This window comes from Podarcis bocagei (assembly GCF_964188305.1).
Source record: "Podarcis bocagei genome assembly, chromosome: 13".
Classification (NCBI taxonomy): domain Eukaryota; kingdom Metazoa; phylum Chordata; class Lepidosauria; order Squamata; family Lacertidae; genus Podarcis; species Podarcis bocagei.
The window spans coordinates 42,689,324-42,833,502 of NC_138138.1; the positions used below are offsets into that span (position 1 = coordinate 42,689,324).

At 43.1% G+C, this 144,179-nt stretch overlaps 5 protein-coding genes and 3 long non-coding RNA genes across 8 annotated transcripts; 2 read left to right on the forward strand and 6 right to left on the reverse strand.

The window, feature by feature from the left end:
• The first annotated feature begins 13,595 nt into the window (after nucleotides 1-13,595).
• LOC308571603 (vomeronasal type-2 receptor 26-like) lies at nucleotides 13,596-17,377 on the forward strand. The gene is made up of 4 exons (XM_081167245.1): nucleotides 13,596-13,871; nucleotides 15,043-15,270; nucleotides 15,539-15,665; nucleotides 15,968-17,377. Exons 1-4 carry the CDS (start codon nucleotides 13,629-13,631, stop codon nucleotides 16,876-16,878), a joined length of 1,509 nt encoding a protein of 502 aa, XP_081023371.1. The 5' UTR covers nucleotides 13,596-13,628; the 3' UTR covers nucleotides 16,879-17,377.
• Nucleotides 17,378-20,830: 3,453 nt separating this feature from the next.
• Nucleotides 20,831-31,265, reverse strand: SLC39A2 (solute carrier family 39 member 2). Its single transcript, XM_081165946.1, has 4 exons — nucleotides 30,598-31,265; nucleotides 29,843-29,973; nucleotides 28,317-28,370; nucleotides 20,831-21,920 (listed from the first exon to the last, which is right to left on the reverse strand). Exons 1-4 carry the CDS (start codon nucleotides 30,710-30,712, stop codon nucleotides 21,324-21,326), a joined length of 897 nt encoding a protein of 298 aa, XP_081022072.1. The 5' UTR covers nucleotides 30,713-31,265; the 3' UTR covers nucleotides 20,831-21,323.
• Nucleotides 23,055-25,314, reverse strand: LOC308570926. The gene is made up of 3 exons (XR_014001233.1): nucleotides 25,236-25,314; nucleotides 23,420-24,186; nucleotides 23,055-23,188 (listed from the first exon to the last, which is right to left on the reverse strand). It is a non-coding gene; the product is annotated as an uncharacterized lncRNA (long non-coding RNA).
• A 4,817-nt stretch (nucleotides 31,266-36,082) lies between the features above and the next one.
• On the reverse strand, nucleotides 36,083-53,936 carry METTL17 (methyltransferase like 17). Its single transcript, XM_081165911.1, has 14 exons — nucleotides 53,740-53,936; nucleotides 52,041-52,194; nucleotides 50,468-50,602; nucleotides 50,121-50,217; nucleotides 49,355-49,436; nucleotides 46,915-46,988; nucleotides 46,531-46,625; nucleotides 45,188-45,258; nucleotides 43,823-43,930; nucleotides 42,669-42,737; nucleotides 41,772-41,822; nucleotides 40,171-40,263; nucleotides 39,279-39,463; nucleotides 36,083-38,474 (listed from the first exon to the last, which is right to left on the reverse strand). The coding sequence occupies exons 1-14, from the start codon at nucleotides 53,791-53,793 to the stop codon at nucleotides 38,357-38,359; spliced, it is 1,386 nt and encodes a 461-aa protein (XP_081022037.1). The 5' UTR covers nucleotides 53,794-53,936; the 3' UTR covers nucleotides 36,083-38,356.
• Nucleotides 53,937-72,799: 18,863 nt separating this feature from the next.
• Nucleotides 72,800-73,939, forward strand: LOC308570939. Its single transcript, XR_014001249.1, has 2 exons — nucleotides 72,800-73,072; nucleotides 73,833-73,939. It is a non-coding gene; the product is annotated as an uncharacterized lncRNA (long non-coding RNA).
• Nucleotides 73,940-74,233: 294 nt separating this feature from the next.
• On the reverse strand, nucleotides 74,234-80,596 carry LOC308571826 (uncharacterized protein; the record flags this gene model as incomplete). Its single annotated transcript, XM_081167443.1, has 3 exons — nucleotides 74,234-75,019; nucleotides 76,707-76,816; nucleotides 80,157-80,596. 3 exons carry the CDS (start codon nucleotides 80,594-80,596, stop codon nucleotides 74,580-74,582), a joined length of 990 nt encoding a protein of 329 aa, XP_081023569.1. The 3' UTR covers nucleotides 74,234-74,579.
• Nucleotides 80,597-88,591: 7,995 nt separating this feature from the next.
• On the reverse strand, nucleotides 88,592-92,112 carry LOC308570936. The gene is made up of 3 exons (XR_014001245.1): nucleotides 91,587-92,112; nucleotides 91,092-91,264; nucleotides 88,592-89,227 (listed from the first exon to the last, which is right to left on the reverse strand). It is a non-coding gene; the product is annotated as an uncharacterized lncRNA (long non-coding RNA).
• Nucleotides 92,113-121,033: 28,921 nt separating this feature from the next.
• On the reverse strand, nucleotides 121,034-123,390 carry LOC308571827 (angiogenin-2-like; the record flags this gene model as incomplete). The annotated part of the gene is made up of 2 exons (XM_081167444.1): nucleotides 121,034-121,403; nucleotides 123,290-123,390. The coding sequence occupies 2 exons, from the start codon at nucleotides 123,388-123,390 to the stop codon at nucleotides 121,034-121,036; spliced, it is 471 nt and encodes a 156-aa protein (XP_081023570.1).
• Nucleotides 123,391-144,179: the final 20,789 nt, after the last annotated feature.

A 144,179-nucleotide genomic window follows, 5' to 3' on the forward strand; every position in this document is an offset into this window, starting at 1 on the left:
TGGAACCTGGGTGCTGTATATTGATTCTAGAAGAGAAAAGACTAGAAGGCCTCACCATTAAGCCAAGAGAGTTAAGTATATTAGGATGGGATGAGTGCTAGTGAAGCGCTAAAGGGCAATCTTGGGTGAAGGGCTATATTCTATTGCTGACAAACAGGGGAGGATTTTTGGTCTGGTATTTGGGGGGCTGGCATGTGCTCCCTGCTGAGTGCTGGTTGTGGGTATATGGGTGTGCAACTTAAGACTCATATGGAGCTTGATACCCACCAATTACCTATGGAGATTTGCCTCCCATCACATTCTTGATTGTGGTGGAGCTGTGTTAGGCTGGGTTTGCCTCAGTTTCTCTGACCAAACTATAACATTTTTGCACCGTTTCATGTGCATCATCAAGTTTTATTGAATAGATGTAACCTATGCCAGCGTATGGTCTCTTGAGTCTTCATCTGGGGAATGTGGGCAATAAATAGTCAGGTTTGTTTCATTTTTTTTCAAGAAGTCAAGATCATGAAGCTATTTTTGCTTGACCTTCCCCCACCCCTGAAGATGGGAAATTTGTCATTGAAAGGTGCACAGTATAAAAGTTTACAGCAGTACCTTGGTTTTTGAGCATCTCAGAAGCCAAATGTTTCATTTTTTGAATGCCAAAAACCCAGAAGTAATTGCTTCTGTTTTCGAACACGCCTCGGAAGTAGAATGGCTTCTGTTGCATTTTAAAAAAAATTTCTCAATTGAAATTGCAGGCCCCCTTTGAACTTTGGTTTTCAAACATTTCGGAAGCTGAACGGTCTTCCGGAACGGATTATGTTCGAAAACCAAGGTACCACTGTATATGTAAAATTTTGTGCCATTGTTTTCTTACTCGAACCTGCAGTCATTCATTCTCTCACACGTTATTAACTCATTTCTGCATCTGCACTCCAAATCAATAGTAGTATTATGGGCACAAAATATGGAAGCTCATCCTTTTCCTCAATTAATTCTTACACCCCCCAAATCCCCCCACAGTCCCCCCTTTTTAAAGAAGTTTATGCCTCTGATTCATGTTGTTGCTTTTTTACCTACCAGTAATCCTCCTCAGAGCTTTGTAGTGGAGAGTTTATAACCTTTGCAGTATTTGAAATGAGCGTAATCTTCTATCCTGCCATTGTTGTTAGGCCTAAAAAGATCGTGGTCATTCTCCTTAGCTCTCTTATGGCTCCTTTGACCCTGCACTGAGCGATAAAACACAGTTCCCTTCTGTCTATCGAATGATGCCAAATGAAATTCCTCAGTATGCTGGGATTGTTCAGTTGCTTCAGTATTTTGGATGGACCTGGATTGGCCTTATTGTTTCAGATGATGACAGTGGAGAATCGCTGTTGAGGACTCTGACTCCTCAACTGCTGCTGAACAATATTTGTATTGCTTATAAGGAAATTATTTCAACACTGAAGATGCTCTGGGGCGGAAGAATGCAAATAATGGAAATGGTGGAAAGAATAGGCAATATTCTAGAAACAATGGATGCCAGTGTGGTTGTTGTTCATGGAGATTCACGATCTATGGCGTTCTTACGAATGACACTCTATTCACATGAAAAAGTTGAAATGAAACCAAAAGAGAAGGTTTGGATTATAATGGCACAGTGGGATTTTGTATCTGTGTATCCCAGAGAGTTATTCCCACTAAAATCCTTCAATGGCACCTTATCCTTTTCACTCCATGCTAATGATGTGCCCGAATATGAAGATTTTGTTGAGACTTTAAATCCTAATGAATCCACACTTTATTACATATATTGGTTCTGGGCCTATGCATTTCGGTGCTCCTTCCCCATATTTAAACTTTATGCACACACTGCAAACTGTACAGGAAAGGAGAGGTTGAGGAGCCTCCCTGGAGCTGTGTTTGAAATGGGGATGTCTGGTCAGAGCTACAGTATCTACAATGCTGTTTATGCTGTAGCACATGCTCTCCATGCCATGTTTTCATCAAGAGCTAAGAAGAAGGCAAAGGGAGTTGGTGCCACATGGAACCTTTTGAATATTTATCCATGGCAGGTAGGATTCTCATGTCCATCCTTACTGTAATCCTTGGAAAGAAATGCATTTCATTAGCTGGATTTCCGTTCTAGTTCTTTATTTCTGTGCAGAAATTTATTGAATTTCTTAGGGGTCAGATTTTGTTTATACAGCTCACCTTGAATTACCATTTTACATTAGGGTGGGCTTTTTCTTGCAAGAGTTTTGAACGTTGCCTAACATGGGGCTTGAAACCACAACTCTGAGATTATCAGTCTCAGGGCTATCTCTGAGGAATGAATCTTGTGAGTAACTGAGCTTCTCTACCACTGTTTAGAACCATGAACCATGGCCTTTGTTCTCATACTCTTCCTACTGTTTGTTGTTCTTATTCCTTTGCCTTATAAGAACACCTGGACTAGCCGCTGAGTTTGTATCTTTAGAATACTATAATAAAAGTTCATTTCTTTACTAACAAGTAAATACCCCTGTGGTTTGGTCTTGGGCAGGAGCCAGAAAAATGATCCAGAATGCCTTGCGAGTCAAACCTTTTGGCTCCCGAACAATCGAAAACTGGAAGTGAGTGTTCCAGTTTGCGAATGTTCTTTGGAACCTGAATGTCCGACGTGGCTTCTGCAGCTTCCTGCAGCCAATCAGAAGCCGTGCCTTGGTTTCCAAACATTTTGGAAGTCGAACGGACTTCCGGAATGGATTCCGTTCAACTTCCGAGGTAACACTGCATTAGAGAGGAGAAAAGAGTTGCACTTCAATGGCACAAGAGAACAAATTTCAGGGAAGCCACACCCTGAATTTCCCACCATGTGCCTCGATTCATGTCCTTTCATTTTCCGATCTAGCTTCACTCCTTCCTAAAACACATCCGTTTTAACAACAATGCTGGGGAAGAAATATTTTTTGATGCAAATGGAGAATTGGCAACTGGATATGATGTCATTAACACCATCACATTCCCCAATGAGTCCATCCATAAAGTCCGTGTGGGAAGGCTGAACCCACAGGCTACTGAAGGAAAACAATTTACCATCAATGGAAGTGCTGTTGTGTGGCATCACAAGTTTAAGCAGGTGGGAATAGCAATTACCTTCCTCAGTATAGGTTTAGGGATGGGCTGAAGACCAAATTCTTTCTGGTTCAGGTTTCACATATGTGTAAAACAAAACATGCCCTGTTCTGATACCATTCAAATATTTTAGGGGAAATCTGCCTGGGTCCTAATGAATGCACAAAATTTTGTTAAGAGGTATTTTAAAAAAATATATACAAAAAATGAAACAAATATGAGGTAGTCTGAGGGCCTTCTATTATTTGATTTTGAAAAGATGCTTATAAGTTACCAGGTAGCACACTGGGCTTCTGCTGCCATGGACTGTGAAAGCAAAGCAAGAAGCTCTCATAAACTAAAAGTATCTAAAGAGCAGAGCTCAAATGTCCTTTTTTAATACGCGGTATGGTTTTATTTATTATACGATTATTGAGGCACATGCTCACTCATCAGTATACGCAAATGTCTGGCTCATTTAAGACTATACAGAATCGTTATTCTAAATAGTGATGGAATTCACAGGTGAAGAATAAAAAAAATAAATCTTATTTCTAAAGGGAATCTTTGTATGAGTGAGTACTTTATAATCCCTTTTCATCTTTGTACTTCTGTCCTTCCAGGCTGTAATGCTTTTGGTTATTTTTGATTTCTTTTTATTTTTTTATTTTTGTTGACTTTGCATTTTAACAAATCAATGAAGTAAGATAGAAACTGGAATGTTATTGAGTGTACTTGAAGATTCTAGGAAATGAGTCAGGGACTAGTGATTATGGATGGAATTCATTATAGAAACTAAGTGGTCTGTGGTAGAATTCCTGATCCATGATTGCAGTCATGGGATTTTTGTCTATCACATGACGGTATATGTTTTAACTCCAGAGTAGGAAGTGACAGAGACAGGATGTTTGTATTACTGTGTTCTGTGAAGTGGGACTATTGTCCTTTGTTCCTTTTCTCTTTGCTGTCTGATACTAGAGAAAGGGGGAGCCATGTTGCAGTGCTCCGTGTGTGTTTATATGTAAATAGATTAGCCAAAATGCTGAGTTGCTGAGGTCTGTCACGCAAGTTGCGCAAACTCTCCGGATCCCTAAGTGTGCCGGTGTTGGTTGGCATAGGTCGCTGTGATGTTTGGGCTGAAGAAAGCTTATGAAGCTCCTGAACGATTGACCAGGAGGGAGGGAACATGCCAGTCGGGCATGTGTCTCTGCCAGAGTCCTACTCAAGTATAGACTGAACTCCTGACAGTCTGCACCAAAGGGGGGCAACAGGAGCAAGCTCATGTGCCAGTCTCCTTTCGTTTGCAGGCCACTCTGTGCAGTTGGCCAGGTTGCCCACCTGTCAATCACTGATACCGCGATGACAACAGGTGAACCATTTTTCCTTTGCAGCACTTCTTAAACTGAAGCCATGCTGCAAGCAACCAAAAAGATTGAAGCCCCATGTGAACTAACTACTGTCTGCAGTTCCTGATACTCCAGAGTTTAGCAAGATCAGTTGGGCTTGAAATCAAAGCCCATCAGCTGATCATCAGTGATTTCAAGCCCCCATTTCAGCAGGGATCAGCTCCTTGGAGCTTCTGTGTGGAACCAAACGTTCACTGGGCACCAAATTTATCAGGTACTAAATGCATACCCTGTACAGAGATGAGGGAGAAATTCAATTCAGCTCACATTTATAGGTGACCTATTTTGTTGCAGTACAGGCAGCAAAATATATTTTTTGTATTTTTTCTCTCTGTGTCTGTCTCCACTGTGTCGGTAAGGGATGTTTCCAGTTGTCAGGGGTCTTTAACACTCTGGTCCATGTATGGAGAATTTTGACCACTCGGTGGCCCACTGGGAACAATTTCCTCAGCACTGTGCTGACAAACTCACTCAGATCCATTCTGACTTGGACACTTTAGTTGACCCAGCTTCAGTGGATGTAGCTGGCCTCTGCTTGTCCAGTGTTAAGTTGTCCAAGTTTTCTACTTGGAAATGTGAGAGCCACCACATTCTTGCCCTTCCTGGCTCATCAAAAAGGTTAGCGGGGGACTGGCTGGGTGGCCAATACCTCCTTACAACAAGGCAGGGTTCCCATATCCTTAAAAGAAGCAGTTACAAGACCTCTACTGAAAAAGCTCTCCTTGAATCTCACTGTATTGGGTAATATCAACCCGTTTCAAATATCTCATTATGGAGCATGTGATATCATCTCAGATTCTGGTGGAGACAGATTATCTAGATCCATTTCAATCTGGTTTCAGGCCTGGTTATGGGACAGAGATGGCTTTGGTTACCTTGGTGGATGACTTATCCTGGGATTTGGACAGGGGGAGTGTGTCCCTCTTGGTTTGGTAGGACCTCTCAGTGGCTTTCCATACCACCAGCCTTGGTATCCTTCATGGTCATCTTCCTGGGATGGGACTTGGAGTTTTACGTCTATCAATGTTTATTTGCTTTTTAATGGTTTTCCTATGTTTTTAGCTGTTCTTTTTATAGGTAAGCCATCTCAAGTCTCATCAGGGGAAAGATAGGGTGTAAATATATGATGATAATGATACTGTGAAAATTAGGCCCACAGGCCAGAGGTTCCCAACTAGTGGTCGTTGCTCTAAATTATTTGTTTCTTAGATCCAACCCCAATCCAGATGTGTTGAAAGTTGCCGTCTTGGACACAGCAAGATTGTGAGACAGGGAGAACAGATTTGTTGTTATGATTGTGCTCAGTGCTCAGAAGGAATGGTTTCAAACCTGGAGGGTAAGTAAAGATTTCAGAATTGCATGCAGATGAAAGTCCAGATGTTGGTAAAACAAATTTGCTCAAAATGCTGGTTTGCATGTGCATGTTCATCACTTAATATGCGAACATAATTTTAAGACTCTGTAAATGGACCGTTTAAGATATAAGAACTTATGATGATGATGAAATAATAATAATAATGATGTGCTTTTGTATCTCTTCACTTGTAACTCTTCACAGCTTTTTCCCACACATTAAGCTATTTATATTTAACTATTTCATGAGGTAACTTCTCATGAAACCTCCTGAATTTAACAGAAAAAATATTTGCAATAAAGGCATGCAACTGTTTTTTTTTGGGGGGGGAATCAAAGAGTTGTAAGTTAAGTCAGAATGATCGAAATTGGGAATTTTTAAAATGTTTTATGGTTCTTTTTCCTTTTAAGAATCAAGAATTGAATTAACCAATATAAAATCTTAGTTAAGAAAGTACATGTACTTCTTTTTACTATTAAACCTTAAAACTTTCAGATGCAGACCACTGCAACAAGTGCCCTGAGGACCAGCATCCAAACAAGAACCACGACCACTGCATTCCTAAGCATATTGTCTATTTGGCTTATGGAGAATCCTTGGGAATAATTCTGGCTTCATTTGCTCTGTTCCTTTCTCTGATCACGCTAGTGGTGATGTGGATCTTCATTCAAAACCAGGAGACTCCCATCGTCAAGGCCAACAACTGGAACATCACCTGCACCCTCCTCATTTCCCTCTTGCTTTGCTTTCTCTGCTCCTTCCTATTCATTGGGCAGCCTGGGAAGGTGTCCTGCCTTCTCCGTCAAACAGTGTTTGGGATTGTCTTCTCCCTGGCAGTTTCTTGTGTGCTGGCAAAAACCATTACTGTGGTTCTTGCCTTCATGGCCACCAAGCCAGGAAACAGGATGAGGAAATGGGTGGGGAAGAGAATGGCAGTGTCAGTCATCATCCTCTTTACTCTTATTCAACTTGGCATCTGTGCACTGTGGTTGGCAACCTCTCCTCCCTTCCCAGAGTTTGACATGCATTCACAGACTACCCAAATCATTGTGCAGTGCAATGAAGGATCAGCCACCATGTTTTATACTGTCCTGGGCTACATGGGTCTTCTGGCCATCATCAGCTTCACTGTGGCTTTCTTTGCCAGGAAGTTGCCTGATACTTTCAATGAAGCCAAGTTGATTACCTTCAGCATGCTGGTCTTCTGCAGTGTTTGGCTGTCCTTTGTCCCCACCTACTTGAGCACCAAAGGAAAATATATGGTGGCTGTGGAGATCTTCTCTATCTTGACTTCTAGCTCTGGGTTGCTGGGCTGCATCTTCCTCCCCAAATTCTATATTATTATTTTGAGGCCTGAGCTGAACACCAGGGATCAGCTTGTGAGGAAACAATATTATGCTACCTGACTGATAATTCCAGTTTTCTTCATTTTCATGTGAAGGTTATTTTTATATTAAGAATGTTAACTTATAGACCAGGTTGTGTCTACTTTTTTGTTTTTGAAGCACTTTGTGAAGTGTTAAATTTCCCCCTTTCCCCTTTTACTTTGTTGCCTCATCTGCTTCCACTTAGCATCTAAAGTGTATGTGGGGATGGGGAAGACAAATTCGATCATGCTGTTTGAGAACTACTGTTTCTAATTCATAAGAAGCACACCTTTGCCTTTCTTATACATCCTAGGACATCCATATTAATAATCTGCAAACTTTCCTGAGCTTGATTAACAGTTGGATTCAGCTAATTGAACCTGTCAATGAATAAGAGAAAGCAAAAGAATTTGTTTCTTTCATAGACCAAATCACATAGAAGATATATTCCATGTTTCACAATACTAGACCAATAGTTTTTTTAAGTTATAGAAATTTTATGCTTCTTATTACAGAATCTGGGTTTTATTACTCTACTTAGCTATAGGAGCATTCCTACCCTACTAAAAACCTAGCCTGCCCTCAGTTTCAGCACTGAACATTTCATTAGCAGACATGAATATGAGGAAGTGAAAGATGTTTTTCTTAACTTTGCTGAGAGGTGAGAATCTTGGAAAAGGTACTTACCTACCCTATAATTATCATAATCACAGTCCTCATGTAATTGTAGTGTGATCCCAAAACAATCAGAAAGAGAACAATAGATGTATCCACCTTAAATATTGGTGGAATGCTACTCCACATCTATAAAGGCGAGTCTAAAAACAACTTTTCACCCACAGCTCTTTGAAGCATTCTGTCAAATATGTTTGAAAATTAACTCTGATGAGGCTTTGAAGCATTCTTCTCCCTTGCCGCCCACCAAATACTCATGTTCTGTTTTTCTGTCTCAATGAATATGACCAGCTGGGGGCAAGATTTTCTGGTAGCCAGATGGACATCATTCCTGCTGCTCATTTTGCTGATGCACCTGCCTCAGGTTGTCAACAAGAATGTGCACAATGCAATGGGGCAGCAGGCAAAGGTTCGAAATGGGTTCAGCATCCCAGAGAATATTGTCATTGGTGAATTTGCTTCATTTCTAATTCATAGCCTTGAGGAGATTCCATTTACTACGACTCCAGATGAGAAAGTACATTCCACGTAAGTAAGACATCCAACTAAATAGCATAGTGTGAATATGGAATCAGAAGAGGATTGATGAAAAGAATTCCTTATTGTGAAAGAACTATTGCTCTCCACCGGTAAAAATGATTCTAAATGTTCTTGTAGAAATCCAAACCCTTAATACAATTCTTTATCCAGAAAGGATGTGTGATAGATAGATTGATAGATGATAGATAGATACAAACTCTATAGAAAGGACAGTGAAGGACCTACTAGAGATATTGTCACACTGTGTGAAAGAGGACAAAACACAACAATCTAGAAGTACCAAAAGGGGCAGACTCCTTCACAGAATTTTTGGGAATAGTGATATTGGACCACAACTGTAATTTAGTACAATGAACATGCTATCACCCCTTTTTCCTTTACATTTACATGCATAATCTACTTATTCTATACATGTTCATATCCTCTGTATAATAGTTGACTTCCCCCTACCTCTTAACAGCTTCTCTCTTTATTTCATTTTCTTTTGTACTGTGTTCTAGTATACTTTTGACCTTCTATTTATATAGGATATCTTCTCTAATTGTCTTTTATTTTGTGAAATTTACTCTGGACACATCCAAGTTTTGATTTGGGAACCATGTTTACACATATAATTTTATAAACAATCCTATTCTTTTTTTAACCCTCAAGTTTGAGTGATTTCTTATTGCTTCTGTCATTTTGGCTAGCTCAACATATTCACACAATTTCATTTGCCACTCTTCCTTAGTTGGTATCAAATCCCCTTTCCAGCATTTGGCAATTAATACTCTAGCCACAGCTGTTGCGTATAGAAATACTCTTTTGCTTCTCTTGGGATGTTTATTGTCATAATGCCCAGTAAAAAGGTCTCTGAGCTCTTAAAGAATGTTTGTCTGAGCATTTTCTTTAATTCTTCATAGACAGTGTCCCAGAATTTTTAAATTTGGGGACAGGTCCACCACATATGAAATAGGATTCCTTCCCCCTGCTTACACGTCCAACATGTGTTCTTGTTGTTTTTATATATGTTAGCCAATTTACTAGGAGTCATGTACCACCTATAAATCATTTTCATAAAATTTTCTTTTATCAGATAACACACAGTAAATTTTAAATCTATTTTTCATAATTTTCGCCAGTTTCATTAAAACAGGATATCGCTTCTCGGCCTTTTGGCTAAGATCAAGTGTAGAAAATAAAAGTCTTGTCCAAATGAGAATAAACAAGAACACAATTTTTGACAAAAGAAATGCAATAATTCAATAAAGGATTCTTCAAAAGAATTTGAAGAGCGCATTTTATTATATACATCATTTGGTAGAGACTGGCTAGAGTGGGTGAATGATTCATTGAATAATAAGTTAGTCAATGGTATGCAAAACGCAGCATAAGGAGCTGAACGAATTATTTGCATCTTTCTTCCCAGTAGAATATATAGGGCACAAGGGGCACCGGCTCCTAGGGACTGAGCCCTTTTGTGTCCCCCTATATTTTGGGGGTAAGGGCTGAGGCCCTGCTATGCCCCAAAAGCATGGTGTGCCAAACATTGGTGCCAAGCACGGCGTGCCTCCAGCAGCCAGCTCCTTCTCTTTCCCCTCCTACTACAGAAGTGAGGAGTGACTGAAGCAGCCTCCCGCCAGTGGCCCCACTCAGAGGAGAAATGAGCCACACGGCCACCACATTGGGGTCTGTCCCTGGATCCCCCCGATGTCCTCACACCACAAACATGGCATTGGCCCTGCCTCAATTGCCTTCACAAACTGTTGCCTCTGATAGGGCAGATGTTGATTCCTGAACTAACTTTTGCAGGGAGTCTGGGAAGCCAAGGCAAGTGAAAGATGGTATTCTAGGCCTTGTTGACAAAATTCGTGGAGAATAAGATTATTGATGGCTACTAGATATGACGCCTACATTCTACCTCTGTTGAAGGGCAAATCTGCTGTCTCACTAGTGCCATTAACTACTTGTGAGTTGGTTTGAATAAAGAGTCCAAAAATTATTTACTACTAAATAGGTTCAGCACTGTCACTTCCACAAAGGCTGAACAGTGTGTGTGTGTGTGTGTGTGTGTGTGTGTGTGTGTGTGTTACCCCCCTGAACCTTTTATAGGGTTTACAGGCAAAAAATTCATATAAAATCCAATCAAAACGCTGCAGACATTTGCAGAGGGTAGCTGGCAGAACACTCATTGGATACAACTCTCTGAGGGGTCCAGTCTGCACCTTGACGTGGCAGCTCTTTGAGGGTCCCTCGCTTTGCTGCTGCTTCTTACTAAAGTTCTGAAGCCTACATGCTAAAAGGGAGAATTGTAGTCTGATTTATGCTTACATAGGTAACGAGCCTAGGGACGCAGGTGGCGCTGTGGGTTAAACCACAGAGCCTAGGACTTGCTGATCAGAAGTTCGGCGGTTCAAATCCCCGCGACGGGGTGAGCTTCCGTTGCTCGGTCCCTTCTCCTGTCAACCTAACAGTTTGAAAGCACAAAGTACAAGTAGATAAATAGGTACCACTCTGGCGGGAAGGTAAACAGCGTTTCCATGCACTGCTCTGGTTCACCAGAGGCAACGTAGTCATGCTGGCCACATGACCACACCAGCTCCCTTGGCCAGTAAAGCCAGATGAGCACCGCAACCCCAGAGTCATCCACGACTGGACCTAATGGTCAGGTGTCCCTTTACCTTTAGGGCTGCCATACATCTGGGGCACAACAACTTTTGTGTCTGGATTTTCACTCTTTGAAATATGGCAACCCTAACTTATAGAGATAATTTCCACAGAACAACCCTGTGCCTGGTACAGTGGTACCTCAGGTTACATACGCTTCAAGTTACAGACTCCGCTAACCCAGAAATAGTACCTCGGGTTAAGAATTTTGCTTCAGGATGAGAACAGAAATCGTGCTCCGGCGGTGTGGTAGGCCCCATTAGCTAAAGTGGTATCTCAGGTTAAGAACAGTTTCAGGTTAAGAACGGACCTCCGGAACGAATTAAGTACTTAACCTGAGGTACCACTGTAGTTCAGGAACAGCTTCCGAAGGTCAATAAGTCCACTCTGTACATTAAATCATTGGATATGCAACAGCCCTAAGTCTATATTGAAATATCATTGCAGTATAATACACAATTACTACCATCAAGTCCTTGCCTTCATTTTGGCCATGAATGAGATCAACAATAACGACCACCTCTTGCCTAACACAACATTATCATCCATCATCACTCATACTGTTCTCAATGAAGCGGGATCCTGTTCTGGGACCATGGAACTCCTTTTCCAAAATCAGGGGAATCCCATTAACTACATCTGTGACAAGACATACAAACTAATGGCCATCATTGGAGGGCTCACCTCTCAGAACTCTAAGCAGATGCCCCACATCTTAAATATCTATAAGATGCCGCAGGTGTGTACTGTATACATAGGTGCAACCAGTAGGAGTATTTAGTGGAACAAGCACCTTTGTGTACCCATGACCTTCCTTGTGTTTAACACAGGGACTAACTTGACCCTATGGGGAAATGCATGCAATAGAAGCTGGGTTCCAGAAGGCCTCACTATCAACCCACGTGAATGAACAGGAGGAAATGTACACTGTGACATCAGAAGCCATTTTGAGTGGTTTGGCCAGCACCATCTCATTAAAGGCCAGAACAACCCTGGATTTAATCAGTCCAGTTAATCTGCACTCATTTTCTTCCTTCTCCATTCCCCCTCCAGTTTAACATTTTCTCCCTAAGTTATAATAATGAATAGTAAGTTGTAATAACAAATATTTTGAATTTTTATATAAAAGAAGTCAGGTTCACAATGCTCTTCTCACATATGGGGCAAGACAGTTTGAGCATATAACACCAATTCTAGCCCAACTGCACTGGCTGCAAATTAGTCTCCAGGCCGAACTCAAAGTGCTGGTTTTGACCTATAAAGCCTTAAATGGCTCAGAACCACAATACCTCAAGGACCGCCTCTTTGTATCGATACAAAGCCTGTGCTCATCATCTGAGGGCCTTTGTAAGTTGCCCCCCCAGGAGACATCTGACAGGTGGCAACACGAGAATGGGCCTTTTCTGTGGTGGCTCCCTTCTTGTGAAATGTTCTCCCCAAGGAGTCTTGCCTGATGCCTTCACTACATATCTTTAGGCACCAGGCGAAAACATTCCTCTTCTCCCAGGCATTTAGCTAATTAAACAACCTACGGCCTTTAAAACAGGGGTGGGTATTGTTTTTGTTTGTCGTCATGGTACATATTTTTGTGTTTTTATCTTGTAAACCACCCTGTCCTCTTCATCCAAAGAAGTGTAGTATAAAAATTTAATAAATAACAAGGAATAGAACTGGAAGCCTTTTGTTAACTTTTCTTTTTAAAATATGCCCTGTATAAAAAGTGTCGGCATGTATATATGCTCTCCCTCTCCCTCTCTCCCTCTCCCCCCGGCCCACCTAATTTATGTGTTTCTTTAATCAGCTCAGTAATCATGTCTAGTTTGTGGGATTGGAGAGTTTATAGTCCCTGCAATATTTGTATCAAATATAAAATGACCTCAACATTCTTCCTGCCAGATCACCAAAGGAAAAATCTGAATTTTTGGTTAGGTCTAAAAAAAATGTGTTGCTCCTGTTTTTTAGCTCAGCTATAAATCCTTTGACCCTGCACTGAGCGATAAAACACAGTTCCCTTTTGTCTATCGGATGATGCCAAATGAACGTCCTCAGTATGTTGGGATTGTTCAGCTGCTTCAGCATTTTGGATGGACTTGGATTGGCCTTATTATTTCAGATGACGACATTGGAGAAATACTGTTGAGGACTCTCGTGCCTTGGCTGCACCAGAGCAATATTTGTGTGGCTTTTAAGGAAATTATTCCAACGCCGAAGGAGGTCTTTGATAAAGCACTGCTGACAAATAAGAACTTGGCCAGAATAAGCAGAGTTCTCTTTTCGGCTGTGACCAATGTGATTCTCGTTCACGGCGAGTCACGGACTATGGAGAGCTTACGAATGGTTCTATATGTGCATGAATTTCTTGAAAGGAAGCCAGAAGAGAGGGTTTGGATCATAACAGCTCAGTGGGATTTCACAACTGTGCCGGTTACGTACGCATTCACACAAAAAACCTTCAATGGCACCTTGTCCTTCACACGCCACACAAATTATATGGCAAAATATGAAGAGTTCCTTGAGACTGTACATCCTAATCAATCTACACTTTATTACATCCATCATTTCTGGTCTGTCTCGTTTATGTGTGCATTTCCCTCACTGGGCATTGTTGCAGAAGGCATAAAAAACTGTACTGGAAAAGAAACCTTGAAGAGTGTCTCTGGATTGGTTTTTGAAATGGGAATGTCTGGTCAGAGCTACAGTATTTACAATGCAGTTTACGCTGTTGCACATGCTCTCCACGCCATGTTTTCATCAAGATCTAGGCAGAAGGCAACACTCAATGGTGCCACAAGAAATGGCTCAAATGTTTACCCATGGCAGGTAGGAAATTCATGCCCACCTCTACTTAATAAATGACCATGAATGCTGGATTCAGGTTTATTACTTAGCAGTTGACTGAATTTGATTCAGCAACAACACACATACATATACAAATACTGAGCTTGCCCTGATGAACCATGATGATTTAAGATGCTGTGTTTCTTCACAGAATTTTGAAATGTTCTCTGCTAGCTTTCCCCAACCTGGTATTCCCCAAATGTTGTTGACTACAGTTTCCTTTTTGCACCAGCCAAAATGACCAACGGTCAGGAATGATGTGACCTGAAGTCCAAGGCATCTGGAACTGACAAAGTTGAGGGAGCTTATAAAGGTTATGAACGAAGCATATTCAACATGGGTCTCATATCTTGTTATGGCAACCATGAAAATTGAGAAAATATTTTATTCCATTGACTCTATATCCCCCACACAATAGTAAGATGGAGCTAGCTGAGTATGATATTAGAGTGACAAAGTGATTTCCCACACTTCTTCTTGTCCCACTGCTGTTCTGCTGCTTTCCTTTGCATTCAGCTGGAGCAAAACAAATAGTGGGTTTTCCCTAGGAAAGAAGTGAGGCAAGTGGAGAATGGCTCAGATCTGTGCCTAGGAAGTGTAAGGTAAAGGTAAAGGACCACAGGATGGTTAAGTCCGGTCAAAAGCGACTATGGGTCCACAGCGCTCATCTTGCTTTCAGGCCAAGGGAGCCGGTGTTTGTCCACAGGCAGCTTTCCAGGCCATGTGGCTAGCATGACTAAACTGCTTCTGGTGCAAAGGAATACCATGACAAAAATCAGAGCGCATGGAAATACCATTTACCTTCCTGCCAGAGCGGTACCTATTTATCTACTTGAACTGGTGTGCTTTCGAACTGCTAGGTTGGTAGGAGCTGGGACAGAGTGACAGGAGCTCACCCCATCACTCAGATTCGAACTGCCGACCTTCTGATCAGCAAGCCCAAGAGGCTCCATGGTTTAGACCACAGCACCACCCACGTCCCTTGCCTAGGAAGTGTAGGTCAAGTGGAAACACACAGACCCACACTTTCAAGGAATGGGACAAGTGGAAGTTTCTACAAGCCCCAAACAAGAAAGTAAATTTCAGGTAAATCACAGTAACTGTTCCTGCAATTGGCTTCTGTTCATGTCCTTTTCTTCTCCAATCTACGTAGCTTCACTCCTTCCTGAAACACATCCGTTTTAACAACAGTGCTGGAGAAGAATTTTTTTTTGATGAAAATGGAGACTGGGCAACAGGATATGATATCGTCAATACTGTCACATTCCCCAATTTGTCCATACACAGAGTTCACGTTGGAAGACTTGATCCAAAGGCTCCTGAAGGAAAGAAGTTCACCATCAATGGAAGTGCTGTTGTGTGGAATCACAAGTTTAACCAGGTGGGCAACACAGATATTCTCCAGAACAATAGATTCTGAACAAATCCTGCCTGCCTCTGGTTCCACACAGAATAGTGTAAAGTCCAACCTGTTTTGGTTCCATGCAGGTATTTCAGGAGGAATCTGCAGAAATCCGGGAGAGGGGATGAGGAGGTGTAAGGATTGGGTAATCTTTATACATTCATGTTGGGCCTTCAGTAGCCCTGTGGGCTGGCAGTTCAATACCAATTGTTTATACTTTAAATTCTTTCTTTCTGGATATTCTTAGATCACACCACAATCCACATGTGTTGAGAGTTGCCACCCTGGACAAAGCAAGATGGCACGGCAGGGGGTACAGATTTGTTGTTATGATTGTCCTCAGTGCTCTGAAGGCATGATTTCAGCCTTGACAGGTAAGTAGAGACTGCAAAGTTACATGGGGAATACTAATCCAAGTGTCTGTAAAATAAATGTTCTCAAAGGCCCATGACTCTGATGTGTGAATGGGCCATTGCAGATAGTCCTTAGAAAGGGTGTTCCTTAGAAAGGGGATTCCTTTGTTTTATCACATTATCATCAAAAACAGGGGAAGGGATTCTGTTCTTCTTGTCCAAGAGAAATGTTACCGAGGCCATATTTCATGCCACACCATGAAACAGTTGATGCTGAAGAAGATCCATGCACATTTTCAATGATTAAGATTTATAACTTTCAGATGCAGACCACTGTAACAAGTGCCCTGAGGATCAACATCCAAATAGAAATCAGGATGGCTGTATCGCTAAAACTATAAGTTTTCTATCATATGGAGAGACCTTGGGAATAATTCTGGCTTCATTTGCACTTTCCCTTTTTCTAATCACACTTGTGGTAATGTGGATCTTCATTCAACACCAGGAGACTCCCATCGTCAAGGCCAACAACTGGAACATCACCTGCACTCTCCTCATTTCCCTCTTGCTTTGCTTTCTCTGCTCCCTCTTATTCATTGGGGAGCCTGCAAAGGTGACCTGCCTTCTCCGTCAAACCATGTTTGGAATCATCTTCTCCCTGGCTGTTTCTTGTGTGTTGGCGAAAACCATCACTGTGGTTCTGGCCTTCATGGCCACCAAGCCAGGAAGCAGGATGAGGAAATGGGTGGGGAAGAGGCTGGCAGTGTCAGTCATCATCCTTTGCACTCTTATTCAAACTGGCATCTGTGCACTGTGGTTGGCAACCTCTCCTCCCTTCCCAGAGTTTGACATGCATTCACAGACTACCCAAATCATTGTGCAGTGCAATGAAGGATCAGGCCCCATGTTTTATACTGTCCTGGGCTACATGGGTCTTCTGGCCATCATCAGCTTCACTGTGGCTTTTTTGGCCAGGAAGCTACCTGATACTTTCAATGAAGCCAAGCTCATCACCTTCAGCATGCTGGTCTTCTGCAGTGTTTGGCTGTCCTTTGTCCCCACCTACCTGAGCACCAAAGGAAAATATATGGTGGCTGTGGAGATCTTCTCTATCTTGACTTCTAGCTCTGGGTTGCTGGGTTGCATCTTCCTCCCCAAATTCTATATTATTGTTCTGAGGCCTGAGCTGAACACCAGGGATCAGCTTGTGAGAAAAAAGAACTGTGAAATCTGATAGGTTTCCTCCTTGCTTTTTGTAGCTTCTTTCCCACTCACTTTTCTGGTTGTTTTGTCTTTTTAAAACAACCTTAACCGAAATACATGCAATGCCTTCTTTGATGTTTGGAAAGTACTTCCAATGATGTAAAATTTCAGCCAGTTTGGCTTTTAATCAGTTTACTCATCTAGTAGTTTGTTTATAAGCCACTTTTTTGAAAATGTGCTTATTTATTTATTAAAGTATTTATATTTCCCTGTGTCATAAATAAATATCAAAGTTACTTACAACAATGCAATAAAACTACCGGTATGTACAAATTTAAGATCTCAGATTATAAACTAATCATTATGGAAATATAATTTCTTAATTGCATGCAAGAGCCTGGTGGCATAAAAAGTTTTCAGCAGGCATATAAAGGATGAAACAGAAGGTGCCTGCTGAATCTGTATCACCAGAGCTTTCCACAAATTTGGGATGATAACACTAAAGATTCTGTCACATGTACCCATAATAATAGTAAAGGTAAAGGGACCCCTGACCATTAGGTCCAGTTGTGGCTGACTCTGGGGTTGCGGCGCTCATCTCGCTTTAGTGGCCGAGGGAGCCGGCGTACAGCTTCCGGGTCATGTGGCCAGGATGACTAAGCCGCTTCTGGCAAACCAGAGCAGCGCACGGAAATGCTGTTTACCTTCCCGCCGGAGCGGTACCTATTTATCTACTTCCACTTTAACGTGCTTTTGAACTGCTAGGTTGGCAGGAGCAGGGACCGAGCGACGGGAGCTCACCCCGTCGCGGGGATTCAAACCACCGACCATCTGATTGGCAAGTCCTAGACTCTGTGGTTTAACCCGCAGCACCACCCGCGTCCCATAATAATACTAATATACCCATAATAATACTAATGCCTAATATCAGCACATAATTAGCTATCAGCCAGCCAGACCCCAGTACAAAAAGCCCCCACTTATAACCCCAGTTTATATTAGCCATTACAAGCTGGAGAGGGGTGCTTTTGAAATTGTTAAGTTCTGCCTAATTGACACGAGAAATGGAGCCTTTTCAGTCTCAGAAGGAATTGAGTTCTATAGCTGCAAAGCCACAATTTAGAAGACCCTGTTATGAATGCCCACCAGCCTGATTGTTTCTACTGGCAGGCACCTATGCAGGATGTGTGATGTAAATCTTACAAGGCTAATAAGGGCTGCCTTCAGATGTAATCTAAAGTTTATATAGCTACTCATCTCCTTGACAGCTGGCGGGAGGGCGTTCCACAGGGCAGGTGCCACTACCAAGAAGACCCTTCCTGGTTCCCTGTAGCTTCACTTCTCACAGTGAGGGAACCGCCAGAAGGCTCTCAGTGCTGGGTCTCAAGTGACTGGGATGAATGATGGGGGTGGAGATGCTCCTTCGGGTATACAGAAGTTTTAGTCTTAAACCATTTATTTTCTTGATTAAGCTGTATTGATAAGCTCCTTCTTTTTCTTCATTGTCATCATTATTGCTATTACTACCCATGCTTCACTAACACGTCACTGGGCAGGTGACAGCAAGTTAATTCAAATCAAGGCAAACACTAGCCTGCGCTCTGCAGACTTACTTATGTATACACATGGAGCTAAACACTCACCACCCTCTCATGCATTCTTTGAGTATGTGAAAGTGGGGCATCCAAACTTCCTACAGTAGAAATAGGCTGGGATCCCACTGGGAGCTCTATTAATGGTTGGCTGTAGATCATGGATGTCCAACAGATCCCCACACGGTTTTGGTAGATCGCGGGTCGACCTCTGGCTCCCTTTCCTCAATGTCATTGAAACAGACTCCTGCCCCGCCCCCTCGGCCCGCCCTGCACTGTTGTGTGATCAGTGGAAGAAAACGCGGAGCTTTCTCTCTGTGGCTGTTTTCATTCAAAGCGATATTATTGTGAGATACTTTCTCCCTTAGACCCTTGGCTTTAACCCCCCCCCAAAAAAAAAACACAGAACTTCCCTCCTAATAAAGTATTTGCATGTCCTCCTCCCTAAAAAAAAGCTCATTGCCAGATTTTAATTCTGAAAGCATATCGCAGTCTCTCAGGAATTGGCCGCCCCTGCTGTAGATCAACAGGTTTCTTGCCTCACAACTGTTTAAAAAGTTCACTCAGCAGAATGAACAAGAGAGCCCCCAATCACTGCAGGGCTGGATTAAGACATTTTGAAGTGGAATTGTATCACTGGGAGAGACCTCAAAGGCCTAGTCCATCCCACTGCTCATTCAAATAATGCACATGGCAATCTTAAGAAGGTTGCCCCTGGTAGATCATTAAGGCCAAAGTATACAGTTGCTGAGCTACATAGCTGACTGGCTTGAGCAACTAGAAGACCTTCTGTCTGTTGCTTTTGCCTCACCCCCACCCTCAACTTCACAGGACCTGGATCTATCCTGCATATAGCCCACTACCCAGTTAAGAACCTTATCTACTTTAGAGTGGTGTAGTGATTTGAAGGAAGGAAGGAATAGACACTAGTTTCCTTCTGGGTTTTGTCTCCACCTTTCTTACACACACACACACACACACACACACACACACACACACACAGGGATACCCTGTCTGTCATGAGACGTGGAGAGGGTAGTTGGGTGCTGAGGAGGAATGGGTGAAGAGTTGGGTGATCCCATAGAAGCTCCTAGCAAGCTGGAACAGTTGAAATCAGGACACCAAGAGGAGTCTGATCCAGAAGAGGGATGCAGCGGGCTGGAAGATGGAGATCTGGATTCTGTGGAAGGGCCTGGCCAGAGCTGGCCCAGGACATTTTGCCACTCCAGGCAAAATTGAAAATGGCCACACACACACACACAGCCTCTTCTACACCCGCTGCCTGGAGGCTGCACGGGGAGCAAAAGGAGGCTGGAGAGGACCAGACGGTAGGGGGTGGGGGTGTGTGCAGTGGTGGCAGTACCCCTCCCAGCTGACTGCCTTACTGAGCCTCATAGGCAGGTGGGGTAGGGGGCTGTTGGGCTGTTAGAAAAGCACCCTGCCCCCAAAACATTGACTATCCCAAGTTTAAAGCCTTTAAAGCCAAGTTTAAATTCCCTGCTGGGAATAAGTTGGATGCCAAGCAGACTCTTGAGTCCACCCCCATCTCAAAGGATGCGGTGCTGTCAGCAGCAGCAAAAGCATGCCTGGCATAATCACTTGGATGAGGGCTCATTGGAAAGTCAAGTTCCAAAGATTTGGGACAACTGCCACACCAATAGCACCTTCAAAAGTAGAGCACAGAGGGCATGTCGCTTGCGCTTAGCCATTATTTCTAACCTCTTATGCACCCACTGGTTTCTATGACTCGAAAACTGACCTACATAACATTCTGATCTAAACATTTAAGCCTTTGGTAGAAACTAAGATGGAAGTTTGAGTTCTTCATCTAGCAGTGAGAGACAGGACACCATCAAACACACACACACACCACATGGGATACTCCCCCCTCACACACACTCTTCCTCACACATGTAGGAACATCCTTCGCACACATACCTTCCCCAAAGACAGGCAAAAGGGTAACGTAACACAACACAACACAACACAACACAACACAACAACACTGAGTGTATATTTCCATCCACATCCACAAAACATATATCTAGCAGTGAGAACCAGCACACCATCACACACACACACACACACACACACACACACACACCTCACATGGGATACTTCCCCTTCTCTCTCTCTCTCTCTCTCTCTCTCTCTCACACACACACACACACCCACACACACCCACACCCACACACCCACACACCTCACATGGGATACTTCCCCTTCTCTCTCTCTCTCTCTCTCTCTCTCTCTCTCTCTCTCTCTCTCTCTCTCTCTCTCTCTCACACACACACACACACACACACACACACACACATATCCTCTTCCTCACACATGTAGGAACATCCTTTGCACACATACCTTCCCCAAAGACAGACAAAAGGGTAACAAAACAAAACAACACAACTCAGTGTATATTTCCATCCACATACATAAAACCCAACAGCCTCTTTTAAAATGTCCCATTTACCCCTTAGCCAATATCCTACTTGTTCCAGAGTTCCTTGCAGGTAGACCCTACATACTGTACATTTAGTCTTTCACGACGATTGAAAGAAGAGATGCCATTGCTTGTGTTAAGTCTCCTGGCTGCATTAATTATCACTGCCGCTAGGATATTGTGCTGATGGTTGTGGGTTTCCAATAATTCAGGGAGCAAAGCTAAAAATGATGTATTTGTCGCTAAAGCTCCATTGCTTCACATATCTTGCATTTTCGTCCATGTGGGTTGCTGGTTATTTCCCTTCACTTAGTACATATGTGTATATATAGCACCACCCGAGGTGAGGGCCCTCATGGCTGATAAGAGGTGGTTCTGGAAAGAGAGGAGTCTATCAGTGCCGTTGTGATGGGCTTTCATGGAGAACATAGAAGAGCCACTCTTTCATGCCCAAATGGCAATGATGGCCATGATGGAGAAGCCCAGTCCAATGAAGAAGAACTTGGTCAGGGGGCTTTCGTGCGAGCGCAGCTCGTAGGGGAGGATCTCCAGGAAGGTGACGTAGAGAAAGGTCCCTGCAGCCACCCCTTCCAACAAAGCCTGAGCCAGGCTGGTCCCGTCACTGTTGTAAAGGGAGACACCAATGCCCACGCCGATGCCAGCGGGAGACATCAGAGCAAACACCACCAAGTACAGCAACCTCCACCGGGCCGGCGTGCCGCTCTGCACCAACTTCAAAGCCAGGCTGAAGACCACAATGGCCTTGTGGATCAGCACCGCCAGGCAAAGCTGAATGGCGGCTGTCTCCTGCTTTTGGACGCCGATGGCGAGGCCCTCAAAGACCGAGTGGAAGGAGAGCGACAGGAAGAGCACGAACGCCCGGAAAGAGCTGTGGGATTCCGGCGGGTCCTTGTGATCCTCTTCGGTGTTGTGGTCGCCGTGGGAGTGCACAGCCCTGGGGCAACAATGGAGCACCACACTCTCAATGAGGAACACCAGGAAGAAGCCAGCTGAGATGACGAGCTCCCCAAATGGGTACATCTGCCATGGGAGGAGAGAAAGAGTTGGACATGAGTTAAGGCCCCATCTGCAGTGTCCATTTCAAGCAGTATCATACCCCTTTAAATAATCATGGCTTCCCTCAAATAATCCTAGGAAGTGTAGCTTATTATGGGTGCTGAGAGTTGTTAGGAGACCCCTATTCCCCGCTGCCACAGAGCCATAGCTGTCAACGTTTCCCCTTTTTAAAGGGAAATTCCCTTATTCCGAATACAGTGGTGCCCCGCAAGACGAATGCCTCGCAAGACGGAAAACTCGCTAGACAAAAGAGTTTTCCGTTTTGGAGGTGCTTCGCAAAACGAATTTCCTATGGGCTTGCTTCGCAAGACGACAATGTCTTGCGAGTTCCTGCTGGTTTTTTTCCCTCCCCCCTTTTTCTAAGCCGCTAATCCGCTTATCAGCTGATCCGATCAGCAGATAAGCTGCTAAAAGCCGCTAAAAGCGCTAATCTGCTAATCCGTCAATGGGCTTGCTTCGCAAGACGAAAAAACCGCTAGACAAAGAGAATCACAGAACGGATTCTTTTCGTCTTGCGAGGCACCACTGTAGTATTCCTTGCAAGAAAAGGGAAAAGTTGACAGCTATGCACAGAGCTACAGTAAACGGCTCAGTGCTGCAATACCTCAAGGACCGCCTCTTTCCATATGAACGTACTTGGACCCTGAGATCATCTTCTGAGGCCTTTCTTCGTGTGCCTCCTCCTTGAGAGGTCTGGAGGGTGGCAACACGAGAACGGGCCTTTTCTGAAGTGGCTCCCCGTCTGTGGAATGCTCTCCCCAGGGAAGTTTGCCTGGCGCCTTCATTATACACCTTTAGGCGCCAGGCAAAAACATTCCTTTTTAACCAGGCCTTTGGTTGATCTGATTGACATCCTAAGCCCTTTTAAAATGTGTTTGTGTTTTTGTGGCGGAGAGGGGAAGGGAAGGGCTATTGGGTTGTCCTTTTTATTTTCATTATGTATTTTGTGGTTTTATATCTTGATTTTATTCTGTGAACTGCTGCGAGACCCCTGGGTATAGGGCGGTATAGAAATAAAATAAAATAAAATAAAATAAAATAAAATAATAAAATAAAATAAAATAAAATACTATGTGAATACTTTTTTTTGCCTATTCTGAATCTTCCAACATTCAGCTTCACTGGATGGACCAGATGAGGGTGTAAAAACCTCTCCCCGTCTTCATTATACACCTTTAGGCACCAGGCAAATATGTTCCTTTTTAACCAGGCCATTGGTTGATCTGATTGACCTCCTATACTGGGTGCGAAGTGTAAATGCAGCACTGGTGATGGAGGTGGGTAGGTTAAGGCCTTTGGTGATCTCCCTCCAGATCTTCTTGTTGATGATTTCCACCAGCCCTCCCTTGTCAGTCACCAGCTTGTAGAGCATGTAGAGGTCGAGGATCTGCTTTGCCATGATGGGGATGCGGTTGATTGGCGTCCCCCTCTTCTGCATAAAAATGAAGAGGTCATCCAAGAACCTCCTATACCATTTTAAAATGTTTTTGGGGGGCGCTATTTATGGTGCAGTTTCTGCACATGTGTGATTTATAAAACCAGGTGTTGTTTATTGCTCTTCTATTCATTTACCCAGGAACTTTATCTAAACCTAAGAGGTGCTCAAGTCTTCAAAGAGCTTTCCATGGTTCCTGGGGTTTTTTAAAATTAAAGTTGCACCACCAGGTGGCAATCAAGGGCCACCGTAGGATTTCTCAACTGGAACAAGGTTGTCTTTGCAGGGTTCTTAGTCTTCGATTGCAACAGCACCTCCCTGAAGGGAGGAAAAAAAGGTGCTCACAATACTTGAGTTTGGAAAGAGAGGTGTGAAAAATAGAAGCAGGGTGGTGCAGGCTGCACCTGGGACCTGGGAGACCAGGGTTCAAATCCACACCTGGGCAAAAAGTCTAGAGATAGTCTTTCAGCCTAATCAACCTCACAGAGTTCTTGCAATGATAAAATGGAGAGCTGGGGGGGGGAGGGAATAAAAACGTACACCACTCTAAGCTCTTTGGAAGAAAAATGGGGTATAAATGCAAATAAATAACAAAGTAAAATACAATACAATAAAATGTGTTTCAGCTCACCGTTTGGTAATGTATCGGAACTGGCTGTGTTCCCACAATCAGGTACATGATGGCACCCCCCTTTTAAATTTGTTTGTCATATTTGTAACCATTCCTTCCCTCAAAGAGTTCAAGGTGGCATACTCTCCTCCCTTTCCATATTACCCTAATAATATGTTGCATACCTATCAAATAATGGAGGTTTACAAACAGGAGAGGAAAATTGGCTTCCAGGTGGAGAAATCAAAATTAGAAACAGAACTGTTAGAACCCAATACTAAGAATCTGTCAAGAATGTACAACTTGTTGTTGAAATGGAATACACAAGAGGAAACAGTGAAATCAGCTATGATAAAGTGGGCACAGGACATTGGTCATAACATTATGTTTGCTGACTGGGAACAGTTGTGGACCACCAGTATTAAATTTACGGCATGTAATGCCTTAAAGGAAAATATTATGAAAATGATCTATAGGTGGTACATGACCCCAGTCAAGCTAGCAAAAATCTACCATTTGCCTGATAATAAGTGTTGGAAATGTAAAGAAACTGAAGGTACTTTTTTTCACCTTTGGTGGACGTGCCTGAGGATTAAGGCCTTCTGGGAAATGATATATAATGAAATGAAAAAGGTACTTAAATGTACTTTCCCTAAGAAACCAGAGGCCTTTCTCTTGGGCATTGTCGGCCAATTGGTGTCAAAGAAAGATAGAACATTTTTTATGTATGCTACAACAGCAGCAAGAATACTCATCGCAAAGTATTGGAAGACACAAGATTTACCCACTTTGGAAGAATGGCAGATGAAGGTGATAGACTATATGGGACTGGCTGAAATGACTGGCAGAATCCGAGACCAGGGGAAAGAGACGGCGGAAGAAGATTGGAAGAAATTTAAAATTTATCTTAAGAAATATTGTAAAATTAATTAGTGTTAAAATGTTGTGGTTATAGAAAGTAGGGGATTACAGCGGTAAAAGATTAAGTAAAAGAAAAGAAAAGGAAAAATTAGATAAAATTAAGGGGGAGGATTTGCTGAAATAAATTTGGGAATTGGAATGCAGAAAGGAGAGGTACCGGGAAGTCAGGGAAGTAAGTTTTAAGAAAAAAAGGATTTAACATTATACATGTTTTGTTTTTGTGTGTGTATGTTTGTATTGTATTGTGTGTGTTTTTATATTTGTGAAAATACAATAAATATTTATAAAAAATTAATAATAATATGTTGCATACCACTTTGTGATCTTTGGATGAATGAAGGGCAATATACAAATGACAGATGATAGATAGATAGATAGATAGATAGATAGATAGATAGATAGATAGAGATAGATAGATAGATAGATAGATGATAGATAGAAAGAAAGAAAGAAAGAAAGAAAGAAAGAAAGAAAGAAAGATAGATAGATAGATAGATGATAGTTAGATATAGCAACAACCCTGTGAGCCAGGCTGAACTGAGAGCTAGTGACTTGCCCAGTAAGCTGGCAGGTCAAAAAAGAAAAAGAAAGGGTAAAAAGGTAAAGGACCCCTGGATGGTTAAGTCCAGGCAAAGGTGGCTATGGGGTGTGGCGCTCATCTTACTTTCAGGCCAAGGGAACAGTTTCAGGTTAAGAACGTTAAGAACAAGGACTCGATGGCCCTTGTGGTCTCTTCCAACTCTATGATTCTATGAGCAGTTTCAGGTTAATAACAGACCTCCAGAATGAATTAAGTTCGTAACTAGAGGTACCACTGTATCTGCAAGATGGGAACTATTTTATTCCATTGACTCTATATCCCCCTCCCCCATTAATAAGAAGGAGCTAGTTGAGTATGACATTGGAGTGACAAAGTGATTTTCCACACTTCTTCTTGTCCCTCTGCTGCTCTGCTGCTTTCCTTTGCATTCAGCTGGAGCAAAACAAATAGTGGGTTTTCCCTAGGAAAGAAGTGAGGCAAGAGGAGAATGGCTCAGATCTGTGCCTAGGAAGTGTAAGGTAAAGGTAAAGGACCCCAGGATGGTTAAGTTTGGTCACAAGCAACTATGGGCCTATGGCGCTCATCTTGCTTTCAGGCCGAGGGAGTTGGTGTTTGTCCACAGACAGCTTTCCATTCCACGTGGCTAGCATGACTAAACTGCTTATGGTGCAAAGAAATACCATGACAAAACCCAGAGTGCATGGAAATGGCATTTACCTTCCCGCCGGAGCGGTACCTATTTATAATAATAATAATAATAATAATAAATTTTATTTATATCCCGCCCTCCCCAGCTGAGCCGGGCTCAGGGCGGCTAACAACAATCAAATAAACAATCAAATAATAACACATTCTAAAAATATTTCATTATAAAAATTAGTTAAAATTAAATTGATGGCAACCGATTAAACAAAATTCTGTGCAGGTTGCCAGAGGAGGGAGTCAGGCTGCGCCCTGACCAAAGCCCTGGCGGAACAACTCTGTCTTGCAGGCCCTGCGGAAAGATGTCAGGTCCCGCAGGGCCCTAGTCTCTTGTGACAGAGCATTCCACCAGATTGGAGCCGCAGCCGAGAAGGCCCTGGCTCTAGTTGAGGCCAGCCTAACCTCTTTGAGGCCTGGGACCTTGAGGGTGTTATTATTTGCAGACTGTAGGTTTCTCTGTGGGGCATACCAGGAGAGGCGGTCCCGTAGGTACGAGGGTCCTAGGCCGTATAGGGCTTTAAAGGTTAAAACCAGAACCTTAAACCTGATCCTGTACTCCACCGGGAGCCAGTGCAGCTGGTATAGTACCGGATGAATGTGATCTCGCAGCGAAGACCCCATAAGGAGTCTCGCCGCGGCATTCTGCACCCGCTGGAGTTTCTGGGTCAGTCTCAAGGGCAGCCCCACGTAGAGCGAGTTACAATAATCCAGTCTGGAGGTGACCGTCGCATGGATCACAGTGGCTAGGTCAGGGCGAGAGAGATAAGGGGCCAACTGCTTAGCTTGGCGGAGATGGAAAAATGCCGCCTTTGTTATAGCTGTAATCTGCGCCTCCATAGAGAGGGAGGTATCGAAGATTACACCCAAACTCTTAACGGAAGGTGCTGGCACTAATTGCACCCCCGCAAGAGATGGGAGTTGCCCCCTCGATCCCATATCGTCCCGCCCCAACCAGAGGACCTCTGTCTTCGAAGGATTTAACTTCAACCGGCTCCCACGTAACCATCCAGCCACAGCTTCCAGACATCTGGTCAGTGTGTCTGGGGCCGAGTTAGGATGGCCATCCATCAACAGATAGAGTTGGGTGTCATCAGCATACTGATGGCAACCCAGACCAAAACTCCGGACAAGCTGGGCGAGGGGGCGCATAAAGATGTTAAAAAGCATCGGGGAGAGAATCGCACCCTGAGGTCTACTTGCACTGGCTTGCTTTCGAACTGCTAGGTTGGCAGGAGCTGGGACAGAGCAACAGGAGCTCACCCCATTGCATGGATTCGAACTGGCGACCTTCTGATCAGCAAGTCCAAGAAGCTCCCTGGTTTAGACTACAGCGCCACCTGCATCCCCATTCTATTTTCTTCATAGATGGATAGACCGACAGACAGACAGATATGCCTTTGTATCTTGCTCTCCAGATATAATAATAATAATAATAATAATAATAATAATAATAATAATAATAATAATAATAATAATAATAATAATAATTTATTTATACCCCGCCCATCTGGCTGAGTTTCCCCAGCCACTCTGGGCGGCTTCCAATCAAGTGTTAAAAACAATACAGCATTAAATATTAAAAACTTTCCTAAACAGGGCTGCCTTCAGGTGTCTCCTCACAGAAACTCCTCACAGCAGGAAGAAACTCCTCACCGCAGGAGGCAAATAATGCAAACACAACTACAACCATAACAAAATTTTACAAGAGAGTGTACCAGTCAAGGTAGATGTTTTAAAAGGTTTGTTATGGTCCTGTTCACAGATCCTTAAATAAGTAACCAAAACCAAGACCTGAGCCAAGCAAGATTAGAACAGTCATTAAAAGATTGTGAAATATGCAGAGGCCAAGCTTGAGATCTTAATCAACCATCTCACCCCCATACACTCTTGCAAAATTTGAGAGCCTTTTGCAGCTGACTAGAAAACAAAATCCTTGACTGTGTGGATCCTGCACCCCAATTCACAGCCCCATACCCTGGAGGAGAGTCAGAAGATGGATAAAAAGCTTTTTCAACTCCCCTGCCAATACCCAAAGTACCAAAATAAATAATCCATAATTGATCACAATGGCAGCTCGTGCCTATCCAAAGCTAACCTGATCAGCAATCTCAAAGGTGGGGGAACAACAGTGTTCAAAAAGGGGAAACATACCTCAGAATCATCATCACCTTCAGAGGTGCCGTTCTGCTTATGCATAGAAGCTCCCTGGGGGAAAAGAAACAAACAAACAAACAGCTGAGTTGGAAACATTCTAAGGACAAGAATGGTTCACAGTCATTGGTTATCATGGTGGTGGAATCAAGTTTCCTCCCTATTCAAGCAGTGGGAGCTCAGATATTGAAGATCTGTCAAATTTTGGAACCATGAACTTCTTTTGCATGCCACAAACTTTATCTATCTATCTATCTATCTATCATCTATCTATCTATCTATCTATCTATCTATCTATCTATCTATCTATCATCTATCTATCTATCTATCTATCTATCTATCTATCTATCATCTATCTATCTATCTATCATCTATCTATCTATCTATCTATCTATCTATCTATCTATCTATCTATCTATCTATCTATCATCTATCTATCTATCATCTATCTATTATTCATTCATTCATTCATTCATTCATTCATTCATTCATTCATTCTAAGGCCTCTTGTTGCTGCTTTCCCAATCCCAGTGCAACAGTACCCCTAATTATTAGAACTATTTCCAAAGGGGTGGCTGTGTTAATCTCTTGTAGCAAAATGAGTGAGTCTTAAATTTATTATGGCATAAGCTTGTGGTTCCCAAACTTCCCCCTCCTTGGACCACTTGAAAATTGCTGGTGGTCTTGATGGACCACTTAATGATTTTTCTGCCTGTTGTAGCAGTTATGCTGTGCTGTGATTTCTGATTGCATTTATACATATACACCACGGAGCACCTGAATGAAGCTCGTGGACCATTGGTGGTCCTTGGATCACAGTTTAGGAACCCCTGGCATAAGCGTTCATGGACAGTAGTTCACTTCATAGTGTGCAGGCACTTTTAGAAGAAGGGACTCTATTCATGACCTTATGATAAAAGGAGGTACATCTAGGAAGATGTGATCTTTTAGGTCTTAAGCCAGCTTTATAGGTTAGAAAAAAACCCAGTATTTTGAATTGGACAAGTCAGATGAAGCAGTGAAAGCGAGCAAACAAACAAACAAATCAAAAACCCCACACACAACCCAAACAAAACTTGTGCAATATGTTTATAATGGCCAGTTCCATTCAGATTTTTGGTACCATGTTCTGTGTCGACATTTCCATGCCATCTTCAAAGGCTGCACCATGTACAGTGGGTTACATTGGTCCAAACAGTTATTTACTAAAACATGGAACACTGAAGTCCAGTTGTACAATTCAGCCAAGGTCAGAGCCGGGACACTGGTTTAAGCTTGTCCAGTACTGTCTCCCCCAACAACGTATAGGGACTCAAGGTTGAAGAACACCGGTCTGCTCTGACTGGCAGTGACCCTCCAGGGTCTCAGACAGTGGTATCTCCCATGATCTTGTTTTAACTGAAGATGCTATGGACTGAAGCTCAGACTTTCTGCATATAAAGCAGACGTTGTTCCACCAAGCTGTGGCCCATCCAAATTCATTGCAGTGGAATTCAGATTTAAGAGACTGCTGCGATGGCACTCACCTGCTGCCGTCTCTTTTTGAGTTCCTCCTGGATGTCTCCCAGTGCGTCAGCCACCATGTGCATAATGCAGGCCCCAAGGAACACTCCGGCAGCAAAACAGCCTATGAAACTGAGGATGCGCCGATGCTTCCCTAGAAGAGATGCAGGGCGGAATAGGAAGGATTATGTCAGATGTAGAGTTTGTCAAACAGAGACGAGGCTGCCAATCCATGTCTTTAAAATATATATCTTAATGTAAGCCACCTTGCATAGAGGCAGGATACTAATCAATACTAATACTACTAATAATAAAGAAGAGTAACACCTGCATGCTCAGAATTCAGTGCATGCTCAAGAGTTCAAGGCCCACCAGCATCAAAAAAATAATCTGGAGGTGTAAAGCACCCTTTCAGTTCCAGCACCATGGATAGAGCTTTTTTGCCCAGTGAAATGTAGTGTTTTTTAACAGAGTCAATTTGCTTGTTCAGCTTGCTTAAGCCCTGTTTACTTATTCTGGGTGTGGAAGTAGAAGGAACGCTAATCTGTAAAAGGAACATGTGAGCATTGATTCACCAGAAAGATCAAGAGTGGTAAAGAGGGACCCACCTCAATATATGGCCACCTAGAGAGTTAACAACAAAGCTGAGGTCTCAAGACTTCCTGGTGTTGCACAGCACAGTATTTGCACTCCTGCACAAGTTCTAATAGTCACATTGCATCAAGCCCCTCTGAAGATCAGGCCATACCCACTCCAATCCCTTCCACCAACTGCTCACCTCTGGCCATGTTGCTCTGGAACCATCTAACCTGCGCCGGGATGAGGCCACAAATGAGTGTGACCACCAGCAGACCTGCCAGGCAGCCGATCTTGACCTCCAACAATTGATCCATCTCTGCAGCGTAGGGTAGGGAAAATCACACCGGGAGGAGAGGCAAAGGCTTATCCGTCGTATCTCTGGACACTTTTCGGGCCAGTCTGATTCCAAAACGTCTTATGAGCGTTAGTAACTAGACCCAAACAGAGATGTCCACCTCTCTTCACACTCTTCTGGTGCAGTAAAGCTCTCCCCTTTGGAAGTATGAGTGGGGGAAAGAGTAGGAAGAGAGCCTCACACTATGGAGTCTTCATGAACTGAGCATCCATATATAGCAAGATCAAAAGCAACTAGATGTTCCAGCAGCAGTCGGGTGTATGGTGCTGTCTTCAGCCTCTGCCTTCTAGATATATTTCATGGAGCCTTCTATTCCCCACCTTGTTCCCTTGTTCCTTACCTTCTGCTATTTCCCTCATTGATCTAGCTTGCTGGTCTCTTGTCCTGCAGATGTTCTCTTTTGCATTCCACCTTCCTTCCTTCTCTTTTCTACCTCCCTCATCAGATTCCTGCTTCCATCCAACCTCGGTCTAATCCTAGCCGCCTTCTAGGGAGTGAGTAATCACCCCGATACTCCAGAAAGCCGCCCGCCCACTTTGGTGTTGTCCCATCCCATCCCCTCCCCTTCATTATGCAAACGCGTAATTTCATTTACAATAAACAATCTACAAGCGATCGTTTCGTCATTAATTTTAAGGTCACTGGGCCATAGCAGCCACAGTCGAGGGCTCCACCTCAAATTCTCGATAAGAAATGCTCATTAAAAAACGGGAGTCTATTGATCTAGCTGAAGATTGTTTTCCAGCTGGCAGGTCAAGGCTAACAAGTGCGTGGGTCTCAATAGCTGCACCTTTCACGTTTTGCTTCAGACGTGGATAAGGGGGAAGAGAGGGAAAAACAAGCACAAAACATTGCAAAAAACCTCAAGGCACAATCTTATGAGCCTTGGCAGGGTAGCCCAGGGGCCACAGGATACAGCAGATCTCCCTCTCTGCTAAGCAAGACACTTGACCATCTGCCTCTGCCAATGAATTCATGTAGGTTGTTCATTTTTATTTTATTTATTATTTTATTTTGACAAAGTCATAATCATAAATAAATAAGAATAAAAATGTGCACCTCACCACTGAAACCACTCCATTGTTAACTATCCACCCTCCCAAAATTTCAACACCTCTTGCGATGGTTTGGCCCCTTTCTGTTTTAACAGTACAAATTCTACAAACACCCTCCATATCTCCTCAAAATCATTTCTCCTGCGTATTCCCTTTCTTACCTTAATGGCACATGTTAATTTATCATTAATAGCTATATCCCACACCCCTTTAAATCATTCTTCCATTTTGTATTATGCTTACCCCTTCCACTTCCTAACTATAATACTTCGTGCAGCTGTCAATAAATTTGTGAGCAAGTCCTTCATAGCCTGCGAACCTTCCACCCCATCATAAATTGATAATAATGCTACCTCTGGACTTTCAGTCAGCTTTACTCATGTAGATTGTGCTGGACAGATGCTCTTGGGCCCTTCTGAATATTGATCAGTTGGGGGGGTTGAATTCTGGGCTTTTGGTTTTATTATTCCCCGCTGCTGCTGGGCAGCTGTCTCCTATGGTGTTGAGCACCTGCACTGGGGGCAGGGGGTAGAAAGAAACAGGGGCCCACTTCTGCCCACTCAAGGAGACCCACCCTCAGAGGCCCCCTTATTCTGGCTCCAAGACCATCCCTTCTCCTCCCCCACTGCTCTGATGGCACAAAGGAGAGGCAGAAAGAGGCACACCTTGGAATAGATTGAGGGAGGCTTACAAAACTCCCTCCCTGAGAAGAAACCAGAGACTAACTACACCTGTCCTGGAGCTAATATAGGAAATTTTCCTCCCCTAAGAACCCACAGGACAGAAATGGACAGTGTATCCCTCTTCTGCAAGAATGGTGTTAAGACTGGCAGGGCTGTGAATTTGGTATCTGGCCCATCTTGGATTCCCCCCCCCCCTTCTACTCTGCCTTTTGGTGGCTCTGTAAATTTGGAGCAGCAAGATTTCATGCAGGCTGAGGCTGCTGGGAGCTGGGAGTCAAGCAATAGTTGGGCTACAGAACCCCCACCCTTGTACTAAATCAGTAAGATCTATTCTGTCGAGGTTATGCAATAATTAACCAAATGAGGCAACTTTAGTCAAGGAGCCTGAGCTATTCAAGATACTGACACAGTTCAAGATAAAGACCCTTCATGCTGATTTTGACTGGAGCTAACTAGGCTATCCCACCTGCCTTTATTTTGCCTGCCAGCTCCAAGACTGGTTTGGCAGGCTGGCTGGAGCCGCACCCAAGAGCCTTCGCTTTTCAAACTTGGTTTCATTGAGAGCAAACCAACAAGTTTGGATTGCTACATTAGCTACCTCATTACTCCACCACAGCTAAGAAAAACACAGGACTTTTCCTCCACTGTCTGAAGCCAAGGAAACAAATCTACAAAAGGACTCTCAAGTGGAGACCAGAGGCTCACGTTTTTGCACCCAAGTCCTTTGGCTCACAAGAGCACCAGCAGGTGAGATTAAGGCTGGAATGAGACATGCTTGAGAGTAGGAGAGAAAAATGGGGTTCTCCCAGCACTGCTCTATTTTTCTACGGGCAGGAACTGTGAATGTCAGAACGGACTGCAGGCATGCGCACTGACCTAGCTCTAAAGAAAACATAGCCACGATCCATTTGCTTGAAGCAAATATTGCCCCTCCAAAAGCCTTATAGCAGAAAAGCAATTGTATCTGGAATGAAGATTTATTTATATTATTGTTTTTTGAAATACACAATCATCGGTTTCAGGACATGAAATAGGGGGGCACCTTTTGCCGATTTTAACATTGCACATGAAAAGTAGTGATTTCCTTTGACATTTGGTGTGTGTGTGTGTGTGTGTGTGTGTGTGTGTGTGTGAGAGAGAGAGAGAGAGAGAGAGAGAGAGAGAGAGAGAGAGAGACTGGGCTTCTTGATGTTATTGGGCTACCAACTCCCATCAGTTCCAGCCACCACAGCAAAAGGTCAGGGATGATGGGAGTTGTTGTGCAACATCTGGAGGACTGGAGGTTTCCTCCCCCCTTGTATTAAGTCACCATTCTGTCCTCCCTGCCCCCGGGATTTTCAGTTTTTCAAAAGTTCTTCCTATTCCGCAAACTGCACAACAACAAGGAGTAGCATAACAATGCATGGGGTTTTTTGGAAACGATTTTCCCTGCTATTGCACAACTTTGCAATAGATGGAAAAGACATTCTAAAAACAAGGAAGTGAACTGAAGTGGTAATGAAAGAAAAAACATGTAAGGGTTTCTTTGTGACGGAAATTGCTACTTCTGGGCGTCATTCTAAATTCCACAAAACCACATTTCGAATATATAGACTCAGTAAACCTGTTTGGTAAAGTTGGAAGGTCAACATCCAGGGAAGAAATTACACCCTCCTAGCATCACTGGCCCCTGGTATGCTAGGATGGAGGGAGGCCTCTCCTTTCCCCAACTACTCTGGGCGGCTCCCAACGGAGTATTATTACTACTACTAATAATAATATTAATAATATTATTAATAATAAAGCGATATAACATTAAAACTTCCCTAAACAGGGCTGCCTTCAGATGTCTTCTAAAAGTTAGATAGTTGTTTATTTCCTTGACATCTGATGGGAGGGCGTTCCACAGGGCGGGTGCCATTACCGAGAAGGCCCTCTGCCTAGTTCCCTGCAACCTCACTTCTTGCAGGGAGGGAACCTCAGAGCTGAACCTCAGTGTCTGGGCTGAATGATGGAGGTGGAGATGCTTATTCAGGTATACTGGGCCAAGGCTGTTTAGGGCTTTAAAGGTCATCACTACCACAGCACTTTGAATTGTGCTCAGAGATGTACTGGGAGCCAATGCAGGTCTTTCAGGACAGGTGTAATATGGTCTTGACAGCTGCTCCCAGTCACCAGTCTAGCTGCCACATTCTGGATTGCTTGTAGTTTCTGGGCCACCTTCAAAGGTAGCTCCACGTAGAGTGCATTGCAGTAGTCCATGGGTAGGCAAACTAAGGCCTGGGGGCCGGATCCGGCCCAATCCCCTTCTAAATCTGGCCCATGGGCGGTCCGGGAATCAGTGTGTTTTTACATGAGTAGAATGTGTCCTTTTATTTAAAATGCATCTCTGGGTTATTTGTGGGGCACAGAAATTCGTTCATATATTTTTTTTTTCAAAATATAGTCTGCCCCCCCCAAAAGGTCTGAGGGACAGTGGACCGGCCCCCTGATGAAAAAGTTTGCTGACCCCTGCAGTAGTCCAAGCAGGAAATAACTATAGTCAAATACTGAGCTAGATTGATTTTTTCCCCTCCCCTTGGCTTAGTATGAGGAATCTACCTGTGTTCCAGAGTGGGAAATGGCAGTGGGTGGTGGAATTTTCCCCATGCTCAAATCATGAGCTGAACCAGGGAAGTCTGGATGGGAACTCTGTTCACATTTTAGAATTTGCAAGCAGAGGTATTCTGAGTTGTCCCTCCTTTTGTAACACATCTGTGGTCTACATGATGCAGAATACAGGATGCAAACGTCTCAGTGATGCGAGTAGGTTTGAGACTAGTTGGTGCCCAGAGAACAGACCAGCAAGAAATCCTTTGTGTGGCAACTCCATATAAGAAAGATGGGATATAAAATGTAATGATTTTGGGTTGACTTCAGTGGTTGGCATGGGCTCTGCAGGGTTTTTGAAATGGTGCGTTCCCAGCTCTAAATGCAGGTGCAGACTGCTAGAGCTACATTCGCTCACTCTGACCTAGAGCCAGTCACAAGATCCAGAGGCCTCCCTTCATCCTGACACACCAGGGACCAGTGATACTGGGAGGGTGTCATTTTCCCACAATGCAATTCCAGGCTGCCTTAGCAGCTGGGGTCCTAACACCTGGCAAGGCCCTGTACAGGTATTACAAACTGTTCTGCCCTCTTCCCAACGACCAGCTGAATGAAGCTCTCTGGTCCATGCACCTTTTTCTCAGATCACTCACTCCGCAATGAGAATGAAGCCTGCCCTTATTTTAATGGGCCTTAAAATATGAGCCTGGCCTTGTAGCCAAGCTCTTCTGATAGAATTCAGAAGCAGGATCATAGACTTCCCCCTGGTGGCACATTAAAGCATAGCTGCCTCTTCCATCTGCTTGGCTCAGAAGATTGGAACTCTGCAGTATGCCCTAGTGATGAGAGTTAGCGGGTTTTATAAAGGATGCCCAGGAATGCAACCTGAGTCAGTGGGGCACTTGCACATTCCAGAGTCTTGGGATCCTTCCTAAAGAAACTCCGGCACACGGGCTGTGAATCTCGAGCAAAGAACCAAGATCATCTGCTTCACCCAAGGCAGGAAGTGCTGAACTTGGCAAGCAGGAGTGAAATGTTACTTTAATACTCTGTTATAGCTCATTTCCCCCATCATGAAACCCAAAGCAGTCGTCAGCCACCCAGGCACTGACCAGACCTCCTTAGCTTCAGCAGGGCAGTAGTAATCTAAGAAGCCCTGCATGGTTTGGAACCAGCTACCTGAAGGACCATCCACATTCATCTGTACCTGCCTGAACCTTAACCCTGGTGCTCTTCTCTGGTCTACTGCTGAGACCTTTAATGACAGTAAGTACCATGGACAGGGACTTCATTGTATTCACTCATACACACACACCCTCCAGCTGTGGGAGCTAAGCATGAAACCTTGATGTTTACAAGAGCCTTAAAAACTGAGTTCAGTTCCAGTTTGGTTTGTAATAATTTTACGATACTGTGCCTGTATCCTTTTAATTTTATCACACTACATCTGCTGCTCTTACTTTATTTTTTTAATAAAATTTATTTGGTTTTTCAAATTAAAATCTTACAGAAATGTATCATAAAAACAAGATTCCAAGGACTTCCATCCTCCTCTTTATGGGCCTTGTTATTAATCCTTTCCTCCCCCTTCTTTTATGATAATCCAAAAACCTCTTCCGTTATGTCCAGAATTCAACCTTAAACTGCAAGTGATAATTTCAATCCTACTAACAAGTTTAACTGTTTACAATGGTCCTTAAGCTAAGTTATAAATTTCCCCCATTCCTTGTTAAAGTTTTGGTCTTCCTGATTTCTGACACTTCCAGTCATTTTAGCCATTTCAGCATAGTCCATTAACTTCATCTGCCACTCTGGTGGGAACTTTGTCTTCTTTCCATATCTGGGCCAGTAACATCTGTGCAGCCTGCTGCTCTTACTTCAATGTTCTTGCTCTATGTAAACTTTGTTATATTTTATTATCTGTTGCTAAGCCACTTTGGGAGCGTGAACACCATAGCAGACAGGATTTATTTATTTATTAAATCACCTAATAATACATTAATTCCAGCACTCATCCTAGAGTTGTTTGCACACCTCAGGAATCCCACCTCCCACACACTTGGCTCTTCTCCACTCTCTGCCCCAATTCCAAAACAAGGAACTGAATCCAGGATCCCTCCTAGCCCTATTTTAAACCTCTAATTCCAGAGCTGAGAATGAAACCAAGAGTCAAGATCACACCCTTCAGCCCTGGACCAAAACTAGAGATCTACCAGCTCCTCGTTTTAGGCTCACCCCCACGAATTCCATTTAGAACCACATTCTTCCGCCCATGAGCCTGCCTTGAAAGAAAGGGAAAGGATCTCTGCTGCTTTGACAATCTTTATCCAACCTGACTGTCCACGTTCTAAAGGAGAAATTCATCTGCACTAAACCCCAGAGGCAGCTCCTCCCAGCCTAAAGGTGGCTTGTCTAGGGTGGTCCAGATAGTGCTGGACAACCACCCCCATCATCCCTGACCATGGGAGGCCGATGGAAGTCTAATCTCCAGAGACTCACAGGTTCCCCATGCATAGGCAAGGCTTCCCATGCAGTCCAGCTGCATTAAGCCTCCTACTAGGTTCCTATGAGAGTAACTGCACCAACAGGTTTACTCAGTCCCTTCAAACAGGGACTTTACCTAAGAACTAGGACAAACAAGCAGAAGCACTTTGCAATACTTTTCTGGAAGTTTTCTCCCGTAACATTCCTCCTTCGAATACAATACCAGGGAGAAGGTTTGGAGCTATCCTGTCCCACAATAAAGGGGTCTTGAACAGATAGATTTTAGAGGAGTGGGAAGAGGGGAGGGATTTAAAGGTTCAACCCTGTACACCCTACCACCTGAAAAGGGGTAGCAGCAGAAACAGACACACCAGAGAGCTTGATGTTTTGTTTGCAGCCTGCAATCTGCACATCTCGGACAGAGACTATAGACTAGCCAAGCACCCCTGGTTAAGTAGAAAATGACTCTTTGGAGTTTATGAATAAATATGCAGCCAGGTAAGACCACAGCAAAAACAGATCTACATTAAATACATGCGCAGTGTGTCTCCAAGGAGCAGGAACAACTTCCGTATGTTTAACACTGATATAAAACTGCCTGATGCTTACTGAAACCTTCTGCTCTCTAAGATCCCACAGTTCCCCCACCAGGCCAGGAAGGCCTGGAAATGTGACTTGTGGCACCAGTTTATCCAACCAGCTCATGGATTCTGGAAAGCCATCTATAGCATTTGCAAGCCAATCTGATGCAAGATGTCTCTTAGAGGATGTGGTATATGCTGGGATGAGGAGGGTGGCTGTACAGAGCTCCCATCAACTGTGATCTTCATTCGTGTCGCCTCTCTCTTCTCCCGAGTCTGGCTCGCTATCCAGGTTCAAAACAGGGAGGCGGTCGCCACATTCACAGTTCCAGGCACATCTGTAAATATCCCTGTAGGAGAGAATGATGGGTGAAGATGATCCCTACACGAGAGAGGGTGTAAAAACCTTTCCCTGTTTACATAACTCCACACCACACACAATATTACAAACCTCTATTGTGTTACACACAAACAGACACTTTACCGGCTATTTTTCTAAGCTAAAAGCCTCAAATGATATAAAGCCTTAAACAACAATGGTACTTTTTCTTCTGCTTGTTCTTTCCCTCAGCAGTGTCTTAACTCTCAAGTGGACCCAGTGGCCTTTCTGGACCAAACTCCAGGTATTTTAAGTGCCTCGCAGAGATGAAGGGTTGCGGGGTGGGGGCTGAATAATATGAACTTGCCTTAAACTTCTTGAGTCTTGCACAGTTACAGAGAGGGGTTTGTGGGAAAAGTGTTGGGCGTAAAATGTGTATGTAGTGGTTGAGTGGGGCTGTAGACAGTGCATTGCTGCTGGTCTTTGCTTGCCTGCGGGTAGACATGTCCATTGTGGAAAAAGGCAGGCTACATCCTTCCTTGTGGCAGCAAGGCTCACTCTCTCTCCCCTCCCTGAATGCTTTAATCTTCATGGCAGCAAAAGTAATAGAGGCATATGCTACTCCGGTGCCTTGATCATTCTTGCAGTTACTTTGTCCAGAGAATCAAAGTGGAATAGGATTATAACTTCTGAGTGACAAAGTATAACTTTGAATCTTGAAATAAAATAAAAATATTAGAAGTAGGGGGAAAGTCTACACCCAATGCGCCACCAGAGAATGAATGAGAGTCGAGAACCAAGGCTCCTCCCACCTTCGGGAGAAGAGATGCTGTACCTGCTGTGTTTCTTTGAAGTAATCACTGCATGCTGAAGGCTGCCATCGGGACAGCACAGGTGGACGTGGACATGGCGGGTACGACAAAGGACAGGCTTTGTGATCCGAGGCCAGGGCTGCTCCAGTTCCCCCGATCCTCTGCGTAGGATCAGGTATGAGAATTTCTCCTCCTTCTTTGGTGGGTTCTGGAGGAAGACACAGAAGGTTGGGAAGGGGAAAATGGATCTCTGAAGAATACAGCTTCCCGCCCTCACTAACTAATTTGCTTCCCAGCCTTTGCTAAAGGGCAATCCAACTCTTGAAGTTGGCTTCGTATTTAATCAGGTGTGGATTAACTGAGCTGCCCAACTCCCTATCCGGTTCAGCGTGCCAGCATTTCCCAGCCCTGATCCTCCAGGATGTGAGAGGTGAAGGGAGAAGGACAGGGTATTTGACAGATGCTGTTAATGGAGCCTAATAACATGCCTCTTTGCCCCATATCATTCATTCACGGGAAAAGCTTCTATGTAACAAAAACAATATGAAACACATCACCATGGACAAGTGAGCAGGTTTTTATTGGCACCCTGAGTGAGGACACAATTTGGCTCCCTCCCCCTCTTGCTTTCTGCTCTGTGCATGCTCTCAAGTGTGCTACGTCATAGTTTTGTGCCCCCGCTGTGCAGGGGAACTGCCTGCATGAATGGTGACAACTAATAAAAGGGCTCAGTATGCTTTTCTGCAGTCTATAGGGTAGGAAAACGTAGTTAAATTATATTGGAAATGAGGGAAGCTGAGCCAACCAGCCTATTGCTTGTAACTACACAAGCAACCCAAGCTAATTGAACACAACAGGAGGTTGATCAACATACAACGTGGAAAAGCATTGCACGTGGAATAAGCAGAAACTCACCCAACTGAAAGGCAGCGGGAAATAAGTCTGGGTGAAGTTACATGGCAGGATACGGTCAGGCGACAAACGAGGGCATGGCAAATGGTGCGGACACTGAGCATAAGAGAGAAAGGGTAGAAAGTATCTGTTAGTCTCAGGTTATGGTAGGGTTATTTATCTCTCTGGGAATAGAAGACAACCAAAGTCTAATTTGCCCACAGCCCCCCCCCCCAAATTAACAAGCCTTCGCATCCTATCTACTCCACATTGCTCTAAGTGGAAGAATTTATTAGACATGGTCCAGATGAAACAATCTCAGTCCAATAAGCGAAATGCACAGCCTGTTTCCTGCATCTCATTTCAAAACCTCTCACGTTTCTTACACACTTGGTACAATTTAGAAGCTGTGGTTTATGTTCCACCCACTAAAACAGACTTCAAACTACAGTATTTTTTCCAAGGTTGCAAGCGAGGCTTCAGTTAGGATGAAACAGGAAATTGTGGTTTAACAAGCCCCCCAAATACTGAATTCAAACACACAAGAGATGGGTAGAGGGAACTTGCAGAAACAGCACTCATTCTCAGTCTAAGAGACCTTGGGGTTGGTGCACTCCAGATATTGTTGGGACTCCCAAAACACATCAGCCCAGCCAACATAGCAAATGGGCTAGGATGATGGGAGCTGTAGTTCAGCAACATCTGGGGGGCATCAAGTTGTTCATTCTTGGTTTATCATACTGAGATGGTTATATCTGAACTACATATTAGCTTCCCACTACTCGCACGTATCTGTTTGACAGTTTTGGTACTGTTATTTATATTGCACATTTAAAACATTTCTAGACTGGCTTTCATTCAAAATCACAGGGCAGGTGTACAGCAACACCGTTAAAAATCACAGCAATAAAAAACATACAATATAAAACAAGGAACAATAATATATTCAAACCAAAACAGATAGGTTCCAGTTGCCAGAAGATGGGGTAGAAGGTTTTCAGAATGTGCCATAGGGACATTAACCAGCTCCCTCCTTGGAGGTGGTGTCACAACAGAAAATGCCCTATCCCAATTACTGCAATGCAAAACTTGATCAACAGTACGTCACTATCTGATCTCTGTGACAGAGCAGCTCGATGTGGGAGAAAACGGTTCCTCAAGTGGTCCGGTCTAAAGTCGCTCAGGGCCCTCTATGTCAATACAAGAAGCTTACACCTGGCTCTGTTGTATACTGGCAGCCAGTGCAATTCTCAAGAGGAGCATTAGCTATGCTGCACCACATTCAGCAACCTAGCTGCAGCTTGCAGACCAGCCTCAAGGGCAGGCCCACATACAGTTCATTACAGTAGTCCAGACTTGAGGTTAACAACAGGAACGACTGTATGTGGCAAATCAGATGAAGATGGCAAAAGGTGCTCCTAAGCACTTCAGCAATGAAGACTGATTGTGGATCACTCCCAAATGAGGCACCTGTTCCTTTTGGGGGAGGGGAATACAATTCTGTCCAGAACATGTAAATCACCTAACTCCTGGCCCTAGGAACCATCTACAAGACCTCCTTCTTCTCAGGATTCAGCAGCAGCTCCTTTTCACTCAACTAGCTTCAGGAAGATTTCAAAACTCACCGGGGCAAAAACGGAAGGCTCTGTGGGATCACGAACCACTTCATCTGTGCCCTACAGAAGAAGATGGATGGGTGTAGATAAACATAATTCATTTAAACAGTCACACATGTCATTCTCACAGTCCTTCCTCGATCGTGGGCAAGGAAGCTAAATATTGAGGAAAATACAGGGGCCAGAGGTCGAGCAGGTGCAGCCACCACAGGAACAGGCCCATCAACTTGTTTAGAAGTTCAGGCCCATTTGAAATGGAGACAAGCCTAAATGCCTGCTACAATTATGGGGTGGGTGGGAATGAACTTTCCTTCTTTAATTAAAATGGGATGTTTAAGTATCTGCAAATAAGAGTGGCAATCTGGAGCAGTTTTGTTAATTAGCAGAGTTTGGGGTTAAAGGTCTTCAAGAGGGAAATTATGAATCTTAAACTCATTCACTACAGTCCACGCTACAGAGAAAAACTTTGGGGAAGACATAAAGCAATCATCAGTCTAAGAGAAAGAGGCTGACATGCTTCCTGGCACGATATCCTTTTTTAAACAATCGTTTTATTTCAGGGGTCACCAACACAACACCCATGGGTGTAACGGCACCCCTGATGTCTTCTTCTGGTTCCCACACTCACAGCCCCCCTTGGTTATGAGGCCATCACCTTTTGTCCCATGGAGAGTATGCAGAACTGGAAGAGGAAGATGGAAGAATGACTCTCATTCCCACTTGCTCACTCAGCATTTTTAAAGGCTGTGTGTATGCGCGCACACACATTTTCTATTTCTGGGGAGCAGGAAGAAGTCAGGGGTTGTACCCCCAGCATTTGCTCACAGGTCTAAAAAGGCCTTCAACTCCTATTTTATAGCCTGCATGCATTTCTTTAAAGGCCACAAACACAGAGAAGTGCCTCACCTTTAATATAAGATCCCGGGCTTCCATGAGCATCTGATGACCTTCTTTGGTCCCGTTCTCTACCAGAACCTGGAAAAATGAAGGCAAGGGAGAGGCTATACACTGGGTGGTGCTGAGCAACAGCCCCCCCCCCCCCCCATTCCCCAAACAAGAGCAGGCTTCTGCAGTGCATGGAATGCAAGGGAAAGTTAGCACCACCAGTGGGCAAGGCACTTTGCCAAGTACATGAGAAGAAATCCCTGTCCTGGGGAGCTTACAATATTAAGATTTTATATAGGGGAAGCATGTGCCTCCACTTTCTGCTGCTCTCTCAGTGCCTTGACTTGGTTATCCAGGAACAGCAGTACACAGAGTTTCCTCTGAGTTGCCCTAAGAATCAAGAGACCCTTTTTCATTCAACGTACAGAGGAATCCAGGTCACAGTTAGAGAAATAAAGAGAACTGCAGATACAATAGAAATTGCATAAGTAAAGGTAAAGGGACCCCTGACCATTAGGTCCAGTCGTGGCCGACTCTGGGGTTGTGGCACTTATCTCGCTTTATTGGCCGAGGGAGCCACTGTACAGCTTCCGGGTCATGTGGCCAGCATGACTAAGCCGCTTCTGGCAAACCAGAGCAGCACATGGAAACGCCGTGTACCTTCCTGCCGGAGCGGTACCTATTTATCTACTTGCACTTTGACGTGCTTTCGAACTGCTAGGTTGGCAGGAGCAGGGACTGAGCAACGGGCGCTCACCCCGTCGCGGGGATTTGAACTGCCGACCTTCTGATCGGCAAGCCCTAGGCTCTGTGGTTTAACTCACAGCGCCACCTGTGTCCCATAGAAACTGCATATCCCCCTCCATTTACTGGAGCCAATAGGAGCTCCACACACCCTCACCTCTAATTATGGTGAGCGTGAAATATGTGTGCAGGGTCCAAAGATGTAGCTTTCTCCAAGCCTTACTACAATACAGGGAGTGAGGGAAGAGGAGGCAAGGATATGCTGCAGGATGGGTAGGGAGGCTGCATGGGCCACACCCAGTTATTCCCCATCCCTGGAACAGAAGAATGGAAGGAAAGGTTAACAGGGAAGGTATATGTGGTTGCTTCAGTTGCACATACTTATGGGGAGAAACACAGTACCAGATGGGTAAGCCTGTTTGTCCACTTACCAAAAAGCCACCTGTCTTTCTCCAGAGTGTCTGCACGGTCTCCACTCTCTGAGCATAACTTTGGAGTTCGTTGAGTGAGAAAGCAGAAACCACAAGGTCAAATTTCACCTGCATGTGGAGCAATGGGAGAGAAGAAGATGGGGCTGGAATATGTAGGAACAGTGTATTCAATTACAAATCTTTTTTTTTTCAAATATTTTTTATTGCATTTTCTATAAAAGCTTCCATCTTTCCATTTTCCACATCACGTATTTTAGTTTGTTGAACCTCCCTCCACTCCTCTGACAGTCATCCATAATAGTTCTCCTATTTACACATTTCTTAATATATAATATCACCTTTAAGTAGATTTCTTTATATCCTTATTTACATTTTTGCGATATTCCTCACTTTTCACAAAGCCTCTTTAAAACACACTAGCGTTGTATTCTCCTCACATATAGTTTTCAAATACTCTCTAAATTTTCCCCAATCCTCCAAAAACTTATGGTCTCTTTGAAGTCTAATTTTCCCGGTTAGTTTGTCCGATTCCGCATAATCAATTAATTTGTTTCTCCATTCGTCCAGAGTCGGTACTTGTTCTTGTTTCCACCTTTGAGCTATCAGCGTCCTTGCGGCAGTTGTTGCATATTGGAAAAGTTTGAAATCCTTCCTTTTAATTTCCCTTCTGGTTGTCCCTAGTAGAAAGTTTAATTTAGAGCCGGTGTGGACAACTTCTGCAGTGTAACAGTCATGCTCTTGGACTTCAGACCGGGAAGATCAGTCCATTCTCTGCTCTGCCATGAAGTTTCCTGGGTGACTGTGACAAAGGTACACTCTCAGCTTAACCTACTTCACAGGGCAATGATCCAACAGGTGGTGGCTGACAGCAGTTGGGGAGGGCAGAAGAGGCCTCTGTATAATGGATATTTTTAAGGGCCCTCTGTAACAGATACGTTGTGTATTTGGTGGAAGTAGCAGAAGACGTGAAAAATTCCTCCCATGGACTTCCTTATGGCTCAAGCCATTGGTATTATTCGAGAAAATCTCTGATTATTCTTAAGTGTGGCAAAAGTTGGCCACTTGCAGGGTTTTTTAACTGGAAAATTTACACAGCATAAGAAGTATTTAAAAACAACTCCGGTGAAGACCAGTTAAATCATTAAGCCTGGGGAATGGGAGGGGGAACCTGCTTAGATGTGGCAGTTAACCAGTTCAAGTGGGAAATCCTTGTGGGATTCTGGAAAACACACAATGGTACCCAGTCAACAGAACAACAGGGGACTGTAGGCACCTGAATGCAGATTTAACGAGACCCCCTGGGACTCATCCTGCTCTGAGTGCAGCTCCCATTGGGAGGAAAATAAGATGATGAGTTATTATTACCTTTGGTGAGACTGGGAGGAACTGCCGAAAGTAGACTCCTGGGATGCAGAGATTCTTCTCCTCAGAAATGCCTGGGTAGTTATTTTTAAAAAACCCCAAAACAAAGGTAGAAACATGGAGAGGTTTGTGGGAGCTCAAATACAACAGGTTAAGTGCTATAACTCAGTGAGTAGAATGTACGTTTTGCATGCAAAAGGTACTAAGCTCAATCCCTGATATTCCCAGGTAGGGCTGGGAGAGACTCCTGCTGAAACCCTGGAGAGTGACTGCCAGCCAGTGTCTACAGTACTGAGAAAGCTGGTCCAATGGCCTGACCCTGAATAATAATAATAATAATAATAATAATAATAATAATAATAATAATAATAATAATCTATTACTTATACCCCACCCATCTGGCTGGGCCTCCCCAGCCACTCTGAGTGTCTTCCAACAGGATATTAAAAACACAGTAAGAAGATCAAACATGAAAAACTTCCCTAAACAGGGCTGCCTTCAGATGTCTTCTAAAAGTCAGATAGTTGTTTATTTCCTTGACATCTGGTGGGAGGACGTTCCACTACCAAAAAGGCCCTCTGATTGTTCCCTATAACCTCACTTCTCGCAGTGAGGGACCTGCCAGAAAGCCCTTGGAGCTGGACCTCAGTGTCCGGGCTGAACGATGGGGGTGGAGACGCTCCTTCAGGTATAAGGGGCTGAGGCCGTTTAGGGTTTTAAAGGTCAGCACCAACACCTTGAATTATGCTCGGATACATACTGGGAGCCAATGTAGGTCTTTCAGGACCGGTGTTATGTGGTCTCAGCAGCCGCTCCCAGTCACCAGTCTAGCTGCCGCATTCTGGATTAGTTGTAGTTTCTGGGTCACTTTCAAAGGTAGCCCCACGTAGAGCACATTGCAATAGTCCAAGCGGGAGATAACCAGAGCATGCACCACTCTGGTGAGACAGCCTGCGGCTAGGTAGGGTCTCAGTCTGTGTACCAGATGGAGCAGTTTCCTATGCTCCCATGATTCTAGTGGCAATGGGTGGAAACTGCAGTACAGAAAGGGTCTGAAGCCACACGGCCGAGGCGCAGGTTTTATGCTTAAAGAGTAGGGTTACATTGAACTGCCCTGTGCAAATCACAACAGAAGGGCAAAGGGGTAGAGCTTCCCTTCATTTCAATGGTCCCTGCATATAATTTCCCCATTCATTGGGCATCCGGTGTCCTACCTATTAATCCAGGACGGGGCGGGGGGGTGTATTTCACTGGCATGATAGGGCTCCTGGATAGATGTCAGGCAAAAGAGAACCCCACTCCAGCCCACATGAAGTTCTCCACATAGCACCACTCACAACTCTCACCTTTCATCAGCCTCTCAGCTAAGGCTAACATTGAAGCCGAACTGTCGATGTTCATGTACTCGTTGATACTCTTGCCCCAGATGCCGTGTGCTGCCCTAAAGTGAAGGGGAAGGAGAGGAAAGAAAGGAGCAGGGTGGCACGTCTATGAATGGTCTCTTCTAAAAAATCCGAGCTGCTGGGATGGGAAGACTCCTGGACCAGGGATAAAGAACCCGTGGCCCTCCAGATACTGGAATACAGTTACTATTATTCTTGACCACAAACCTGCTGGCTGATGGGAGTTAAGAGTCCAGCAGCAGAAGGGCCAAAGGTTCCCCACCCCTATTTACATCAATATTTCCCTCCCTCCCTCAATGCTGCTCAGGAATTGACATGGTTTCTCACCAGGTGACTGCGCCCGTTCCTGAGCCGAAATCCAACAGGGTGCGCGGCTCGAAGTCCGAGACTCTCTTCTGGATCTGAAGGAGGCAAAAAAGAGAAATTGCTTCATAAACCAAGGACTGCTGTCAATTGAGCATACATACAAACCTTTCCCCAAAAAACCAGGGTCCTTTTTGTTGGGGATAATTCAGAGGAAAATTCCCAAGTGTTAAAGAAGACTATTTATGTATGCTACTACTGCGGCCCATGTTAGTCCAAAAATGGAAAATGAGAGTGGTCCCAACTAAAGAAGAATGGCAACTTAAAACAGATGGAATACGCACAGCTTGTGGATTTAATTTATAGAATAAGAGAATAAGAGGAATGCATGTTTAAAGAAGACTGGAAAACGTTTACTGAATATATGGGTGAAAATTGTGTTCATTTACAAACACTGGTAGCATTAAGATAAATTCAACAGTGTAAGTAAGTTTTGATGAATGTAACAATGGATTACTGAATGGTTTAGTTCATGTAAAATATGCAGGGATATATGGTATGCAAAATGAACCACGGAAAGGGAAGAAGGGAAGCCATTGATTTAAGGTTGTTTAAATGAGTATTTTGAAATGCAATTTAGAAAATGTAATAAAAATTATATACAAAAAAATAAAAAACATATAACCCCGTTCTCCATTTGAAAGTAGGGTACGGTATTTACAAATGAACCCTGCAGTGCGGTAACAATGACTTTAAAAGCAACACCAAAGTAATTAACTATACAAAAACAAAACAGGATGGCATTCAACCAAGTTTTACTCAAGAGTAGGCCTACTAAAATTAATGGACCTAATGTATATCAATTTCTAGGGGTCTACTCTGAGGAAAGCTTAGCGGAATACCACAGATGCAGCCCAGAAAGCTTTCAAATACCCGCTAGAAATTCAAACCTTACAGGAAACACCTGCTTTGCACTGCCACAGCAGGGAGAGTGTACAAAGCAACTTTGCTCACCTAACTGCAGCTTGTGCATGGGCTAATAGAGCAGGCAAAAGCCAGCCAGGTATGAGAGTCTCAGATTATGAATCATATTAAGTAATGCTGACCTTACCTTATAGTCTGTTGTTAACCATTACAGAAACAATGCAGGTGAAGCAGCTTGGTCATTTAATGGGCGGTGTATAAATCAAGGATGGGGAATGTCAATCCTGGGGCCTCTCTCCATTTGCTCCCCAGGACTCTCACACCACATCACAAATAAAACCCTCCTTGATTATTCTTAACCTGGCTGGAATGTGCCCTTGAACTCCAATAATGGCTCCTGCTCACCAGGGTGGAGGACAGAGGTGTGTGCATGTGGATACTTTTTGTTTCCTGATCCGCATACTTTTGCCTCTCACCCTATCCACTTTTATTTGGCCCCCAGAAGGTCACCAAGAATGAAATACTGACCACAGGCTCAGAAAGCATTTATACGAGGGGAAGGGAACCCAAGCCATGTCTATTTTATTTATTTCCTGTATTTTTAATCCTGTTTGCCATGGCAAATTACTGTTTGCCAAATTCGCTCATACCAATTGGTGGGGTGGAGCGTTTGCAAACAGCCTTACAAACCCAAAAATAAAAAGGCAAGACGTATGAGGAAGAGGTGCTGAGGGAAAATGTAGAGAGGGACGATCTGTTATTCAAGGCCAGGACAAAGTGGTGACCCATAGCAAGGCACTTATATGCAGCTCAGGTCAGGCTGATCTTCTCTTGAAACTATTCACGGTTCCTGTTCCTTTCAGCCAATGGATGGAGACAGAATCCCTCTGGGGTTTTTTTGTTTTGCTTACATAAAGGTAGGGCTTGCCAGAAGACCCCAACAAAGCAAATCCTTTGCTCAAAGGGGATGAGAACCTGGGGCTCTCATATCTAAATAATGTTGCACTAGTCAGAAGCCTGGGACGCAGGTGGCGCTGTGGGTTAAACCACAGAGCCTAGGACTTGCCGATCAGAAGATCAGCAGTTCGAATCCCTGTGACGGGGTGAGCTCCCGTTGCTCTGTCCCAGCTCCTGCCAACCTAGCAGTTCAAAAGCACGTCAAAGTGCAAGTAGATAAATAGGAACCGCTCCGGCGGGAAGGTAAATGGCGTTTCCGTGTGTTGCTCTGGTTCGCCAGAAGCGGCTTAGTCATGCTGGCCACATGACCCGGAAGCTGTCTGCGGACAAACGCCGGCTCCCTCGGCCCATAGAGCGAGATGAGCGCTGCAACCCCAGAGTCAGTCACGACTGGACCTAATGGTCAGGGGTCCCTTTACCTTTTTTAGTCAGAAGCCTGAATAATCCAGAGTTTTACCAAATGAATGTTTGGTGATGTTTTAACTACTAGTAAATTAATAGCCACCAAGTTATTTTGAACATGTAGTACACAGCCATCTTCTCACCTTGCTCCACCCACTAAAAACTTGAAACGTCAACTCACTTCATGGAAAGCTCGGGTCACAGCTGCAAAAACCCCGTCCATCCGGGCTGCCATGTATATAAAGCTGAGCTCTTCAGTGTACCTAGGAAAAGACAAACCACATAACCAAGTCAGCAAGGCGCACAATTCTCACAGCCTGTGCCACTGAGAGAAAAGGGAAAGCACCGCACCACAAAAAAGGGCTGAGCGAGAGCTCCCTGCTGGTCTAAATTGTGTAATGGGTCGTATCTGCTCTACTACCGGTTGTTGCTATCGACTTATCCCTGTTACAATAAAGAGCTGGGTGTCTTCTGCAGGCTGGCCAAATTTAATTCAACCTTCTGAGAATAGACCATGGCCCATCTGGTCCAGCCTTCTGCTCCCATAATGGCTAACTAGATTATTGTGCAAAGCCCACAAGCAGGAAATGAGGGTGATAGCCCTATTCTGCTTGCAGCTGATATTCAGACCCACTTTATCTCTGGCACTAGAAGAAGTAAACATCCATTTGCATAGTAGCCACCAACAGACAGTGCTACTCTCCATGAATTTATCTAAAGCCATGTAAGAATGCATGTCCAGGACCACGTAGGTTTGATGTAGATTACTGTTTGGAATAAGTCACCATATTGATTCTCTGTATTTAGAACGGGAAACAAAAGGCTCTGCAATAAAAAAAGGACTGCCAGTCTGCATTCAGTAATATGAGACAGCAAGCTATGTTCACACCAAATCTTCCCAAGAGAATCAGGTCCTTGGTTTCTGGCAAGGTCCCCAGGACACTCACTTCAGCTCCTCCCAGTGGTAAGTCGATTTTCGAAGTGCATCCAAGACCTTTTTCTGCAGCTTCGCCTTGGCTTCCTCATCCAGAGGGCGCGTGGCATCTGAGACAGAAGAAGTTGAATTATTTTATTTAACTCCACTCTTCTCCCACACTAGTATCAATCATTATTCAACCCCCTTTCTCCCACCCACCCCCATGCAACAACATGTAAGGTAAGTTAGGCTAAAAGAGTGTGACTACCTCAAAATTGCCCAGCAGGTTACATGGCTAAGTTGGGAACAGCATCATATCCTCACTCTCTGGGAACAGGTATTGTCTCCTCCACAACTACCCCACAAATCTGCACTCACTTTTCTTCTCCTGAAATTTCTGCTCCAATTCATGAGCCTTCCTGCGCAGATCTGCAGCCTCCAGGGGGCGTTTGCGGCTCCACAGGTAGTTGGTGAGGGCCTTGGTTTGTTGCTCCAGATTCCGCATGGAGGATTCTGGGGGAAACGAAAAGCTAGTCAGGAAAGGGGCACCTACAGCAGCTCTCACTTGAAGACCCAAAGCACTTTCTCAGATTGTTATGATGCTATCAACATGCAGGGAACTTTCTTATCAGGGGAAGAGCAACAGGTAGTTAAGTACATCCCCCCCAAAATCTGCAGCAGATAAACAAGGGGTTTTGAATTCTAAGTATTTAATAGAAGCAGAAACAAAACAGAAGTCTTTTGCTCCCCAATCCAGTCTGTATGAATCCTTGATCTGTCACCAACTCAAAATGTAGATGTGTACAGTCATACCTCGTGTTGCGTTCCGCTCTTGTTACGGACTTTCAGCTTATGAACATGGCAAACCCAAAAGGGTTTACTTCCAGGTTTCCCACCCATGCAAGCGCAAAAGCGATCTGTGCGCTTCACGCGTGCGCAGAAGTGCTCGATTGCGCTGCACACATGTGCAGAAGTGGCACTCTAGTTGCAGACTTTTCAGGGTGCAAATGGCACCCCGAAACAGTTTAAGTCTGTAACTAGAGGTTCAACTGTACTTGCACAACAAGGGCGGGGAAGTACTTAATTATTTATTGATTTAAGGAATGTATACCTTGCTTTTCCCAATGTGGGTCTCCAGGAAGCTTACAGTTATAAAATATACTATGTACAAAATTAAAAACATAAATGAAGGCTTCAAATTTTTAAAACATCAATAATTTTAAATCTAAAAGGAAAAGGAAAACATATGAGAAGCATTCATGGTGCAAAGGCCTCCTGAAACAGAAGAGTTTTGACTAAGCAACTGAAACTCAGTAGGGATGGTGCCTGTCTAACTTTTTGCAAGAGGGAGTTGCACAGAGTTAGGCCCACAACACTTGAAGGCTTAACTCCTCATTGATACAAGTCCAAATCCCCACACCTCCTTGAGGAATAAGCTACAAAATATTATCTTTATCATTGTTGTTGTTTATTAATGCAGATGATTTATATCCTGCATTTCCGATACATTTGCACTGCTCAGAGGAGCAATACAATAAAAAGCAATCACTGCACATCTGTGTATATGTGTATACTCTCTCTCTCTCTCTCTCTAACACCAAAATAAGAAAACGAAGTCCCAAGGACCATTCCCTCTTCAAAGCTAGGAGACCTGTAGTCCTCCAGAGTTTACAGGTCTACAACTCTCATTTTTTACTATTGTCCGTGTTGATTGGGAGTTGTAGTCCAACACACCCTGAAGGGTCATGTATACTCCAGCCCCGATATACAAAATCAAGGGACCAAGAAAACAACAATAGTTTATTACAAAATCATTCTTTAACTCCGCACCTCTGGAGTTGGGAAGAGTGAATCCAGCCCACCCAACAAATCTATGAAGTGCATATGAGTCCACTACTCTTCATCCCGCCCCACATATCACAGAGTGTCATTGTTAATGGGTTTTACTTACCAGTTACTAGAAAGTGAGCTACTTCTACCAGTTCAGGAGGAAGCCTAACATTTTTGAGATGGAGGATGCCTGGGTGCTGGCGATGTGGAATTTTGCCCAAGAAATCAGAAGAATTATCTACTTGGGAGACCTTGGGTATGACAGTAGCCAGGCCCTGAGGGTAGACAAACAGGAAAAAGGGCTAGTTATGAGACCCAAAGACATGTTCACAGCCAGGCAGAACTACAGCGGTGCTACAAACTGAGATATGAAAGCCAGGAGCTAAATGGCACCTTAAAACTAGGTTATGGGCACAACAACGGAATGTCTAGGAACTTTTTAAAAACAAGAATACAAAGCTGAAAATGAATGAACGGTCTAGTCCTCACCCTGCCCACCCCCACTAATATTCCCCAGAATAGCTGGAAGTGGGAGACAGAAAAAGGTCCTCCTTTCCTTCCACTCTGCAATTTAAATCTGAAATCTCAGGCTCAGTACTAAACTCAGAAATGGTTCATGCTAATGAAATTCCCTGTCGCAAAATGTGCCTAGAACAATGGTAGTTTTGAACACTGAACTATAGGGAGTAATGCAGGTTTATGCGGCCAAGGAAAGTAGCTAAGCTAGAGAGGCCCAATCCAGCATGTCTTTGCCAAACAGTGACCATCCACATCCCTAAGAAGCTCAGAGAAACAAACTTGCTAGTCTTCAAAACGATTTTTAATTGTTTGCTTTTATGCATTTCACAATGTTTTCTTTTATTCATAGAAATGTATCTATGTCACCATATCATAAAGTATCAGGGCAACAATAAAAAACACTATGGGGGGGCAGAAATACTAAAAATCATCAGAATGTCTGTCTAATTAGAGTTGCAAAACTATGTTGGCATAAAACAATTTTGCTGCTGTCGTGAGCTGCTTTGATAATAATAGTAATAATAATTTATCTATACCCTGCCCATACACAGAGAGAAAGAGAAGATAAATGTAAACAAATAAGACTAGCATGGCATAAATAACCACCAGGTGGAAGTATGAACTTCATCATTTCCAAGTGTGGGGAGAGTGGTGGGCTAACAAACAAGTCACAGAGTCAAAGATTGGGGGTTGAACTTTTGTGTCTTATCCATTTGCAAGCCGCTTTGAGATTGTATGATTTTTACATACATTTCACGAAACAAACGAACAAAACCAAACCAAGCAGAATCCAGAGCAAGTCAAGCGGTGCCCCAAAAGAATAAAAATAACCACAGTTATTGATGGATTCACATTTTAGTTAAGGCTGGTCTTCATTGTCACCACTATTATTATTGCAATTATTAAGGCTGCATGCAATTTCATAACATTTGCATGCTGCTGGGTTGCTTTAAAAACCCCCCCAAAATAATCACCCTCAAAGCGGCTTTTCAAAAAGAGAATGAAGAAATAAAATTATTAGTGGAACCAATTAAAAGCACGCCCCCCAAAAAAAAAATTCCCGAAAATCAGAAATAAACTAAAAAATACACCAGCATTTTAGGTTTGTCTGGGTCGACACTGAGGCGGGTTTACAACCTGAGAGCATCACATTCTCCTATAAGCCACAGTTCAGGAAACCCGCAAATTAATGGCACGGGCTGCCTAATAAGCTCAAGCCTAAAGAAAGCCTGGAAATGCAAAGCTTACAGCGCCCCCAGCCCTCTCGCGGATAAACGGGGGCGAAGGGGGGGGGGACTCACCCTAAATGCCATAGGATAATTCCACGTTTTCCTCAAGCACCTCGCAGCCGCCATCTTCGGAAGGGAATTGGTGCTTGTCGCGCCGTCGCATCACAACGCTCCTCTCCCCGGCCGAGTCGCATCGCGGCCGCCATCTTGGGAAGGGCACTGACCGAAGCTGCATCGTACAAGCGCAGGCGCGTAACTCTCCACTCCGTTCCTACAAGCTGCTCGCGGGAAGGCAGAGGCGAAGGCAAGCCAGAGAGGCAGGCGCCCGTGTCCACGCCCCCTAAGCTGTTGATTGGCCCCAGAGTCACCAATTATTAGCAGCTGCTTCCCTTCAGTTATTGTATTTTTGGTCACTTTTTTTTTTTTTTAAGAAAAAGAAGAGCGGTGTATTTGCATACTGCTCGCTGATTCGCTCGTTTGGCGTTCCAAGGCAGGGATGTGCCCGCCCGCTTCGTTTAGCTTTCCAGGAATACGGTCGTTTGTTCTCTTTGAGGAGTTCTGAGCCTGGCTGCTCGTGTGAAGCTGGCTGCGTGAGCGCGCACATTATTATTTTTTTCTTTTCGCAAGTTTCGCAAGAGAGTAAAAAATAATAATGCATTTTTGGGTCTCTGAAGCTTGAACTGTTATGGAGACCCATTCGCAAGTAGCAAGCCGCTCTGGATAAGCACTGTTATCTTCTTCAGTGAAGTTGTTCCACATCATAGAATCATAGAATCATAGAATCATAGAGTTGGAAGAGACCACAAGGGCCATCGAGTCCAACCCCCTGCCAAGCAGGAAACACCATCAGAGCACTCCTGACATATGGTTGTCAAGCCTCTGCTTAAAGACCTCCAAAGTAGGAGACTCCACCACACTCCTTGGCAGCAAATTCCACTGTCGAACAGCTCTTACTGTCAGTTCACCACATTATTATTTCTAATTAGCTACTACATCTCAGATGTAGGGACGTGGGTGGCGCTGTGGGTAAAAGCCTCAGCGCCTAGGGCTTGCCGATCGAAAGGTCGGCGGTTCGAATCCCCGCGGCGGGGTGCGCTCCCATAGTTCGGTCCCAGCGCCTGCCAACCTAGCAGTTCGAAAGCACCCCTAAAGTGCAAGTAGATAAATAGGGACCACTTACTGGCGGGAAGGTAAATGGCGTTTCCGTGTGCTGCGCTGGCTCGCCAGATGCAGCTTTATCACGCTGGCCATGTGACCTGGAAGTGTCTCCGGACAGCGCTGGCCCCCGGCCTCTTAAGTGAGATGGGCGCACAACCCTAGAGTCTGTCAAGACTGGCCCGTACGGGCAGGGGTACCTTTACCTTTTTACATCTCAGATGTATGTGATGTATGGAAGTGAAAGCTGGATCATAAAGAAGGCTGATCGCTGAAGAATTGATGCTTTTGAATTATGGTGCTGGAGGAGACTCTTGAGAGTCCCATGGACTGCAAGAAGATCAAACCTATCCATTCTTAACGAAATCAGCCCTGAGTGCTCACTGGAAGGACAGATCCTGAAGCTGAGGCTCCAATACTTTGGGCACCTCATGAGAAGAGAAGACTCCCTGGAAAAGACCCTGATGTTGGGAAAGATGGAGGGCACAAGGAGAAGGGGACGACAGAGGACGAGATGGTTGGACATTGTTCTCGAAGCTACAAACATGAGTTTGACCAAACTGCGGGAGGCAGTGGAAGACAGGAGTGCCTGGCGTGCTCTGGTCCATGGGGTCACAAAGAGTCGGACATGACTAAACGACTAAACAACAACATCTCAGACTTTGATTAAAATGACTGTACTGGATTATTTCACATTTCAGAGTCACTGATGTGAATAAAAATTTCCTGTGCCGTACAGTTTTCAAGTAATTTTACGGGGAGGATGAAAATTAAGGAATATTAGATACATGAACCATGTATCGTAGAATGGTGAAGTAAAACAAAGAAAAGACCCCAGTCAATATAATCTTTTATTTTAGACACCTCTGGGAATAAATACTACATTAAGCATAGATGTATATAACAAATCTCTATAGCAGAAATCTCTCCCGGAAAGCTGAGATCCTCCCTTCAGAGCTCAGATTCTTTTGCACCTTTGAAATTATATGTACTGAATGCACATTGGTCAGTAGATTATGCTGCCTGTGGAAAAAAACAGGGTGGAACAGCAATGGGCTAACTACATTGGGAAAGGACCAAACGTAGGTGGTCACATAAACCATGAAATCCCACACATTACGCCCATGGTCATTTATGTGAATAAAGAGCAGCTTGTGCGTAAGTTGTATATTTGTATATTTGTGCATATATCACATTATGTATTTTATTTTATTTTTAAACATAATTCCTGGACTTTTTTTTAAAAAAAACAACTATATTAGAGTAACAGAAACAAGTGAGCACTTGGGTGTACATGGTGTTCTGACACAGGACAAAGCTTGAGTGCATCCGTATCCACAATTCTATATTGAACCTGTATTCTTTGAGCATCCCTCTCTCAAATGTTGAACGAGGCTGAGATTATCATCATACACAATATGTTCTATTATCATCCAAGGAAAAATCACAGGAAAACATATTGAAATGCAAATGTTCAGAAATGTTGCCAACTTTCAAATGCAGGGTTACATTACATTTTCACTCTAATCAGAAACCCTTGAATCCAAAATGACAACAGTTTAATAGTTTCCTCAGCTGTTGGGCAGGTAGCCTAATGCAGAGGCTGTCCACCTTTTGGGCCTCAAGGTCACGTTTGCAAATGTGTGTGTTGTGGGCACCACAAATGCACTGCAACCAAGCAAAAGCTGCAGCCTATTGTACTGACTACAAAAGAATGTTTCTTTCTAGCCCCATTTCAGTAGGTGGAGTGGGGGAACTTGAAGGCATCTGGAAAGACATCTGTGGTGACCCTGACCTGATGCCACTAACCCTATGATTGTCTATCATAGAAACTGTGTGTGTTTGTAAAGCAGTGGGAAATGCAGCTTTAATTTTTGTAATGATGGGGGTCAGGGAGGGAAAGATGTATGTAGAACAGGACAAGTTTTTTTCTTATACAGTGGAACCTTGCTTCTCGAATGGCTTAGTTGACGAACAAATCGGCTCCCGAACGCTGAAAACCCAGAAGTGTTCCGGTTTTCAAACGTTTTTCAGAAGCTGAACGTCTGATGTGGCTGTCGGCTATTGTTTCTGGAGCGCCTGCACCAATCGGAAGCTGCGCCTTGGTTTTCCAAAGTTTTGGGAGTTGAACGGATTTCCGGAACGGATTAAGTTCGAGAACCAAGGTTCCACTGTACTAATGGCTGGAGAAAGAGGAGGAATATCAGTGGGCCAGATTAGATCGATACCTATCTCCAATATGTCCCACATGTGCGGAGGAGAGACGGCTCTGGAAAGAATCAGGTAACCAACCATGCAGATTGACCCTATGTGTCTTGGATCTTGTAGGTTTACAGCATATGCAAATGAACCTCAGCATGGACACCTGACAGAAGTATCAGAGACAGGGCAGGGAAACAGCTGCTCTCTTTTGCCCATTCATGTATATCAGTTGAATTTGGGAAACACATTGTTTGATGTGGTATGAAATCTCTGGATGATTCAGTCCCGCAGTTTTGGATCTGATAATGGAGTCCAGCAATATTTGGGGGGGGCACATGTTCCCCACCCCTGTATTATGTGGCCTGACAGGTATCTGACAACACCTTAATCTGAATTTTAATGTCCCAGGCAAGTGGCCAAATAGAACTTCTGGCTTAATGGGTTATATAGTGAGCAACCCTGCATTAATCCAAGGCAAGGGCAGTGTTATGTTTTGTTAAATTGATGAGCCCCTGTAAACAAATAATAGATAGGTGTTATGTACTGAAGCTCTCACCCTGGGCCAGCAGGGGGATACTGTAGATAGTTATGCAAATGAAGGATCGAAAGTGACGTTCAGTGATTGGATAGTTTGTATGCAAATGAAGGATCGAAAGTGACGTTCAGTGATTGGATAGTTTTAGAAACTTGCAACAGTTACATTGTTCTGGAGCTCTATATAAGCAGGCTGACTGAGCTCCTCAGTTCAGTTCTGTTCCAGCTTACAAATAATGAGCTGCTTTGGAAGAATCGCTGTGTCATCTGATATGTTTGCCCACAGCTTAACAATAAATTCTTTTCTTTCTTTTTTGTATATAATTTTTATTAAATTTTCTGTTTTACAGTTGAAAATACTCATTTTTACATCCTTATAATATCAATGACTTTCCTTCTTCTCTTTCCATGGTTCATTTTACATATCATAAATCCCTGCATATTTTAGAAAAACTAAACCATTCAGCATTCCATTATTACATCTATCCAGTGCTTTTTTTTCTAAAAAAAATGTTTAGGGCTGCTCTCATTTTCCTATTCATATTGAAATACTGCCCCTCAATGAGGCCAAACTTAGATTCACAAAATGTTTAGGGGTATGCGTACCCCAGAAAAAAGCACTGCATCCATCAAAACTTATTTACACTGTTAAATTCATCTTAATGCTGCCAACGTTTTCAGCTGTACACAATTATTTCCCAAGAAATAATAGGCGAATTCTTACGACATTATACATACGTTAACTGAGAACTTCGGGTAAGTGAGATTCAAGTGACAATTCTGTTGTGAGTGAGCTCCGTGGAATGCCTGCTTTCAAAGATTTTTACAGCTGTTTAGTGCTCTTGCTGCAGGTGGAAAAGGCAAGCCTGCCCTACATGAAATTGCTTTCTTCAAAATGGACGGGCCACCCTGATGCATCACAACCTATGAGAATATGCCTTTGTCCCGTGTGGGCCCAGTAGCGGCACTGGCCCCGCGAAGTTACCTGCAGCTTGCAGGTGGTGACGGACAACTGTGCCCTGCTGAGCCTCAGGGCCCGGCGGTAATGGGTTCCGCCTCTGTTGCAGATGTCCTTTATGTTGCTCCTGGGTGCATGGACAAAGCTGTTGGTATCTTTGCAAGGCCTCGTCATCCCCCGGCGCAGCATCATGGCCCCGCAGTAATCCTGCCCGGCCACATTGGTCCGGGGGAAGTCGCTGTGCTGCCTCAGGAACTTCTCGTGCCGAGGATTCTGTGAGGAGACGCGGCTTACAATCAGGCAGGAGGCCAACAGGAGCAGCAATAGCGCTTCGTTTCCTCTCAGGGAGATCATTGTTGCTGCTGATTTCCGACGAACCTGCAGCCATCGAAAGGAAGCAGGTGAAATGTTTATTTCGCATCACGTTACATTTTTTTAAAAATGGGTTGCAGTGTGTCGTAAAACAAATACGCACAAATGAAGGTCAAGATAAAAAATAGCATTTAAAGAAGCGTGATTGACAGGAAAACAAAACAGAAAAAAAATGAAAAATTGAAACTCCACATGGAGTTTTTTTTACTTGTTTTACTTGATTTTTACTTGCATCGTTGGTGATGCAGTGAACAATACAAGTGGTTTTATTCTGGGGACGACGCAGGGATATGCATATCCCTAAACATTTTGTGAATCTTTGTACTTTTGTCCATTTACTGTATTTATCTTTCCTGATCTGAACTATAAAATGGGGATTTTCCTGAGTTAAAATGAGAGTACCCCTAAACATTTTTTTTATAAAAAAGCACTGAACAATACCATAAGAAGTATTGTTTACCATCAAACACAGACCATTGGTCCATCTAAATCAATGTTGTCCACACTGACTGGCAGCTGCTCTGTGGGGTTTAAGTCAAATGGTTGCATCTAGCTGTACAGTACCAATGTGAGAGAGCTGCTTTGCCCCTGTCTCAAGACACCTGCCACAAAGGTAGGCTAGGTCAATGCAGTTGACACTAGATGGCAACGGAGAACAATAGCTAGCCTGTCATGAAGCAGAAACTGTGTGTGAGAGAGATTGCGATAGCCTTCAATTTCTGTTCAGGAATGTTTTTAGTGCACCCATATTCAAAAGAGGGCAAAGTCTCTCGTATGTTTTAAGGGTTCTCTATCAAAGCAGGGTGTGTATCAGGCACAGCTTGGCGGCAGGGAAAAGCAAAGTCAAACACGGCAGAATTCCCACTTTTTGAAAGGCACAAGGACTGTGTTTTCAATATTACACCAAGCGATCATCTTAAAAGTGCTCTTTTGGCAATTTCTTATTCTCTCTCTCTCTCTCTCTCTCTCTCTCTCTCTCTCTCTCTCACACACACACACACACACACACACACACACACAAATTCTTGCTCTGCATGGACTAGAACAAACCTATGGGTGGGTTTCATTGGCAAGACTCAGCTCTGGGACGTATCAGGTAATTTTAAGAAAGAAAGAAAGAAAGAAAGAAAGGGAACAGTCCCTGAGAACAAAAGGGTTTACCATTATTTATTTATTTACCATTTTGTAACGGAAGAAGCACTAAACGTTGAACGGGAAATAGCTTCTCTCAAACAAGTAAAAAACAGAAACAAAAGCCAGGTGCAGTGGTACCTCGGGTTACATACGCTTCAGGTTACATACGCTTCAGGTTACACACTCCGCTAACCCAGAAATATTACCTCGGGTTAAGAACTTTGCTTCAGGTTGATAACAGAAAACATGCAGCAGCGGCGTAGTGGCAGCAGGAGGCCCCATCAGCTAAAGTGGTGCTTCAGGTTAAGAACAGACCTCCAGAAGGAATTAAGTACTTAACCCGAAGTACCACCGTATTGTTACCATTGTAACAAGGAACTAGTCCCTCAGGGGTCTCACACATCCCTTACCCTTTTGCTCAGTCAGAGGCTCAGCAATAGAGATGTACTTTCTGGGTGATTCTGCTGTGTGGAAGGGAATCAGTGCCACATGAGACCCCCCTTTCCTCTGAGGGACAGTTGTGGATACATGCAACAGGGTGCCTTATTCTCGCTCTCTCTCTCTCTCATACACATACACACAACCCACAGTCACACACTTCAGACCTTCTTGTGTGTCGTGACTGCAAAGCACATACTGTTAGGATCTTTTTTTTTTTTAGTCTGGGGGGAGCACAGAGTCTGGGTATCCTGTGCCCCGCTCTAGATGCTTTTCAGCGCCAACTACCATAAGCCCCAGCCAGCATAACGGGTGTTCAGTGATAGGAAAGGACGATCTCTGCTTCTAGTCAATGAATATTCTTCACATTTACAAAGCTGAGAAAGGGGCTTTTATATTAATAGACAGGATTGTAAATTGCTTTTGTATGCCACAACCGCAGCAAGAATATTATTGGCACAGAAATGGAAACAAGAAGGATTACAGACGAAAGAAGAGTGGCAGATGAAATTAATGGACTATGCAGAATTAGACAAACTGACAGGAAGGATTCGAAACCTGCGGCACCAGAGATTCTTAGAGGACTGGAGTAAATATTTGAACTATTTGAAACGCAATAGTAATAAACAGATTACGCCAGTAGGACTGCAAGAAGTTTTGTAAGGAGGACTATGCGGAATATTGCAAGGAAGACTATGAAGAGATTTATCAGTTAAGGACAATCAAAAGTAATAGAGAAATTAAGAAATGCAGATTAAGTGATAAAGAATGGAAAATCTTCAGGGGTAGGTAGTTGACCCAAGTCTGAAATATTGCATAAGAATTTATGTTAAATGATTGTTGGAAATGATATGTTAAAAAATTAATAAAAATGTATTTAAAAAAGGGAGAAAGGTGCTTTTAAGGCCAAATAACACACATGCAGCTGAAGGGAACTAAGCCTTCCCACTCTCCCCTTCTTTACAGCCTAGTTGATACTGGAGCTGGGATGGGGGAGAAAGCAGGCACTGGCCCATAGGGAGGTGATACTGGGAAGGGTCCCTGCAAATGTTCATGTTTATTTTTATGCCAAACACAAAATCTCTCCTCTGCATCTTCTGCGTCACAAATGCGCACAAGGAAACGAACAGGGCTGCTGCCGCCTCACACAGTTTGACCTGTAAATTGTCACTGCAAGGGACCCTCCATTCTCTCTTCGCAGCAAGAAGAGCGAACCTGTGGCCCTTCAGATGTTGTGGACTACAAATCCCATCATCCCTGACCACTCGGCATGTTGGCTGGCACTGATGGGGTTTGAAGTCCAATAGTATCCATAGGTTGGCAGCTTCCCCACCCCTAGCCTACACAGTGTAAGTCTAGCTGGGTTGCAACCAATGTTTCCTTTGGCGACAAACTCAGCCTCCCTCCCTGACACAAGCTAAGGACCACAACAATTTTATCACCCAGAACGATTTCTGCACCAACTTACGCGATCTTCTCAGCCAGCACTACTCAGAAATGCCTCCAAATCACCCAGGGGGCTGTCAGAGCGGTGAATTCGGTTTCCTGTAGAACTGAACATTTCCCCGTGGGCTCTTTATACCCAGCCTAGCCAGCTGCTGGTAAAAGGTTAGTACTGATCACATGCAGCTGGATTGAACAGGCAGACAATGTGTGGATCACTGAGATGGAGGGTAGGGATTAAGAAGAACAAATGCACTGAGGATCAAGACACAGTTGACCTCATCATGGTTTGAAGTCTCTCTGTTAACCAGTAAAGATAACACTACTTCCTGAATCCTTCTGAATATTTCTCCTGGGTGTGTGAATCCTGCAAATCATCATCATCATCATTTCTTGATTGATTTAAACAATACTGTTACTGGGAATGGGGAAGAAATTTGATTCAATTCGCACTTAATGGTTAGCATACTTAATTCACAATTTCTGGAACATTTTGCCTATTGAAAAATGGCCAACCTTAAAATTCGCACTTCAGTGAATTTTTCAGCGCAGTTCTGCTGCCAGGCAATGTGTGCAAGAATGCATGTGCTGGAGTAAAGTGTGCTTATAAATGCATATGTAAAAAAATTAAAATAAATAAATAAATAAATGCACATATGATTGAGAATCACATTAAACTGGCATTAAAGAAGTGCAAATTGCTTTGCAAAAAAAAGTATGCGTTGGGCAAAATGGCATAAAACATGTATGTATTAGGAGAAATTCACACAAAATGCTGTTGAATTTTCATGGAGACTTTTTAAAAAATGAAACTGCTGTGGAGGTGAATTTAAGATTGGATTTAAAAATGAGAACTGGAGAGAAAATGAAACTGACAGATTTGCTTACCCCCTAATTATTCCCTGTTTGGGTGGATGCTAGAACTGTCTTTTTTTTAAAAAACTATTCGAAATTTTCAACATAACACAAATTAAAGCTAATTAATTATTTACCACTTCTTGACTCCCCCCCCCGGTTGCCAATGTCTCCCCTTTGTTTTGTTTTCCATTCAATCTCAAATCCATTAATCACCTTAATACAGTGGTACCTCTGGTCCAAACAGGATCCGTTACGGAGCTCTGGCTGGATCCTGAGGTTTTGCAACTGGAGGTGCCACTTCTGCGCACACATATGGCTGCGGCACAGAGATAGCTTCTGCTCCTGCGCAAGCAGCAAAACCTGGAAGCAGGTTTGCTGCTTTCGCAACCCAAAGTTTACGTTACCTGCAGTGGCGTAGCGTGGGTTGTCAGCACCCGGGGCAAGGCAAGTAATTTGCGCCCCCTAACCCGTGGATTTGCACCCCCTAACCCTAATCCCCAGATGTTGCGCCCGGTGCGGCCGGGCCCCCCCTGCACCCCCCACGCTACGCCATTGGTTACCTGAGGTTAACATAAGCTGAGGTTCTACTGTGCACGGTACTTCATAGATGCTGTATCAATCCTCCTAAAGTTTTTAACTCTTCACAGTGAACTTTAAGGTATTCTATAATTTTTTTCCAGTCTTGTACAAACTTTTCTTCATCTTGCTCGCGGATCTTCCCGGTCATATTTTCCATTTCAGCATAGTCTGTCCTCTTTGTTATCCATTCTTCCATCACTGGAACTTTATCTTCCTTCCATCTTTGGGCAAATAGCATCCTTGCTGCTGTGGTTGCATACATAAATAATCCTTTAACATTTCTTGGTAAGTCTTCACTTGTTATTGCTAATAAAAATGCCTCTGTTTTTTTTTAAACAAAAGTTATCTTAAACATTTTTTTTCAGTTTGTTATAAATCATTTCCCAGAAGCCTACTGCCTTTTTACATGACCACCACATATGATAAAATGTACCTATTTTATCTTTACACTTCCAGCACACATTAGATAAATTCTTATGGATTTGGATTTTTGGATTTTGGATTTGATATCTTGCTTTATCACTACCCTAAGGAGTCTCAAAGCGGCTCACAACCTCCTTTCCCTTCCTCCCCCACAATAAACACTCTTATACATTTTAGCTAACTTTACTGGAGATAAATACCATCAATACAGCCTTTTCATATAATTTTCTTTTAAAGCACTACAAGCCGTAAATTTTAAATCTTTAAATTTTAAATAAAGTTATTTGCTAGAAACTACTTCTCAAAATTAGATACAGCTTCTCATAATGTCAAAATGAACACCGTGACATAACATATTAAAATGTAGCTTATTCAGTTGTTTTTTTTTTTTTTAATAAATTTTTATTGGTTTTACAGCATTTTTAAGAAAAACAAACAAACACAAAACAAAACAAACATACAAAATACTTTCAAAGATATTTTCATAAACCTCTTTTCTTGGACTTCCCCATACCCCCCCTCTCTGCATCCCAGTGTCCATATTTGAACTAGCAACTTCCAATTGTTACTTTCTAATCTCTGTCATCTTAATCCTCCTTTATTATCTAGCCTTGTATCCCTGTACCCTGTTACTTCTAGCAACCACAACATTTTAACATTCGTTAAGTTTGTAGTAGTCCTTAAGATAGCTCTTAAATTTTTTCCATTCTTCTTCCACCATCTCTTTGCGTTGGTCACGGATTCTGCCTGTCATCTCAGCCAGTGTCATATAGTCCATCACTTTCATCTGCCATTCTTCCAGAGTAGGTAAATCTTGTGTCTTCCAATACTTTGCGATGAGTATTCTTGCTGCTGTTGTGGCATACATAAAGAAATTTCTATCTTTCTTTGTCACCAATTGGCCGACAATGCCCAAGAGAAAGGCCTCTGGTTTTTTAGAAAATGTACATTTAAGTACCTTTTTCATTTCATTATAGATCATTTCCCAGAAGACCTTTATCTTCGGGCATGTCCACCAAAGGTGGTAAAAAGTGCCTTCAGTCTCTTTACATTTCCAACATTTATTATCGGGCAAATGGTAGATTTTTGCCAGCTTGACTGGGGTCATGTACCACCTGTATACCATTTTCATAATGTTTTCCTTTAAGGCATTACATGCCGTAAATTTGATACCGGTGTTCCATAACCATTCCCAGTCATCTGACGTAATGTTGTGTCCAACATCCTGCGCCCACTTAATCATAGCAGATTTAACTGTTTCATCCTGTGTGTTCCATTTCAACAGCAAGTTATACATTCTAGATAAATTCTTAGTATTGGGTTCTAACAATTCGGTCTCTAGTTTTGATTTCTCCACTTGGAAACCGATTTTCCTATCCTGTTTAAAAATTTCCATTATTTGACGATATTGAAACCAATTTTCTACTTTGTGCTTCAATTTCTCCTGACTTTGTAGTTTAACCTTGTCTCCATCCTGTTCTAAAATTTCCCAATACTTCGGCCATCCGACCTCCATATTGAGTTTCTTCACTGCTTTAGCCTCCACTGGTGACACCCATCTAGGGGTTTTATTTTCCAATAAGTCTTTGTATCTTATCCAGACATTAAATAATGCTTTTCTAACAATGTGATTTTTAAAGATACTGTTAACCTTATCATACCAAAGATATGCATGCCAACCAAAAGCATTATTGAAGCCTTCCAGATCCAAGATGTCCGTGTTCTCGAGGAGCATCCATTCTTTCAGCCAGCAAAACGCTGCTGCCTCATAGTACAATTTTAGGTCCGGCAGGGCGAAACCCCCTCTTTCTTTAGCGTCAGTCAGTATTTTGAATTTAATTCGGGGCTTTTTGCCCTGCCAGACAAATTTCGAAATGTCTTTGTGCCACCTCTTAAAACATTCCATCTTGTCGAGAATCTGCAAGGTCTGAAACAAAAATAACATTCTAGGCAATACATTCATTTTAATTACTGCAATTCGGCCTAACATTGACAGTTTCAGATTTGACCATATTTCTAGATCTTTTTTAATCTCTGACCAACATTTTTCATAATTGTCCTTATACAAATTAACATTCTTAGGTGTTAAATAAACCCCTAGGTATTTGACTTTCTTAACCACTGTCAAACCTGTTTCCTCCTGAAATTTCTCCTTTTCCATATCTGTTAGGTTTTTCCCTAAGACTTTAGTTTTTTGCTTATTCAACTTAAATCCAGCCACCTGGCCAAATTGTTGAATTATTTCTAAAACCCTTTTCGTACTAGTGTTTGGCTCTTGCAAAGTCAATACTAGGTCATCTGCATACGCTCTTAACTTGTAATGTTTAGCTCCGACCTGCACACCTTTGACCTGCTGGTCATTTCTTATCATATTCAGCAACACCTCCAGAACCGAAATAAAAAGTAATGGGGAAATTGGGCACCCCTGCCGAGTTCCTTTTTCTATCTTAAGTTCCTCAGTCACGACATTATTTACAATCAGCTTAGCTTTTTGTTCAGAATATATTGCAGCCATACCATTCTCAAAACCCTGGCCTACCCCCATCCCATGAAGATTCTTCCTCATAAAACTCCAAGAGATATTATCAAAGGCTTTCTCCGCGTCCACAAAGATCAATACTGCTTTAGTGTTTATATTCACCTCCAGCTTTTCCAAAATGTCTATTACATTCCTTACATTGTCTGCTAGGTGTCTTTTAGGGAGAAAGCCTGCTTGGTCTTTATGAATCTTCTCCATCAAAACTCTTTTAAATCTTTTTGCCAAAATGTCTGCAAAAATTTTGTAATCCACATTAAGGAGTGATATCGGGCGGTAGTTCTTGAGTTGAGTCTTTTCAGTCTCTGACTTTGGTATGAGTGAAATATATGCCTCTTTCCACGATTCAGGTGCCCTTTTTCCCTCAAGGATCTCATTACAAACTTCTCTTAGTGGTTGAATCAACCATTCCTTCAGCGATTTGTAGTATCTAGAAGTCAGTCCATCTGGTCCCGGAGATTTGCCCAGTTGCATACTCTGAATGGCAGCCTCTATCTCTTGTTCTGAGATTCTCTGGTTCAAGTCCATCTTACTTTGCTGAGAGATATTTTGTAATCCATATCTTCCAAGGAATTTGTCTATATCTTCTTCATTTTGCGGGCCTTGGGTGTAAAGTTTTTTGAAATAACTTAAAAAGCAATTTCTAATTTCATTAGGTTTAGATATGCTCTTTCCATCAACCTCTAGGCTTGTAACTGTATTTAGTTTCTGCCTTTTCTTCAATTGCCATGCCAAAAGTTTACCGCATTTATTTGCTGATTCAAAAGTCTTTTGTTTCATTTGCTTTATCTTCCATTCAATCTCTTGGTTCATCAATTCCATATATTGAGTTTGATATAACTTAATCTCTCTTAAAATGTCCTGAGACTTTGGTTTTGTTCTTAGTTTCCTCTCTCCTTCCTTTATCATTTCCAAGATCTTCTCTTTTTTCTCATTTTGTTTTTTCCTCTTTATTGAATTTTGTTGAATCAAAAATCCTCTCATAACAGCTTTACTTGCGTCCCAGATCACTCTTTTCTCCACGTCAGTCCTCAAATTTATTTCAAAATAATCTTTTAAGGTCTTTTGGGCCTTCGTGAGAATCTCCTTATCTCGAAAGAGGGTGTCATTCATTCTCCATCTAAATTGACCGGTTATTGTGAGTTTCATCTCCATCTTCACGGCGTTATGGTCGGAGCAAGTTTTTGGGCAGATTTCCACTTTCTTAATCTTTGGAGCCAATCCACTAGTAACCCAGATTTGGTCAATTCTGGTCCAGGTCATCATTGCTTGGGAGAAGAAGGTTCCCTCTCTCTCCAGAGGGTTCCTTGTTCTCCAAATGTCTATCAAGTCCATGTTTTCTGTCATTTCGAAAAAAGTCTTAGGGAGTCTCCCTTCTTTAGTGACTGTTAGTCTTTGTGCCTTGTCCATATTAGTGGAGACCACGCCATTCATGTCTCCCATGATTATCATATTATAATCCAGATAGTCCGTCAAAGTTTCATGAAGTCCCTTAAAGAAGTCAGATTTGCCTTCATTTGGTGCATAAATTCCAACAACTAAAAGTTTTTCTCCTTGTACTTGTATCTCCACAGCCAGATATCTCCCTTGTTCATCTTTAAATATCATTTTTGGAGCCCATTTCTCCTTCACATATATTACCACTCCTCTCTTCTTAACTTTGTCTGATGAAATAAATTCTTGTCCTAACCTTTTATTTGTGAGTAATCTCCTGTGGGCTCTAGTTATGTGAGTTTCTTGTAAACAAATCAAATCCAATTGTTCTCTGTTCAAAATATGAAATACTTGTCTTCTCTTCAAAGGCCCATTCAGTCCATTACAATTCCAACTAAGGAATTGCAGAGCCATCTTGTTATTTTCTTAAGGCTCCTCCAACAGCTCCAAGTTGTTGCTCTTCTTCTGACGGTGGTGGTTTTTGTCCAAACGAGAGACTCAGGATGTCCAGTGCTCTCCTCTGTTCTGCAAGTACGTCCACAGTCCCCTTCTGTAGGTCCTCCTGATATCTTGCCAGAAATTTGTCTTTATCTTGAATTGTCTTTATTTTCACTTTCTTTGCCTTGTAGTCGAATGACAGTCCTTGTGGGAATTCCCACCTGAAGCGGATCTGATTTTTCTTTAACAAAAGCACCAAATCCTTGTAGAAGTTTCTTAAGTCCAAGATATATTTTGGTATGTCTTTAAAGATCTGTACTGCTGAATTTCCAATTTGGAGGGCTTTTCCAAAGTGTAGTCCTAAAATTTTATCTCTTTCCTCCTTAGATCTGAATGTGATCAAACAATCTCTTGGTGTCTTTCTATCTTGCTTTTTGCCGAGTCTAAAGGCAGTTGTGATTTTGAAATCGTCTTCCTCCAAGTCCCAGCAATCCGCAAACTCCCGTGTCAAATATTCCACAAGGTTGTCATTTTCATTCTCCGGAATCAGTCTTAATTTTAAGTTTCTCTCTTTCCTCTGTAACTCCCACAAGGCCAAGGTTGCATCATGCTCATAGACCTTCTTGGCAAGTGGCTCTAATTTCTCCTGCGTCTCTCCAGCTGTGGCTTTGGCCTCTTCGGCAATTTGACGCGTGGTGGCATTTTCCTCGACCAATTTATTTATAGATTCTGTATTCTGGTTTAATCTTGTTGATATTTCTGTTAATTTTTGTGTGTTCTCTGAAGTCTGTTTTGTCAAAGACTCCAGAGTCTGGTTTATCTTAAGCAAAGCTTCTGTCACAGCATCCATAGAAACGGCTGCTCCTTTGTCCTGTCCTGTTGTTCCAGCTAGTCCGGCTGTTACGCCTAAGATCGAACCTCTTCTCTTTGCTTGTTGCAGCTGCAGCTGTTGCTGTTGTTGTTGCTTGGTCTTGGCTCTTGTAGTTATCTCTTCTTGTGGCCCACTCATGTCAAGGTCAATTCCCACGGGATTTATTCTCCCTTGGAAAATTCCACTGTCTTAGGCCGTGCTGGACTTCACTTTATCCTCTAGAGGGAGCAAATCAAAATGGCCATAGAAGGAAATTTCAAAATACATGAACAAAGGAGACCATCCAAGATGTAGAAAGAAAGGAGGTTAATCCAGTCAAAATCAATGTTACTAAAGTCTTATAGCTTCCAATTGCCACAGTTGCCCAGTATACTGTTTATACTGTTTCTTCTTAAAATGTACAAAAATCAGGCACTGTGGCAACTTTGTATCAAGGTGTCACTTCACAGGGAAAAGTCAACTCAGTGTACTAAGAAGGCAGACCGTTTCAGACTTTCAAGTAGATAAGATAGCAGAGGTTTTTTCCTTCAAATAAGTCATGCAGTTAATGTTCAGATTCGCCTCCCCTCTGCCCTGCTTGCTAGAGGGGAGATCAAAGGTTTAAATGTCCGGTTTAGCTGATCAAAGGACGAATTTAAACGGATGCAGGTTTAGAGCTCCGTTGCTTTCACTTTCATGCGGTCGGGGGGAGGCAGACTTCCTTTGTTTAGATCTCCCCCGTTTTTAGCCCAATTTTTAAGATTAAAAGAAAAGTCCCAGTTATTTTCCAGTTCTTACTCACGGGGAATCAGTCCGAATTTCTTTTCAGGAAGGAATCGGCGCTCTCCGCTTATGGCGACGCGGCTTCACTTCGCAGGCTGGGTAGCGACTCTCAGCACCGCGCTCACTCCCGATGTCGATCCGTAGCCTTTAAAAAGGCTCTTTCACGGTACCGGGGGGCGCGAAGGTGCCCACCGAGTCTCCTTGTTCTCAGGCTTCAGCGCCTGGGATTTTAGGGGTCCCCCGCTTGCCGTAGCGGGTAAGACCCGAACTTGCGAAGCAGTCCTTCTCCGGAGCTCGGAGGTAGGACCGCCATTAAGCGCTGGCACCGACCGGAAGTCCCCCAAAATGTAGCTTATTCAGTTGACCGTCGAGTCCGGGATGTACAAAATGCAATTCCTATTTTGTCAGTCCTGTAGTCCATTCATATTCTAATTTCTAATATATCAGCTGTACAAATTCCAAAGAAACATACAAAGATATAATAAATGTACATAACATGGAACTCATTCGTGATAGATTTTCAGTCATGGTAAACCTGTAAGCCTGAGTACTGTAAAGGGGGCAACACTAGCTAAGGCGACAGGTGCAGATAATTTGTATTAATTCGCTCTTAAAGGAAGAGTACTCAGGCATACAGGTTTACCACGACTGAAAATCTATCACGAATAAGTTCCATGTAGCTGTTATATACAGTAACGGTATGTACACTTATTATATGCTTGTATATTTCTTTGTAATGCGTACAGCTGATATATTACAAAGTGTCTATGTTTATATGATTTAGAACCACGCACAGCTGTTGAAGCCCCTTGGGGCGAAACAGGGGAATATCTAGGAACCCTCGTCTTGTTTGCCTGTGCCAGCATCTACCAGTGCCAGTGTTCAAATGATTTAATGTTGTACTCTTCTAAGGAATACATCAGATAGAAAAAGACAAGAGAAGATGAAGAAATTAGAATACGAATGTGCTGCGGGACTGACAAAATAGGATTTGCATTTTGTACATACTGGACTCGGTGAGTTTTACAAAGCAGACAGCACTTTCATGTTGGACCCGGCAAGTCATCCACTGCATGCTGCTGGTTGCAATGCATGCATTTTACTATGCATACGTATCCAGATTGAGAAACTGCAGTTCACCCTGGCTTCACCCTGCAGTTCACAGGTTACATATGCATGCAGTGAAACACTCACTCATCAAACATGCATATTAATTCTTACGACGAACCATTTGTCGCTCTGAAACTGTGTTTACTGTCAACAGGTCTTGAGAAACGCCACTTGAGGAATAAAAGATTTCAGGGCTTATAAATGAATTTGTGCCAAGCTGCAAGAGAGTCAAGGGTGATTTTAACTGGGGCCCTCTTTCCAATATTATCACATTTATAAAGTGTGTATATATATGTAGAGAAAGAGAGAAAAAACCTTCCATGGAGCTGTACAAGACACACCTCTAAGATTAAAGCGATCATGTGCATTGTGAACAGACATCCCAGAAACTAAGACACCTCTGTATTTCTTCATCTTGCAAGGGAGGAAGCTAAGTAGGATGAGGTTGGTGGAAATGAAGAAACCTGTTAGTAGCATGGAGCAAACATACATCAATGCTTTTTTTCTCCTGTGTTGGAAAAAATAAGTACAGTTGTACCTTGGTTCTCGAACGCCTTGCAACTCGAACGTTTTGGCTCCCGAACTCAGAAGCAGGGCTGTAGCTAGGGAGTGGTGAGGAGGGCCCGTGCCAGGGGTGCAGGCGAGGGGGGTGCATGCAAAATTGGCTAAAAATATGTCCATAAATATGTCTAGAAATAAAAATATTGATTATTGCCTCTTAAGAAAAGGTTTTAAATAGAGGGTGAATTGAATGGGGGTAGGGTTGGAGGAGAGGCGGAAAGAAGAGCTAATTTGTCAGTGGCTGGGGGTGCAATCAGGACAGTTCTGCCAGGGGCACAAGATCACCTAGCTACGGCTCTGCCCGGAAGTGAGTGTTCCGGTTTGCGAACGTTTTTGGGAAGCTGAACATCCAACACGGCTTCCGTGGCTTCTGATTGACTGCAGGAAACTCCTGCAGTCAATCGGAAGCTGCGCCTTGGTTTTTGAACGTTTTCAGAAGTCGAACGGACTTCCGGAACAGATTCCATTCGAGAACCAAGGTACGACTGTACCTCAATATTGCCCTCACTGATTTTTGATAGACGTTCCCTTCTTACGAGGCACAACAGCTGCGTCCAGCTCTATGACTCCCTATTCTCTACACTCCAACTGTGTAATTATTAGAGCAACAAAACTCCATGAAACACAAAGGACAGTCCAGTTTCACGGAGGGTTGCACTTCTGTTGAACTCTGAAGTGTAAACGCTAGATTTCTTCAGCAACATTCTGGACATTCTTAGCTCTGATCCTAGGCCTTGTCTTGAGATGGGAACACCATTGTCTCCTGAGTCGGTCAATATTTGGCCACTAATAAAGGAGTAGCAAACAGGAACAATCCATTGTAGACAGGAGGATTTTCTGAATTTATCATAAGCTATTGTTCACCAGCCTTTTGGAGCCACTCTCTTGCTTATCTCTTACCCAGTCTCCCATTTCTTATCCCAAAGGTGATGGCTGGGGCAAACCCATCTAGATAAAGCCAAAAGCCTTTTCACTGCCTAAGATTTTTTCCAGGCGAAACAGGTTGTAGCTGGCCTGCCTCACTAGGAGGGGCTGCCCCATTTCCAGGAGTCACTTCAAAGAAACAAATGGATAATTAGTGCTTTTTAATCTCCCTGCAATACTCAGTTTGGTCCAGCAGGGCTATTATTACATTACGCTCCTTACGTTCATTTTAACTACTTTGGTGTTTTTCTTCCCTGTACTCATTTGGGGCTCTGATTCAGTTGTGTTTTCGGTGTTTGGTTGATTTTGCTTGGTTGATTTTGTCATTTCTGTTTTCTTTAGCGGAACAAACAAGACTGTTCAATCTTGGCAGATACGTTGCCCCACGAGGCATGCCAACTGCTGTGTTGCAACTTCCTACCTCCCCTTTGAAAAACGTTTAGAAACATATCAATCATTTGGTCGTTGGCCTGTTTCCAAACACCCCTACCAACTTCTGTGGTCAAATGGAGGCCTCTTTTCTGGGGGAAAGTGTGCAAACACTTGAGATTACAAAAGGTGACTTTCACAAGCCAATTTCGCTTGTTCAGCGTAATGTCGTCATTGAACAGGTTTGCTGTTGCCATCACTGAGAGCCACTTAAAAATGGGTGAAACCACACCTCTTGATACTGGTAGGTAAAGGTAAAGGGACCCCTGACCATTAGGTCCAGCCGTGACCGACTCTGGGGTTGCGGCGCTCATCTTGCTTTATTGGCCGAGGGAGCCGGCGTACAGCTTCCGGGTCATGTGGCCAGCATGACTAAGCCGCTTCTGGCGAACCAGAGCAGTGCACGGAAACGCCGTTTACCTTCCCGCCGGAGTGGTACCTGTTTATCTACGTGCACTTTGACGTGCTTTTGAACTGCTAGGTTGACAGGAGCAGGGACCGAGCAACAGGAGCTCACCCTGTCGCAGAGATTTGAACCGCCGACCTTCTGATCGGCAAATCCTAGGCTCTGTGGTTTAACCCACAGCGCCACCCACGTCCCATTTTGATACTGGTAATAAACTGCTAAAAGAAAATTTGTGTGGTGCAGACTAGATAACATCACAAAAAATCAGCCACCAGAACCCATGTTTTCATAGGTTCCTGTGCATTCATGGCTCATCCTATTCATGTTACTATAATTTGTTTTAACAACTTTCAATACTGAATTCTAAGTTGCTGCTTTTGAGCCTGTTAGAATGGAACATGTTGCCTTCTAGCAGGTCACCTACTTAGTTCAATGTTGCATTCTCTGACTTCCTTAAGGTCTTAGGCAGAGGCCATTCAAACTACCTGATAACTTTAAAAACAAAGCAAAATCTGTAGATGCCAGGGACTGAACTGGGGACATTATTGTGCTCTTAACAATGAGCTATAACTTGTTCTCCAAATTGACTATTCCCCAGGAACCAGAATCAACACCTGACGTCCCTGGAAGAGATGCGGGAGAAATTCGGCTCTTTGTTTGGATACAATCACACTACATCATCATGCAACAAAATGGTAGACCGAAGCTTTTCAAGACTGGATTTGTTTGTTTGTTTGTATTCCTGAGCAATACCCTTTATGAGGCTACTGGTATATATAGCAAACACATTTAAACTCCATAGTCAAACAAACACTATCCACACACTAAAGGAGAGGTCCTGGGAAATCCCAAAGTTTACTAAGGCATCCAAGTGGGGAGATCTTAAGTTTTGAGGACCTTTAAGAAGTTCAAAGAGGGATGGAATGGAGTGTCCTGGAGTAGGGCATATTTAGCTGGCTGCCACTTCACTGCCGTCTTTTATTGCAAATAACAACACAGTTGTACATATGTAAAGGAATATTTTATTGCATGAAACTGCAAGAGAAGACCATTCAGTCACAGGTGTTCTCAGATCTCAGCCTTAATCTTTAGCGAGTGTTAAAACGCAAGGATAGGAAAATGCATTCATATTGCTTTATGACCACTAGATGGCATGCATTTTATTAAAATACAAAAGCAGGAGGGAAAGACTGGAGGGACTGCGCCTCAGAGAAAGCAAACAGGAGCATTTCAAAAGGCAAATTACAGTTGAGATACACAAACAGAAATAGATTTTTAAAAAATTCTACCCGATTCTAAAAAGGGATTTAAAGCATTGTGATTCAATACAAGTAAACAGAGACATCTAAAGAGGCATTTTGAAGTGAACCGGCACCCCGTTAGTGCAGCCCACCCGAATGCGCTGGGAGGTGGACCTGCCTCTGTAGTTACAGGGGGGTCTCTGGGAGCCTCCCCCAAGAATGCGGCAAGCTGTGAGGTCAAAGGGTGTGTTGCTGTCATAGTAATTCTCGCTGGCGTAGGTCCCCCCGTCACCACAGGTGGCATCTATTGCCATGGGGTCCCCATGGATGAAGGTGTTGGAAGGTTTGCAAACACCGTCGGTCATCCCCCTTCTCTGCATCATGAGGTTGCAATAGCGCCGGGCATCCAAGTCGCTTCTGGTCTTTGGGAAGTCGATGTGCTGCCGGCAGAATTTCTCGTAACGGGATTCCCTCTGGGTAAGCGCTGGCAGGACCATCAGGAATAGCAGCAGCCAGCAGGCAGTCGTCTGAGCCATGGTGTCCGCTTCACTTAGGAATGGAGAAGGGAATGATTATTTGTTTCTTTAAAAAAATTGTAAGGCAATTTGCGCACAAAACTAAATGATTTTGTGTAACTATATACAGTGGTACTTCAGGTTACAGACACTTCAGGTTACAGACTCCGCTAACCCAGAAATAATACCTCAGGTTAAGAACTTTGCTTCAGGATGAGAACAGAAATTGTGCAGCAGTGGCGCGGCGGCAGCGGGAGGCCCCATTAGCTAAAGTGGTACCTTAGGTTAAGAACAGTTTCAGGTTAAAAACAGACCTCCGGAACGAATTAAGTTCTTAACCCGAGGTACCACTGTACAGTAAAAGCTGAAGAGCGGCCACTGCTTTGATTGGCTAGGTTGAATATCAACACAGATCCTCCGCAGGCATTGGCTGGCCTTCTGTGATGTCATTCCTGAGTGTTCTAACCTCTGAGTGGGAAAGAGGTGCTCATGGAATGTTAACAAAATGCGGCTTCTACAAAGAAAGCGAAAGGTCGCTTGAGCAGCATGTAAGGGCCACCAATATCTGGGAAGAGAAGGAGCTGAAAGCTCTTTGCAGGAAGGAGGAAGTGTCACAGAAAGGATGGCTCAGCTCACCAAAGCCGATTGCAAAAAGCTCGGTGTAGAACATGTTAAAAAGCAGGGAGGTTGAGTTGATTCTTTAGTCTTCTGCTTTAGTCTTCTGCCAGGATAACAAATGAGTACAATCTAGAAAGCTGTTTATGAGGTCACAAGCTTTTTCATCTGTGTTGAACACATAGTTTAGATAGTTGGGGTTTTTCCTCATCTCCTGTCATAGCTCCAGGTAGAGAAGCAGGGGCCATAGCATAGATTGAGAGATCGATCGATCAGTGATAAACACCAGTGGAGGCTGGTGCAGCAGAGCAAATGGGAACTCACGCTCAGTGCACAGACAGCCCTCACCTCCCTAACTGTCCCCATATACATGCCATTCAAAATATAAACAACAATAAACCATAAAATAATTATTTTTTTAAAATGAAACAAAACCTACAGTAAGATGGAAAATAATGATTATTTTTTATATTTCTGATTGGCCCAAGAGGCTCAGTGGTTTAGACCACAGCACCACCCGCGTCTTCATGCAGAATGTAGGCACCCTATATATGGAAATGAGCAAACCAGTGATATTTTAGGGAGCAGGCTAGCAGGCGGGGCCCATGACTTACATCATAGGAGCCTACACAACACAAAACACTGTTGCTGTGTGTAGGTTTTATTTTATTTGTTTTTTATCTTATATTTTGGAAATGTCATCCAGTTGTTTTTTTCCTTTAATTTTTTTTTGGGGCCCCCAAGAGAGTGGGGCTGTAAGCTATAGCTTGTTTAGCGTATATGTAAATCTGGCACTGTTCACATGCAGCGGAAGTCCCTAACTCACTGAGGGTTTGAGGCCCATCGGCTGCCCTCACCTGCCAGTCAAAACTGTTCTGGGGTGTGGCTGCTGTCACATGCTGACAGCTTCTGGGAGCCACAGGTGAGAGCTGAGTGCAGGGTGGGGACCAAAGGCAGAGGGAGAAGAAGGTGCATGACACGTCCCTCACCACAGATACTACCCCCCTCCCCTAACACCCCATACACTCCAGAACATTTAATTATAGGAACTCATTTGAATGCTTGGGCCCTAATCCCCTCACTTTTGTCAGCAGATCCTACCTGCCTTGCAGAGCAAAATGGTCCCCTTCTGAGCTGTGTTTTTCCCTTCTCGAGATCTTGTTTTACCAAGATGGCGAAACAGATCAAGTTCCCAGAAAACCTTTTTTTTTTTTTAATGGCATATTTTGCAATCCTCTGGACTGTGTGGAAAAGTGGGAGGCTCCATTGCAAAGCTGTTTGAGGCAAAGTGACTGGTTCTAAACCACTCGTTGCTTATTAACAAATGGATCTGGTTCAATTTTTTTTTTTTTAAATCAACATCATCATCTCGCCCTTGAAAAGTGTGTCAGGGCCTCAGTGTTGACAAAGTGTTGAAGGCAGCCCTGTTTAGGGAAGCTTTTAATGTTTGATGTATCACAGTATTTTAATATTCTTTTGGAAGCCGCCCAGAGTGGCTGGGGAAACCCAGCCAGATGGGCGGGGTATAAATAAAAAATTATTATTATTATTATTATTATAAAGCCAGGACAAGGCTGAAAACCGCACCCTGCTGATCAAGGGCGGCAGGAGGGGGGAGAGACTTTTGTTTCATGTTTCTAAGGAAAGAAAAGATGCAGAGCATCTGGAACTGATAATATTTGGAAAGGAAAACATCACTAGCCACTTTCTTCTGTTACACGTCAACCAAGTGAAGGAGGACCCAGGGAGGAGTAAATAACTGCTGCTGAGAAAATTAGACTGAAGAAGACGACTGCACTTTGGAGCTAAAGAAGAGCAGTTCAGATCAGCCTCCTCTCCCTCTGAGAGGGAAATTTCACAGATCTTGTCCATCTTCCCTCGCTGAATCCTGAATCTTGTGGCATGGGCCTGTGCTATTGATAGTCTTGCATTCTCTGCCTTATACTGAGTGAGGCCATCGGTTCTCCAGGATTTCAGGCACAGGACATTCCCCGTCCTACCTTGAGATTTTAGGGACTGAACATCGGATTTTCTGTTTGCAAAGCAGAGCCACTGCCAGTCAGTGTAGACTGAGCTAGGTGGGCCAGTGACCTGACTCAGTATAAAACACCTTCCGTTGCTCCTTTGGCCTGATCTAGTTGGGCACTTAAGTTATCTTAAGTGAAGAATGTGCGACCAGTGACATCAATATGAGCATGTGCACGCAGGGCTGGATTTAGGTTTGATGAGGCCCTAAGCTACTGAAGGTAATAGGGCCCCTTATAGGTCCAGCTGTCCTTTGTCAACAACAAATTGTTTCTGTTTTTTTTGTGTTGAATATATGGTATATGGTAATTTATGGACCTAGTAGGTATCTTAAGCCATTTGCACACAACAAATAGGAGCCTACACAACACAAAACACTCTTGCTGTATGTAGGTTTTATTTTATTTGGTTTTATCATATTTTGGAAATGTACATCCAGGTTTTTTCCCTTTAATTTTTTGGGGGGCCCCAAAAGAGTGGGGCCCTAAGCTATAGCTTGTTTAGCTTATACGTAAATCCGGCACTGTGTGCACTAATGAACTCTGCTCAATGGTTCACTGTCACTGGTCCTCCTTGCAAATTATCTTCAACTCTCTGGGGAAGGAAAGAGAGAGAGAGAGAGAGAGCCCTTTCTTTGTTCAAAACAAACCTTCTCTGTAACTTTCACATGCTGCTGTGAATTATTAACTTACTTATAGCTTTAGTAATTTATTAACTTGCTGTAAAAGTTGAAGTTATTCACATACATATTTTTCATTCCTCTATAATGGTGTGTGTGTGCTCCATGAGGCAATACCCGAAGGACCTCCTCTTTCCATATCAACCCACCTGGACCCTGAGATCACCTCCTGAGGCCTTCCTACGTGTGCCTCCTCCTCAAGAGGTCAAGAGAGTGGCAACATGAGAACGGGCCTTCTCTGCAGTGGCTCCAGATCTGTGGAACACTCTCCCCAGGCAGCTTCTCCTCGCACCTTCATTATACACCTTTAGGCGCCAGACAAAAACATTTCTTTTTAACCAGGCCTTTGGCTGACCTGAGGGACGCGGGTGGCACTGTGGTCTAAACCACTGAGCGGTTCGAATTCCCGCGATGGGGTGAGCTCCTGTTTCTTGGTCCCAGCTCCTGCCAACCTAGCAGTTCAAAAGCACGCCAAAAAGTGCAAGTAGAAAAATAAGTAGATAAATAGGTACTGGCCACATGACCCCAAAAAACTGTCTGCGGACAACCGTCGGCTCCCTTGTCCAGGAAGATGAGCACCGCAATTCCAGAGTCGTTCGTGACTGGACTTAACTGTCAGGGGTCCTTTACCTTTACCTTTACCTTGGCTGACCTGATCAACACCCTATACCCTTTAAAATGTGGCTCTTTTGGGGTGGGGGCATTATTGTTTTGATTTTATATATTGCAATCCTTTTTGTGAACCACCCTGAGACCTCTGGGCATAGGGCGGCATATAAATTCAAGAAATGAAATGAAATGGCTTGTTAGAAGGGGGTCCAGGAGGGCAATATAGCTGGTGGGTAAAGGTTCAGTATCTCCTCTTCCCTGCTTCTTCCACTTCAAAAACACTGTCTCAAAAAATGGTCAGGGGGATACCTCCTGCAGAGACACATCTGACCTTTGGGTTGATGCTCTACTGCTAACAATACCACCTGAAGATTTATCTTTCTCTCGGTTTCCAACAGATTTCCAAGCTGACTTGGAAGCTAGATTCCCATGTGGGTCTGAATATCCCCAGATACTTTCAAGGGGAACATTTGTCTTCCAAAGAAGGGAGTTTACATTGTCCATTATATCTACTCCCAGCCACAAAGCACCCACAGAACCACAAACAGCAAGATGACTATTTATTAGGCATCCTGTGGAATGTGCTCAGAAGCAGCCCTGGGGCTGTGGTGCCTGATCACATGATGACAACTGGCTGTGTCTATAAACATGAACTCTGCACCCTGGGACAGAACTGAGTGGGGAACCAGAGTTTCGAAAGTGTTGGGGGAAGCATTCCAAGCTGCCAGACATTAATGCTGACTTTTATATATATATATACTTTCTGTTTTAACTGTTTTTTTTTTAAAAAGAAAACACCAAAACCAAAACGTTTTTAGACTTTAAATGCTTGTAACCTTCCCTCCTTATGCTGGTCTCTGACCGTAATAAAGACTTGATTTGATTTGGTTGCAGCCTACCACCCATGTGGGCAGAAACACGAAAGAAAATCTCGGACAGTGCAGTACTGCATTCCACATTCCCTCCCTTGGATGCAATAAGAAAAAGAAAAAGAAATGAAATTAAACACACATCAAATGCTATGCAACTTTAATAGTGACAGACATTGCTGGTTTAACAGAATCAAAGCAGGCTTCTTTGCCACTATGGTTTAAGGGTGTTTTCTTTGTTTGTTTTTTAATTGCAGTAAAGCAGAGCTGGACAGAATGGCAGCAAAGGGGGGTTTTCAGTGGAGTTGCAAGGGATGGCATAATTGTTAAAAAGCTGAATATTTGGGATCTGGGCGTTGGAAATCTTACACTGTGACAATGATACTTTCGTCAAAGTGCACAGGCTCATTATTCTGATTACAGGCAATGACGATGTATCTGGATGACTTGTTATCAGAGTACTTGCAAGGTGGGCGAGTTGAGCCGCCTTTGTGCTTGCAGGTGGTGACAGTGAAGGGGCGGAGAGCGATCCTCAGCCCGTTTCCATAATCCTTCCCTCCAGTATCAGTGCATACAGATTTGATGTTATTCTTGGTGCCGTGGATGAAGGTGTTCACTTCCTTGCATGGTCTGTCCAGTCCGCGTCTTTTCATCATGACGTCACAATACTGCTTTCCAACATTGCTCTTGGGATTATCGTAGTGCTGCCTTAGGAATTTCTCATAGGGCGTTTCACAATAGGCTCCCAGTGCCAGAACAGACACCAGAAAGGTGAGGAGCACAAGGCCAGATCCCTTGAAAGGCATCATCGTGGGTGACCCCCGCCTGAAAGAGATACCTGGGGGGAAAGTAAAGTGGGTGTGTAAATGCTTTCTTTCTGTTTGCCACCTGAGGGTGCTTTGTGAAACAGCTTGGAGTTCAAATCAATGCTGTACTGTATATCCTTGCAAATTCTTATCTGCAAATGTTGTGGTGGATGTTATCTAGTCATGATCACATAACCATGTGAATATTGATACAAACCAGTCACATTGCAGCTTATGCATCTTATAGCAGAAGTTTAAGACACAATTTAAATATTTTTAAAAACCACTCTAAGTAGAATAATGAAGCATAACCACCCACCCTACCCACTCGCCACTCTCAGTCTTCCCCTCCTCCTCCTCTTCTTCCTAATTGTTTAAACCAATTCATAAACCAATAATTTATGCATTCACCACTAATAATGAAACACATATTGTAGATATTTTTCAACAATTATTATGCTATTTTTGTGATATACAAACGACAGGAGAAAACTTGGTATACTTATTTGTATAACATCATTCTTGTTTTTAAAACCCAATTAAAAAAACCAATATAAAAGAAGAAGCTTGGACCATTGTTGAGGGTCAGGGAGAAGGAGGCAAAGAAAATAGGATATTTGTACAAGCTCAGTTAAGTTTCTGGCTGAAGTGAGATCTGAGCAAGGGACTCACTGGTATGAATCTGAGCTCCAGACCAGCACTGAGAGACCAGGGTTCAAATCCCACTCAGCCGTGAAGCTCAATTTGTGCACACAACAGCTCCCTCATCTTGTGGTTTAACGTTGTATGTTCACCCCTCTTAAAAATATATATTTCCCTAATAATAACTGCATGCTTATGCTTATGCTTCCCAGGCACGTAATGTTCTCCGACATTTCCCTTTTTCTAAGATTCCTTTGTGTGGAATGTGCTTTGAATTTCCTTAGTGTAGATTATTACTCCCATCCAGGCCCATGAGAGGGTGGGGGGCAGCCAAGTACTGCAACTATGAGTTGGGCCATAGGGAAAGCCCCATGGAGGCCATGCTTTCCACCAAGTCCCAAGTGCCCCTTGTAAGGTCGTGTCAGCAGGATGTTAAAATCCCCTTGGACAACCAAACTAGGTGTCTCCAGGAGAACACCCGCCATGACCTGAAGCAGCTTGGGCAGGGAATCCTTGGTGCAGCAGGGAGGTCGGTATACCAAAAGGAATCCTGTACTGTCCCTATTGCCCAACCTCCAGAACATGCACTCAGAGAACTGGGTCTTACTAATAGGATGCCTGGTGCAAACTAATGACTTCCTAAAAGTCACTGCAACCCCACCTCTCCACCCATATGACCTGGGTTGTTGTGTGTAAGAGAAACCTGGTGGACAAGCAGCGGCAAGAACAGGCCCATCTGCTTCATCCAACCAAGTCTCTGTTACACATGCCAGGTCAAGTCCTCCATCCACAATCAAGTCGTGGATGACAGCCGTCTTGTGAATCATTGACCTGGCATTGCACAGCAGCACCTTAAAGTCATGTGGGTCTCCCTTGCTGAATCCAGTATCCTTGCGGACAAGACCAAACCCGGAGGCAGGGATAGTCTTCAAACAACGACTAAACCTGCCTCCTCGGTAATGACATGGTCATAAATCCACCATTACTCTGACCTTTCAATAACTGTTACGCTCTTAGGCATCAACCACCAGACCCAATAACTTACTATTTCTTCTCTTTAGCCTCCTGTCTTCTCTCTTAGCCTCTCTTCTGTTTTGCTCAGCTCCAGATGATACCCTGTCAATGCTTTGTCCAACCTTTTATCCTCTAGCGGCCACAGCTTCTGGCCAATAGCACACGGCCAGGTTGCAAGGCAGTCTTCTATTGGACCTCAGCTAAGGTTCAATAGGAATCCTTTAGTGACCCTCAGAACACCAATTGGATTGGTCCTTTAGGATGAATGGAATAATGCCCCCAACAATAACAGCGTGATCCTAGCCACTTCCTCCAGCCAGCCCAGAGCATGCCCCTAGCTGTCAACTTCCTCTTCCTCATTATCAGATCATGCCAGTCATGAATGGAGAATTAAATGCAATTTTGCAAAGCAGCTCAGATATGCCGAAATGTGTTTTCAAAAGCCAAAGCTGACGAAAAGCCTTCACAATGTTTCTGGAAAAGGGCCAGCGTTGCAACTGTAATCACTAGGAACCCCTTTTTAGTCACTGCCGAGAAATCCACACTCAAAAAGGGCAAAGTCATAAGATACAACTCAATTAATACTTCAAAAACAACAACAACACAAAAACCTGAAAATGCAACTGATTGCCCACAAGGCAACCAACTGAAAGATGAACTTGCTGCGAAACAAGGATAGCTCAATAGCAACCTTCAGGAAATGGGGATGCCAGTCCCCTGAATTTGAGGCAGAAATGAGGCCCAGACCTTTTCTATTAATCTGTAGAAGACTTCACTGATAGCATAGGCCAGGGGTCGGCAAGGCTTACTAGGCATGGGCAGGATCACTCCCGCAGAGATCCCCGTGGGACGGGCAGGCGCAGCACGATGCCGGAAATCTCTTCTGCGCATGCCCAGATGCCAAAAATCACACCTGCGCAGAAGGATTTTGGCATCTGGGCATGCGTAGGAGCGATTTCTGGAGCCACGGAAGAGAGTCCCTGCACTGTGCTGGTTTAGTGCAGCACGTGGGGACTCGCCAAGCAGGTGGCTGGGTTCGGGAGCAGCTCATGGGCCGGTTAAGCGACCCTCATGGGCCTCCTCTGGCCCATGGGCCTTAGGTTGTCAACCTCTGGCATAGGCCAAGGATGGGGAGCTGGGTTCAGCTGTTGGGGGGGTCAGGTCCTTGGTTTCCCCCACCCTTGGTATGCCATTTTAACAAGTGTCCATCACGTGACATCACTATGATGTCAAAATATCAATTCTTCCTTGCTAGTGTTGTAAGCTGCGCTAGAAAGGAAAATGCAAAGCCAGCTAAGCAAGGCTGGAAATTTCTGCCATGGAAACATGGGAAGTTAGCTGACCAGTGCTGCCTTCACTTTCTGATCCCAGGGAACCTAAAGTCCAGCTTAGTCTGGAAGCTACGCAACTGGAATTATTATTTTAAAAAACCAAACATAGCTCTATCACCTTGCCTTGAAATAAAACAAAAGGAGCTTATTATTTTGAATTTTGCTCATTTAATCCCCCCTTTGCCTCTTCTCACTTTCATCTCGCCTCTTTTTATGTGTAACTATGTCCTGCCTTCTCTTTCCTGCAGGATATTCTATAGCAGCAAAAGCCAAAGGGGTCATGTTCACAAATTTAATATAGCGGTCATTCTTAAATTTCTCCCATGGCTACTTGAAAATTGCTGAGGATATTGTCAGACCACTTAATAATTTTTTTCCTGTCTGTTGTAGTATTTGTAACACATGGCAACAAGTGCTCTGTTGTTTTTAATTGTATTTGTTTTGTTTCTTATATTGTATTTTATTGCATTACAATTTGGATTGTATATAATTCAGTGGAATTCACAGACACACCAATGGACCACAGTTAGAAAACATCTGGATATTAGGATAAGAGTTCACTGCTTAGAATCCACCTCTTCAGATATATCTAAAATAGTAGCATTTTTCAAATTTATTAATACAATTTTTCCTCAAAAATACTTTCCAAGTGGGGAGGAAGGAAAATTCTGTGCCTCAAGTTAGCAGTAATCCCCAGATTACCAGTTTTCATTCTTTTTCTCCTTAAACAACAAAAAACAGATTCCTAGCATTTATATAACAAGGCCTGTGAAACGCCAATTTTCTTTTCCCCTCCGTGATAAATAAACCTATTTTTCCATTTTCAGTATTTTATTCTGTCCCTTCCCTATAGAAAGAAAAAATCACTCCATCCTGTAGAATAATTGCCCAGGCCTCCAAGACTTTAAATTTCTTTCTCCTGTTTAATAGAATTCAAGTAGAAAAGTGAGGAAAGAGAATTGAAACAGCTCTCACTAAATGGCAGCAAAAAAGTTTGACATGGGAAGTGATGGATCTTTCAAAATCCATTCAAACCAGTCTAATTAATTCTTAATTTTTATTTCTTGCTCCCTCTACATCGATAGAAAGAAATAGGTGAGTATTATTACATCCAGATACTAGAGAACTTGTACCAACCATATGATTGTGAAATGTACCGTACAATTGTGACTATAAACCACTAAAAACAACATCAAAGAATGGGAAAGATTATAATACAGCATTACAAAATACCACAGTTTAGGATTGTGACAGGAGCCATATTGGTTATAGCTGCTTGTGCATAGTGGAAATTTAACTGAGTTAAAACATTGCTTCTTTTCTGGGGATACGCGGGGGTATGCATACCCCTAAACTTTTTGTGAATTGAAGTTTGGCCTCATTGAGTGGCAGTATTTCAATATGAGTAGGAAATGAGAGTACCCCTAAACATTTTTTTTAAAGAAAAAAAGCACTGGTTAAAACTATAGCAAAAGTACTGACAAGACACGTGGACAGCTACCCAGCAAGAAGCAGAAGTCAGTATTAGGTGGTTTCTGGTGAGCAAATCAGATGTTAGCAAATCTGAGCCACAAAAAATAAATCGTTGGCTTGCTTGACAAATCCACAGGAGCCTAACCACAGCAACTAACCATCAGCTTGCTTGACAAATAGCAATGCTAAATTTATAAATATTAAGACGTGATAAACAAACTTGTGTGCATGGATGGAATACACCCCCAAAAAGCATAAAAGAATTGTGCAGCGCAGGCTTCCTAACCTTGCCCCCTCCAGAAGTTTTTGGCCTACAACTCCCATGGTCCCTAGCTAGCAGGACCAGTGGTCAGGGATTATGGGAATTGTAGTCTCAAAACATCTGGAGGGCCGAGTTTGAGGAAGCCTGGTGCAAAGGTTTGGATAGGGAGAGTCTGGAAGTTGCTGCAGGAATTAATAAAGATCACCTAATGGTGCCCTTGCTTCATATCTTAGTCTTGGCCAGTTATGTCCCACCTGGGACGGGTATTGAGGATGCTACCACAGGGTCTCAGGGACAGCTTGAGAAAAAAGGTACATCTTCAAATGAGGAACAGAGATTGATCTGCCTGTCCAATGTATGTTTCTTAGCCTCTTGACTGAGTCAGATGAACGCCTGATAGAAAAAAATTAACAAATGTATTGGTTCGTGCTGTTTTAATAAGGTATAATTTGTTTAGGGACGTGGGTGGCGCTGTGGGTAAAACCTCAGCGCCTAGGGCTTGCCGATTGCATAGTCGGCGGTTCGAATCCCCGCAGCGGGGTGAGCTCCCGTCTTTTGGTCCCAGCTCCTGCCCACCTAGCAGTTCGAAAGCACCTCTAAGTGCAAGTAGATAAATAGGTACCGCTTTCTAGTGGGAAGGTAAATGGCGTTTCCGGGTGCTGCGCTGGCTTGCCAGAGCAGCTTCGTCACGCTGGCCACGTGACCTGGAAGTGTCTCCGGACAGCGCTGGCCCCCGGCCTCTTAAGTGAGATGGGCACACAACCCTAGAGTCGGACACGACTGGCCCGTACGGGCAGGGGTACCTTTACCTTAATTTGCTTAAAAGCATGGTTTCTGAAAGCTGCTGAAATTTAAAAAGTCACCGTTTTGTATGAGTTTTGTGTGTTCTGAAAGGAATCATATAAGTAGGTGGATCATGCTCACAACATTGCCTATGCCAGCCACTGAAAGGTGTAAAAGACATAAGTGAAATCGGAAAAGAAAAGAAAATGAAAGAAAAAGTGATTGATATGTGTTGTATGTGCGATATAACATTGTTTTTCTCTACCTGTTTTTGTAGTTTAAATTTACAATGCTTTAAGCTGAAACGCTTCTTCGGTGGGTCTAGATCCAGCCACAGAGTCAGCTGGGTACATTAACCCAGGCATAGCCAGCCGGGGGTGGGGGGTAGGGGAAGGCTGCCAGAGACCTGAAAGACTTGTGCTGTCATGACAAGAATGCCCCGTGCCTCCCTGCCAACCAGTCAGGGAAATATCTCCCGCAGAGACACATCTGACCTTGGGGTTGATGTTATATTGATGCCATTTGAAGATTTCTCTCTTTCTTGTTTTCCAACAGACTTCCAAGCTGACTTGGAAGTGTGAGTCCCAAGTGTGAGGTACACTGTATTTGCATTTTGTACTGGCAGCTAATTACTGTCAGTGGTTTCCCAGAACAGTCACATGACTCACAAAACTAGCTTGAAGACCTGAACGAACACCAACATTTATCTTGCTACATCTACATTGGAGGCCAAAATGTCTGAGGTTACCGGCTTTAATTTTCAGAATTAATGCTTTTGTTTAGCCCATACTTAATTAAAAATAAGGCCACTTGTAGAACTCAGGTATGACAGCAGAAAACCTCGTGTTCTGCTGGGGAAACCCAGCAATATTTTCATTCACATATTGTGCAAAAGCACATTGCCTGCCAAAAACCCTCCAACGCCGCCATTAAGAAGCACATGTTCTCCTGTTAATTAGAGCTTAATTTGGACTAAAGAACAGGCATGTGCTTGAAGTGATGAGATCACAAACTGCGGAATAGAACCAGCTGCAAGGTCATTAAGGTTTGAACTTGAGGTAACACTTCATTTGGTGTAAAAGACGGTGTGGGAGTAGGGGAGACTACAGTTTCTTTATATAAAGTTTTCTTCTGTACGTTTATGATTCAGCAATCATAATTCAGAATTAATGTTTTCATTTAACTACAGCACATACATAATTAAAAATGAGGCAACTTGTAGAACTTAGGTAAGACCGCAGAAAAACCAAGTTTATGGGCTGGCAGCCAGTAATATTTTCATTCACAGATTGTTGCCGACATGCTATTAAAGCAAATGTTGTTATGGTCTGCTACATTAATGTATTTACTATGTGTGACCCATAGTGGGTAAAACATAGCCACATTTATTTTATTTTTTATTGATGCCAATCATTATAGAGGTTGATGCTGGCATAAGGAAAGCATTCCGGTAACAGGTAGGCTGCCTTCTGGTCCATATCTCATCTTCTTCCCATTGGCCACAGGCTGGAAGGGAGTTACCAGGCATCAAGGTCCACCCTGGTACAAGCCATTTCCGCAAAGCCCATCTTGCAGCGGCCATGTTTCCCTGGACATTTCCTACTAGGAGTGTTTAATACAAACAAACACACAAACACCTTTGCATAGTCCCTAATGGTAGGATTGGGACCCCAGGTGAAAAGGTCTGGGGCAAGGTAGAGAGGATGCCAGGTGTACCTCCCTACATTAATGGGCATGAAATGTTCATACAGATCCACATTGGGCTTTGGAGCTGAAGCACAGGGTCAAAACATCAAGAGACGAGGCCATGTCTATAATCCACATAGTACAGCTTTCAAAATCTGAACAGACATCTCTTTAAAAAGTGAGTGTTTTGTCTTCCAGGGAGACACCTTTCATCAAGTAGGGAGCAGGAGGACCTGATACTTCTGCTGGTGCTCAAATCTGGGTTGTTATTTTTTCAGTAACGGTGGCCAATACAACTTGAAATCTAAAATTCTGGTACTTGGAAGGAATTTGGAAACATTATTTTGGTGAGTGAGAAAAACACAGAACTGGCAGTGCTGTGAGAAAAATAAATGGAAGTGGACCAGAAAGCCACAGACAGTTTCAGGGATTTTTAATGTTCCTATTTTATTGACATAATTTCAGTTATAAAGAAATAGAGTGATACAGAGGAAAAAAGGGGGAAAGAACAAAGCTATATATAAGAAATGTATATTCCATGTCTGCTTATCTGAGTCACAAGGTTGAAGAGTGGAGTGAGAAAAGAGGCCAGGTTTTAATAAGCAACCAGGGATACCACAAATAAATGCTTGATCCCACAGCAGCAAGAATCATGAGAAAAGGAATGAGATCACACTTATATCATTCAAAGTCATACTTTTATATGATGAAAAGTGAGGTAGGAGATGAGCAGTGGGACAAAGTGGAGGCCCAAAGTGGAAGGAATCCTGGTGACAATCCAGTGGTGACTTCTGAGCAGGTAAAACAGATATTTGCTTATGTAAAAGGACTTCTTCAACTCCTCCTCCCTGCACTCCTCTTGCCTTTAACCAGACCTGCCCTGGAAGATTGGGGGACTACCTTGAGAGGTTTCTTGAGAGGGATGCAGTCCAGGAGGGGGAAAGTGTAGGGGGCTGCTGAGTGTTGGAGAGGATGGTAGCGGAGGTTTGTTGCCTGAGTAGAAGTCTGCTTGTGCAGCAAAGGCATTCAAAATCTTAATTCAATTGGGTATCCGTTCTTACATTCAAGTTCAATGATCCTCTTAAGTTTATAAGGGTAGTAGCTGAACTTAGCTCTATAACACACAGTGATTGGAACAGGAGATGAGCTCGGCATGAGACCAGTGAAGGGTGAGCCATGAAGAGTGCAGATTTCTTTAAGATCTTGGTCAGAGACATGAATGAAAGTGTGTGATTTTCCATATGTCAGGCCTCTTTTGTTTCTTAAATAGTTGCAGTAATCTTTGACTGCAGTCCACGGGTAATCGACATACTCGTGTTTGAAGGACTGGAAATCCCGGGAGGCTTCAGTCCCCAGGACCATCCAGGAGAGCAAAACCAAGAGCAGCCATACAGGACAGGGCCCCTTGGCAGCCATGGCTCACTGTGGCTCTTGGTGGTTGTTCTGTGCAGAAAAAACAGGAAACGGTGTAAAGTTCAATAGAGCATTTACATGCTTTCCCCTTTCCCCATTTATTATATAACCCACTTCCCAGGAAAAAGCAAGGGAAAATCTGAAAAGGGCCATGACAGCCTTGCTCAAATTGTAATCCTAATTCCCTCATTAGCTAGTTATGAGGCTGTCTAATGCTGCCGTCAGACACTGCCCCATCTACTTCAGTACTGTGGTACCTCAGAAGTCAAACAGAATCCCTTCCGGAACTCTGTTTGACTTCCAAAATGTTCAGAATCCAAGGAACAGCTTCTGATTGGTTTCATGAAGCTCCTGCAGCCAATCGGAAGGTGGGAAGTTGCATCAGAAGTTTGGGTTCCAAACAGTGTTCGAAAACTGAAAGACTCCCTTCCAGGTTTACAGCATTCAGGAGCCAAAGTGTTTGACTCGGAAGGTGTTCGGATCCAAGGTACGCCTTTATTGTCTAGTATTGAGTTGTGTCCCTTCCCCATTCCCATCTCTCTTCCTCCACCCCATTACAACTATGAAACTATAATTTAGTTGACAGGCAGATTGAAGAAATGAATAAGACTAAGTTTCAGAGACTAATAAGCACCTCAAAAATCACACAAAAATTAGCGACTGCAAAAACAATGAATGACACCATTATCCTTCATGTCACCACAGCAGAAATAAACAGGAGAGAGTTCCCCAAATTAGCATACTGAGATTCCCTAAGTGCCAAACTGTTAACCTTAGTCAGAGTGTGGTGGCCTCCTCAGGGAGCTAATTCAGGTTGTCATGAAATAATAGCAATTTATTGATTTTATTGCCAATATATTTTTATTGCCAGAAAGATGGAACAGTGTTTGACTCCCAGGGCAGCATAAGTACAACCAACTGATAAAAGGTAGTCCCTACTCGCAGGCTGAAGATTGTAATGATACAAAAGGACAAAGGGATGAGTGAAGAAGAAAAAGACAGGCCTCTGTGCCAGTCCTTAAAGTCAAACAGATGGATTAAGAAATACATAAAATTTATTCATGTCAGACCCTGCTTTCTCTTTGAGACATCCCAATGATGACTTGGCATCTACTTTCTAGATTTCTAGATAAATGTGAACACCTTTGAAATGGGCACCTTTCATGACTGTAAAATTATCCTAAATCTAGGAAAGTAGCTTTTTCCAACGAAGCTTCATTTCCCTGTACGTAGAGCTTTACTTCCTATTTTCTGCTATTCATACCTTCTCAAAATGTTCATTTGTATATAAGGATACTGGACTTCCTTGTACAGGGGTGATGGTACTTACATGACTTAGCCTTCTACAAAAATTAAACAAATTCTGCATCTAGCAATATTTAAATTCAGGAGAAAGCATTGTAACCTAAATTTCAGCATGGCTGTTAAATACAGTCATCTCATCAGCCTTCTGTACTCTGAATTGATGCAGCCAATCCACAGCTCAGCTACCACATCTATTGTCAAGAGAGCTTGTGCTCAAAGATGATTGGCTGCCAGTGAAATGCAGGTAAAGAATAGGGCTGCCATGACTAGAACTTAGGAGAAGGAGTCACACAAGGGTTAAATATTTATTCACAAAAATGAATATCTGAATACAGAAATAAAATTCCAGGGGGATGCGGGAATACAAGGAGAAAAGTGTTGTTAAACATGGAAAAGGTTTATTCTATCAAAGACGGGGGGAAACTGAAATCAAGTATGGAAGAAAAGAAATGACAGACAAAGTTTAGCTATTCAAAAGCTGGCTGATTTAAAACCCGCCTGCAGTGTGCCTTCTAGGCCATCTTTCCCACTCCTGAGCAAAAGAATGAACATAGCTTCGGAGATGAGCATGACAAGGCCTTTTTCTTACCTAGTGTAATAGAAATTGGTCTCCCAAAGAGTGGATCGAAATATCTTCTTTCACTCGTATGCGCCTCTGAGCATCCTTCAGGAAGAGACACCTTATATAGAGAGAATTCTGCTATGGTGGATGATGATACGTGGAAAATTGTTACTGGATGTCCTGGGACAAAGGCTGGAAGCCTATTTTCCCCCCAATAGGAGATGGAAATGAAGGATCATTAGTAGAAAAACATGAAGGTCTAATTTAATTGATCTTGAATGTTATAGTAGCTACCATATATTATTTTACTGGAAGAATGCATTCTGTACCCAACAGGTTGATTGCATAGCTGATGTCTATATTCTGACATGAATATTTTTACTCACTCCAGACAGGCATATTACATCATGCAATGCAGGGGAAAGTGTTCATCCACCCATATTTATCAGGGCTAATCCTCATTCTCTGCAGTGGATACAGTGCTTATAGCATGAATATTTCCCCTTGTTAGTAAAGACTCACTGGAAGACCCAAGAGGCAGATATCTTCTACTTAGGGGTACGTCTGGATGCTTTGCTGTCGCTTGAGGCTAAGGTGGCATCAGTGGCACAGAGTACCTTCCATCCACTTCAGCTGATGGCCTAGCTCTATGCCTATCTGGACACAGACAGCCTAACTACTATTGTCTATGCTCTGGGAACCTCTAGGTTAGATTACTGTAAGGTGTTCTACTCAGAGCTCTGAAGACAATTCAGAAACTTCAGTTAGTGCAGAACTCGGTGGCCAGGGCAAGATTCTTCGGTCATATTACACCCAGCCCAACTGCACTGATTTCCAGGCCCAACTCATGGGATGGGGGATTATTGATTATTCATTTATTTTTCGTTCTTATTTTCAGTATGTGTTTTTTTGTTTTTTAAACTGTATTCTTAAGCATTATTATTTTATTAAAATATTATTTCTAGAGGTAAAAGCTGTATCCACCACCCAAATCATAAGACGTACTCCAAGGCTTTCCAATTAAAACAGTTGACGCACATGATTAACTCATCTTCAACTCTCTGGGCCAAAATGGAAGTGGAACCCTCACAAATCTCTCCTAATGCTTTATCCTTCCTGAAAACTTCACATACTTGCATTAGCAAAATAAGGTTGCAATTTACCTCGGGTTACAGACGCTTCAGGTTACAGACTCCACTAACCCAGAAATAGTACCTTGGGTGAAGAGCTTTGCTTCAAGATGAGAACAGAAATCATGTGGTGGCGGTGTGGCGGCAGCTGAAAGCCCCATTAGCCAAAGTGGTCCCTCATGTTAAGAACAGTTTCAGGTTAAGAACGGACCTCTGGAACGAATTAAGTTCTTAATCTGAGGTACCACTGTATATCCTTTCGAATTCTAATGTGCAAATGTGGTGGTGGATGTTGTCTAGTCATGATCACATATCCGTGTGAATATTGACACTTGCCAGTCAGTACTTGATAAACGACAATGTGGTGAATGTCATGCAACAACAGTCTACGGAGGACAGTATCCACACAATAAGTTTCTTGCTGAAGCGATATCTGAGCAAGGGACTGAATGAATGAATCTGAGCTCCACCTCTGTCCCTAAACGATAGAGAAGGGATACAGGAATAGCAGATTTGAAGTAGGGTGACGAAAAAGAGGGTCTCTTGATTCTATCCTCCTCTGGCCAGAGACGGAGAAAATGTACACCTATCGACATTTACAAGGGACAGTCCTCATGATATTCAAATTCCTGTGCTTAGTATTTCATATGCATTTTAGGAAAAATATATATCTGTTGGAGATTTTGTGGGGGTGAAATAATGCCTTGGGGGGGGGTGTTTTCTGAAGTTGCCATATTCAGGATTGGGTGCTCCTACCTCAGTGTCCATGGAAGTTAAATCTTTGGGGGCTGGTGATTGTGGGGGGGAGGGAGGCATATTCACTCTACTCTAACATGTAGGCATGCAAACTTTTATTAAATTTTCCTTCAATCATCAATTTTTTCACATAGCCTTTTCAATAAACGGAACTTTGAAACATACACTTGAAGTAATTTCCCCTTGCCTAGTAGCATTTGATGAGACCTAAATCGGAATCACTTTTGAATGTTGCAATTCGGACACACAACAGCTCCCTCATCTAGTGGTTTAATGCTGTATTTTCACCCCTCTTTAAAAAAAAAGTATTACCCTTATAATAAGTCTGCTCACCTTTCCCGGTTGGCAGCTTTAACAAAGCTTAAACAATGGTCTAAGGCAGGCATCCCCAAACTCGGCCCTCCAGAGGTTTTGGGAGTACAACTCCCATTATCCCTAGCTAACAGGACTAGTGGTCTGGGATGATGGGAATTGTAGTCCCTGAAGACCTGGAGGGCTGAGTTTGTGGTTGCCTGGTCTAAGCTTTCCTTTCTGGCCATTAATAGAGCCAGAAAGAAAGCAATCACCTGTCTTCCCCTTCAACAAGGAAGCCTTGTCTCGCAGTGACGGGGTACACCTTTCCGATGTCGGCAATGATAGCCTGTTGAATGACACTTCAGAGTGTGTCAGGTATTGGTTGCAGGTGTGAGGGTGTTGGTGGCAAGCCCTTTGGGCTCGAGTGGCGGTTAGCCTTTGTTTGTATGGAGGGGAGGTTGTAGCCTCCGCCTGCCCCTCCTCAGTAAGGGTATCCTGTTAAAGGGATCCGAGGTTGTGAATTCTGTCCAAAGCCAGGATGTGGGCTAGGGCCATGCCACAACCCCTACGGGGACCCCTCGGGGTGTCCCTAGTTGATGTAGGTCATTAGGCGCCCCCTAATGGTGGTTTACCCTTAGATGGACTCCCAGCAGACAGGCAGGAGTCAAGATATAGCCTGGCTTCACCCAATGCCTAAGCCAAGCCACTGACATCTATAACCAATAAAGTTGTGGCCTATTTGAACCCATAAACCAAAACACTCATGTCCGTGTGTTTATTGTCTATTAGGTGGACAATAATGGGGGCCTTGGCAAGCAACAACATGTTTTACATTCTACTTATGCTTCCCAAGCATGAAGGCTATTTTTCTAGAAAAAGAGGTGCCAGAACTCATCATGAACCCCTCTTCTTTTTCTTCTCTTTAAATGGCAATGGTGCCCTCATGAGAGATGCCAGGACTGAGTTCCAGGGAGTTCTGGCTGAAAAAAGCCCTACAATCAAGTAATGTTCTCTGAAATGTTCCTTTACCCAACATTAGGGTCGCCATAAGTCTAGAATTTCCCAGACACAGCTAGGATTTGGCCAGTGTCTGAGTGGAATTTGCTGAAATGTCCAGAAAAATCTGGACACATGACAACCCATGTCAGAAATGTTGATTTATGTGAATTTCCTTAAAAACAGTTCAAAATCTTAATTTGTAAAAAATGCCAAAAACTTTTGTTTGTGGATATGGCAGTCCTACCCAAGATTTATTTATATATAATGTGCTTAAAGTTTGCAGTGTTAATTCTGTATAGATTTTTACTCCCACCTTCCATAAACTGAAATAGATCCACTGTTGCTGTCAGCTTTCAATAACTGTTACGCTCTTATGCAACAACAACCAAACCCAATAAATTACTGTTTCCTTTATTTAGCTTCCAGTCTTCCCTCTTGCTCCTTTTTGTCTGCCTGCAGCTCCAGATGACACCCTGTCAATGCTTTGCCTGGCCTTTTATTCTATGGGGGCCACCGCTTCTGGCCTATGGCACACGGCCAGCTTGCAGGACCCCATTCTATTTGACTATTCTCCAAGGTCCAAATGGAATTCTCAGGACAACAATCAGATTAATCCCTGACGGTGCTAGTAGAAACCAGAACCAGTGGAGGCTGGTCCTTTAGAATCAAAGGAGCACTGCCCCAACAAATGCAGCCTGACCCCAGTCAGCCATCACCTGCCTCCTTTCTTACCTAACAGCCAGCCCAGGGGGTTTCCCTGGTTGTCAACTTCCTTCTCAGATTCAGGGTTGGCCTTGCAGAATTCAGGGTGGGGAGTGAGTGCTTGGGAAATGGGACAAAACTAGAAGTACTTGGTTCTACTGTCTTTGGCTCCATTTCCACAAACTGTTTTGCCTAAGTTTTACAAATTGCCATACTTTTAAGTATGAGCTACAGATAAACAAAAAAAAAAATCTCTTTAAAAAGGTTAGTGTTTTGTTTAGGGAGACACCTTTCATCAAGTAGTGTAATGATCTCAGACATGCAATCAAGCAAGCCCCAATAAGAATTAATGAGTCCCTGTCAGTTTTATGACATGTTTATTTACAATTAACACCCAGAGAGCAGCTCCGAACCTGTCGCTCTTAGCTATGAGTTGGTCATTCTGATTCCCTGCCCCTTTTGCAGCACAAAGGGTGCCAAAGATCTGTCCTTCCTCTCTTGTATATCTATTGCATTTTAACCCTCTCAGCTCTTCTGGTTTGGCGAGAAGGTGGGTGAATTCCCCCCCCCCGGGCTATCAAACGAAGAGCCCTCTAAACGCTGCCTCCCTCCTGGTTGCATAGCAACCCCCTCAATGTCATCCATCTCCTCCCCTCCCTTCTCCTGCGAGCTTTCCGAGTATGCTCCTCTATCTGAGTCTGGGAACTCTTGATGAAGGGGGGATGAACTAACCCACTCCTGCTCTGTCTGTGGCTGCAGTCCCTCCTCTCCAGAGTCAGACTCTGGCTCCCTCTGTACTGGCATTCCTTCATCTCCAGAGTCAGACTCTTGCCAGGTGTTCTATCCAGCCACATCCCTGACATTATTTTGGTGAGTGAGAAAAGCACAGAACTGACAGTGCTGCGAGAAAGACAAATGGAAGTGGACCAGAAAGTCACAGACAGTTTCAGGGATTTTTAATGTTCATATTTTATTGACATAATTTCAGTTTTATAAGAAACAGAGTGATACAGAGAAAAAAGGGGGGAAAGAACAAAGCTGTATATAAGAAATATATATTCCATGTCTGCTTATCTGAGTCACAAGGTGGAAGAGTTAGAAAAGAGGCCGGGTTTTAATAGGCAACCAGCATACCACAAATAACTGCTTGATCCCACAGCAGCAAGAATCATGAGAAAAGGCATGAGATCATACTTATATATGATGAAAAGCGATGTAGGAGATAAGCGGTGGGACACAGTGGAGGCCCAAAGTGATCAGAGTGGCCTTTTCACCCTCAGGAAGGAAGAAATCCTGGTGGCAATCCAATGGTGACTTGTGAGCAGGTAAAACAAATATTTGCTTATATAAAAGGACTTCTTCAACTCCGCCTTCTTGCAATCCTCTTCCCTTTGCCCAGACCTACCCTGGAAGATTGCGGACTACCTTGAGAGGTTTCTTGAGAGGGATGGAGTCCAGGAGGGGGAAAGTGTAGGGGGCTGCTGAGTGTCGGAGTGGATGGTAGCAGAGGTTTGTTGCCTGAGCAGAAGTCTGCTTGTGCAACAATGGCATTCAATATCTTAATTCAATTGGGTATCCGTTCTCACATCTAAGCGAAATTCTCCTACTATAGTCCAGAAAGTCGTAGATGAATTTAGCTCTTGCACATCTGGTGATTGGAAATTCAGATGAGCTCAACATGGGACCAGTGTATGGGCGGCCAGAAAAAGTGCAGATGTTTTTAAGATCTTGGTCTGAGACATGAATGAAAGTGCGCTCGGGGAGGGGAACCAGGCCTCTTTTCTTGATTATATATTCGCAGTAATCTTTGACTTCAGTCTTCGGGTAATCAACATACTCGTGTTTGAATGATTGGAAGTCCCAGGAGGCTTCAGTCCCCAGCACCATCCAGGAGAGCAAAACCATGAGCAGCCATACAGGACAGGGCCCCTTGGCAGCCATGGCTCACTGTGGCTCTTGGTGGTTGTTCTGTGCAGAAAAAACAGGAAACGGTGTAAAGTTCAACAGAGCATTTTCATGCTTTCCCTTTTTCCATCAGATTTATTATATAACCCAGTTCCTAGGAAGTATCAAGGGAAAATCTGAAAAGGGCTATAACAGCCTTGCTCAAATAGTAATCGCAATTCCCTCATTAGGAAGTTATGAGGCTGCCTAATACTGCCGTCAGACACTGTCCCATCTACTTCAGTACTGTGGTACCTCAGAAGTCAAACGGAATCCATTTCGGAACTCCGTTCAACTTCCAAAATTTTTGGAAACCAAGGCACAGCTCCTGATTGGCTGCAGGAAGCCAGAAAAGTTGCACCAGATGTTCAATTTCCAAAGTACGTTCACAAACCGAAACACTCACTTTCAGGTTTACAGCATTCAGGGGCAAAAAATGTTTGACTCGCAAGGTGTTCGGATCCAAGGTACGCCTTTATTGTCTAGCATAGTGTTTTGGCCCTTCCCCATTCCCATCTCTCTTCCTCCACCCCATACAATCATATATATTGTGGTTAGACATATTGATGAAAAGGATAAAACTCAGTTCCAGAGACTAATAAGCACCTCAAAAATCACACAAAAATTAGCCTCTGCAAGGACAATGAATGACACCATTATTCTTCATGTCACCACAGCAGAAATAAACAGAAGTGTGTTCCCCAAATTAGTATACTGAAATTCAAGACATTACTTCCCAAAGGGCCAAACTGTTAACCTGAGTCAGAGTGTGGTGGCCTCCTCAGGGAGCTAATTCAGGTTGTCATGAAATACTAGGAATTTCTTGATTATTGCCATTGTATTTTTATTGCCAGAAAGAAGGAACAGTGTTTGACTCCCAGGGCAGCATAAGTACATCCAACTGAAAAATAGGTAGTCCCTACTCCCAGGCTGAAGATTGTAATTATACAAAAGGAAAAAGGGATGAGCAAAGAGGAAAAAGACAGACATCTGTGCCCGTCCTTAAAGTCAAACAGATGGATTAAGAAATACATAAAATTCAAGTCAGACCCTCCTTTCTCTTTCAGATGTCCCAATAAATTCTGGAGAAAGCATTGTAACCTGAATTTCAGCATGCTGAATGAATGAATATCTGCATACAGAAATAAAATTCCGGGGGGGGGGGGCACACAAGGAGAAAAGCGTTGTTAAAAGTGGAAAAGGTTTATTCTATCAAATTGAAAATCAGAAAATCAGGGAAAATTGAAATCAGATATGGAAGAAAAGAAATGACAGACAAAGTTTAGCTATTCAAAAGCTGGCTGATTAAAAACCCACCTATAGTGTGCCTTCTAGGCCACCTTTCCCGCTCTTGAACAAAACAATGAAAAATAGCTTTGTAGATGAGCATGTCCAAACCTTTTTCTTACCTAGTGTAATAGAAATTGGTCTCCCAAAGAGTGGATCAAAATGTCTTCTTTCGCTCATATGCGCCTCTGAGCATCCTTCAGGAAGAGACACCTTATATAGAGAGAATTCCAACCTATGCTCAAAGAGTGGTTACACCCACCCCAAAGCAATGTACAATTGGTTCCCTGCCCCATGCTGACCTTCTCTGCCGTGATTGGAATCCCCACAGGCGGCATTTCAAGAATGAGTCCATGATGCGGCTACGACTAGCTATACTATCTCAGAAAACAATGATCTCTTGGGCCGATAGGGAGCAACAGGTTTGATTGCTACTTTCTCTTGTCGCTCCTTTTCCCGCACTCAAACCAGAAAAGGAGTTGGAAGGAAAGAGTAGAGGAGACCTGCTGGCCATGATCTGTTTAGCACATCCATGTCTTCCACCAACTGTGAGGTATAAAGCCTTCAGCATCCCCTTGTAGTCTCCTGAATCAATTATGTGCCTTTTTCAGGAAACATTACTCCATGATGCCTCTTCAGCAACAGACACACATTTCTCCTCTTCAAGCTGGATCACTAAGCAATGGCATAGACCAGGCATAGGCAAACTCCGGCCCTCCAGTTGTTTGGGACTACAACTCCCATCATCCCTAGCTAACAGGACCAGTGGTCAGGGATTATGGGAATTGTAGTCCCAAACATCTGGAGGGCCGGAGCTTGCCTATGCCTGGCGTAGACTGCTGGGCCAGCCTCAGTTGGCCTCTTGGGAAATTATATGGCTCTGGGGAGAAATGCACCTGAGCAGAGATAAAGGAAGACACAGGAACTCACTGAGCAGAAAGAACAGGAGTTTGGACTAGTTGGCCCTTTAGGCTGATCCAGTGGGGCTTATTTTATGTTCTTAATGTTTCTGGGAAAGGCTAAAGATTGGATCTCCCAAATAAGGAAATGACATTCTCTTGTCGTTGCAACGATAAGACTGCACCAACTCCATTCGTTACCTGAAAAACTGGCTCTTTACTTTTATGGAGGGATGTTACTAGAATGCCATAGCTTTTTCAGCATTCATCTTGATCCCAATCTTTGATTTGCACAAACACACATAGACGCACACACAACTGAACAAATGTCACCTCCTACCCTCAAGGTCTAGATGAAGCACAGGGAAGAAGCTGTAGCTCTCCAGACATCTCCAAAGGCTGAAACTCGGAATAAGTATACTTTATATTTCAGTGTATTAGACAAGGATTTTTTACTCAAAAATAATGTCAAAAAACTGTGATCATCCTATTCATGGATAAGTGGGGGGGGAGTCGCATGCCGCCAGCCAACATGTTGCTGTGGGAGGCGCACGCTCTAGAGAGCATTTTCTGCAGTGGCATGGGGGGAGCGGCTGCCCACTTTACCAACCCCCAGCAATGGCCCTGCTGGGGTGATGGCGCATGTGCAATTCCCCCTAAAAAAAGCTCAGCAAATTTGGGTATCCCTCCTCATTTTCATTAAATTTAGCCATGGCTCTCTGTGGCTCTTGGTGGTTGTTCTGCGCAGAAAAAACAGGAAACGAAGTAAAGTTCAACAGAACATTTTCATGCTTTCCCTTTTTCTATCAGATTATATAACCCACTTCCTAGGAAATACCAAGGGAAAATCTGACAAGGGCTATGACAGCCTTGTTCAAATTGTAATCCTAATTCCCTCATTAGGAAGTTATGAGGCTGTCTATTAACGCAGTCAGACACTGCCCCATCTACTTCTGTACAGTGCTACCTCAGAAGTCAAAGCGAATCCGTTCCAGAGAATTGTGGAAAATTGTTACAGGATGTCGTGGAAGAAACGCTGGAAGCCTATTTTTTCCCCTGTAGGTGATGGAAATGAAGCATCATTAGTAGAAAAAAAAATGAAGGTCTACTTGCTAATTGGTCTTGAATATTACAGTAGTTCCCATATACTGTTTTACTGGAAGGATGTCTTCTGTACCCAACAGGTTGATAGTACAGCTGATGTCTATATTCTCACATGAACATTTTACTCCAGACAGGAATATTACATCGTGCAATGCATGGGAAAGTGTCCATCCACCCATATTTATCAGGGATGATCCTGATTCTCTACGGTGGATACAGTGCTTATAGCATGAATGTTCCCCCTTGTTATTAAAGACTCACTGGAAGACCCAAGAGGCAGATATCTTCTGCTTGGGGGGACGTCTGGATGCTTTGCTGTCTCTTGAGGCTCAGGTGGCTTCAGTGGCCCAGAGTAACTTTCATCAGCTTCGGCTGATGGCCTAGCTATATGCCTATCTGGACACAGACAGCCTAACTACTGTTGTCTATGCTCTGGGAACCTCTAAGTTAGATTACTGTAAGATGTTCTACTCTGAAGACAATTCAGAAACATCAGTTAGTTGAAACCCATCAGCTCATCAGGCTCTGAAGGCATTTCGGAAACTTCAGTTGGTGCAAAACTCATCCTTTCATCTCACCCTCACTCTGGATATTATAGGCATATAGGCCAGAGCTGCATAGAAAAGGCAGTTTCTCCAGTTTCCCCAATGTTAACAGTTCATTCCTGCATTATGTTTGAACTTTCACACAAGGGAGAAGCCAGTTCTGGGAATGTAGCAGATGATACTGTCATGACTAAAATCTTTGAGGGCAGAAACTGGAAAGTGCTAGAAGCTTCTGGAAGCTTCTAGAAGGTTCACTCCTGATGCAAATATTGTTTTGACTAGCTCAAGGTCATGTTGAGCCAGGAGAGATAAATGCCTGAGATCAGTGAACTGCTCTCTCTCTCTCTCTTACTTTCATTTGTACCTCATGTGTCTCAAGTTTTTTTCTGAAGCTTTTGTAACATCTCTGATGGTGCTGTCTGTGAACATCATTCGAAGAAGAAATCTTTTTTTAAAAAAATAATATTTATTACTTTTAAACCTTACAAAAAGGAAAAAAGAAAAGAAGGAAGAAAAGAAAAGGAAAGGAAAGGAAAAGCAAAAAAAAACCCCAAAACAATACAGTACAATATATAAACAATACACAACACAACATTAACATCAACACATTAAACAAAACAAGAGCAAAAACAATTCAAAAAACACACATCATATCATCTCAATATCCTCTCTTTCATTCCCTTGTTTCATCTACCTCCTCTCATCTCCCTTTTTGTATTTCATTTCTATTAATTATTTCAGCAAATCCTTTCCATCTTTCTCTATTTTCTGTCATGTGATTATCTTAACATATTTTAACCTTATTTTCCATTAATACTATAATACTTATTTATGCTTAATTCCTTAAAACATTTCTACTAAAGCCATATAATTCCCTTCCAACATTTTTCTAACACTCATTAATTTTACATTATTTCCATATATAGATTTTAAACTTTTTCCAATATTCTTCCACCGTCTCTTCTCCCTGGTCTCGGATTCTGCCAGTCATTTCCGTCAATTTCATATAGTCCACCAACCTGGTGATCTTCTGTCCGAGGCTCTTAACTCTTTTCCAAGTCCCTTCTGCAAGTCTTCTTCATATTTATACACAAACTTTACTTTGTCTTCTCCTGATCTTGTTCTTATTTTCCTTCCTTTGATGCTGAAAAGTAGATCTCGGGGAAATTCCCATCTAGCAATGTTTTTATTCCTTCTCGACAAGTCAGCCAAATCTCCATAGTTAAAACTGAAATTCAAAAGATATTTCCAGTCGTATTTCAAAGTTCCTCCAAGTCTGGCGGTCCCCACAACTCCAGTCTCCTCCTGACCCAAGTCCAGGTCCCAAAGGTCAATAAATCCCTGCATTAAGGGATCTATCCAACTTTCCTTCTTCAGTCCAAGCGGGGCTCCAATCCTCAAAGTCTGACTTTCTCTAAATTCAGTCTTAAAAGGCATCAACTTATAGTCATCAAATTGCATCTGTGAGGCTGGGGCTCTCTCCCTCTCCACTTGTGCAGCTTTAGGTTCCACTACAACCACTTTCTCCCCCACCTTCTCCTCAATTTGCCATATCAAAATAGATCCCTGTATCGATTCCTGAGTAATTTCTGTATTAATATTCACTTTTTGTCCCAAATTAGTCACTTTTTGTTCCAAGTTATCAATTTTTATAGTCCTCACATCCATCTTCTTATGGAGCTGTTCCAGTGAAATATTAATCTTACATAATGCAACCACTAAGGCTTCTTCTGTCAACATTCTTAACGGTCCAAGGTCAATCCCAGATTCTCACAGTTTTATCTTGCAGCTGGAAATTTCCCCAGCTCAGCTCATGTAACAATTTCAAAGTCTTCCTCTAGGGGGAAACAATTTCTTTTTGTATCAATCCTTTTAAGCACAGTTCAAACAATAAAGTTAGTTTCAATTTTCAATTACTTTTACTCCTTTTTAAACGCAGAAGGAGACAATGGAAACAATGTATTTCTCTTCTTTAACTTACTGTCAACAAACGATCTATTCACAGCCAATGAGCATATCCAAAACTTCAGTCTTACTGGCAGCCCGTTTCCAGGTTCAGGGCGGTGGTAATTTAACTTTCTTCACTCTCTCCTGCAGGCTTACACAATCTAAAATTTCCCCCCTCTTCTCCTGCTTCCAAGGGGGGTTTGATGATTTAGCCGCTGGAAGTTTAGTCCTTTATGAAAGACTTTCCAAGACTTGCAGCCTCTTTGCTTCAGTCTATATACAAAAGGGGAAGGCAGACTTCCTGTTTGAAACCTCCCCCGTTTTGGTGCCAAATTAAGACGTTTAAAAGTCCAATTTTCTGTTCTACTCACGGGTAGTTGTTTTAAGATCAAATTGTCCACAGGAATAAGTCAGCACTCTCCGGCAACAGCAATGCGGCTTCACTCCGTGAAAGAAGCAGTCAATTCGAAGCACCGCGCCACTCACCCCACGTTGCTCCGGATCCCCGAAACCGGGTTTCCCCGCGAGTAGGGGAGGCGCAAAAGGTGCCAGCCGAATCCCACGTTCACAGGCTTCTCCCGCCTGTGATTTTTGGTGGGTCCCCGCCTTCGCCGTGGCGGCCAGACCCTAATTTCCACAAAGCAAATTCCTCCCGATCAGAGGAGTTCAGCCATTACCTGAGGCGCTAACCCGGAAGTCTTCGAAGAAGAAATCCTACCCAGTTTCAATTTCTGAAATTGAACAATCCTCAACAATGATGGAGTATGGGCCGAGACTAACACAGCTGCCCTCTTTTCATCTGCGATGTGAAAAGAACATTAGAAAATAAAACAGAAGCTCTAGTAGTACAATGTAGCACAATTTCCCCACGTGTGATGTCATTGGAACAAGAACTCATAGCCAGTCTATGGGTTTCAGCTTCAATTGTGATGGGCTAAGGAGTGTGGCCAACACAGTTGCATTCTTTTCACCTGAAACTTTGTTTACTGTTATGGATATTCTGAATCATTACAGTGGTACCTCGGGTTACAGATGCTTCAGGTTACAGATGCCGCTAACCCAGAAATAGTACTTCGGGTTAAGAAATTCGCTTCAGGATAAGAACAGTAATCGCGCGGCTGCGGCACCGCGGCAGGGGGAGGCCCCTTAGCTAAAGTGGTACCTCAGGTTAAGAACTGTTTCAAGTTAAGAACAGACCTCCAGAACGAATTAAGTTCTTAACGCGAGCTACCACTGTATTAGGAAGGACAGCCACACAACAGGCAAGACTGAGTGTCAAAACTTACCACTGAAAATTGCCTTATAACATTGAGATAAGTATAAAAGTTTCCTGCACTGTAAGATCACGCCCATCTGTAACTCTTACGAGAATTTCCTTTTTTTCTTCTTAATGAAATTACATGTGAATATATTGATTTATTCTGGTCAAATTTGCTACTGTCTAATCAAGTATTCTAGATTGTGATAAGCTAGGCTAAAAAGCTGTGATGACAGAAGCAACAGCAATATAATGACAGGAATTATTTCACAATGTCAAGTTAGTCTAGTTGCTGGATAAATTAAATCACAATGTTTCTGGAAGCACTCAGATAAGGAACTGTGTTCCAGTCACTGTTGAATATTTATCACAAAACAAGAGACTGTTTTAGAAAAAAAAAAAAACATTTCCTTAAATGATAACTGCAAGGCAGTTCATTACTCCCCAAGAGTAATAAACAAACTTCCATTCTTTCAATGTCATTCATTAATAAAAGCGGTATCCATACATCGACCTAACATTCACCACCATGAAAGTGGTTCAAGGCCCTAATTGCAATTTTCACAATTGTTGAACCTCAAAGAAACAAAAGAATAATTATCTTGTTCTACAATAGAGCAAATGGAGTTTAATCAAAGAAGAACTATGACAGACCTCAATTTGGCTCCACATTTTGGACCACAGAAGAGATATCAAGCTCTTGAGCATTGATCTAAATCTGCCACAATTCTCTACCCAGGGCAATTCATCTGCTCTGGGCTTCTGATCCACCCACTGTGAGTCGGAAGCTACTTTCAAGTATTGCACATCCATAGTCGTGTTTTCTTCTCAATCAGTCGATGGAATAAATCCAGTTCTCACCTACAGGTCAATGAGGTCTTCTCCTTTGCTTATGTCTGAACCTGCATATTTCTGTCTGCCCTATCGGCCTGGAATTAGTAGAAGTTCTGGTTCTGACATATTCTTGAAGTGTTTGACCATTTATACCGTATGAGTAAATGGGGTCAGCTATAGAAACGGAAACCTTATTTTGCTAATGCAAGCATGTGATGTTTTCATGAAGGATAAAGCATTAGGAGAGATTTCGGAGGGTTCCAGTTCCATTTTGGCCCACAGAGTTGAAGATGAGTTAATCATGTGCGTCAACTGTTTTAATTGGAAAGCCTTGGAGTACAACTTATGATTTGGGTGGTGGATACAGCTTTTACCTCTAGAAATAATATCTTCATACAATAATAATGCATAGGAATACAGTATAAAAAACACAAAACAGATACTGAAAATAAGAACCAAAAAAAATGAACAATAAATAATCCCCCATCCCATGAGTTGGGCCTGGAAATGAGTGCAGTTGGGCTTGGTGTAATATGACCGAAGAATCTTGCCCTGGACACCGAGTTCTGCACTAACTGAAGTTTCTGAATTATCTTCAGAGCTCTAGTAGAACACCTTACAGTAATCTAACCTAGAGGTACCCAGAGCTTAGACAACACTAGTTAGGCTGTCTGTGTCCAGATAGTCATAGAGCTAGGCCATCAGCTGAAGTCAATGGAAGGTACTCTGTGCCACTGATGCCACCTTAGCCTCAAGCGACAGCGAAGCATCCAGAGGTACCCCTAAGTAGAAGATATCTGCCTCTTGGGTCTTCCAGTGAGTCTTTAATAACAAGGGGAAACATTCATGCTATAAGCACTGTATCCACTGCAGAGAATCAGGATTAGCTCTGATAAATATGGGTGGGTGAACACTTTCCCATGCATTGCATGATGTAGTATGCCTGTCTGGAGTGAGTAAAAATATTCATGCGAGAATATAGACATCAGCTATACCATCAACCTGTTGGCTACAGAATGCATCCTTCCAGTAAAACAATATATGGGAACTACTATAATATTCAAGACCAATTAGCAATTAGACCTTCATATTTTTCTACTAATGATGCTTCATTTTCATCACCTACTAGGGGAAAAATAGGTTCCCAGCCTTTGTTCCAGGACATCCAGTAACAATTTTCCACGTATCATCATCCACTAAAGCTGAATTCTCTGTATATAAGGTGTCTCTTCCAGAAGGATGCTCAGAGGCGCATACGAGCGAAAGAAGATATTTCGATCCACTCTTTGGGAGACCAATTTCTATTACACTAGGTAAGAAAAAGACCTCAACATGCTCATCTACGAAGCTATGTTCATTCTTTTGCTCAGGAGTGGGAAAGGTGGCCTAGAAGGCAAACTGCAGGCGGGTTTTAAATCAGCCAACTTTTGAATAGCTAAACTTTGTCTGTCATTTCTTTTCTTCCATACTTGATTTCAATTTCCCCCTGTCTTTGATAGAATAAACATTTTCCATGTTTAACAAAAGTTTTCTCCTTGTATCCCCCCCCCCGCTGGAATTTTATTTCTCTATGCATAAATTCATAAATATTTAACCTCTGTGTGACTCCTTTTCCTAAGTTCTAGTCATGGCAGCCATATTCTTTACCTGCATTTCACTGGCAGCCAATCATCTTTGAGCACAAGCTCTCTGACAATAGATGTGGTGGCTGAGCTGTGGATTGGCTGCATCAATTCAGAGTACAGAAGGCTGATGAGATGACTGCATGTAACAGCCATGCTGAAATTTAGGTTACAATGCTTTCTCCGGAATTTAAATATTGCTATATGCAGAATTTGTCTAATTTATGGAGGAAGACTAAGTCATGTAAGTAACACCACCCCTGTACAAGGAAGCCCAGTATGCTCATATACAAATGTACATTTTGAGAAGGTATGAACAGCAGAAAGTAGGAAGTAAAGTTCTACGTACAGGGAAATGAAGCTTCATTGGAAAAAGCTACATTCTGAGATTTAGGATAATTTTACAGTCATGAAAGGTGCCCATTTCAAAGGTGTTTACATTTATCTAGAAATCTAGAAAGTAGATGCCAAGTCATCACTGGGATGTCTCAAAGAGAAATTAGGGTCTGACTTGAATAAATTTTATGAATTTCTTAGTTCGTCTGTTTGACTTTAAGGATGGGCACACAGGTCTGTCTTTTTCTTCTTCACTCATCCCTTTGTCCTTTTGTATCATTACAATCTGCAGCCACGAGTAGGGGATGTCAGGATTCTCAGCCGCAGTCAGAGGTAACTGGCCTCACTCCAGGCATTCGGCTTGAGATCCTTGTTGACCTTCCCGTCTGCGTCTCCCGGCAGGATACAGGCAAGGTCACAAATCGGCGATCCCACTCAGCGTGAGAGGGACACACCCTCCTCCCTCGTCCCTGCTACCCTCAGGGAGGGGGAAAGAGACAGACAGAAATCTATTTACATCTCTTTATTTCTGTCATTCCAGCAGTACAGAGAAACGTGTCTGAACTCTCCAGTCTCTCAACAGTAGAGTCTCTACTCCACCCCTGTACTTCCAGTACAGGTCAGGTGACACTCTGAGCTAACATCCGGTGCTCAGTACACTGAATAGACTGCCCCTTTTTTCCAATAGTACAGTCCCACACATCAACATCCTGTTTTGCATTCCAGACTTGCTTTTGCATTGCTGCTTTTTCCTGATAGGGACTATCTTTTTTTCAGTTGGTTGTACTTATGCTGCCCTGGGAGTCAAACACTGTTCCTTCTTTCTGGCAATAAAGATACATTGGCAATAAAAGCAATAAATTGCTATTATTTCATGAAAACCTGAATCAGCTCCCTGAGGAGGCCACCACACTCTGACTCAGGTTAACAGTTTGGCACTTAGGGAATCTCAGTATGCTAATTTGGGGAACTCTCGCCTGTTTATTTCTGCTGTGGTGACATGAAGAATAATGGTGTCATTCACTGTCTTTGCAGAGGCTAATTTTTGTGTGAAATTTGAGGTGCTTATTAGTCTTTGGAACTTAGTCTTATTCATTTCTTCAATCTGCCTGTCAACAAAATTATAGTTTCAAGGTTTGAAATGGGGTGGAGGAAGAAAGATGGGAATGGGGAAGGGCCACAACTCAATGCTAGACAATAAAGGCGTACCTTGGATCCGAACGCCTTACGAGTCAAACATTTTGGCTCCTGAATGCTGTAAACCTGGAAGTGATTGTTTCAGTTTGCAAACGTTCTTTGGTACCCAAACGTCTGACACAACTTCCCCAGCTTCCGATTGGCTGCAGGAGCTTCCTGCAGCCACTTGGAAGCTGTGCCTTGGATTCTGAACATTTTGGAAGTCAAACTGAGTTCTGGAAAGGATTCTGTTTGACTTCTGAGGTATCACAGTACTGAAGTAGATGGGGCAGTGTGTGAAGGCAGTGTTAGGGAGCCTCATAACTACCTAATGAGGGAATTAGGATTACAATTTGAGCAAGGCTGTCATAGTCCTTTTCACATTTTCCCTTGATATTTCCTGGGAAGTGGGTTATATAATAAATGGGGAAAAGGGAAAGCATGAAAATGCTCTGTTGAACTTTACACTGTTTCCTGTTTTTTCAGCACAGAACAACCACCAAGAGCCACAGTGAGCCATGGCTGCCAAGGGGCCCTGTCCTGTATGGCTGCTCTTGGTTTTGCTCTCCTGGATGGTGCTGGAGACTGAAGCCTCCTGGGACTTCCAATCCTTCAAACACGAGTATGTTGATTACCCGAAGACTGAAGTCAAAGATTACTGCGAATATATAATCAAGAAAAGAGGCCTGGTTCCCCTCCCCGAACGCACTTTCATTCATGTCTCAGACCAAGATCTTAAAAACATCTGCACTTTTTCTGGCCGCCCATACACTGGTCCCATGTTGAGCTCATCTGAATTTCCAATCACCAGATGTGCAAGAGCTAAATTCATCTACGACTTTCTGGACTATAGTAGGAGAATTTCGCTTAGATGTGAGAAGGGATACCCAATTGAATTAAGATATTGAATGCCATTGTTGCACAAGAAGACTTCTGCTCAGGCAACAAACCTCTGCTACCATCCACTCCGACACTCAGCAGCCCCCTACACTTTCCCCCTCCTGGACTCCATCCCTCTCAAGAAACCTCTCAAGGTAGTCCCCAATCTTCCAGGGCAGGTCTGGGCAAAGGCAAGAGGATTGCAAGGAGGAGGAGTTGAAGAAGTCCTTTTATATAAGCAAATATTTGTTTTAGCTGCTCACAAGTCACCATTGGATTGCCACCAGGATTTCTTCCTTCCTGAGGGTGAAAAGGCCACTCTGATCACTTTGGGCCTCCACTGTGTCCCACCGCTTATCTCCTGCATCGCTTTTCATCATATATAAGTATGATCCCATGCCTTTTCTCATGATTCTTGCTGCTGTGGGATCAAGCAGTTATTTGTGGTATGCTGGTTGCCTATTAAAACCCGACCTCTTTTCTAACTCTTCCACCTTGTGACTCAGATAAGCAGACATGGAATATATATTTCTTATATACAGCTTTGTTCTTTCCCCCCTTTTTTCTCTGTATCACTCTGTTTCTTATAAAACTGAAATTATGTCAATAAAATATGAACATTAAAAATCCCTGAAACTGTCTGTGACTTTCTGGTCCACTTCCATTTGTCTTTCTCGCAGCACTGTCAGTTCTGTGCTTTTCTCACTCACCAAAGTAATGTCAGGGATGTGGCTGGATAGAACACCTGGCAAGAGTCTGACTCTGGAGATGAAGGAATGCCAGTACAGAGGGAGCCAGAGTCTGACTCTGGAGAGGAGGGACTGCAGCCATAGACAGAGCAGGAGTGGGTTAGTTCATCCCCCCTTCATCAAGAGTTCCCAGACTCAGATAGAGGAGCATACTTGGAAAGCTCGCAGGAGAAGGGAGGGGAGGAGATGGATGACATTGAGGGGGTTGCTATGCAACCAGGAGGGAGGCAGCGTTTAGAGGGCTCTTCGTTTGATAGCCGGGGGGGGGGGAATTCACCCACCTTCTCGCCAAACCAGAAGAGCTGAGAGGGTTAAAATGCAATAGATATACAAGAGAGGAAGGACAGATCTTTGGCACCCTTTGTGCTGCAAAAGGGGCAGGGAATCAGAATGACCAACTCGTAGCTAAGAGCGACAGGTTCGGAGCTGCTCTCTGGGTGTTAATTGTAAATAAACATGTCATAAAACTGACAGGGACTCATTAATTCTTATTGGGGCTTGCTTGATTGCCTGTCTGAGATCATTACACTACTTGATGAAAGGTGTCTCCCTAAACAAAACACTAACCTTTTTAAAGAGATTTTTTTTTTGTTTACCTGTAGCTCATACTTAAAAATATGGCAATTTGTAAAACTTAAGATGGTAGGATCTTGCTGCTGTAGGATCAGGCAGTTATTTGTGGAATCCCTGGTTGCTTATTAAAACCCAGCCTCTTTCCTAGCTCTTCCACCTTGTGACTCAGATAAGCAGACAGCTTATATTCAGCTTTGGTCTTTCCCCCTTTTTTTCTCTGTATCAATCTAGTTCTTTTAAAACTGAAATTATGTCAATAAAATATGAACATTAAAAATCCATGAAACTGCCTGTGGCTTTCTGGTCCACTGCCATTTGTTTTTCTCACAGCACTACCAGTTCCGTGCTTTGCTCATTCACCAAAATAATGTTTCCAAATTCCTTCCAACTACCTGAATTTTAGATGAGAAATATCAGCGTTTCTTCGTGTACGCTTGGCCGAACTAGTGGGCATAATCCACATTGGTGGTAATACCCATCCCAGGAAACAAGTCCCACTCCATTTGGAAGGGAGTTGCTTGTATGCCCATTCTCCACATATCCACCACAACCATCGGGTCTGAGGTTTTTGGTACGTGGAGTGCATAAGGCGAAATATCAAAAGGGATAAAGAGTTCACAGTGCAGTATGTTAGATTGCCTTCTGCTGTCACAGTTATGTTCCACACCATTTTCCATGCATGAATAAAAGGAGGTGCACAGGGCAAGCTATTCCGAGTTCGATAGGTAGTACCATTTGCCCAGGTTTGACTATTCTTAATATAATCCCAAGTATAGTGACAATGAGAAGAGCCTACCATGGTAGGATCAGCTGCCTCTGATAATTTACGTACACAGAATTCCCCTTGCACAGGTATAACTCGTATTGGTTTAGTTGAGTTCCAACCAGGGAAATTCTGTACTTCTGTTTGGTGTGGCATTTCGCTTACCATACCAATGGCATTTAATGGTATCGGTAATAAGGGCATACCTCCCTCTGAATCATCTGGCCCAAGAGAGCAAACAAGACAATTGGTCCTATTTGTAACATTGGCTACCATCTCAGCTAAGCCTACCCACATATTGTGGTCATGGCGGAATCCATATTTAGCAAATTTGGTCAGATTCAAGGACCCTTCCCCTTCCCAAGGGATCAGGATTACTAATAAAATCATGTTGATGTCTAGTATATGCATTTCTTCCACAAAAGATTACTTTATTGTGATAACAAAAAAATATTAGCCCCAATATAATTCCCCCAGTGACAGAAATGGGGAACCACCAAGACCAAAACATATATCCCGATGATCCCCAATGAGTAATATCTCTGATAATTTTTCCACAAGGGGGGGGCAGTCAATTAATTGTATAGGAGAATCTTCCCGGTCACAATCGCTGATTCAGATGCTCCTCAAGCTTCAGGCGTGCGCAGGTCAGCCAGCTTCCAGGTTGTGGCTGCAGCAGGCCGGTTGTCTAATGTTGCCCGTGACCTAGCCCGTTCCCGGTAGGGCTAGATACAGGGGTTTTTGGAGAGAGTCAGTTTAAAAGGATTAGAGGGGTCACCTTTGCATGTCCAACTGCCTTCGGACTTCTTCAAACGGGAGTGATGAATCCAGGGGGTCACCTCAGCTACCTTCACCGCTGTTGGAGTAGAGAGCAAGACGGTGTAAGGCCCACACCACTTAGGTGCAAGTGGATCACGTTTCCACTCTTTCACCCATAGCTATTGCCAGCCTGGAACTGATGAATCAGCTCGGCAATACTGCACGGCATGCGCTTGAGGGCCCACCTGTTAAGAGAAACAAAAACAACACGGGAGAGAGAGTGCACTTGTTCCTGTGTCACATGGTCTCCTATTTGTTTGAGGTCAGCTGGAATATCCTGAACAAAGGAGGGTGGCCTCCCATACAGGAGCTCAAAAGGTGACAACTTAAGTCTTTTTATGGGTGCGCACCGAACACGAAACAGTGTTATGGGTAACACATCACTGCTGTGGCTAGGGTCTTTTATAGTAAGGTAAGGTTAAAATGGATTGAGGTAATTTAATGACAGAATACTATGAAAAATGGAAAGGATTTGCTGTGATAATTAACAACTAGAATACAAAAAAGGGAGGAGTGAGGAGGTCGATGAAATAAGGTAATGACAGTTAAGGATTTGGGAATATTGGATTTGTTTTTTAAATTTTTGTGGTTTATTTTTGCTTTTTGATTGTGATGTGTTATGTGTTTTGTTGTTGTTTTTGGATTTTGATTTTTATCAATTTGTATTGTTTAATTGTTGTTTGTTTTTTCTTTGTTTTTTTCTTTTTCTCTTTGTTTTTTTCTGTAATTTTAAAATTCTTAGTAAATATCATTTTAAAAAAAAGACTTACTGGAAGACCCAAGAGGCAGATATCGTCTTCTTGGGGGTATGTCTGGATCCTTTGCTGTCACATGCGGCTCAAGTGGCCTCAGTGATGCAGAGTACCTTTCATCAGCTTCAGCTGATGGCCCAGCTTTACCCTATCAGCCTAACTACTGTTCCCTATGCTCTGGAAACCTCTAGGTTAGATTACTGTAAGGTGTTCTACTCTGAAGACAATTCGGAAACTTCAGTTTGTGCAGAACTTGGTGGCCTGGGTAAGATGGTTTGGTCATATTACACCCAGCCCAACTGCACTCATTTCCAGGCCCAACTCATGGGATGGGGGATTATTGATTATTCATTTATTTTTGGTTCTTATTTTCAGTATGCGTTTTGTGTTTTTTATACTGTATTCCTATGCATTATTATTGCATTAAAATATTATTTCTAGAGGTAAAAGCTGTATCTACAAGAAGGGGTGGTCTTGGTGCCCCATATCATAAGTTATACTATGAGGCTTTCCAATCAAAACAATTGACGCACATGATTAACTCATCTTCAACTCTGTGGGCCAACATGGAACTGGAACCCTCACAAATCTCTCCTAATGCTTTATGCTTCCTGAAAACGTCATGTACTTGCATTAGCAAAATAAGGTTTCCGTTTATATAACTGACCCCATTTACTCATATAGTGTAAATGGTCAAACACTTCAAGGATATGCCACAACCAGAACTTCTACTAATTCAAGGCTGATAGGGCAGACAGAAACATGTAGGTTCAGATATAAGCAAAGGGGAAGACCTCATTGACCTGTAGGTGAGAACTGGATTTATTCCATCGACTGATTGAGAAGAAAACACGACTATGGATGTGCAATACTTGAAAGTAGCTTCCGACTCACGGTGGGTGGATCAGAAGCCCAGAGCAGATGAATTGCCCTGGGTAGAGAATTGTGGCAGATTTAGATGAATGCTCACATTCCAAGGGCTTGATATCACTTCTGGTTTCCAAAATGTGAGGCCAAATTGAGGTCTGTCATGGTTCTTTGATTAAACTCCATTTGCTCTATTGTGGAACAAGATAATTATTCTTTTGTTTCTTTGATGTTCAGTAATATTCCTCCCAATTGTGAAAATTGAAATAAGGGCCTTGAACCACTTTCATGGCAGTGAGTGTTAGGTCAATGTATGGATACCTCTTTTATTAATGAACGATATTGAAAGAATGGAAGTTTGTTTATTACTCTTGGGGAGTAATAAACTGCCTTGCAGTTATCATGTAAGCAAAGGTGTTTTTTTTTTCTAAACAGAATCTTGTTTTGTGATAAATATTCAGCAGTGACTGGAACACAGTTCCTTATCTGAGTGCTTCCAGAAACATTGTGATTTAATTTATCCAGCAACTAGACTCACTGACTTTGTGAAATAATTCCAGTCATTATATTACTGTTACTTCTGTCATCACAGCCTTTTAGCCTAGCTTATCACAATCTAGAATACTTGATTAGTCAGCAGCAAATCTGACCAGTATAAATTAATATATTCACATGTAATTTCATTAAGAAGAATAAAGGAAATTCTCGTAAGAGTTACAGATGGGGATGCTCTTACAGTGCAGGAAACTTTCTACACTTATCTCAATGTTAAAAGGCAATTTCCAGTGGTAATTTTTGACACTCAGTCTTGCCTGTTGTGTGGCCGTCCTTCCTAATACAGTGGCACTTCGGGTTAAGAACTTAATTTGTTCTGGAGGTCTGTTCTTAACCTGAAACTGCTCTTGACCTGAGGTACCACTTTAGATAATGGGGCCTTCTGCTGCCGCTGCGCCGCACCCGTGCGATTTCTGTTCTCATCCTGAAGCAAAGCTTTTAACCCGAGGTTCTATTTCTGGGTTAGCAGAGTCTGTAACCTGAAGAGTCTGTGAGAGAGTGTGTGTGTGAGAGAGAGAGATGAAAGGATGGGTTCTGCACTAACTGAAGTTTCTGAATTGTCTTCAGAGTAGAACACCTTACAGTAATCTAACCTAGAGGTTCCAAGAGCCCAGACAACAGTAGTTAGGCTGTCTGTGTCCAGATAGGCATATAGCTAGGCCATCAGCCGAAGCTGATGAAAGTTATTCTGGGCCACTGAAGCCACCTGAGCCTCAAGAGACAGCAAAACATCCAGAAGTCCCCCTAAGTAGAAGATATCTGCCACTTGGCTCTTCCAGTGAGTCTTTAATAACAAGGGGAAACATTCATGCTATAAGCACTGTATCCACCGTAGAGAATCAGGATTAGCCCTGATAAATATGGGTGGATGGACACTTTCCCATGCATTGCATGATGTAATATGCCTGTCTGGAGTGAGTAAAAATATTCATGTGAGAATATAGACATCAGCTGTACCATCAACCTGTTGGGTTCAGAATGCATCCTTCCAGTAAAACAATGGTGGGAAACTACTATAAGATTCAGGACCATTTAGCAAGTAGACTTTCATGTTTTTCTACTAATGATACTTCATTCACACTGACCAGATGCTTGGAAGCTGTAGCTGGATGGTTTTGTGGGAGCCGATTGAAACTAAACCCTTCAAAGACAGAGGTCCTATGGCTAGGTCAGGATGGCATGGGGATGAGGGACCAACTCCCTTCTCTTGCGGGGGCCCAATTAGTGCCATTGTCTTCCGTTAAGAGTTTGGGTGTAATCCTTGACGCCTCCCTTTCCATGGAGGTGCAAGTTCCAGCAACAGCCAAGGCGACATTTTTCCACCTTCGCCGCATCAAGCAGTTGGTCTCTTACCTTTCCCGCCCTGACCTGGCCACAGTGATCCATGCGACAGTCATCTCCAGGCTTGACTACTGTAATTCGCTCTATGCAGGGCTGCCCTTGAAGCTGTCCCAGAAACTCCAGCGGCTACAGAATGCTGCAGCGAGGCTCCACACAGGGTCTCTGCCATGGGAGCATATTCACCCAGTGCTTTTCAAGCTGCACTGGCTCCCGGTGGAGTACAGGGTCAGATTTAAGGTGTTGCTTTTGACCTTTAAAGCCCTTCTCGGCCTAGGACCCTCGTACCTACGGGACCGCCTCTCCTGGTATGCCCCACGGAGAGCCTCAAGGTCCATAAATAACAACACCCTAGTGGTCCCAGGCCCTAAGGAAGTTAGATTGGCTTCAACCAGAGCCAGGGCCTTTTCAACTCTGGCTCCGGCCTTGTGGAATGCTCTGCCTCATGAGACCAGGGCCCTACAGGATCTGATTTCTTTCCGCAGGGCCTGTAAGACAGAGTTGTTCCGCCTGGCCTTTGGCTTGGAGCCAATTTGATTCCCTCCCTCCCTCTCTTTCTTTTTTCTTTTCCTTCTCCTCCTGCGATGAGGCTACATTTTAATATTTTAATGTTCCATTATTTTAATGTTGTATTTTATTTTTGTTTTTAAGTTGTAATCATTCATCTTGTTTTTATTATTGCTTGTAAGCCGCTCTGAGCCCGGCCTTGGCTGGGGAGGGCGGGGTATAAATAAAAAAATATTATTATTATTATTATTATTATTATTATTATTATTATTATTATTTCCATCTCCCACAGGAGGTAAATGGGTTCCCAGTCCTGGATGTTCCAGGACATCTAGTAATAATTTTCCAAGTATAATCATCCACCATACCTGAATTCTCTGTATATAAGATGTCTCTTCCTGAAAGATGCTCAGAGGCGCATACGAGCGAAGGAAGATATTTCCGTTGGGATACTGCCAGGGAGACAAAGGCCATCACTGCCTCCACGTCGACTCCGGACGTCCATCGATCTCCCGTAGATACAGTATCAGTCAATTAGTGACACGAGGCCCAGGAAATAGCTTTCCACATTCCAGAGCTTGTGCACGCTCTATCGCAGAGTTCGTACAGCGAAAGACGCACTCAGGAGAGCATTATTTATAACTTTATTCAGCGTTGGTCAGAACAAAGAAAAGACATGACTGCCTGCTTCAATGTCTCAGGCACAGAGCGAAAACGAAAGCAATAGACAAACATAAACTTCCTGTGAACAGGAAATACGCAGACTCTGTGACTCACAAAGCCTGCTCCCTTTTAAGGTGGAACGGAAATATCCTAACAATTTCCATCCACTCTTTGGGAGACCGATTTCTATTACACTAGGTAAGAAAAAGGCCTCGACATGCTCGGCTTCAAAGCTATGTTCATTGTTTTGTTCAGGAGTGGGAAAGGTGGCTTAGAAGGCACACTGAAGGGTTTTGAATCAGCCATCTTTTGAATAGCTAAACTTTGTCTGTCATTTCTTTTCTTCCATACTTGATTTCAATTTTCTCCCATCTTTGATAGAATAAACCTTTTCCATATTTAACACTTTTCTTCTTGTATGCCCCCGCCCCCAGAATTTTATTTCTGTATGCAGATATTGATTTTTGTGAAAAAATATTTAACCTTTGTGTGACTCCTTCTCCTAAGTTCTAGTCATGGCAGCATATTCTTTACCTGCATTTCACTGGCAGCCAATCATCTTTGAGCACAAGCTCTCTGACAATAGATGTGGTGGCTTAGCTGTGGATTGGCTGCATCAATTCAGAGTACAGAAGACTGATGAGATGGCTTTATGTAACAGCCATGAAATTTGGGTTACAATGCTGTCTCTGGAATGTAAATATTGCTAAATCCAGGATTTGTTTAATTTTTGGAGGAAATGATCAATAAAGCGTGTTCTCCCTAACCAGAGAGCACGTGTTGCGGTTGGGGAAACAAGCCACCTTGCCATGACTAGGCAGATTTGGAAAACCCAAGCCTTCTAAAGGGTTAAGATTGGGTTGCTGGGGAGTTTTGATTGTTGCCAAATTGAAGGAGGGGTTAGAGGCTTTAAATACAGGGGACAGCCGTTGGACTTCCTCTTGGCCGTTTTCATCGGATCACCCGCCCTCCCTCCCTTTAATAGGGTGGTTTCTAGATCGCTTGACCTTGCTATGCCTGTCATGGGGTCGTCTGCCTTGGTGTGGGGGCCTGGTAGGAATTTTGCCATATGGCTGATTGGCTGGTGCCATTTGGTTTTTGCCTACTGCATAGCAAATCGTCACAACTTGTAAGGTTGGCGGTTAGGCATTGGTTAAATTGGTGCTTGGAGGGGTAAGTGCCTATCCCTCCAAATGATGCGAGGGGAATTCCGTTAAAGGAATCCAGGGGCTTGCCATTCTTTTCATCCTTGTCCCTGGCATCGGACTTGGGCCGTGCAAGCCCCACAGGAACATGAGGGTGAGAAGTGAGGGACTGATGCCCAGCTTCATTTTCTCACCCAATACTTGTTTCCCCATACTGGCTTCCGCTGGTGTCCGGAATGTCAGCTCTGTCCCTGAGGGCATGGACAGATAGTCATAACCAATGCCTAAGCAACCACTCACATTTTGTATTTGAATAAAGTTGTGGCCAAAATTATGCCAAAAACCTAAACAAAAATTGATGTGTGAAGTGTGAATTTTTGTGGGGGGTGGCAATTGTGGGACTCAACACGCAAATAGCTATTATTTCATGACAACCTGAATTAGCTACCTAAGGAGACCACCACACTCTGACTAAGGTCAACGGTTTGGCACTTTGGGAATCTCAGTATGCTAATTTGGGGAACTCACTCCTGTTTATTTCTGCTGTGGTGACATGAAGAATAATGGTGTCATTCATTCTCTTCGCAGAGGACTGGTAGGGTCTAGAAACCCCAGGGAAAGTCAAGAGTTCACTAGAGTTGGGCCCGCCATCTTGGCCAAGTCCTCAAGTCCCTTTTGCAACATTCATGTTAACTAGTTTCTACATAGCTTTTGTATGTTGAGGCTTATTGTCCTCAATGTGTGAGTTTACAGGCCTTTCTGACTTCGCTAAAATAACTATTTTCCCTGCAAAAACAGGACAGTGTGTTTTATTCTTGTTTGTTCAGAAAACTCTGGCTTAAGTATACAAAGTCTCACAGACAGGAGAGGGGCAAACGTGAGTGGGAGTACATATTTCTTTTCTGCAAAAGTCCATTTTCCTTGGTCCCATCGAAAGGGGGAGAAAGGGGGTCCTAATAGCTCCCAGCACATCTTTTAAAAGGTTTTGGGGAGAGTAAGCTTAACTTCCATGAGTCCTCAGTTTTGTGTTTTGCCAGCTTTGCTATTGTTATTAACAATTATGAATTGATTGATTGATTGATTGATTAATTCATTAAATTCATATACCACCCTTCATCCAAAGATCTCAGGGCAGGTCACTGAACAAAAATACAAAAGGAAACTATGAAATACATAATAAAAACAAGGGGGAAAGCCTATAACCTCCCCTGCCACAAACACACTTTTAGTGTGTTTGTTTTGGGTTTGTTTGTTTGTTTATTTATTTACATCCCACTTTCCCCACAGAATTGGATATCTCTGAAGCTCACAATAAATAAAACAAACATGGGGAAAAACCTGGGTTTTTATTACTTCAAGCACTGGCATAACCCCAGCAAACTCTTTCTTCATTCATTCATTCATTCCCAGTTATTTTCAAAATCCCATACCTTCACTGGATTCCCTGGTTGCCCAATTCTTAGGGGTGCAAAATTTTTTAAAGTAAGTAAAGAAAACAGTAATAATAAATAATAAATAGTTGTCAGACTGATAATAGGAAACCCCCTTGGGGGGCACTCAAGTGTGTCACCAAGTGGGTGGGGCAGGAAGTGGGGAAAGAGAATTAAGCACAACTCTGGAGCGAAATAGCAACAAAAGAGAAGAATGGAGCTGTAATATGTCATAAAATGCACTCTAATAATAATAATAATAATAATAATAATAATAATAATAATAATACCCCACCCTCCCCAGCCAAGACCGGGCTCAGGGTGGCTAACACCAAATATATAATACATTAAAAACACAAAATCGAACAATTGGTTAAAATACAGTTCAAAATCACATTTAAATTCAGAATAAAATTAAGTGGGAACCCACGAATTGCAGCCGTAGGGGTAAGGAATATTAAATATTCACCAGGCCCAGCCACATGTGCTGGTATCCCATGGGCCTCTAGAAATAGCCAAGGAGGCCAGTTACATACAGAGTCCCATAGAAAAACGCCTGGCGGCCAGCTCCGTCTTGCAGGCCCTATGGAAAGATGTCAAGTCCCGCAGGGCCCTAGTTTCTTGAGACAGAGCCGGGGCCAGAGCTGAAAAGGCTCTGGCCCTGGTCGAGGTCAGTCTAACCTCCCTGAGGCTCGGGACCACCAAAGTATTATTGATTATTATACAATCAATTCCAAATGTAAATACTTCAGGCTGCTTCAAACACTGGAAGATGGATATTTCTAAATTCATCTGGCAGGGGGGAAAGCTAAGAATGAAACATAAACTTGTGATAGATATAAAGGAAAGAGGCTGCATTTCCCTGCCAGACCTGCAAATGTAGTATGAGGCAGCCTGTTTGTGTTGGTTAAAAGAATGGATTACATGGGGGATTTCAATGGTGTCACCTCAGTAGAATTACAGAGAACAGAAAGAGGGGTGAAATCAAAAGAAGGGAGTCTAACCACAATGATTTTTTCAGATGGCAGAGATTTTAAAATGAAATAAAGAGGAGTTGAAGGGGGAGTCATTTTGTGTCGGTGTCTTGTGTCAGTTGTTGCTTATTGAAACCCATTTCTGTTTCTGACCCCTCCCCCTCCCACTGTGACTCAGTGTCAGACTTCAGAGAATTGGCATTCCTTCCCCCTTTGGCTGTACATAAGCAGATCAAAGGAAAAGGAGTCTTTTTACCAGTTAGAAAGTTTAATGATCACAGCGAGAGAACAAAGAATCCATTTCCTAGGAACGGTAGCACTCCCAATTCAGGGTTCCACCCACTTCCTCCCTAGTCACCCATGTCACTACTGTGTCTTGTAACTACTGTGCTTTCTGTGCTGCCACCTTATCAGCTCTTCTTGACCTTGGGCTGAGCGGATGAATGCTTTCCAGAGACAGTGAATCTGTTAACCCTCTCTCTCCCAGTGCTTCTCCTAGCTGTTCCCCATCCAGTATTTCCCAGCTTCTGCCTTCTGAACTATGTCCGTCTGCAAACCACCTTTCCAAATCTATACTGCTCTGGGAAGGTTCAGGATCCGGATCAGGCGGAGGCTCCCACTGTTCCTCCTCAGTGCACCCCTCCTCAGCACGGTCCCCGACACTCAGATAAGCATAGAGGAAATACATTGACTTAAGGCTTGTGCACAGGGGAAGCTTCCTGATCTGAAAGCCATTTCATAACCTGTTTCCTACTCATTATTTCACACTGTTTTATGAAATAGAGGGTCCACTCCTCCAAAGCTTCCAATCTCCCCAGGTTTGTGTAATGTTCTGCCATGTTGCTGTCTGATACAGGTATGGATATGGGTGATTAAAGCAAATGATTTTTATTTCCACATGCATTAGAAACACGCACACTCCCGTACTCTTGAGCTTTCAGGGCTCAGACATGGGACAAATACATATGCAGGGAATCGACATGGTAATTAACAATTAGCAAAGACTCTTTTAAACATTTCTTCTTTACTCAGTTTTTGAACTGAAAGCTTCTAAAGAAATCAAACATTTTCAGTGAAGGTGTAGGAGATGACATAACATTTTTTATCTGGGCCTTGAAAATCCTATGGTACAATGAGGCTTTCATCAAAGTGCACAGGCTTCACATCCTGATTACAGGCAATGACGATGTACCTGGAGGATTTGTTATCAGAGTACTTGCAAGGTGGGCGAGTTGAGCCGCCTTTGTGCTTGCAGGTGGTGACAGTGAAGGGGCGGAGACTAAACCTCAACCCCTTCCCATAATCCTTCCCTCCAGATGCAGTGCACACAGCTATGATGTTATTCTTGGTGCCGTGGATGAAGGTGTTCACTTCCTTGCATGCTGGTTTGTCCAGCCCACGTCTTTTCATCATGACGTCACAATACTGCTTGCCGACGCTGCTCTTGGGATTATCGTAGTGCTGGGTTAGAAACGCCACCTGAAAGAGATACCTGGGGGAAAAGTAAAGTGGGTGTATAAACACTTTCTTTCAGGCTGCTTTGTGAAACGGCTTGGAGTTCAAACGAATACTGTACAGTCATACCTTGGATCCCAAACGCCCTGGAACTTGGAAGTTTTGACTCCTGAATGCCACAAACCCAGAAGTGACTGTTCCGGTTTGCAAACGTTCTTTGGAACCCGAACATCCAACGGGGCTTCTGTGGCTTCTGCTTGGCTACAGGACCTTCCTGCACCCAGTCAGAAGCCGTGCTTTGGTTTCTGAACATTTTGGAAGTCAAACGGACTTCCGGAATGGATTCCGTTCGACTCTCAATGTATGACTGTACAGTGGTACCTCGGGTTACAGATGCTTCAGGTTACAGACTCCACTAACCCAGAAATAGTACCTTGGGTAAAGAACTTTGCTTCAGGATGAGATCAGAAGTTGCAGAGTGGCGGCGTGGCGGCAGTGGCAGTGGGAGATCCCATTAGCTAAAGTGGTACCTCAGGTTAAGAACAGTTTCAGGTTAAGAATGGACCTCTGGAATGAATTATGTTCTTAACCCGAGGTACCACTGTATATCCTTTCAAATTCTCATCTGCAAATGGTGGATGTTGTCTAGTCATGATCACATGTCTGTGTGAATATTGACACTTGCCAGTCAGTACTTGATAAACAACAATGTGTTGAGTCAGCATTTACAAGGGATAGTCCTCATGATATGCAAATTCCTGTGCTTAGTATTTCATTTGCATTTTAGGAAAAAAATTGTATCTGTTGGAGATTTTGTGGGGGTGAAGTAATGCCTTTGGGGGGTTGTTTTCTGAAGTTGCCATATCCAGGATTGGGTGCTCCCACCTCAGTGTCCATGGAAGTTAAATCTTTGGGGGCTGGTATTGTGGGGAGGGGAGGCATATTCACTCTAACATGTAGGCATGCAAACTTTTACTAAATTTGCCTGCAATCCTCAATTTTTTCACATAGCCTTTTCAATAAACGGAACTTTGAAACATAGAGTTTAACCAATTCCCCCTTGCCTAGTAGCATTTACTGAGACCTAAATCGGAGTCACTTTTGAATGTTGCAATTCGGACACACAACAGCTCCGCCATCTAGTGGTTTAATGCTGTATGTTCACCCCTCTTAAAAAAAGTATTCCCCTTATAATAAGTCTGCTCACCTTTCCCGCTTGGCAGCTTCAACAAAGCTTAAATAATGGTCTAAGCCAGGCATCCCCAAACCCGGCCCTCCAGATGTTTTGGGACTACAACTCCCATCATACCTAGCTAACAGGACCAGTGGTCTGGGATGATGGGAATTGTAGTCCCTAAACATATGGAGGGTCAAGTTTGGGGAGGCCTGGTCTTAGCTTTCCTTTCTGGCCATTAATAGAGCCAGAAAGAAAGCAATCACCTGCCTTCCCCTTCAATAAGGAAGTCTTGTCTTGCAATAATGGGGTACACCTTTCCGATGTCGGCAGTGATACCCTGTTGAATGACACATCACAGTGCGTCATACAGTTTAACTAATTCCCCCTTGCCTAGTAGCATTTACTGAGACCTAAATCGGAGTCACTTTTGAATGTTGCAATTCGGACACACAACAGCTTCCCATTCTAGTGGTTTAATGCTGTATTTTCACCCCTCTTTAAAAAAAAGTATTCCCCTTATAATAAGTCTGCTTACCTTTCCCGGTTGGCAGCTTAAACAAAGCTTCAACAATAGGGACTTCCGGGTCAGCGCCAACAACGAATGGCGGAGTTCCTCCGATCGGAGGAACGGGCTCTGTGGAAATTGGGTCTTCCCGCCGCGGCAAAGGCGGGGGCCCGCTAGAAATCCCAGGCAGAGAAGCCTGGGAACGTGGGGTTTGGCAGAGCACCAAGAGCGCCTCCCCTACTCACGAGGAAACCCCTTTTCGGGGCTCCGGAGTGAAGTGGGGTGAGCAGCGCGGTGCTGCGAACCGATCACTATTTCCATGGAGGGAAGCCGCGCAGCCATCGCCGGAGAGCGCTGACTTTTTCCTGATGACATTTGGACTTTAAATCAAGCACCCGTGAGTAAAAACGGAGAATTGGATTAAGAAATTTGCAAAATTTATTAATTAGGCATGAAGCGGGAAGGTGTAAACAGAAAGTCCGCCTCCCGTTTTTGTATACAGATTGAAGCAAAGACCTCACAACCTAATATCCTGAAAAACTGCTTTAAAGTTGGAAATTTCCTGCATCCGCAACCAATAAAACCCCCTTGGAAGCAGGAGAAAAGGGGGGGGGATTTGACTGTTTAATCCTGCAGGAGGAGAGTAAAGGAATTTAAGTTTCCATCACCCCAAACCTGGGGACGGGGTGTCGGGACAGAAACTGTTTGAGACGTCCATTGATTGAAAGTGGAGCACTTTGACAGATAGTTTAAAAAAGAGAGAGAGAGAGAGAGAGAAACAAATTAACTTCAACGCTACTTTCTGCATTTCTGCTTTTTAAAGAAACAAAGTAACTGAAATTGAAAGGAACTGAAATCGAAAGTAATCTCCTTTGTTGGATATATTTTAAAAATGGATACAAATAGAAATTGTGTCCCCTAGAGGGAGCCTGTCAGTTTGCTGTTGCAGCTTACTTGGAGACTCTACAGATGTGAGATTTGGATCATGGGACCAGCCGTTTGACCTTGATCTTGAACAGAAATGTGTTGGCAGGAAGGTTTGGTGTCTGCCCTTGGCATGACAAATGCTTTGCTGTAGCAGCTGCATGAGAAAATGAACTTGATGCATGAAAAATTGGACCTGATGAGTGCTGTGGCCAGTGAATATGATTTAACAGGGAATAAGGATAAAGAAGTTATACAGCGATCAATTCTGGAATCTGGTTTGACAAGGCAAGTCCAAGGGCAGATGGAGAAAGAAAAGGCAGTGATTACTCCTCAAACAACACAAATGGAAAGATCCAAAGTCCTGCAGGAACAAAAGCTACTGCGTTGGAAGATTGAACTTGGAGACTGCTGGGAAGTATTTGAAGTCAAGAAAGCTTTTAACGCTAGTGGGACTATGAAACGGGTGAACAACTATCTTCTGGATAAATATCCTTTGGATTACAAAGATGAAGACGGGGAGTGGGACTGGGGGGAAGGGGCCAATCTGATGAAGGAAAATGGAAACTATTACTGGATGGAACCCTCCGGAGACCCACTCCCCAAGAAACCAACAATTGATAAAGAAGTGCGCAAGCACAAACAAGAACAAAAAAATTTGCAGAAGGGGCCTAGAAGAGATTTAAGGGCCTCGGACATTAGAACAACAAATTGATGGACTGGATGTAATGGACAGAAAGGACTGACATGACCCGAAACCAGGAAGAAGGGACGTTGGATAAAAATTAGAGATATCAAGGGAAATTCTTTTGCTAATTTTGGAATTAGTGCAACATCAATGAAATTTGAGGGAATATGCTGGAAAGGAACTAAATTGGCTTTAGTAGAAATGATTTTAAGGAGATATGTATGAATATGATGTAAACTTTGAAATTTTAAGATTTTTAAGATAAGATAAGGGTAAAGAGATTAAGGTAAATTGAATAACAGATTACATTAAAAGATGGAAAGGTTATCTTGATTAATAAATAAGAGAGATTGTGAAGATTAATCATTTAAATTAAAATTTAGAAACATGGGAAGAATTTGCTGAAATAACAAATTAAACGAGAATACAAAAAGGGAGGTGTGAGGAGGTTCAAGAATCAAGCAAATGAAAAGTTGCAATCTGAGATTTGTATTTTTCTTCTTTCTTTTTGGGGTTTTTTTCCTTTTGTTTTATTTCTTGCTGTATATTTTTTTCCTGTGTGTCTTGTTTTGATGAAATTTTGAATAAATATCATTTAAAAAATAAAATAAAATAAACAAAGCTTCAACAATGGTCTAAGCCAGGCATCCCCATACTCGGCCCTCCAGATGCTTTGGGACTAAAACTCCCTTCATCCCTAGCTAACAGGACCAGTTGTCTGGGATGATGGGAATTGTAGTCCCTACACATATGGAAGGCCGAGTTTGGGGATGCCTGGTCTTAGCTTTCCTTTCTGGCCATTAATAGAGCCAGAAAGAAAGCAATCACCTGTCTTCACCTTCGACAAGGAAGCCTTGTCTCGCTGTGACGGGGTACACCTTCATGATGTCGGCAATGATACCCTGTTGAATGACACTTCAGAGTGCGTCAGGGATTGGTTGCAGGTGTGAGGGTGTTGGCGGCAAGCCCTTTGGGCTCGAGTGGTGGTTAGCCTTTGTTTGTATGGAGGGGAGGTTGTAGTCTCCGCCTGCCCCTCCTCAGTAAGGGTATCCTGTTAAAGGGATCCGGGGTTGTGAATTCTGTCCAGAGCTGGGATGTGGGCTAGGGCCATGTCACAACCCCAACGGGGACCCCTCTGGGTGTCCCTAGTTGATGTAGGTCATTAGGCGCCCCCTAATGGTGGTTTACCCTTAGATGGACTCCCAGCAGACAGGCAGGAGTCAAGATATAGCCTGGCTTCACCCAATGCCTAAGCCAACACGTTCACATCTGTAACCAAGAAAGTTGTGGCCTATTGGAACCCATAAACCAAAACACTCATGTCCGTGTGTTTATTGGCCATTAGGTGGACAATAATGGGGGCCTTGGCAAGCAACAACATGTTTTACATTCTACTTATGTTTCCCAAGCATGAAGGCTATTTTTCTAGAAAAAGAGGTGCCAGAACTCATCATGAACCCCTCTTCTTTTTCTTCTTTTAAATGGCAATGGTGACCTCATGAGAGGTGCCAGGACTGAGTTCCAGGGAGCTCTGGCTGAAAAAAAGCCCTACAAGCAAGTAACACTCATGTCCGTGTGTTTATTGTCCATTAGGTGGACAATAATGGGGGCCTTTCCTCTGGTCCATGGGGTCACAAAGAGTCAGACAGAACTGAACGACTAAACAAAAACAATATGGGGGCCTTGGCAAGCAACAACATGTTTTGCATTCTACTTATGTTTCCCAAGCATAAAGGCTATTTTTCTAGAAAAAGAGGTGCCAGAACTCATCACAAACACCTCTCTTCTTCACTTTAAATGGCAATGGTGCCCTCATGAGAGATGCCAGGACCGAGTTCCAGGGAGTTCTGGCTGAAAAAAGCCCTACAATCAAGTAATGTTCTCTGAAATGTTCCTTTACCCAACATTAGGGTCGCCATAAGTCTAGAATTTCCCAGACACAGCTAGGATTTGGCCAGTGTCTGAGTGGAATTTGCTGAAATGTCCAGAAAAATCTGGACACATGACAACCCATGTCAGAAATGTTGATTTAGGTGAATTTCCTTAAAAACAGTTCAAAATCTTAATTTGTAAAAAATGCCAAAAACTTTTGTTTCTTCATGTAGCAGTCCTACACACGCTTCATTTATGTATAATGTGCTTAAAGTTTGCAGTGTTAATTCTGTGTAGATTTTTACTCCCACCTCCCATAAACTGAAATAGATCCATGTTGCTGTCAACTTTCAATAACTGTTACGCTCTTGTGCAACGACAATCAAACCCATTAACTTGCAGTTTCCTTTATTTAGCCTCCAGTCTTCTCTCTTGCTCCTCTCTGTCTGCCTGCAGCTCCAGATGACACCCTGTCAATGCTTTGCCTGGCCTTTTATTCTATGGGGGCCACCGCTTCTGGCCTATGGCACACGGCCAGCTTGCAGGACCCCATTCTATTTGACTTTTCCCCAAGGTCCAAATGGAATTCTAAGGACAAAAGATTAGTCCCTGACTGTGCTAGTAGAAACCAGAACCAGTGGAGGCTGGTCCTTTAGAATCAAAGGAGCACTGCCCCAACAAATGCAACCTGACCCCAGTCAGCCATCACCTGCCTCCTTTCTTACCTAACAGCCAGCCCAGGGGGTTTCCCTGGTTGTCAACTTCCTTCTCAGATTCAGGGTTGGCCTTGCAGAATTCAGGGTGGGGAGTGAGTGCTTGGGAAATGGGACAAAACTAGAAGTACTTGGTTCTACTGTCTTTGGCTCCATTTCCACAAACTGTTTTGCCTAAGTTTTACAAATTGCCACATTTTTAAGTATGAGCTACAGGTAAACAAAAAAAAAATCTCTTTAAAAAGGTTAGTGTTTTGTTTAGGGAGACACCTTTCATCAAGTAGTGTAATGATCTCAGACAGGCAATCAAGCAAGCCCCAATAAGAATTAATGAGTCCCTGTCAGTTTTATGACATGTTTATTTACAATTAACACCCAGAGAGCAGCTCCGAACCTGTCGCTCTTAGCTACGAGTTGGTCATTCTGATTCCCTGCCCCTTTTGCAGCACAAAGGGTGCCAAAGATCTGTCCTTCCTCTCTTGTATATCTATTGCATTTTAACCCTCTCAGCTCTTCTGGTTTGGCGAGAAGGTGGGTGAATTCCCCCCCCCCCGGGCTATCAAACAAAGAGCCCTCTAAACGCTGCCTCCCTCCTGGTTGCATAGCAACCCCCTCAATGTCATCCATCTCCTCCCCTCCCTTCTCCTGCGAGCTTTCCAAGTATGCTCCTCTATCTGAGTCTGGGAACTCTTGATGAAGGGGGGATGAACTAACCCACTCCTGCTCTATCTGTGGCTGCAGTCCCTCCTCTCCAGAATCAGACTCTGGCTCCCTCTGTACTGGCATTCCTTCATCTCCAGAGTCAGACTCTTGCCAGGTGTTCTATCCAGCCACATCCCTGACATTATTTTGGTGAGTGAGAAAAGCACAGAACTGACAGTGCTGCGAGAAAGACAAATGGAAGTGGACCAGAAAGTCACAGACAGTTTCAGGGATTTTTAATGTTCAAATTTTATTGACATAATTTCAGTTTTATAAGAAACAGAGTGATACAGAGAAAAAAGGGGGGAAAGAACAAAGCTGTATATAAGAAATATATATTCCATGTCTGCTTATCTGAGTCACAAGGTGGAAGAGTTAGAAAAGAGGCCGAGTTTTAATAGGCAACCAGCATACCACAAATAACTGCTTGATCCCACAGCAGCAAGAATCATGAGAAAAGGCATGAGATCATACTTATATATGATGAAAAGTGATGTAGGAGATAAGCGGTGGGACACAGTGGAGGCCCAAAGTGATCAGAGTGGCCTTTTCACCCTCAGGAAGGAAGAAATCCTGGTGGCAATCCAATGGTGACTTGTGAGCAGGTAAAACAAATATTTGCTTATATAAAAGGACTTCTTCAACTCCGCCTTCTTGCAATCCTCTTCCCTTTGCCCAGATCTGCCCTGGAAGATTGCGGACTACCTTGAGAGGTTTCTTGAGAGGGATGGAGTCCAGGAGGGGGAAAGTGTAGCGGGCTGCTGAGTGTCGGAGTGGATGGTAGCAGAGGTTTGTTGCCTGAGCAGAAGTCTGCTTGTGCAACAATGGCATTCAATATCTTAATTCAATTGGGTATCCGTTCTCACATCTAAGCGAAATTCTCCTACTATAGTCTATATAGTCGTAGATGAATTTAGCTCTTGCACATATGGTGATTGGAAATTCAGATGAGCTCAACATGGGACCAGTGTATGGGCGGCCAGAAAAAGTGCAGATGTTTTTAAGATCTTGGTCTGAGACATGAACGAAAGTGCGTTCGGGGAGGGGAACCAGGCCTCTTTTCTTGATTATATAGTCGCAGTAATGTTTGACTTCAGTCTTCGGGTAATCAACATACTCGTGTTTGAAGGACTGGAAGTCCCAGGAGGCTTCAGTCCCCAGCACCATCCAGGAGAGCAAAACCAAGAGCAGCCATACAGGACAGGGCCCCTTGGCAGCCATGGCTCACTGTGGCTCTTGGTGGTTGTTCTGTGCAGAAAAAACAGGAAACGGTGTAAAGTTCATTAGAGCATTTTCATGCTTTCCCTTTTTTGATCAGATTTATTATATAACCCAGTTCCTAGGAAGTATCAAGGAAAAATCTGAAAAGGGCTAGAACAGCCTTGCTCAAATAGTAATCGCAATTCCCTCATTAGGAAGTTATGAGGCTGCCTAATACTGCCGTCAGACACTGTCCCATCTACTTCAGTACTGTGGTACCTCAGAAGTCAAACGGAATCCATTTCGGAACTCCGTTCAACTTCCAAAATTTTTGGAAACCAAGGCACAGCTCCTGATTGGCTGAAGGAAGCCAGAAAAGTTGCACCAGATGTTCAATTTCCAAAGTACGTTCACAAACCGAAACACTCACTTTCAGGTTTACAGCATTCAGGGGCAAAAAATGTTTGACTCGCAAGGTGTTCGGATCCAAGGTACGCCTTTATTGTCTAGCATAGTGTTTTGGCCCTTCCCCATTCCCATCTCTCTTCCTCCACCCCATACAATCATATATATTGTGGTTAGACATATTGATGAAAAGGATAAAACTCAGTTCCAGAGACTAATAAGCACCTCAAAAATCACACAAAAATTAGCCTCTGCAAGGACAATGAATGACACCATTATTCTTCATGTCACCACAGCAGAAATAAACAGAAGTGTGTTCCCCAAATTAGTATACTGAAATTCAAGACATTACTTCCCAAAGGGCCAAACTGTTAACCTGAGTCAGAGTGTGGTGGCCTCCTCAGGGAGCTAATTCAGGTTGTCATGAAATACCAGGAATTTCTTGATTATTGCCATTGTATTTTTATTGCCAGAAAGAAGGAACAGTGTTTGACTCCCAGGGCAGCATAAGTACAACCAACTGAAAAATAGGTAGTCCCTACTCGCAGGCTGAAGATTGTAATTATACAAAAGGAAAAAGGGATGAGCAAAGAGGAAAAAGGCAGACATCTGTGCCCGTCCTTAAAGTCAAACAGATGGATTAAGAAATACATAAAATTCAAGTCAGACCCTCCTTTCTCTTTCAGATGTCCCAATAAATTCTGGAGAAAGCATTGTAACCTGAATTTCAGCATGCTGAATGAATGAATATCTGCATACAGAAATAAAATTCCGGGGGGGGGGGGGCACACAAGGAGAAAAGCGTTGTTAAAAGTGGAAAAGGTTTATTCTATCAAATTGAAAATCAGAAAATCAGGGAAAATTGAAATCAGATATGGAAGAAAAGAAATGACAGACAAAGTTTAGCTATTCAAAAGCTGGCTGATTAAAAACCCACCTATAGTGTGCCTTCTAGGCCACCTTTCCCGCTCTTGAACAAAACAATGAAAAATAGCTTTGTAGATGAGCATGTCCAAACCTTTTTCTTACCTAGTGTAATAGAAATTGGTCTCCCAAAGAGTGGATCAAAATGTCTTCTTTCGCTCATATGCGCCTCTGAGCATCCTTCAGGAAGAGACACCTTATATAGAGAGAATTCCAACCTATGCTCAAAGAGTGGTTACACCCACCCCAAAGCAATGTACAATTGGTTCCCTGCCCCATGCTGACCTTCTCTGCCGTGATTGGAATCCCCACAGGCGGCATTTCAAGAATGAGTCCATGATGCGGCTACGACTAGCTATACTATCTCAGAAAACAATGATCTCTTGGGCCGATAGGGAGCAACAGGTTTGATTGCTACTTTCTCTTGTCGCTCCTTTTCCCGCACTCAAACCAGAAAAGGAGTTGGAAGGAAAGAGTAGAGGAGACCTGCTGGCCACGATCTGTTCAGCACATCCATGTCTTCCACCAACTGTGAGGTATAAAGCCTTCAGCATCCCCTTGTAGTCTCCTGAATCAATTATGTGCCTTTTTCAGGAAACATTACTCCATGATGCCTCTTCAGCAACAGACACACATTTCTCCTCTTCAAGCTGGATCACTAAGCAATGGCATAGACCAGGCATAGGCAAACTCCGGCCCTCCAGTTGTTTGGGACTACAACTCCCATCATACCTAGCTAACAGGACCAGTGGTCAGGGATTATGGGAATTGTAGTCCCAGACATCTGGAGGGCCGGAGCTTGCCTATGCCTGGCGTAGACTGCTGGGCCAGCCTCAGTTGGCCTCTTGGGAAATTATATGGCTCTGGGGAGAAATGCACCTGAGCAGAGATAAAGGAAGACACAGGAACTCACTGAGCAGAAAGAACAGGAGTTTGGACTAGTTGGCCCTTTAGGCTGATCCAGTGGGGCTTATTTTATGTTCTTAATGTTTCTGGGAAAGGCTAAAGATTGGATCTCCCAAATAAGGAAATGACATTCTCTTGTCGTTGCAACGATCAGACTGCACCAACTCCATTCGTTACCTGAAAAACTGGCTCTTTACTTTTATGGAGGGATGTTACTAGAATGCCATAGCTTTTTCAGCATTCATCTTGATCCCAATCTTTGATTTGCACAAACACACATAGACGCACACACAACTGAACAAATGTCACCTCCTACCCTCAAGGTCTAGATGAAGCACAGGGAAGAAGCTGTAGCTCTCCAGACATCTCCAAAGGCTGAAACTCGGAATAAGTATACTTTATATTTCAGTGTATTAGGATTTTTTACTCAAAAATAATGTCAAAAAACTGTGGTCATCCTATACATGGATAAGTGGGGGGGGGGAGTCGCATGCCGCCAGCCAGCTGGTTGGCAGGCGCACAACTCCCCAACATGTTGCTGTGGGTGTCGCACGCTCTAGAGAGCATTTTCTGCAGTGGCATGGGGGGAGCGGCTGCCCACTTTGCCAACCCCCATCAATGGCCCTGCTGGGGTGATGGCGCATGTGCAATTCCCCCTAAAAAAAGCTCAGCAAATTTGGTGACAGAATATTATGAATTATGGAAAGGATTTAAAAGAGGGGAGGGATTTGCTGAAATAATCATCTGAACCGGAATACAGAGAAGGAAGGCATGAGGAAGTCCGGGAAATAAGTAAATGAAAAATATGTGATGATTGAATTGTTTTTTAACTGTTTTTATTTTGTATTTTTCTTTTTTGCATTTTTCTTTTCTTTTTTTCTTTTTCTATTTTGTAACTTCTTGAAAATCTTAATAAATATTTTATGAAAACTGCAAAAAAAAAAAAAGCTCAGCAAATTTGGATATCCCTCCTCATTTTCATTAAATTTAGCCATGGCTCTCTTTGGCTCTTGATGGTTGTTCTGCGCAGAAAAAACAGGAAACCAAGTAAAGTTCAACAGAACATTTTCATGCTTTCCCTTTTTCTATCAGATTATATAACCCACTTCCTAGGAAATACCAAGGGAAAATCTGACAAGGGCTATGACAGCCTTGCTCAAATTGTAATCCTAATTCCCTCATTAGGAAGTTATGAGGCTGTCTATTAATGCAGTCAGACACTGCCCCATCTACTTCTGTACAGTGGTACCTCAGAAGTCAAAGCGAATCCATTCCAGAAAATTGTGGAAAATTGTTACAGGATGTCCTAGAAGAAACGCTGGAAGCCTATTTTTTCCCCTGTAGGTGATGGAAATGAAGCATCATTAGTAGAAAAAAATGAAGGTCTACTTGCTAATTGGTCTTGAATATTACAGTAGTTCCCATATACTGTTTTACTGGAAGGATGTCTTCTGTACCCAACAGGTTGATAGTACAGCTGATGTCTATATTCTCACATGAACATTTTACTCCAGACAGGAATATTACATCGTGCAATGCATGGGAAAGTGTCCATCCACCCATATTTATCAGGGATGATCCTGATTCTCTACGGTGGATACAGTGCTTATAGCATGAATGTTCCCCCTTGTTATTAAAGACTCACTGGAAGACCCAAGAGGCAGATATCTTCTGCTTGGGGGGACGTCTGGATGCTTTGCTGTCTCTTGAGGCTCAGGTGGCTTCAGTGGCCAAGAGTAACTTTCATCAGCTTCGGCTGATGGCCCAGCTATACGCCTATCTGGACACAGACAGCCTAACTACTGTTGTCTATGCTCTGGGAACCTCTAGGTTAGATTACTGTAAGGTGTTCTACTCTGAAGACAATTCAGAAACACCAGTTAGTTGAAACCCATCAGCTCATCAGGCTCTGAAGGCATTTCGGAAACTTCAGTTGGTGCAAAACTCATCCTTTCATCTCACCCTCACACTGGATATTATAGGCATATAGGCCAGAGCTGCATAGAGAAGGCAGTTTCTGCAGATTCCCCAATGTTAACAGTTCATTCCTGCATTATGTTTGAGCTTTCACACAAGGGAGAAGCCAGTTCTGGGAATGTAGCAGATGATACTGTCATGACTAAAATCTTTGAGGGCAGAAACTGGAAAGTGCTAGAGGATTCTGGAAGCTTCTAGAAGGTTCACTCCTGATGCAAATATTGTTTTGACTAGCTCAAGGTCATGTTGAGCCAGGAGAGATAAATGCCTGAGATCAGTGAACTGCTCTCTCTCTCTCTCTCTTACTTTCATTTGTACCTCATGTGTCTCAAGTTTTTTTCTGAAGCTTTTGTAACATCTCTGATGGTGCTGTCTGTGACATCATTCGAAGAAGAAATCTTTTTTTAAAAAAATAATATTTATTACTTTTAAACCTTACAAAAAGGAAAAAAGAAAAGAAGGAAGAAAAGAAAAGGAAAAGCAACCCCCCCAAAAACAATACAGTACAATATATAAACAATACACAACACAACATTAACATCAACACATTAAACAAAACAAGAGCAAAAACAATTCAAAAAACACACATCATACCATCTCAATATCCTCTCTTTCATTCCCTTGTTTCATCAACCTCCTCTCACTTCCCTTTTTGTATTTCATTTCTATTAATTATTTCAGCAAATCCTTTCCATCTTTCTCTATTTTCTGTCATGTGATTATCTTAACATATTTTAACCTTATTTTCCATTAATACTATAATACTTATTTATGCTTAATTCCTTAAAACATTTCTACTAAAGCCATATAATTCCCTTCCAACATTTTTCTAACACTCATTAATTTTACATTATTTCCATATATAGATTTTAAACTTTTTCCAATATTCTTCCACCGTCTCTTCTCCCTGGTCTCGGATTCTGCCAGTCATTTCTGTCAATTCCATATAGTCCATCAACCTGGTGTTCTTCTGTCCGAGGCTCTTAACTCTTTTCCAAGTCCTTTCTGCACGTCTTCTTCATATTTATACATGCACTTTACTTTGTCTTCTCCTGATCTTGTTCTTATTTTCCTTCCTTTGATGCTGAAAAGTAGATATCAGGGAAATTCCCATCTAGCAATGTTTTTATTCCTTCTCGACAAGTCAGCCAAATCTCCATAGTTAAAACTGAAATTCAAAAGATATTTCCAGTCGTATTTCAAAGTTCCTCCAAGTTTGGCGGTGCCCACAATTCCAGTCTCCTCCTGACCCAAGTCCAGGTCCCAAAGGTCAATAAATCCCTGCATTAAGGGATCTATCCAACTTTCCTTCTTCAGTCCAAGCGGGGCTCCAATCCTCAAAGTCTGACTTTCTCTAAATTCAGTCTTAAAAGGCATCAACTTATAGTCATCAAATTGCATCTGTGAGGCTGGGGCTCTCTCCCTCTCCACTTGTGCAGCTTTAGGTTCCACTACAAAAACTTTCTCCCTCGCCTTCTCCTCATTTTGCCATGTCAAAATAGATCCCTGTATCGATTCCTGAGTAATTTCTGTATTAATATTCACTTTTTGTCCCAAATTAGTCACTTTTTGTTCCAAGTTATCAATTTTTATAGTCCTCGCATCCATCTTCTTATGGAGCTGTTCCAGTGAATCATTAATCTTACATAATGCAACCACTAAGGCTTCTTCTGTCAATGTTCTTAACGGTCCAAGGTCAATCCCAGATTCTCACAGTTTTATCTTGCAGGTGGAAATTTCCCCAGCTCAGCTCATGTAACAATTTCAAAGGCTGCCTCTAGGGGGAAACAATTTCTATTTGTATCAATCCTTTTAAGCACAGTTCAAACAATAAAGTTAGTTTCAATTTTCAATTACTTTTACTCCTTTTTAAACGCAGAAGGAGACAATGGAAACAATGTATTTCTCTTCTTAACTTACTGTCAACAAACAATCTATTCACAGTCAATGAGCATATCCAAAACTCCAGTCTTACTGGCAGCCCATTTCCAGGTTCAGAGCGGTGGTAATTTAACTTTCTTCACTCTCTCCTGCAGGCTTACATGATCTAAAATTTCCCTCCTCTTCTCCTGCTTCCAAGGGGGGTTTGATGATTTAGCCGCTGGCCAAATTAAGACGTTTAAAAGTCCAATTTTCTGTTCTACTCACGGGTAGTTGTTTTAAGATCAAATTGTCCACAGGAAAAAGTCAGCGCTCTCTGGCAACAGCAATGTGGCTTCACTCCGTGAAAGAAGCAGTCAATTCGAAGCACCACGCCACTCACCCCACGTCGCTCCGGATCCCCGAAACCGGGTTTCCCCGTGAGTAGGGGAGGCGCAAAAGGTGCCAGCCGAATCCCACGTTCACAGGCTTCTCCCGCCTGTGATTTTTGGTGGGTCCCCGCCTTCACCATGGCGGCCAGACCCTAATTTCCACGAAGCAAATTCCTCCCGATCAGAGGAGTTCAGCCATTACCGGAGGTGCTAACCCGGAAGTCTTCGAAGAAGAAATCCTACTCAGTTTCAATTTCTGAAATTGAACAATCATCAACAATGATGGAGTATGGGCCGAGACTAACACAGCTGCCCTCTTTTCATCTGCAATGTGAAAAGAACATTAGAAAATAAAACAGAAGCTCTAGTAGTACAATGTAGCACAATTTCCCCACGTGTGATGTCATTGGAACAAGAACTCATAGCCAGTCTATGGGTTTCAGCTTCAATTTTGATGGGCTAAGGAGTGTGGCCAACACAGTTGCATTCTTTTCACCTGAAACTTTGTTTACTGTTATAGATATTCTGAATCATTACAGTGGTACCTTGGGTTACAGATGCTTCAGGTTACAGATGCCGCTAACCCGGAAATAGTACTTCGGGTTAAGAACTTCGCTTCAGGATAAGAACAGAAATCGTGTGGCTGCGGCACCGCGGCAGGGGGAGGCCCCATTAGCAAAAGGGATACCTCAGGTTAAGAACTGTTTCAAGTTAAGAACAGACCTCCAGAACGAATTAAGTTCTTAACGCGAGCTACCACAGTATTAGGAAGGACAGCCACACAACAGGCAAGACTGAGTGTCAAAACTTACCGTTGAAAATTGCCTTATAACACTGAGATAAGTATAAAAGTTTCCTGCACTGTAAGATCACCCCCATCTGTAACTCTTACGAGAATTTCCTTTTATTCTTCTTAATGAAATTACATGTGAATATATTGATTTATTCTGGTCAAATTTGCTACTGTCTAATCAAGTATTCTAGATTGTGATAAGCTAGGCTAAAAAGCTGTGATGACAGAAGCAACAGCAATATAATGACAGGAATTATTTCACAATGTCAAGTTAGTCTAGTTGCTGGATAAATTAAATCACAATGTTTCTGGAAGCACTCAGATAAGGAACTGTGTTCCAGTCACTGTTGAATATTTATCACAAAACAAGAGACTGTTTTAGAAAAAAAACATTTCCTTACATGATAACTGCAAGGCAGTTCATTACTCCCCAAGAGTAATAAACAAACTTCCATTCTTTCAATGTCATTCATTAATAAAAGCGGTATCCATACATTGACCTAACACTCACCACCATGAAAGTGGTTCAAGGCCCTAATTGCAATTTTCACAATTGGGAGGAATATTGTTGAACCTCAAAGAAACAAAAGAATAATTATCTTGTTCTACAATAGAGCAAATGGAGTTTAATCAAAGAAGAACCATGACAGACCTCAATTTGGCTCCACATTTTGGACCGCAGAAGAGATATCAAGCTCTTGAGCATTGATCTAAATCTGCCACAATTCTCTACCCAGGGCAATTCATCTGCTCTGGGCTTCTGATCCACCCACTGTGAGTCGGAAGCTACTTTCAAGTATTGCACATCCATAGTCGTGTTTTCTTCTCAATCAGTCGATGGAATAAATCCAGTTCTCACCTACAGGTCAATGATCCAGTTCTCACCTACAGGTCAATTCTCTACCCAGGGCAATTCATCTGCTCTAGGCTTCTGATCCACCCACTGTGAGTCAGAAGCTACTTTCAAGTATTGCACATCCATAGTCGTGTTTTCTTCTCAATCAGTCGATGGAATAAATCCAGTTCTCACCTACAGGTCAATGAGGTCTTCTCCTTTGCTTATGTCTGAACCTGCATATTTCTGTCTGCCCTATCGGCCTGGAATTAGTAGAAGTTCTGGTTCTGACATATTCTTGAAGTGTTTGACCATTTATACCATATGAGTAAATGGGGTCAGCTATAGAAACGGAAACCTTATTTTGCTAATGCAAGCATGTGATGTTTTCATGAAGGATAAAGCATTAGGAGAGATTTCGGAGGGTTCCAGTTCCATTTTGGCCCACAGAGTTGAAGATGAGTTAATCATGTGCGTCAACTGTTTTAATTGGAAAGCCTTGGAGTACAACTTATGATTTGGGTGGTGGATACAGCTTTTACCTCTAGAAATATTTTCTTAATACAATAATAATGCATAGGAATACAGTATAAAAAACACAAAACAGATACTGAAAATAAGAACCAAAAAAAATGAACAATAAATAATCCCCCATCCCATGAGTTGGGCCTGGAAATGAGTGCAGTTGGGCTTGGTGTAATATGACCGAAGAATCTTGCCCTGGACACCGAGTTCTGCACTAACTGAAGTTTCTGAATTGTCTTCAGAGCTCTAGTAGAACACCTTACAGTAATCTAACCTAGAGGTACCCAGAGCTTAGACAACAGTAGTTAGGCTGTCTGTGTCCAGATAGTCATAGAGCTAGGCCATCAGCTGAAGTCAATGGAAGGTACTCTGTGCCACTGATGCCACCTTAGCCTCAAGCGACAGCGAAGCATCCAGAGGTACCCCTAAGTAAAAGATATCTGCCTCTTGGGTCTTCCAGTGAGTCTTTAATACCAAGGGGAAACATTCATGCTATAAGCACTGTATCCACTGCAGAGAATCAGGATTAGCCCTGATCAATATGGGTGGATGAACACTTTCCCATGCATTGCATGATGTAATATGCCTGTCTGGAGTGAGTAAAAATATTCATGAGAGAATATAGACATCAGCTATACCATCAACCTGTTGGTTACAGAATGCATCCTTCCAGTAAAACAATATATGGGAACTACTATAATATTCAAGACCAATTAGCAATTAGACCTTCATATTTTTCTACTAATGATGCTTCATTTTCATCACCTACTGGGGGGGGGGGAATAGGTTCCCAGCCTTTGTTCCAGGACATCCAGTAACAATTTTCCACGTATCATCATCCACTAAAGCTGAATTCTCTCTATATAAGGTGTCTCTTCCAGAAGGATGCTCAGAGGCGCATACGAGTGAAAGAAGATATTTCGATCCACTCTTTGGGAGACCAATTTCTATTACACTAGGTAAGAAAAAGGCCTCAACATGCTCATGTACGAAGCTATGTTCATTCTTTTGTTCAGGAGTGGGAAAGGTGGCCTAGAAGGCACACTGCAGGCGGGTTTTAAATCAGCCAGCTTTTGAATAGCTAAACTTTGTCTGTCATTTCTTTTCTTCCATACTTGATTTCAATTTCCCCCTGTCTTTGATAGAATAAACCTTTTCCATGTTTAACAAAACTTTTCTCCTTGTATTCCCCCCCCCCCGCCGGAATTTTATTTCTCTATGCATATATTCATAAATATTTAACCTCTGTGTGACTCCTTTTCCTAAGTTCTAGTCATGGCAGCCATATTCTTTACCTGCATTTCACTGGCAGCCAATCATCTTTGAGCACAAGCTCTCTGACAATAGATGTGGTGGCTGAGCTGTGGATTGGCTGCATCAATTCAGAGTACAGAAGGCTGATGAGATGACTGTATGTAACAGCCATGCTGAAATTTAGGTTACAATGCTTTCTCCGGAATTTAAATATTGCTATATGCAGAATTTGTCTAATTTATGGAGGAAGACTAAGTCATGTAAGTAACACCACCCCTGTACAAGGAAGCCCAGTATGCTCATATACAAATGTACATTTTGACAAGGTATGAACAACAGAAAGTAGGAAGTAAAGCTCTATGTATAGGGAAATGTAGCTTCATTGGAAAAAAACTAAATTCCGAGATTTAGGATAATTTTACAGTCATGAAAGGTGCCCATTTCAAAGGTGTTTACATTTATCTAGAAATATAGAAAGTAGATGCCAAGTCATCATTGGGATGTCTCAAAGAGAAATTAGGGTCTGACTTGAATAAATTTTATGAATTTCTTAGTTCGTCTGTTTGACTTTAAGGATGGGCACAGAGGTCTGTCTTTTTCTTCTTCACTCATGCCTTTGTCCTTTTGTATCATTACAATCTGCAGCCGCGGGTAGGGGATGTCAGGATTCTCAGCCGCAGTCAGAGGTAACTGGCCTCACTCCAGGCATTCGGCTTGAGATCCTTGTTGACCTTCCCGTCTGCGTCTCCCGGCAGGATACAGGCAAGGTCACAAATCGGCGATCCCACTCAGCGTGAGAGGGACACACCCTCCTCCCTCCTCCCTGCTACCCTCAGGGAGGGGGAAAGAGACAGACAGAAATCTATTTGCATCTCTTTATTTCTGTCATTCCAGCAGTACAGAAAAACGTGTCTGAACTCTCCAGTCTCTCAACAGTAGAGTCTCTACTCCACCCCTGTACTTCCAGTACAGGTCAGATGACACTCTGAGCTAACATCCGGTGCTCAGAACACTGAATAGACTGCCCCTTTTTTCCAATAGTACAGTCCCACACATCAACATCCTGTTTTGCATTCCAGACACCTGCAGCTTGCTTTTGCATTGCCGCTTTTTCCTGATAGGGACTATCTTTTTTTCAGTTGGTTGTTCTTATGCTGCCCTGGGAGTCAAACACTGTTCCTTCTTTCTGGCAATAAAGATACATTGGCAATAAAAGCAATAAATTGCTATTATTTCATGAAAACCTAAATTAGCTCCCTGAGGAGGCCACCACACTCTGACTCAGGTTAACAGTTTGGCACTTAGGGAATCTCAGTATGCTAATTTGGGGAACTCTCGCCTGTTTATTTCTGCTGTGGTGACATGAAGAATAATGGTGTCATTCACTGTCTTTGCAGAGGCTAATTTTTGTGTGATTTTTGAGGTGCTTATTAGTCTCTGGAACTTAGTCTTATTCATTTCTTCAATCTGCGTGTCAACAAAATTATAGTTTCAAGGTTTGAAATGGGGTGGAGGAAGAAAGATGGGAATGGGGAAGGGCCACAACTCAATGCTAGACAATAAAGGCGTACCTTGGATCCGAACGCCTTACGAGTCAAACATTTTGGCTCCTGAATGCTGTAAACCTGGAAGTGATTGTTTCAGTTTGCAAACGTTCTTTGGTACCCAAACGTCTGACACAACTTCCCCAGTTTCCGATTGCCTGCAGGAGCTTCCTGCAGCCACTTGGAAGCTGTGCCTTGGATTCTGAACATTTTGGAAGTCAAACGGAGTTCTGGAAAGGATTCTGTTTGACTTCTGAGGTATCACAGTACTGAAGTAGATGGGGCAGTGTGTGAAGGCAGTGTTAGGGAGCCTCATAACTACCTAATGAGGGAATTAGGATTACAATTTGAGCAAGGCTGTCATAGTCCTTTTCACATTTTCCCTTGATATTTCCTGGGAAGTGGGTTATATAATAAATGGGGAAAGGGGAAAGCATGAAAATGCTCTTTTGAACTTTACACTGTTTCCGGTTTTTTTCAGCACAGAATAACCACCAAGAGCCACAGTGAGCCATGGCTGCCAAGGGGCCCTGTCCTGTATGGCTGCTCTTGGTTTTGCTCTCCTGGATGGTGCTGGGGACTGAAGCCTCCTGGGACTTCCAATCCTTCAAACACGAGTATGTTGATTACCCGAAGACTGAAGTCAAAGATTACTGCGAATATATAATCAAGAAAAGAGGCCTGGTTCCCCTCCCCGAACGCACTTTCATTCATGTCTCAGACCAAGATCTTAAAAACATCTGCACTTTTTCTGGCCGCCCATACACTGGTCCCATGTTGAGCTCATCTGAATTTCCAGTCACCATATGTGCAAGAGCTAAATTCATCTACGACTTTCTGGACTATAGTAGGAGAATTTCGCTTAGATGTGAGAACGGATACCCAATTGAATTAAGATATTGAATGCCATTGTTGCACAAGCAGACTTCTGCTCAGGCAACAAACCTCTGCTACCATCCACTCCGACACTCAGCAGCCCCCTACACTTTCCCCCTCCTGGACTCCATCCCTCTCAAGAAACCTCTCAAGGTAGTCCCCCAATCTTCCAGGGCAGATCTGGGCAAAGGGAAGAGGATTGCAAGAAGGCGGAGTTGAAGAAGTCCTTTTATATAAGCAAATATTTGTTTTACCTGCTCACAAGTCACCATTGGATTGCCACCAGGATTTCTTCCTTCCTGAGGGTGAAAAGGCCACTCTGATCACTTTGGGCCTCCACTGTGTCCCACCGCTTATCTCCTACATCGCTTTTCATCATATATAAGTATGATCTCATGCCTTTTCTCATGATTCTTGCTGCTGTGGGATCAAGCAGTTATTTGTGGTATGCTGGTTGCCTATTAAAACCCGGCCTCTTTTCTAACTCTTCCACCTTGTGACTCAGATAAGCAGACATGGAATATATATTTCTTATATACAGCTTTGTTCTTTCCCCCCTTTTTTCTCTGTATCACTCTGTTTCTTATAAAACTGAAATTATGTCAATAAAATATGAACATTAAAAATCCCTGAAACTGTCTGTGACTTTCTGGTCCACTTCCATTTGTCTTTCTCGCAGCACTGTCAGTTCTGTGCTTTTCTCACTCACCAAAATAATGTCAGGGATGTGGCTGGATAGAACACCTGGCAAGAGTCTGACTCTGGAGATGAAGGAATGCCAGTACAGAGGGAGCCAGAGTCTGACTCTGGAGAGGAGGGACTGCAGCCACAGACAGAGCAGGAGTGGGTTAGTTCATCCCCCCTTCATCAAGAGTTCCCAGACTCAGAGGAGCATACTCGGAAAGCTCGCAGGAGAAGGGAGGGGAGGAGATGGATGACATTGAGGGGGTTGCTATGCAACCAGGAGGGAGGCAGCGTTTAGAGGGCTCTTCGTTTGATAGCCGGGGGGGGGGGGATTCACCCACCTTCTCGCCAAACCAGAAGAGCTGAGAGGGTTAAAATGCAATAGATATACAAGAGAGGAAGGACAGATCTTTGGCACCCTTTGTGCTGCAAAAGGGGCAGGGAATCAGAATGACCAACTCGTAGCTAAGAGTGACAGGTTCGGAGCCGCTCTCTGGGTGTTAATTGTAAATAAACATGTCATAAAACTGACAGGGACTCATTAATTCTTATTGGGGCTTGCTTGATTGCCTGTCTGAGATCATTACACTACTTGATGAAAGGTGTCTCCCTAAACAAAACACTAACCTTTTTAAAGAGATGATTTTTTTTGTTTACCTGTAGCTCATACTTAAAAATATGGCAATTTGTAAAACTTAGGATGGTAGGATCTTGCTGCTGTAGGATCAAGCAGTTATTTGTGGAATCCCTGGTTGCTTATTAAAACCCAGCCTCTTTCCTAGCTCTTCCACCTTGTGACTCAGATAAGCAGACAGCTTATATTCAGCTTTGTTCTTTCCCCCTTTTTTTCTCTGTATCAATCTAGTTCTTTTAAAACTGAAATTATGTCAATAAAATATGAACATTAAAAATCCATGAAACTGTCTGTGGCTTTCTGGTCCACTGCCATTTTTTTTCCCTCACAGCACTACCAGTTCCGTGCTTTGCTCATTCACCAAAATAATGTTTCCAAATTCCTTCCAAGTACCTGAATTTTAGATTTCAAGTTGTATTGGCTACTCTACTAAAAACCCCAAATTTCGGCACCTACAGAAGTCTCAGGTCCTCCTGCTCCCTACTTGTCCGGGATGTGGCTGAATTGAATGCCTGGGAAGAGTCTGACTCTGGAAAGGAAGGAATTGTGGGAATGTTTATATAATTTAGCAGAGTTTAAATGATCCCAAGTTTGAGTTTATGCAGTGACAAGTGGGTTGCTAACTTGCTTGAATCCTACCAATAATTATACCTTCCTGGTCGATAATCCCTTTCTGTCCCTCTTAAAGAAAACACACATGAATCTGAAGCATATTAACAGAAACTACTTTAGTTTCAGATTCCTTCTGCATTACATAGTTGTTCCTGAAGGCAGGCTGAGGCTTAGGTTTTATAACAGATAAACTATATACAGTGGTTACATACGCTTCAGGTTACATACGCTTCAGGTTACATACGCTTCAGGTTACATACGCTTCAGTGTAGCACCCTGCTTGTGGTTAACGCTTAGCTGGAATGAAATATTCAACGCAGCAATAGAGAAATTAAAATAATAATTTACTTGTCAGACAAATAAATGAGAGACACAGTGGTATATGGATACCAAAGCTCTGCCCCCTCCAGCCCTGATGGCCAGCACTTATATTCCCTCAGCCCAGTCCCCTTGCTCCTCCTTTGGCTGCATCTGTCCAATCAGCCTGGTTGAAATTCCTATTGGCTGTTTGTTAGAACCAATCATAAAAGATACACCCATTTCCTATTACCTTTTATGGGAGACAGAGAGCTATATTTTCTTCTATTTATAAATGGCAAACAAGTAGCCATTAACCTCGACAAGGCACCTTAATTACCAGATAACCTTTGGCCCCTACTGCCATTTTCACTGCAAACCAGATGGTTTTTAATTTCATTTTAAACAGAGGCCCGGCAACCATATGTCAGGAGTGCTCTGATTGTGTTTCCTGCTTGGCAGGGGTCTGGATTCAATGGCCCTTGTGGTCTCTTTCAACTCTATTATTCTATGA

Coding starts and splice junctions, on each gene's coding strand:
- LOC308571603 (XM_081167245.1), top strand. CDS start 13,629: ATGTGTGCATTTCCCTCACTGGGCATTGTTGCAGAAGGCATAAAAAAC. Junction 15,271..15,538: donor GGAATCACAAGTTTAACCAG/GTGGGCAACACA, acceptor GGATATTCTTAG/ATCACACCACAATCCACATG. Junction 15,666..15,967: donor CATGATTTCAGCCTTGACAG/GTAAGTAGAGAC, acceptor TATAACTTTCAG/ATGCAGACCACTGTAACAAG.
- SLC39A2 (XM_081165946.1), bottom strand. CDS start 30,712: ATGGATCAATTGTTGGAGGTCAAGATCGGCTGCCTGGCAGGTCTGCTG. Junction 29,974..30,597: donor CCAGAGCAACATGGCCAGAG/GTGAGCAGTTGG, acceptor CATCTCTTCTAG/GGAAGCATCGGCGCATCCTC. Junction 21,921..28,316: donor AAGGTGATGATGATTCTGAG/GTATGTTTCCCC, acceptor CTCCCATGGCAG/ATGTACCCATTTGGGGAGCT.
- METTL17 (XM_081165911.1), bottom strand. CDS start 53,793: ATGGCGGCTGCGAGGTGCTTGAGGAAAACGTGGAATTATCCTATGGCA. Junction 41,823..42,668: donor CCCGGGATCTTATATTAAAG/GTGAGGCACTTC, acceptor CTTCTTCTGTAG/GGCACAGATGAAGTGGTTCG. Junction 40,264..41,771: donor AGCCTTCCGTTTTTGCCCCG/GTGAGTTTTGAA, acceptor TCTTATGCTCAG/TGTCCGCACCATTTGCCATG.